General features: G+C 36.7%; 3 protein-coding genes across 3 annotated transcripts in view; 1 reads left to right on the top strand and 2 right to left on the bottom strand.

Annotated features, from left to right (window-relative positions):
- LOC101895189 (cilia- and flagella-associated protein 52-like) overlaps window positions 1-8,352 on the bottom strand; it is an 8,603-nt gene extending 251 nt beyond the window's left edge. The window contains exons 1-6 of the mRNA XM_005179944.2: window positions 8,241-8,352; window positions 1,430-1,518; window positions 939-1,039; window positions 750-853; window positions 260-687; window positions 21-193 (exon numbers count right to left, since the gene is read on the bottom strand). Of these exons, the coding sequence (XP_005180001.1) occupies window positions 21-193; window positions 260-687; window positions 750-853; window positions 939-1,039; window positions 1,430-1,518; window positions 8,241-8,352 (1,007 nt within the window). The remainder of the gene's footprint in view (window positions 1-20; window positions 194-259; window positions 688-749; window positions 854-938; window positions 1,040-1,429; window positions 1,519-8,240) is intronic.
- A 12,364-nt stretch (window positions 8,353-20,716) lies between these two features.
- On the top strand, window positions 20,717-100,507 carry LOC101895362 (cell adhesion molecule DSCAML1). The gene is made up of 9 exons (XM_059121753.1): window positions 20,717-21,345; window positions 27,093-27,199; window positions 54,175-54,360; window positions 75,175-75,367; window positions 75,636-75,764; window positions 95,330-95,449; window positions 97,954-98,124; window positions 99,978-100,033; window positions 100,163-100,507. The coding sequence occupies exons 1-9, from the start codon at window positions 20,913-20,915 to the stop codon at window positions 100,505-100,507; spliced, it is 1,740 nt and encodes a 579-aa protein (XP_058977736.1). The 5' UTR covers window positions 20,717-20,912.
- A 16,582-nt stretch (window positions 100,508-117,089) lies between these two features.
- Window positions 117,090-118,561, bottom strand: LOC101895538 (4-hydroxybutyrate coenzyme A transferase-like). Its single transcript, XM_005179946.3, has one exon. It carries the CDS (start codon window positions 118,506-118,508, stop codon window positions 117,090-117,092), a length of 1,419 nt encoding a protein of 472 aa, XP_005180003.1. The 5' UTR covers window positions 118,509-118,561.
- Between the last annotated feature and the right edge of the window lie 3,042 nt (window positions 118,562-121,603).

Here is a 121,603-nt window from a genome sequence, read left to right as displayed (position 1 = left end):
CCAGAACCCCTTCTACATACTTGGGGAAAACAATATTGTGCACAGCTTCCCGATGTGAGGTCTTCAGCAGTTTCAAAGTAAACATTTTTATGTTCAGCAAATATATTTCATTGGCTTCCGTGGCAATGTAATATTCGATGGGTGTGATCTGAACCATTGAGGTTATTGCTCCATTGACTTTGGTTCTTTTGAGCTGGAAAGAAGACTCAGCTATAAATTTCTTTTTTATCACTTCCTCACTCCCATTACTCCTTCTTACCGTTTTCAACATGGGCCACGTGGGACTGGGATAATTTTTAAAACTTGTCTCCCGGATATCCTTTCGCTCCTCCACCAATTCCAACACCCCATCACCGGCACCCATTAGCAGCAGTCCGTCATCGACAATATAAACCACTCTCAAGCCATTTACATAACGATTACAATCTTTACCAAATGGTTTGCGGGGATTATGTGTGCCATATGCCCCCACCATAGAGGAAAATGTGCCCGCCTTTGTTACATTGGCCGAGTCGCAACAATTGAGAATAATTTTGATAACATCGCCACTAAATGTTCCCAAATAAACATATTCGTCACGAAGATCAATGGAAATGCTCGTATAACGTCGTTGATGTTTACCCACATACACATCGTGCACGTTGACCTTTTTCATCTCACGCTGTATACTCCAAATGCGAAGATGACCTAGTAGGGAAATATTAAATTTTCCGGGTTTGTTCTCAGTCTATATTTTGTCCCAAACTTACGATCTCCAGCTGTTATGAAGAACGATGGGTTATCCTGTAAAGCCCTCACAACTATGGCGTTACCATTAATGGATCTGGAAGCAACTGATCTACATATGGGTGTACTACAAGTAAGAAAATTGACAATTTAATTAAAGAAAACTAAGGCTATTTTAAACAATTTTGTTCTGCAAGACTTATAAAACTTACAGTGTTGCAATATCAAAAACTATTACAGAACCATCATCCCGACCACCAACTGATATTACATATTTATCATGGGCCGTAAAACAAATAGATTGGACACGGACCTACAACGAGATAAAATTAAAAATAAAAATTTATAGATATATAAAAATTTGTTTTATGAATTGAGTATTATATTTGGAATAGTCCTTTAAAAAATCGCGATTATAAATTTAATAGCCCTCAAAACTTTCCTTTAAAAAACCAACAAATATAGCGTTAATAGGGATTTTTATTAGTAATTGGAAATCAACTAATACTATTCGAATAGTGCTTTAAAAATGTTCTTTAAAAAGACCGCGATTGTAGGTCCTTAAATCCTTTCAGAAATCTCACTTTGAAATCCATGATAATTTTTACAAATCTCCTTTTTAAGTCCCTAATTATCCTTTTAAAATGGTAAAACTAAGGTTTAAAACTCTTTGAATAATGGACATTTTAAGTCATCAACTTACCTTATGCAAATCGTGCCGGGCCAATTCCTTGCGTTGTTCAAAGTCCCACAGAATTACATAGCCCCGACGCCTTATATTTGCCCCGACGCCTTTAATGCAGAGGGTATAGTTGTTTTTTTTTTTTTTTTTTTTTTTTTTTTTTTTTGATGAATAATTATTTTTTTGTCTCTGACTAAAATGAAGCTATGTGGAAGATGTTTACAAAAGTTCTCATAAAGTGCTGCCTTAACCCTTGAATGCGTTTTTATACCCTCCACATATAGAGTATGCAGGGAATACTAAGTTTTTCATTCCGTGTGTTACAAATCGAAATAATGGTTTTAGACCAAACAAAGTGTATATATTTTTGATCAGCATAAAATTCTAAGAAAAATTCACTGCCCCTAGCCCAAAATTGTCTGCGTAGGTCCAAGTATTACCTCATCTCTGTAAAATGGCACGTTTGTTCGTAATAATAACCAGCATATTAGTATTTTGATGGATTTCTTGACACATTTGATGGTAGTCTTAATAAACAATAATCGGCTTGCAATAATAGATCTATTTGGATTATATATTTTTCGTAAGAAAATATAAAAAAATAATTTTTCCCTAATGGTGGAGAGTATCAACCGATCAGATCCGCCGGAATTAACTGCTTCTTATACCCTTCACCAAGAAGGAAGCGAGATAGACCCACAGCTACTTATGGAGATCTTCATAGAATCACTTTCTTAGTCGATTTATGAATGTCAGTCCGTCCGTCCGTCTGTCCATGAATTTGCCAAACAATATTTGTTTGCCCCAAGCACGAAGCCTATTGAAATTGGTGAGAATCAACCGTTTTCGGGTTAAATGTGCACCAAACGGCTAATATCATCCCGAATTGAATGGATTTTGGCATATATGAACGGTATTAGTATCAACCGATCAGATCCGCCGAAATTAACTGCTTCTTATACCCTTCACCAAGAAGGAAGCGAGATAGACCCACAGCTACTTATGGAGATCTTCATAGAATCACTTTCTTAGTCGATTTATGAATGTCAGTCCGTCCGTCTGTCCATGAATTTGCCAAACAATATTTGTTTGCCCCAAGCACGAAGCCTATTGAAATTGGTGAGAATCAACCGTTTTCGGGTTAAATGTGCACCAAATGGCTAATATCATCCCGAATTGAATGGATTTTGGCATATATGAACGGTATTAGCTTAGAAGAATATGCATAATATGCACTCCACAAGAATGATATTTGGGCCAGATAACTTATGGAGAAATAACTTAGTCAAATTTTATGGAGATCGGATCAGATTAGGATATAACTCCCATACATGTCTTAAACTGACATCAGGTTTATTGTACACCAACTTTCCAATATCAGCTTAAATGGACTGAATTTTGGCAATTTCGACTGAATTCATCCTAGAAACGAGCCCTTCAAATTTGGAAAAATCGGTTCAGATATACCTATAACTCCCATATATATGTTTCATCCGATTTGGTTTAAAAGTCTCTCCCATGCGTAATATGCACTTGACTATTTGAAACCGAAAATGATTGAATACATTAAATAGGCAGTTCCTTTTCATGAAATATGGCAAATAAACTTCACTTTATAAAACTGCTAGCATTCCTCACTTTTACTAGATTTAGTTTTACACGACTGTCTTTGTTTGACATAATACCCTTTCAATACAAATATTCAATATATGCACCATATATGTGTATACCTTCACAACATGTTGCACTTTTTGTGAGAGTGTATTGTATGCCTTCCATACCATTTCCATTGCTGCAATATTTTGTATTTCCTTTCAGCGATTTTACAATTTTATTGCAATGCATTTGTAATATTTACTTGCGTAGTTGTGTGTGTGCGTTTCTCTTTTTTGCTTCCTCGCTTAGTATTTGAAGCCTTTTATCATTGGCTCAAAGTTCAACCGGTTACAATTTTTTCCATGCATCTCTCTCTCCGTGGAATAACGGAATAGAGTGGCATGTTTGGATAATGGCGGTGGTACGATCCAACAGAGGATATTTATTTGCATAGGTTAAAGGCGCCAAACCGTATTTTATTTACTATCATTTCCTTCCGTTTTTATTACACAAACAAGGGCCGCACACACACACACATACGCACTTACACGCACACACACCATTACCACATTGCCACTATAGCGGTTGCGAAACAACTCGGTTTCTCTGTTACTTAGGCTGAAAAAAAAAAAAAAAAAAGAATTGTTGTTGTTGTTATTTATTTTTTTGGCTTGAATTTGATTTCCAGCACCATAGACACTCTCCGGTGGGAGGGCGGACCGCAGGGAGGAGATTCGCAAACAAAAGTCTGAATAACCACACGAATTCAACCAGGCTAACAAATAGTCATTTGTTTGTACACGGTAAAACTTTTGTAATGAAATGTCCGTTTTGTTTGTTATTGTTGTCGTTGCTGCTATTGTTGTTGTTGTTTTTATTTGTTCAAATGAATTAACTTTAAATGTGGCACTAACTTTTGTTGCAATGTAAATGGTAATAAAACAAAAGAAGATGGAAAGGAAAAGAGGAAAAACAAAATAAAACAAAAACAAAACATGTTGCAATAATTGCAGTTGAACGATGTTGTCTTCAGATCTCAACGTCATCGTTTGCACACACACACATGCACACATTGGCTCTGGCCACACTACTGTGATGTTGAGTTGTTGTTGGTGAATGAAAATGCTGGCATCATTGATGTCCATCATCAACATCAACAAGTATTAAAAGTAATGAGCACAGCTTTAATTTCAATTACAATTCGCCTCGTGATGATGATGGTGATTTCTCTCAGCCAAACAGTCAACAGAGATTCAAGACAACTTACGGAGGGAATTGTTGAGGAACATTGACTGTTGCAAGTTGTCATAGTACTTTTTTTTTGGGCAAAGGTCCAATGGTGCCACCATCCTGATGTTGAGATGAGGATATAGAGTGAAATAGAAAGATATCAGTTCCATCACAAAATAAACCATTAATTTCTTGGCAAATATGATGCCAAGAATACACGTTTGAATTTTTCTTAAAAAAAATCTTAAATTTTCAAAAAAAAAAAATATATATATATATAAATGTAGGATTTATTTTATTTACTTATTTATTATTATTATCTTTATATCCTACAACACTATGTGTTGGAGCTATTATAAGTGTGATTGGGCTAAAAATTATGTAGCACCTCGAAATAATGGTTTCCAATATGGGGAACTAAATATGGATCTTCCTATCTCGCCGCGCTGAGTCGATCTAGCTATGTATGTTAGTCTGTCTGTCCATGTTTATTTGTATTCACTCTACAGGTCGCAATTATAGCCCGATCCTAACGAAATTTTTCATGGAGATGGGGTTAGGCTCAGAATAGAATCCTATTGTGTTGTGAAGATGATTGCACAATATTTAGGACCAGAAAAATTTTGAATCAATCGAAGTGGAAATTTGGATGGAGTTAGAGTTCAGGGCTGGACAGAAGCTAACGAATTTGGATGGTAATGGGACAATATTTAGCGGGTAAAATAAACCATAATTCCTTTGTCAAAAGATACGAAAATGTCCACTAACCCGCGAATATTTTTAATTTCGGCCAAATTACAAATTCATTAAAAGAGCTCTGCTGACCATTACAATCAGCCAATCGAATATGGAGCAAAATAGGTACAATATAAAAGATCTTAGTTATTCTCCTTATAAGTCGGAATGGTATCTTGACAGAAAAAGTTCGTGCCTAAGAAAATCGCGAGAAAATATAAAGTTTTTCTGCACCATGCAACAATATGAGTTGAGGATATTACATACAGGTCGCAACTATCGTGCGATACTCACGAGATTTTGCATAGGGTTAGCGTTAGGGTCAGAACAAAGCCTATGTTTGAAGATGTACATTTTTGGTTCAAATTAAAATTTTCCAAAAAATTAAAATTTTCCTGATTTTGCAGTCGCTCTACAGGTCACAATTGAAAATCAATCGATACGGAATTTTGAATGAGAAGAGAGTAAACAACAGGCAGAAAGTCTAGCATTTTGGATGACCATTGTTCCAAATTTAGTGCAATTTAGACACAAAATTACAGATTTCCATAACTACCTACACAATACAGGGTGAGATGAAAAAGCTCTTCGCCGGGAATTGGCCAAAATACCGCAGAGCAACATTAGGGCATCATGTGACGGTTTCATTGGCCGTTGAAGGCCATAATTCGTGCCAAAGGTGACCATTTCGAATAAATCTAAACTTATTCCAAAATTTGATGCAATTTCCGATAAATTTTGCTTTCTCTATTAACATTGTTGTTCCATTTGTAACTCCTCCAAATACTCATGTCAGACCCAACAAAGTAATAACCTTATCTTTGGTACGAATTGAGAAAGTAGGCTATAATTTCGTAAGTGGGCCATGTCTGTCCACGTTTTCTTGTAGCCCCCTAAAAACTGTATCTTCCAATATTCGACTTTTTGATGAATTTAGCGGCATTATTTACCGGAATCGTTTCAAATTTCGTATTTAAAGTTCGACGTTCAATTGGAAGTTTATATGAATCAATGAAAATTAATGACCATTCACAATAGTATGTATATAATTTTGCTTCAGAAATATACTACACCAAATGATTTTGTCTAGCTGGACTCAAAAATCTTGGGGGGAAACACAAATGTACGAACTTAATATGAAGGGTGATTTTTTAATTGCTATAGGAACGTTATTAAAAAAGACATACAATTTTCCAAATACGTGAAATCTATGTTTGAATTAACAGTCCCGAAATGCGCCTAAATGGTCCGAATTAAGTATACTCTTTAAAACATTTCGTTTGGCATCTTATCACGTCTTTATATAGCCCCATATAAAAGTGTTTTTTTTTTTTTTTTTTTTTGAAAATTTTCAAATTCCTTGATAATGGTGAAGGGTGTTAAAATTTCGGACCGGCCTAACTTAGCTACTTTTTATACCCTCCACCATATACTAAGTTTGTCATTCCATTTGTAACACCTCAAATTATACATTTCAGACCCCACAAATTATATATATTCTTGATCAGCATAAAATTCTATGTCGATTTAGCGATGTCCGTCCGTCTATCCGCCTGTCTAAATCACTCCAGCTTCTGAACGAAATGAAGTAGGTTGATAAATTTTTACTCAAACGTATATTATGCCTGCAGAATTTTTGGTATTGAAAATAAGTGGTCCACATTTTGGTATAGTCCCCATATAAGAGTAACTCTGGATATTCGGTATTTTGATGATTTTAGCGACATTATTCACCGGAATTCTTTCAAATTTGGTATTTGATGTTCGCAATGGATGCTACAGCCTACCACAGAAAATTGTCTATGCAGCTCCACGTCTTCGTATAGCCCCCATAAATCGGTACCTCCCGATATTCGGTATTTTGATGATTTTAGCGACATTAATCAACGGAATTGTTTCAAATTTGGTATTTGAAGTTCGTAATGGATACTACAGCCTAATACAGAAAATTGTCTGTGCTGGTCCACAGAATTTTTAACGGATTTTATTGTTTTTGAGAATATCCAAATTCATTCCAAATGGTGGAGGGTATTCAAAGCCCGGCCGTTCGGCATTCTTATTTATTTTTTTTTTTAATTGAGATTTAATTTTCTTTTCTTTTTTTTTTTGAAAAATTTTCAAATTTGTTAAAGTTCTGCCCGGCCAAACTTAGCTGCTTTGTTACTTGTTATTGATATAGATTATGAAACAAATAATGTTAAAAATTAAACACATAACTCCCCAATCGTTGACATTTATATTTATTTTAAACACTCTCACATAAAATCAACATTCAAGCCATTTGAAGAGAAACACATGAATGAGTGTCTCTGTAAAACAATTTTGTTGCAAAATGATATTTTGTTCTACGAAAACAAAAGCCACTTTGGCAAAGCAGATTTTCTTCCATTGGCTTTCGGCAGCATTCATTCGCTTTTTCCCTTTGCGACGAAATGACTTAAAGGTAATAATACATTCAACAAGGTGTGTGTTTGTGTGCGTGTGAGTGTGAGTGGAGTACCTTGAGAAGTGCCTTGCCACTCCAATTCGGAAGACAAAACGATACTGTCACCGTGCTGTTTATAGTTGATGCTGTTGCTTTGCTTATAAATTGCCAATTATTGAAGATTTTGTTGTGTGTTAAGAAAACGGCACGTATCGCCAAACATTTCAAGTCAGCCAAGTTATGTGTATTTGGTATCTACGACACGACGACAACGACTGCTATCTTCAATTTCAAAAAGCGATAGCGATCATTGACACGGAAACAAAGCCAAAAACAACGATGAGAAGAAAAGGCACAGCCAAGGAGACCATCAGCGTCATTGAAAACGGAACAATAACAGCAATATCTATCTGCAGGTTTCCTCACGATTTGGCCTTTTTTGTGTGTGTTTTTTTTTTTTTTTTTTTTTGCTGCTCCGGCTGCTCTTTTTGCCATCCTCTTTACAAAAGCTGAGTAAAAATATTAAATGCATATTTATCGAGATACAGCACGTTTCTAATAAATGCTCATAATATTGGCGCGTCTTTTCATTATTCATGCAACATGGTTCACGATGTGCCAGCACCAAGTTTCTTGGCTGAGTGAGTCAATGGTGGTTGTTGTTGTAGTCGTTGCTTGGTTGCCTGGCTGACTGGATGGTTGCACAAGTCGTTAAAAGGACAAACTGGAAATGTTACTTGAACTTCTTAAAGGTAAATGGGAGGGAAAGAAAAAGGGTGGATGTGGCAAGGATGTCATTGATGTTAATGGCTGTTGTGTGTTCCGTTGTTAAAGGGCCACAAGTACTCTTTTCTACTCTTTGCTGTTTTACACGGCGTGATGTTGAATGGCTGAGAATGAGATCATCAGGTTGTACATAATGGACTTTGAATGCAACTATGAGAACATTCTGCTTCATTACTTTATGAAATTTCGTTTTCTCGAAAAAAAAAAAATTTCTAAGAAAAGAGGGAAAAAAAAGGAAGAGATATATGCAATTCGTATGCCCACAGAGGCTATTGTGAATATTTGAGATCTTCTTTCTTTTTGTCCACCAAAATTTTTAAACTACAAAAACCGAATAATTCATTACATGGTGATGTAAACAATCTACCTTTCACATTACTAGTTGGAAAACAGAAACGGGAGTTCAAAAGTCGGGCGAGGTCGACTTTATGATACCCTACACCACTATACATATTTATTAGAGTTACTCGTTATATATGTAGGGAAGTTATGTGCAGTTATAATTTGAAATCGATGGGAACTAATATATAGGAGGTATACTCTGTTCTGAATCGATTTCCACTTAATTAGTCTGAACCGATTTTCACCAAAGTAAAACCTAAGTGAGCTGATATTGCACTTTTGGTGCACAGAAATGTGAAATCGTATGAAGATATACAGGGTGAGATTAAAAACTGCAACAAAGTCAAACGCCAAATTTTTAAAATTTTTTTTTAATTTTATTGAGTGAAAGCAAACAAGTTAAAAAGCTGTAAGTTCGACCAGGCCGAAGTTCTAATACCCTCCACCATTTGGTACAAATTTGGCAATTTTTAAAAAAATAAAATCCAATTTTTCAGAATTTTTAAATTCTATTAAAACCTTAAAAATACCGAATGTAACCAGATATTGGGGTCTATTTCGTGGACCTGCATAGGCACCTCTTGTCATAAACTATTACAATACTAGAATGCGAAACTTGAAAAAACAATCTGTTTAAAATGTAGCTAAAATCATCAGAATACCGAATTAAGGGAGGTACCATGGGAGTTATAAAACGTGCACCTGCACAGACAATTTTCTGACAAAGGCTGTAGTATTCATTACGAACTTCAAATAAAAAATTTTAAATAATGCCGGCAAATAATGTCGCTAAAATCATCAAAATACCGAATCATAGGCTGTAGTATCCATTACGAACTTCAAATACCAGATATGAAACAATTCCCGTGATTAATGTCGCTAAAATAATAAAAATACCGAATATCGGGAGGTACCGTTATAGGGGGGCTATACGAAAACTTGGACCTACATGATCCATTTTCAATCCCAAAAGTCCAGCAGACATAATACACATTTGAATAAATTTTTTATCAATTTACTTCATTTATTTCGGAAGCTAGAGTGATTTCCACAGACGGATAGACGGACGGACATTGCTAAATCGACATAGAATTTTATGCTGATCAGGAATAGTTATACTTTGAGGGGTCTAAAATATATATTTCGAGGGGTCTAACATAAGTATTACAAACTGAATGACAATCTAAACATACCCTCCATACTATTTTGGAGGTTATAAAAATGTCCGAAAAAGCATCAAATTTTAGAATAAATATAGATTTGTTCGAATCGGTCACTTTGGCCAATGAAACCGTCACACGCTGCCCGAATGTTGCTCGGCGGTATTTAAACCCATTCCCGGCGAAGCGCTTGCTTTAGGTGATCGACACATTGGTATTTTTTAGTGCCAGCCTTGCTTTTCAAAATACTCCAGACACAATAGTCTAACGGATTTGTATCCGGAGATTTTGGTGGCCATTGTGCACTGGAAATGAAGCGAGGAAACTAATTTTGTAACCATTCTTGCGCGGCGCGTGCTGAGTGCGATGGTGCCGAGTCCTGTTGGAATGTCCAAGGTCTGCGGCCAAAATGTTTGCGTGCCCAAGGCTTTAATGCAGCCTCCAGAGTATTTTCGCGATAATATTCGACTTTTATTCTGAAGCCACGGTCGATTAATACGAGCGGATAGCGACCATCGGCTGTTATTGCGGCCAACACCATCACCATGGCTGGCACTTGAGTTCTGGTGGCCAATCGAAGATGCAGATTTTCATCTGCATCTCTTTGGCAAGTAAACACGATCATTTTGTTTGTTTACAAACTGCTGGACAACGAATGTTTTCTCATCGGAAAAACCAAATTTGGCAGTTGACCATTCACATTTAAATGCTGGAGTGCTCTAACGATTGCCACTTGTGGTTTTCCAGCCAAATATAAAGAAATCACACTATCACGCTTGAATTCCATCACGAAAATATATTTTTTTTGGAAAATTCTCACCAAAATGCTTTTGTACGCTTGTAAGCAATATAGTGACCTGTCACTGGAATAATTTTAACAGTTGTCGGACGAGTGTTTTAGAAATGACAGCAGTCTGAATTTAGTTGCAGTTTTTTTAAATCACCCTGTATGTTCAGGTCGCAATTGTCGTCCGATCTTCACGAAATTTTGAATAGGGGATCAAAATAGAAGCCAATTGTTTTGCAAGATGTCCGCAAAATGTTTAGGTTTTAAGGAAATAACAAATACATTAAAAGCGCATCTATGATCTTTAGATTAATGATAAATTGGTTGACGAATATAGAAAAATATCGGACATACAGGAAATTATAGGGAGGAATTTAATTTTTCAGATATTATTTTGATAACCCATTAGCAGGACATAGAGCAAATGCAAATGCTACGAAGATTTGTATGTCCCTGTGGTTTCAGTCAAAAGCCAAAATAATATTTTTGCAGGACTGTGTGCCATTATTTTAAGAATGTAATGAAAATAATTAAAAAAGCAGATAAGTTTGGCTGGGCCGAACATTTAATACCCTCCACCATATGGAAGAAACTTGAGAAGTTTCAACGAATTCCGAAAAATGCCAGGTAAATTATGACCTTTATACAAAGGCTATACGAAGTCGTGAACCTGCATAAGTAATTTTTTGTCATAGGCTGTACCCATGACAGACTTCGAATACGAAATTTGAAACAATTCGAGTTAATGATGTCGTTAAAATAATAAAAATACGGAATTTTAGGAGTTGCCGTTATATGGGGCCTATAGGAAGACGTGGACTTGCGTAGGAAAGTTTTAAGCATAAGCTGTAGTACCCATTACAAACTTCGAATACGAAATTTAAAACAATACGGGTGAATGATGTCGATAAAATCATAAAAATACGGAATATAGGGAAGTACCGTTATATGGGGCAATGTCAAAACGTGGACCGACCGAATTTTATCATTCTGTCTCGATTCGTTCGAAAGATAACATGATTTCAACAGACAGACGTACATGCAGACAGACAGATAGACGCTAAATCGTCTTATAATTTTATGCTGATCAAGAATATATATACTTTTTGGGTCTATCATGAATACTTCGAGGAGTTACAAACGGAATGACAAAGCTATTATACCCTCCACAGAATTGTGGATACCCAAAATGCAAGAATTCCAAAGAATCTTATTGTGTTGCCTACCATCTTTATTCATGTTACATTCCGATGTAAACTTTTAAAATGCCGACGAACGTATCAACCATTATTAGCTTCACTTCTATAATCTGCTGAATTTTTTGCTGTAGTTATTCTTTGCCTTGCCCAGTGCTATTGTCGCTGAATTTCAGAAAACAAATCAAAATATATCAAATAAACCAACAAATAAAATCGAAGTTGTTTGGAAAATTCTTTGAATTCGCTGCGCTCAAAAAGTTGCCCACCGGCATTAATGGACTTTAAAATTACAAATATGCCCCTTTTTGCAATTTTCGTATGTGTGAGTGTATTCACGTCTGCAATTTGTTTCCCCCTCCACACCAACACCGCCACCACCACCGCACACAACAAATCTCTGTTACAGCATTGCCGCTATAGCCAATTAGCTAATATGCCTGCAGTCTGGTTGAAAGCAGTGGCATTTCACAAAAAAGAATCCCTATCAGCTGTGTGGGTTTTGTGTGTGTTTTCATTTCGTTGTTGTTGGTGTTGTTGTTGTTATTGCTTTTTTCATCAAACAAATAAGCAAACAGCCGACAACGGGAGAATATGGTCATTCGTGAATATGGATTTTCTTTTATAGACAAATTTAATTCATTTAAAAGTTACTCTGTAAATGGGAGATGTGAAATAAAATATTAAAAGTTGAAATAGACGATGGCGATGTGTTGAAGTTATTATTGGAAGCGAAATATTGCAAATATATTTGAATATCAAGATCTTTAATATTTAAATTTCAAATATAAATTTAAAATACTTGGAAAAATCGGGGTCATATTTGTAATCGTGGTACCTTAATTAAATATAAGTTAACAAATCAAATAGCTGGAAATTTAATAAAAAAAAAATTATATAATCCCAGCTGCCATCATTAAAGGTCTGCTACAAACTTGAAATTTTTGTAATAACCTGAAAAGAATTTAAAAACTAGCATGTCTTTAACCTAAACACAACATGCCTTATCAGCCGAACTTAATTTAGTTTAATTAACTTAAATGAGGCTACACAAAGGTAAATATATGTTCTTTGTTCACACCCCACCCCAGACAATATTCAGGACTATTCTATAGACAAATTTTATAATTTAAGCCAGTAAGGAAAATTCAAAAGTCGGACGGGGCCGGCTATATGATACCCTACACCACAATGCGTATTATTAAAATTTGGCTTTAGAGCAGTTATGGTTTGATTTCAAAGGGAACTAATTTATGGGAGGCATATCCAATTCTGAATCGATTTTCGCTAAATTCGACGGAGACATTTTAATTGTTATACCCAATAACATTGCTGTAGAGTGCATGAGAAGGATTATATTAAACAAGTACTTTGAATACCCTCTACCGTTTGGAACGAATTTAGTAATTCTCAAAAACAATAAAATCCCTTAAAAATTCTGTTAAAATCTTAAAAATACAGAATTTAGCTGTATTACACGAACCTGCATAGGTAACATTAGTCATAAGCAACTACAATATTTAAATGCGAAACTTAAAAATATCGCTTATAATGTCGATAAAATCAAAATACCTAATATCGGGAGGTACCGTTATATGGGGGCTATAAAACGTGGACCTGCACAGAAAATTTTCTGTCTTAGACTGTAGTATCCATTACGAGCTTTAAATAGCAAATTTGAAACAATTCCGGTGAAATACTAATTCTGAAACAATTCTGGTGAAAAATGTCCCTAAAATCTTTAAAATACCGAATATCGGGAGGTACCGTTATATGGGAGCTGTACGAAGACGTGGACCTGCACAGACAATTTTCTGTCTTAGGCTGTAGCATTCATTACGAACTTTAAATAGCAAATTTGGAACAATTCCGGTAAATAAATTCGCTAAAATCATCAAAGTACCGAATATCGGGAGGTACCGTGATATGGGGCAATACCAAAACGTGAACCTAGATGGCCAATTTTTAATACCAAAAGTCCTGCAGACATAACATACGTTGAGTAAAGTTTTTTATAAATCTACTTCAATACGTTCGGAAGCTAGAATTATTTCCACAGACGGACGGACATCGCTAAATTTTATGCGGATCAAGAATATATATACTTTGTGGGGTCTGAAATGTGTATTTCGAGGTGTTACAAACGGAATTACAAACTTAATATACCCTCCATACCATGGTGAAGGGTATAAAAATATATATCGGAGTTCCACAAAATTTCCATTTTGTACGTCCCGAAATTCATTTTGACTGATATTAGCCATTATTTGCACAATAAACCTGATATCGGATTAAGGATATTTAGGAGCTTTGATTTGGATTGGGATATATCTTAGCCGGTCTCAATAAAATTTGGCAAAGGTATTTCCGAGCTGTATAAGATACCTGCTTCCAAAAATCATTGTTGTTGAATGGATATTAAGAATTTGAGGGTCTTAAACACCAAATCAGATGAAACATATATATTTGAACTATATCCATATCGGAACCGAATTCGATGTACTTGCTTCTAGATTGAATTTGATTGGATGTGCCAAAATTCAGGTCATTTGGACTTACATTGGTCATTTGGTGCACAATTAGCCCGAAATCGGTTGGTCGGCTATATGTAATTCTGATCCGATTATCACCAATTTCAATAGGGTTCGTCGTTGGGCCAAACAAATATTGTTTTGACAATTTCATCTCAATCGGATAATAAATGCGACCCGTAAAAAATGTATAAATCTAATCAGAAAGTGATTCTATGAAAATCCTCCAAGGTAACTATGGGTCTATCTCGCTTCCTTCTTTATGTTAGATATAGATTTAAACAAGTAAGAAAATACTGCGAATGTTCGAAGTGTGACTCGAAAACGTGATTTTAGGGCTCCTGGACCAAGGCGATATTGATATTTGACGTTGAGGGGGTTAGCTGGCTCCTACAGATTCCTCATTTTCGCAGGTTATTATTTTGACTCCCCTAAAGATTACAGCTCAACCAATCCGTACATTTATCTATTCGACCTCATCCGACAGGTAAATGTACTTCCCGACGATCAGCAGCCAATGATCTTCTCTGATCTACCCATTGAGGTCAGCCTGATAAGTCACCGCTACTCTAAGGTCATCTGGTACCATCCGTTGAGCAGATTGATTTTTCTGCTGCCGATTTGGGTCGCAAGGTTTCTTCAAATCATTACCGAGAGGATTGACTTTCGTCTATCCATTAGCGAACTTCCATTGTCCTTTCGTGTCGCCACCGAAGCATACTATAGGGACTTTTGTCGTCACCATTTTTTTTCGCCCTGGGTTGCATCCTCTTCACAGCCACTGGCAGAGAGGGGCAACTTGATCGCCGTCGAAGCTGCTTCCTTCAGCGTGACTGGCTACTTACAAGACAAGATACCCTTGTGGCCGATCGCTGTAGCCTTCGTTGTAGCTGAATCTGCCCTGACTCCGATGAACCAACTGATGGTTTCCAGGCAGACTTCGACCTGTGCAGCCTTTTTAGAGGCCTGTGGTTCTGTCGACTTGACTTCAGCCTATTGGCAACACAGAGGCCTTCTTTGTTCCAGTATCCTTCGATACCACCTTTCCAGATAAGTAGCGGTTTCCTACAGTCTTCACATTTTTTGAGGCTTCGACTGGTTTCACTACTATTCTACATGTGGGGATCCTGCTTATCGGGAGTTCCCTTAGTATTGTATAAGGTTCGTCCTGATAAGCTGCAGCTCGTTATCAGTGAGCTTTGATTAATCCCCTTTTTATCCCTCGTCTCCTTGGATTTGGCGCTCTTGGTGTCAGGAGAACTCAGGGGAACTTTCATTTTATCAATGGAGACGCCGCTTTGTCTTTCTTCTGCATCGATTGCCTCCGGCCTTGGGGGTGTGGGCTGTTAGATGTTTATTGATATTGGGACCCTTTTGCCTTTTTTTTTTTTTTTTTTTTTGGAGCCCACGCCAGACTAAAGGTGGTATCCATGTTCTCTTTCTCGTCCGACAAAAGGCTTTGCCATAAGTCTCAGGGATACTGCCATCTTTCATACGATGTTGTCTTTTGAAGGAAAAGAAATCCACCATAATATAATCTTCGTAACATGGCAAAGACTCAATAACATCGTAAGGTGCCTAGGTATCAACGACGCTCCGTTAGAATACAATCTGTACCCTGACTGTAAACCTGTAAAACTGATGGTCATGTTATCGCATGACACCCCAGCTTTAGGGGGTCCCCTTTATGTGGGGCCACCACAGAGGTTTGGATATTTTTGGAATGGCGAAACATCACCTATAAGGATCATTGGTGCTAGGGTATTTAAATTGAGACTCTTTCCCCACACCCGTCGACTATCCGAGACTCCTTATTTATTTCGCAGCTAGCCAGTATATCTTCTGGGCTTTCCACAATCCGCAACCTGTGGACGCGTCTGATCAGCTATGCTTCCCGAAGGCGAAGCTATACAACTTACTATTATCTCTTAAGAATCTAAATATGTCCGTCCATTATACATTTTAATCGTGGAAGTTCAATCAGAATATATATAAAGTGTTTAACAATATTTACTGATATGGCATAATCATTTTTGACCACATTTCCCAACCTAACAAAGACATATAAGATTACGTCCATGCTGAAGCATTTTATGCTGTCTTTATGGTCGAGTGTAAGAGAAAGGACACCGAAGTCCACTGTAAAGAAGATTACAATCATCTACCTACTACAATGCAGCATGCATTGAAATGTTGCAGAAAAACAAAATGTGTGATGTTATTCTATGGTCATTTCAAGCATACTATAGTTGTATCCATGTGTATTGGTTACTTATACTCTTCTCCTTTTTTTAATGTTGCATGCGAAGACAATACAAAAATACTAAAATGTTCTTTTTTGTACATATATGTCCAACGTATGGTTTGTTTCTGTAAAATTGAGAATGTAGCCTTTTCACAGAAGCTGACCAAAGACTGTTTGCTTTCAAAGGATTCTCAACATGTTTGCACTTGAGGTCTGAGAGAGAGGGATGCATGTTTGCACTTTTGCTTGTTTAAGGTTTAATATTGTAAAAGGTCAGTTTAGTAGCCAACTGTATGGATACAATACAAAATGCTGATATCTATTAGTGATGTTGTTTTGGGTTTCTTTTTAAAGTGACCATTAGCCTGAATGTTAATTTAAATTTAAACAAAATTGTTTACAAGGAAAATAATTTGTTTGCACTTAATGGTAGTGGGAATAAAATTGTTTGCTAAAATTAAACCAGTAAAGAAAGTCATAAAGTCGGGCGGGGCCGACTTTATGATACCCTACACCACTCTGCTAATTTAGTAGAGCTGCGCATAACAATTAAAAGTTTTTATGAGAGAATTCACGCTATGTTTATAATTAAAATTTAAAGTTCAAAAGACTAAATATGCGGAAACATTTGTACCTTTAAATTCGGACTTGTATTGCCCATTTGGTGCACAATTAATTTGAAGTCGGATAACGATATATATGGGAACTATATCCAAATCGGAACCGATCTCGATAAAATTTGGCAAAGATATTTCTGAGCTGTATTTGATGTTTTTCCCTGAATATCGTTGTTACGGAGTGCATATTAAGGTTGTGGGTAACATATATAACAAATCGGATGAACAGTATATATGGGAGCTATAGCTTTATCTGAGCCGATCTTCACCAAATTTGACATACTAACTTCTAAATTCAATTCGGTCGTAAGTGCCAAATTCCATCCCATTTGGACAAATATTAGACGTTTGGAGAACAATAAAGGGTAAATTGGACGAAGTTATATATGGGAGCTAGATCCAAATCTGAACCGATCTCGATAAAATTTAGCAAATGTATTTCTGAGCTGCATTTGACATATTTCCCCAAATATTGTTGTTACAGAGTGCATATACGAATCGGATGAACAATACATATGGGAGCTATAGCTATTTCTGAACCGACTCCAATAAAATTTGGCATACTTATTTTCAGGCCTAATTTGGTTGTATGTGCAAAATTCCATACTATTCGGGCTGATATTACACGTTTGGTGCACAATAAAAGGCAAATCGGACGAAGATATATATGGGAACTATATCTAAATTTTGACCGCTTATCTCCAATTTGAATAGGTTTCGTCCTTGGACCAAACAAATGATTTGTGAAGAATTTCATCTGGATAGGGCAATAAATGCGAACTGTACTTTGTTTACAAAAATACATGGACAGACGGACGACAGACAATCGGACGGACGGACGTGCATAAATCGACTCAGAATGTGATTCTATGCAGATCACCAAAAGGAACTATGGATCTATCTCGTTTCCTTTTGCCTGTTACAAACAAATGCACAAAGCCATAATACTTGTGGTGTAGGGTATAAAAAGTGTCTTAGGATGAAGTATCTTAAAAGTGTTTTTAAATATTAATTTTAAATGGTACCTGTCCATTCCAGAACGATAGACCAGTACATGCATCAATAAGTCATCGACAGATTTTTAAACAGTCTTTATTTGGGAGAAAGTTGCCGTCAATTTATTTTTTTCATTTTAATCGGACAAAAATTAAAGCTGCTTCAAAATTAAATTCAAGTGGAGAAATATTTCCAATTAGACGATATCGAAAAAGTTTGCCCTTTATAGAGGTGTTGAAAATTAAACTAGTGTATGGTTTTAATTGGGCGCTCGCATTTTATCCAAATGTTATGATGTACGAAGTTGAACCGGATTTAACACTACTTTCGTATTACATGTTTAAAACGTATAAAAGTATAAAAAATACGGATTTATTTTGTTTTTTAAAAAAATTAGGACAGGTTCATTCTTATACCCTACACCACATAGTGGTAAGAGTATTATATCTTTGTGCATTTGTCTGTAAGATGAAAAAGGAAGCGAGACAGATTCTTAGGGATTTCAAAGCATCACTTTTTGTGTCGATTTATGTATGTCAGTCCATCTGTCCGTTCGTCTGTCCTAACTGCATGTGGCATGTATTATCCGATTGAGATGGATTTCTCCAAACAACATTTTTTGTCCCAAGGAAGAACCCTTTCAAAATTGGTGAGAATGGGTTGAAATTTAGATATAGCTCCCATATATCTTCAACGGATTTCGGGATAATGTGCACCAAATGGACAATATAAGTCCAAATTACCAGTATTTTGGCACATCCCACCGAATTCAGTCTAGAAGTAAGTACATCAAATTTGCAGAAAATCGGTTCAGATATAGCTATACCTCCCACATACAGGGTGAGATGAAAAAAACTGCAACAAACAAACTGCAAATTTTCCAGAAAAAAAAAGTTATTCGTGATGGAATTGAAGCGTGATAGTGTGATTTCTTTATATATGGCTGGAAAACCACAAGTGGTTATCGTTAGAGCCCTCCATTATTATGTATGAATAAATCTTGTGTGTCTTGTACCATCGCTTGTTACCGTGATACTGGTAGCGTAGCCCGATGTCAAGGAAGTGGACGGAAGAAAACAGCAACATTACCAGAAATGGTTCGAAAAGTACCGCCACCGCGTCGCAGTGGCCGAAAAGTGGCTCGTGAGCTAAACATATCGCAATATTCCATTCGGCAAATATTGACAAATGAGCTCGGAGTAAAGCCATTGAAAATCCAAAAAGTGCAAAAACTTACACCGCAACAGAAGGAAAATATACCCAAAAGAGCTAAAGAGTTGCTTCGCTTAGCCGAAAGTGGTAAAATGCCGAATTTGGTTTTCTTCGATGAGAAAACATTCGTTGTACAGCAGTTTGTAAACAAACAAAATGATCGTGTTTACTTGCCAAAGAGGTCAGCTGAGCAGCAAATGTGCACCTTCGGTTGACCACCAGAACTCAAGCCTCAAGCCGGCCATGGCGATGGTGTGGACGCCATAACAGCCGATGGTCGAACTTTGCTCGTATTAATCGACCGTGGCATCAGAATAAATGCCGAATATTATCGCGAAAATATTCTGGACGGTGTATTAAAGGCTTGGGCACGCAAACATTTTGGCTGCAGATCTTGGACATTCCAACAGGAATCAGCACCATCGCACTCAGCACGCGCCACCTAAAAATGCTTACAAAATAAGGTTCCTCCCTTCATTTCCAGCGAACAATGGCCACCAAAATTTCCGGATACTAATCCGTTGGACTATTGTGTCTGGAGTATTTTGGAAAGTAAGGTTACAAATACAAAAGTGTCGATCACCTCAAGCCAGCGCTTCGCTGGGAATGGGCCAAAATACCGCAGAGCAATATTCGGGCTGCGTGTGACGGTTTCATTGGCTGTTTGAAGGCCATAATTCGTGCCAAAGGTGACCAATTCGAACATATCTTAACTGATTCTAAAATTTGATTCTATTTCCGACATTTTTTGCTTTCATTTAAGGAAATTTAAAAAAATGTAAAATTCATGGCGTTTGACTTTGTTGCAATTTTTTTATCTGTAGTTTTAGCCTCATCAAATTTTATCCTCATCAATAGAATGTACACTTTAGAGTCTAAGACAAATATTTCAAGGTGAGAAATTTAGTATTAGAAGACATTTTGAGTGTTCCACCATTTTGACCAAAAAATAAAAAATATGTTTTAATTAAAAATTTATTCTCCAACCCATTGTGCAAACATTTAAACTGTGTATTTAAACAAACTTGGTACTTTTTAACAATGTTGTTTGTCTACTGAACAAATGCGAAATAAAATTTATTATTTTAACAACATTTTGTGGTAGAACCAAACAAAAAACCTAAAGAATAAAAAAAAAACAGCAACAACAAAATGCAATTAAAACAAAAATGCCAGGGACCAGAACTACGACAAAACAACCGAAATGAACTTTTTATTGCAAAATGTCATCCATTAATTAAGCGTTGTCGTCCGAGCACAACAGCACGGACAGCCACTGCCATTGATGGCAATGATAAAAAAGGGAATAACAGAAAAAAACATAGTTACCAAATGAGAAATAAATATATTCAAAGTATTTTATTTTGAAAATAAAAAAAATAGAACTGAAAACACATTAAATGTCAACAATCTAAACAATGAAAAAAATAGAAGAACAGAAAAACTAATGAAAACAAAGTTCAGACATTTATTGCTCGTTTACTGCTATTATTATTAAGTGTTAGTAGCCATTTGAAATTGGGTGCTTGTTTTTTACGCCATCTCCCTAATTTTGTCGTTTTATTTCCCCGTTCTTTTTTTCAGCGCCCAACTTTTGTCAACTACCATTGCGAGAGGACACAAGAGATGCTCTTAAATTTGTTAAGATGATAAACATGCAACAGCAACAACCTAGCCATAGTCAGCATAACTGCCGCACCATTAACAACAACCAACAAAGTCTGGCGAACCCCAGGCATTTGCTGTCACATGAGCCACAATATCCGCATCAACGGCAGCAGCAGGAACAGCAACAACAGCAGTATGAAGTGTTGCTGCTGCAACGGCAGCAGGAGCCTCCACCACAGCATCTGCAACAACACACACATCAGCATTTAAGACATAAGTCGTCGTCATTGTCATTGCCACCAGCCCCATTACCATCACCACCACTACCACCACCGCTGTCACCAACACCACAACGAAAACCCCTGCATTTACAGCAACAAATTGCTGTTAATTTAAAACAAATTATAAATGCCCATTTAAATATCATCCGATGGCATTTCCTGGTGATATTTCTGCTCTGCAATTGTATAGGTGAGTAGTTGCCAGCCTTTTGGGGTTTTTGTAGTTGTTTTGCTGCTGTTGCCTCTGTTAATTTTTGCTCTGACTTTGACTGATGTTTGTGTTTGAGTTTTGCAAACAAAACGTATTCTCTTCTTTTTAACTAAATGAACGCTCGTTATTTTTTATTTTATTTTATAATATATTATTGTATTGTATTTATTTTTATTCGATTATGATTTTTGTTGCAAAACTCCCACAGCGTTTATATGCAGTTGTTTATATTTATTTTAAAGAAAATCTACATTTTAAATCAGCTTTGTGACATGCGTGGTTTAAGAGGAATTAACGGTTAGGAGCTTTAATCAAAATTCATTTTTTTATTTAAAAGAGGCAATTTTAAAATAAGCATAACGAAAATAATGAATTAATAATGCAAACTTAATAAAGCCAACTAAATAGTGATTTGTTAAGAGCTTGATAATTTTTTTTTTTTTTTAAAAAAACGCATAAAATTTGCAAAATCTCATCGGTTCTTTATTTGAAACGTTAGATTGGTCCATGACATTTACTTTTTGAAGATAATTTCATTTAAATGTTGACCGCGGCTGCGTCTTAGGTGGTCCATTCGGAAAGTCCAATTTTGGGCAACTTTTCGAGCATTTCGGCCGGAATAGCCCGAATTTCTTCGGAAATGTTGTCTTCCAAAGCTGGAATAGTCGCTGGCTTATTTCTGTAGACTTTAGACTTGACGTAGCCCCACAAAAAATAGTCTAAAGGCGTCAAATCGCATGATCTTGGTGGCCAACTTACCGGTCCATTTCTTGAGATGAATTGTTCTCCGAAGTTTTCCCTCAAAATGGCCATAGAATCGCGAGCTGTGTGGCATGTAGCGCCATCTTGTTGAAACCACATGTCAACCAAGTTCAGTTCTTCCATTTTTGGCAACAAAAAGTTTGTTAGCATCGAACGATAGCGATCACCATTCACCGTAACGTTGCGTCCAACAGCATCTTTGAATAAATACGGTCCAATGATTCCACCAGCGTACAAACCACACCAAACAGTGCTTTTTTCGGGATGCATGGGCAGTTCTTGAACGGCTTCTGATTGCTCTTCACTCCAAATGCGGCAATTTTGCTTATTTACGTAGCCATTCAACCAGAAATGAGCCTCATCGCTGAACAAAATTTGTCGATAAAAAAAGCGGATTTTCTGCCAACTTTTCTAGGGCCCATTCACTGAAAATTCGACGTTGTGGCAGATCGTTCGGCTTCAGTTCTTGCACGAGCTGTATTTTATACGGTTTTACACCAAGATCTTTGCGTAAAATCTTCCATGTGGTCGAATAACACAAACCCAATTGCTGCGAACGGCGACGAATCGACATTTCACGGTCTTCAGCAACACTATCAGAAACAGACGCAATATTCTCTTCTGTACACATTCGTGTGGTTGGTTTAATGTCCAATAAAGTAAACTGAGTGCGAAACTTGGTCACAATCGCATTAATTGTTTGCTCACTTGGTCGATTATGTAGACCATAAATCGGACGTAAAGCGCGAAAAACATTTCGAACCGAACACTGATTTTGGTAATAAAATTCAATGATTTGCAAGCGTTGCTCATTAGTAAGTCTATTCATGATGAAATGTCAAAGCATACTGAGCATCTTTCTCTTTGACACCATGTCTGAAATCCCACGTGATCTGTCAAATACTAATGCATGAAAATCCTGACCTCAAAAAAATCACCCTTTATAAGAAATAACTCAACCAAAAGAAACAAATTAGTTCAAAATTTTGAAGGAAGGAAAATATGACAAGGACTTTCTACAAGCCGCAAAAGTGTAATAATGATTATTATTATATATTTTTATACCCCCAGCCATATGGCTAGAGAGGGTATATATATCATTTGATACGGCCAAAATGGTTTTAGGTCCTAGGTCTATGTGGACGAAATCCGCTTCAAGACGTTTGTAGTCGATGTCGATGTCCGTGCATCCATCCGTACGTCGCGCACGATAACTGTCGAAGGGATTATCCGATTTGATCCAAACTTGGTTCATCCTAATATTATTGTCAAACTTAGATAAAGTCCGGAGATGGACAAAACCGGTTCACTCTTTCTGGCACCTTCTCCCGAAAAAATCGAAATTTAAAAAAAAAATACCTGTACAGAAAGGGAAAGGATAATCTGATTTTGCTCCAACTTTGCAAAACCTTATACGTGCATCAATGGTCGGTCAGTTGCGAAAATGGACAATATTGGTCCACTACATCAAGAAAATGCCTTTCAACCAGAAACCTGAAATTAATGTGGAATATATGATTTTGCACATACTTTGATATAAATGTTCGATTTTCTTGTAATTTTTCCTATACCAATAGTTTTACCTCTATTATAGTAAGTATGAATTCGATCGACTATATCTGGTATCCCACGCACATTTGAACATTTTCCAAAAATTATCACGTATCTCAAATAAAGTGAAGGAAATAACTAAAATAGTCTAAACCTGGCAAATCGCAATACTTACATCATATTTATTTAGGTCCGATACGTCCTAAGTCCTACTCCGTATAGGGTCAACAGTTAAAATAATCATAACAGAAGTCTAAATATATTTAAATAATTTAATAAAGTATGCATCTGTCGGTAAAACCGTCTGATTCTTTTAAACCAGTTTTTATACCCTTCACCACAATGTGGTTAGGTTATTATATCTTTGTGCATTTTTTTTGTTTTTTTTTTTTTTTTTTTTTTTGTAACATGGAGAAGGAACCGATTAAGACCCATAGTTCCTTCTGATGATCTGCATATAATCACATTCTGAGACGATTTACACATATCCGTCCGTCTGTGTGTCTGTCAATGTATTTTTGTAAACAAAGTACAGGTCGGTTTAGATTTATATATAGCTCCCACATATCTTTTCGTCCGATTTCATTTTTATTGTGCGCCAAATGAGTAATAATCGTGCAAATAGGATGTGTTTCAGCACATCCGACCGAAATCATTCCAGAAACAAGTTCTTCAAAATTAGTGAAGTTTTGTCAAGATCGGTTCAGATTTGGATAAAGCTCCCATATATATATATATATATATTTATCCGATATCAGGTTTATTGTGCATGAAAAAACTGCAACCAACTTCATACTGCTGTCATTTCTATACCACTCGTCCGACAGCTGTTAAATTATTCCAGTGACTGCTCATTATATTGTTTACAAGAGTACAAAAGCATTTTGGTGAGAATTTTCCAGAAAACAAGTTATTCGTGATGGAATTTAAGCGTGATAGACACAAGTGGGTATCGTTTAGCACTCCAGCATTTAAATGTGAATAAATCTTTTGCGTCTCGTACAATCGCTCGTTACCGTGATACTAGTAGCGTTGCACGACTTCAAGGAAGTGGACGGAAGAAAACAGCAAAATCAGCACAAATGGTTCGAAAAGTAGAGAAGCGACTTGGTAGAAACCTGCATCGCAGTGGCCGAAAAATGGCTCGTTAGCTGAACATATCGCAATATTCCATTCGCAAATATTGAAAAATGAGCTCGGGTTAAAGCCATTGATATCCCAAAAAGCGCAAGAACTTACACCGCAATAGAAAGAAAATAGACTCAAAAGAGGATCAGTCTCTTCCAGCTGAAGCGACTGTATTTTGATAACCTGATTGAAGTTGTTAAAATTGAGAACACCCTATTTGATCATAATGCCAATTTCTGGAGGTTATGACAAAGTTGGCACGATCGATGTTTATTGGCCGTAAGATTGTGGGTTCATTAACTTAGTTGTTAGGTTATTCACACTTCCAAATAATCGTAGGAGATCCCATAAAGAATTTTTCCGTGACCAGCATACCAATTTAAGTCGAGTTATAGGCGCCCTCTCGTCAGTGCGACAATCTGTTGAGATCAGCGGTTTGGAGTTGAAAATAGTCTATATTTGTCCGAGTTGAGCTATATTCACCACAAAACTTATCCTCATGGCATTCTTTAGTTTTGAGGTTTCAACAAAAATTTTATAGAATACCGATCATAGGTCCACCAGTAGGTAAAATAACCTAATAGCAGTTTCTTGTGGCCATATATATTTGTTATACCCTCCACCATAGTATGGAGGGTATATTAAGTTTATCATTCCGTTTGTAAAACATCGAAATATACATTTTAGACCCCACAAAGTATATATATTCTTGATCAGCATAAAATTCTATGTCGATTTAGCGATGTCCGTCTGTTTGTCCGTCTGTGGAAATCACTCTAGCTTCTGAACGAGATGAAGTAAGTTAATAAAATTTTACTCAAATGTGTATTATGTCTTCAGGACTTTTGGTATTGAAAATTGGCCATGTGGGTCCACGTCTTCGTATAGCCATCATATAACGGTTTTTATGATTTTAGCTACATTATTCACCGGATTTGTTTCGAATTAGTTATTTGAAGTTCGCAATGAATACTACAGCCTAAGACAGAAAATTGTCTGTGTAGGTCCACGTCTTCGTATAGCCCTCATACAACGGTACCTCCCGATATTCGGTACTTTTATGATTTTAGCGACATTATTTACCGGATTTGTTTCGAATTTGGTATTTGAAGTTCGAAGTGGATACTACAGCCTAAAACAGAAAACTGTCTGTGTAAGCCCACGTCTTCGTATAGCCCCCATTCAACGGTACCTTCCGATATTCGGTATTTTGATGATTTTAGCGACATTATTCACAGGAATTGTTTGAAGTTCGCAATGAATATTACAGCCTAAGAAAGAAAATTGTCTGTGCAGGTCCACGTTTTATAACCCCCATGGTACCTCCCTATATTCGGTATTTTGATGATTTTAGCTACATTATAAACAGTTTTTTTTTTCAAGTTTCTCATTTGAATATTGTAATAGCTTATGACAAAAGTTGCCAGGTCCACGTCGTCGTATGGACCATAATATACGGCTACATTCGGTATTTTTAACATGTTAACCTAATTTTTAACGGATTTTATTTGTGTGTTTTTTTTTTTTTTTTTTTTTTTTTTTTTTTTTTTTTTTGAAAATCGGCCCGGCCAAACTTACAGCTTTTTTACTTGTTTAGATTTCAAGCGAATTTTCCAGCATATGTATAGGCTTAGAATAAAGCTCAGAGAAGTTTTTGTTTTTAATATTGTCAATATAGATCCATACCGATCCTAGCTTTGACATAAACTTAATAGGGGGCACTGTTTGATATTCCTGTCTTAGTGACTGTAATATGGAATCGAGTATTTAAAATAGCTCTAGATATCACTAGCTTAATTTTAAGCCATTTTCAAGTTTCTAATTAAAATTTGTGATGGTAAAAAAGTTACATAATTAAATTTTATTTGAGATATGTAACTAATTTTAAATTATCTATAATTTTGGAACAAAATCTCAATTTTGTTGCCCTTGGCAACATAACATTTACAGCTCCTCTTAAACCACACATTACTTACCCTAACAATTCAATACCTTTATTGCATTTAAATATTTATTTATTAGAAAGATGAAAAAAAAAATACAAATGCTTTTAATTATAAAACTAAACACATTTTGTTCTTGTTGTTATCAAATCTCAAAAAAAAAAAAAATGTATGAAATCAAAGATTTTTGCATTTCCAACAAAATTTACTCTCAAATCTCACCGTACTCAACACGACACGGTTACGTGGGACCGCACTCGATGGCATCCTCCACATCCTCGTCGTCGTCGTCTTCGTCGCTATCGGCAACGTTCTCATCGCACAATCAACCCTCGGCTGCAGTCAGTGCATTCGAACCGGATTTCGTAATACCCTTGGAAAATGTAACGGTGGCCCAGGGACGTGATGCCACCTTTACGTGTGTTGTCAATAATTTAGGCGGTCACAGGGTGAGTGGAGATTCTGCAACACCGGCCAAGGTATGTAAACGGTTTTAAAGTAAGAAAGCGTTATTTTTCTTTTTATTTTACAACTTTTTATTTGATTGATTTTTTCAACCTTTTCAAATCACCTTGATTATCTAATTTCTCTTCACCCAAAAACAAGCCAAAGAGCACCAATGCACCAACAATAAATTACAAAAAAAAAGAGCAATTAAAAAACAAATATTTTCTTATTTTTCTAACAAAGTAGCAAAGAGAAATTTCACCAGAAATGAAAAAAACAGAACTCACTAAGAAGATTTATTTCAAGCACAAAATTGCACCAGCACCACTAGAAAGCAATAATGCACTTTTCTTTTTCTTTCATTTTTTCTTTACCATTTTAAAGAATATTAAAAAAAAATATTTTCACAAAAAATTCCATTTTCTTTTATGCAAAAAATTTTTCAATTGGCTTTGTTGATAATCTAAAGAATACACCTACTGACACAGTAGGTGGTTGGTATGTAAGGGATATATCTGAAAGAATTTTGTATTTTTTTTTTTTTTTTTTTTTTTTTCAACAAAATTTCAGGAATATCCTTTTCATGTGGCACACCTTAGTTTTTTTCTTAATCAAAATGAAGAAAGCTAAAAATATTGATTTCAAACCTTCTATTAGTGATGGGAAGTCAAAGGGAATATTCTTTAGTTTTCTTAAGTAATAGCTTATTTGAGAGAAAGGAATTTTTAATAAAGCCTTTGGATTGGCTCTTCTTGAGGTTGTTTTGTAATAATGAACTCTTTTGATCTTTTGATGATTTTTCCAATGTGTGAAATAGGTATGAAATGTATGGCATACTTTTTTAATAGTTTTAAGATATATTAAAAGTTTGATTGGGCCAAAAACGAAACGAAATATTAGTCCTAGACCCATGATGTTATATATCGATCTTCCTATTTCTAGCTAAGTCGATCTATATATGTGTGTCCGTCCGTCCATTTGTCCACGTTAATTTTTTATCACGCTACAGGGTTATGATCGGAATAGAATGGAATTAGGCTTACAATCAGAATGGAGGATGGATCAAAACATTTTTTTTACTGATTATGCAGTCGACATATGGGTCAGAGTTATAGACCAGTCTATAATATAACATAAGGTTTGAACTTAGGAAAAAGCAGAAGTTTAATGTTTTGGATGTTCATCGGGTAATATTTTGAGGGTGAAATGGACAGTAACTTTTGTGTGAAAAATACCAACATTTTCGTTCAACCGTGATTTCCGTTCATAGAAACAAGAAGGGGTGGGCCGATATGTATCACCTTCACACCAGATACTGTGTTAGTATAAGTATTGGGATTTGCGAAGTTTAAAAGAAATCATATGCTTATTTCGCATATTATGAGAGATATAAATATTGTGACCCACTTGTGCCCATCCTATCCCATCTTCACATCAGATCTTTCGATAGTAAAATTATTGAGTTGCGTGAAATTTAAAGAGAATCAGATACTTATTTTGCTTTTATGGGCATTCTGTTATTGGAAATATTGAACCCTTTGTGAGCATTTGTTATTCAAAATTTGACCCCTTTGTGGGGCCGATATCTACCATATTCACAACACATCTTCTGTTAGTAGAAATGTTGGAATGTGTGAAGTTTAGAATTAATCAGATGCTTATTTCGAGTTTCATGATTGATGAAGTTTTGCAAAATTTTGACCCGTGTTGTGGGAGATACCAGAAAAATTGTTCCGATATTTTTCATATTCAGGGGAGGTACCAGAAGAAGAGGACCGATATTGAACATTTTTGGCTTGTTTGTTCGGGATACCATAGTATTTTGTTGTTGGAAATGGTCAGGCTTAATCCCTTTATTGTTGTTTTTATAAAAACAACGTTTGTTTATTAGTGGAGAACGGTGGTAATGTTTACCAGGGGGTAAAAAAAATAACTTCTATGACAAAAAAACATGTTTTACACAAGTAACGAGATCGTAAGCTCAATAGAAGAGGAACCAAAGAATTAAATAAAACTAATATTCTTTTGGAAAATCTCCTAAATCGTACAACCGCACTTATAAACATTTACATCTTTCTCCACTTGTTATGTTTTCGTTCAACCTGAACGAAGTAGCATAACCATGTAAGTTGGTTTTGTCTGTTACAAGAAAAACTCCTTCGTCGACCGTGCCTTGTCTATTAATAGAGAATACGCAGGTTTCGGAAAGAGCCACCAATCCTCATCATCATCATTATAATAATATTAGTCCCTTCGGCTGTCCAAAATGTCTCAGAAAAATTAAATATCTATTGGTATTTAGTTGACACCATGGTGAAATTAAGAAGGTAAAGTCATTTCAAATAAGCAATCCCATCTCTGCATTTTCTGTAACTTACCTAGGCAAATATCTCTGCATAAAAAAAAAAGATTTACATCTCTGATTTGTGTGTATACAATGGATTTTTAAATAAAAATTTTGACAATGAAATGTTGTCAAAGAAAAAAAAAATTGTTATCATATCATCATGGTTGAAACTTGTAATTGACACTGAAAATCTAGACTATTTTTAGGTTTTTGGTCCATTTTGAATACTAAATATTTTGCGAACATCTGCAATGGGCTTCTATTTTGATTCTAACCTACCCCCTGCAACATTTCGTGAAGATTGGACGATATTTGCGACCTGAATGTAATGGAAAATAAGTCAGTTTTTTTTTATTTTTGTGCTCAAAAGTCATGGTATACCTTACAAGCTAAATATTATCCGATGACGGTCCAAATTGGTCGACTTCTGCCCAGCCCTAAACTCTAACTCCATTCGAAATTCCGCGTCGATTGGTTTATAATTGTGAAATTTTGATTTGAAGAAAAACTTTCTGCTTTTGGTCCAATTCAATATTAAATATTTTGCTATAATCTCCAAAATCTACAGGCTTCCTGCACCTTCGATATTTGGCTATATATTTGTCAACGAAATCAGCAGCAGTGTAAAGGTCTGTGGTGCACCTTTCATATATTTGAGATTGTGTTAATTTTTGAAATTTTTCATACAAAATTACTTCTCAGGCTAAATATCATCCGGTAACCATCTAAAATGATAGGCTTCAGCACTGTCCAAAACTCTTCTACTATAGTTGTGACTTGAATATAACACCCACAGCACATAACGGTTTATGACCCTAGGTCTCTTTGGACCAAATCCATTTCAGGACATTTGGAATCGATCTGTCTGGCTGGTGTGCATGATAACTCTCGAAGAGCGATTCTCTATCTCCAATTTTTTCAGTTACCAAAAAAAAAAAATCGATAGAAATAAACTGCTTAAAAGTTCGGTAATTAACGAAATTTTTCAGCGAGTTAACGAAAATTAAGTAGTCAGTAATTCATATCCATAACAACAGGGTTTTCAAATTAATTTTTGGATTTTTATACCCCACAACACCATGTGTTTTATCGAAATATTAGTCCTGAACTATCTTTCCAATACATTGGGTAAGGCGTGTCATATACGAAATTTTTGAAATTATCATCAGATCCTCACAAAATATTGGATGGGGGATGGGTGAGTGTCAAAGTTGTTTTTCAGGAAGTTCGCAAAATTTTTAGGAGTTCAAATGGACCAAAAAATGAAAACTGCCCCTATTTTGCAGCCACTTTACTCAACAAAAGACCAATAGACATGGAATTTTTTTATGAGGTTAGAGTTTAGAACTGGACATAAGTCTAGCATTTCGGATGACAACTTTTGTTAGATTTTACACGGCGTAAGTATGCCAAGCTATTTTTTTTTGCAGGATTGTATTGAATTATTTAAAAAATTCGACCAAAATGGATTTGCACCCAAAATTTTTTTTTTGGGGGGGGGGTGTGTTTTCCCAATATATTACAGTGCTGTATATTGTCCGGCAGACAATAGTCATTTATTACAACTCAAATAAGAAAACAGCTAATTTCGGTCGGGTCGAACTTTTAATACTCTACACCATTGACACTTGAAAAAAGAAAAACAAAAATCCGTCGAAAAATACCGCTCAAAAGGGAAACCGATATATGGGGCTATACGAAGACGCAGACGCATAAACTATTTTTTGTCATGGGTTGTAGTTCTAATTACGAACTTTAAATACGAAATATGATATCATCAAACTGGAAACAATTCCGGTGAATAATGGCGCTAATATCATCAAAATACCAAATATAAGGAGGTGCCGTCATATGTATATGGAGAAGTGAGCGTGAATAGACACTTTTTCGACATAGGCTGTAGCAAAAATAAGTTAGAGAATCCCACTACTGACTAATCCTGGCTGTGTTGTAGGGTCGATCCTTTTGGTTGGCATATTCATAGCTTTCTTAGAAGGTTGCGAAAATGACCCAACAGTACCTATCACAGAAGGATTAATAAATTTCTCAATTAACAATAATTATTTTTTAAATGCCGCATTCTTACTAAAGCAGCAATAAACAACTCATTTCCTTGATTTTTTGTCTAATTATTTATTTTCCGCAAATGTTTTTAAATTACTATATTTTTTTATTTTCCCCTGTGTTTTTCATTTGTATATTTTTTCCATATAAATCAATAAAAAAATCTATGACATATTTATTAGCTCCATTATGGAAGTAGACAAAAGTGGCAAGTAAAAAATAAATGTTAAATAAAAAAGCAAAACAATAAATCGACATGTTTACCATTTTCTTTCTCTGTGTTTATTAATTAAATAATTAATTGAATGTCATTAAAATATTCATCATAAAATTTATTGTGGTTCTCCACAATAATGCGGATGTGTGTGTGTGGCTTTGAAAGATCATGGTCAAAATAATGGTAATGTGGAGAGACTTTAAAATATGAAAAACAAATGGAAAATATTAATTATCGATTAAAAATGTGTTGAAATGTATAAATTACTGATATAATTTAATTTATTTAAAATTCGGAAAAGAATGTGACTTTCAGATAAGATGCTTATTTTAGATTATTTTGGTGAAAAAATTGTTTTTTTTTTTTTTTATACCTTCCACCATAGTATGGAGGGTATATTAAGTTTGTCATTCTGTTTGTAACACCCCGATATATTCATGTCAGACCCCACAAAGTATATATATATTCTTGATCAGCATAAAATTCTATGTCGAGCTAGCGAGATCCGTCCGTCTATCCTCCTATCCGTCTCTGGAAATCACTCTAGCTTCTGAACAAATTAAAGTAGATTGATAAAATTTTACTCAAATGTATGCTATGTCTGCAGGACCTTTGGTATTGAAAATGTAGGTCCACGTTTTGGTATACCCCCCATATAACGGTACCTCCCGATATTCGGTATTTTGATGATTTTAGCGACATTTTTCACCGGAATTGTTTAAAATTTGGTATTTGAAGTTCCAAATGGATACTATAGCCTAAGACAGAAAATTGTCTGAGCAGGTTCACGTCTTCGTATAGCCCCCATATAACGGTACATCCCGATATTCGGTATTTTGATGATTTTAGCGACATTCTTCGCCGGAATTCTTTCAAATTTGGAATTTGAAGTTCGAAATGGATACTCCAGCCTGAGACAGAAAATTGTCTGTGCAAGCCAACGTCTCCGTATAGCCCCCATATAACGGTACCCCCCCAATATTCGGTATTTTGATGGTTTTAGCGACATTATTCACCAGAATTGTTTCAAATTTGGTATTTGAAGTTCGAAATGGATACTACAGCCTAAGACAGAAAATTGTCTGAGCAGGTCCACGTCTTCGTATAGCCTCCATATAACGGTAAGTCCCGATATTCGGTATTTTGATGATTTTAGCGACATTATTCACCGGAATTGTTTCAAATTTGGTGTTTTGAGATCCAAATGGATACTACAGCCTAAGACAGAAAATTGTCTGTGCAGGTTAACGTCTTCGTATAGCCCCCATATAACGATATATCGGTATTTTGATTATTTTAGCTACATTATACACCGAGTTTTTATACCCTACAACACTATGTGTTGGGTGTGTTATAAGTTTGATTGGGCCAGAATGTATGTAACACCTCGAAATATTGGTTTCCCATATAGGAAAGTATATATGGATCTTCCTATCTCGCCGAGCTGAGCTGATCTAGCTATGTATGTCCGTCCGTCCGTCTGTCCATGTTAATTTGTAATCAAGCTACAGGTTTCTTTTGGAGATGATTAGGGGTTGAAATGGACCAAATACTGAAAAAATGTCGGATTTTGCAGTAGCTATACAGGTCGCAATTATAGACCAATCGACGCGGAATGTAGCTAGAGTTTAGGGCAGGGAAGAAGTCTACCAATTTGGATGGTCATCGGATAATATTTAGCGGGTAAAATAGACCATATCTTTTGTGTTAAAAATATTCAAAATTTTTTATTTAACTGCGAATATTTTAAATCCCGGCGAAATCACAAAGCCATGACAAGGTTACTTCGGATCTTTACATTGATGATAACATCCAACAAATCGGATATATAGCAAAATATGTGCGATATACATGTCTATCAAAGAAGATATGCTTGAAAGATCTCTTATATGTCGAGAACGGTTGAACTGATTTCGACAGTTCTCATTAATTCAGAGTGGCCTCTTGGCAGTAAAGAAAAAACGTCTAAAAAAATCGCATAAAAATATCGATCTAAAGATGAAAATATTGATTTTGTAACATTTTCTCATATTTTTTCAATTTTGTCATATTTTTGGCATATTTTCATTTTGAATTAAACATTTGGTAATATTTCTACAGCTAACAACACTAAGTAGTTAGAATATCAGGATATCATATACAGATCGCATTTATGGTCCGATCCTTACGAAATTTTGCATGGGGTCAGAATAGAAGCCTACTCTTTTTGGAGATGCTCGCCATATATTTAGGGGTTGAAATGGACCAAAACACTGCAAAATTGTCAGCAGGTCGTAATTATCGCCCGACCCTCGCGCACCACTTTTGTAGACAAAATACGAAAATGTCCATCCCAGTGACTTTTTGGAGAATTCACAAATACAGGAAAGACGCACTCCTGACTGTTTCGTTAACGCTGATTTCGTTGAAGAATATAGTCAAATGTCTGTATCTCATATAGATGCATTTCAGTCAAAAACCAATAATAAATGTTAATCTCCTGCCACTTCTGAGGAGATTATAGGTCTTTGGGAAATATTGGTTCCAGATCTAGGAAGACCATTTACGTGCAACATCTACCAATAAATTGGAAATGAGCAAATTAGTTTAAGTTGCTATTATTCGAAAATTAGAGAACTTAACCTGATGGTTTTCTTTTACTATTTGTCACAATATCTTGTGGAATTCTTTCGAGTATCACGCCTATATAATCTGTATCGTTTATTATAGTGTTGTAGGGTATTCAACGGTCGGCCCCGCCCGACTGTAGCCTTTGCTTACTTGCTTTAAGTTTCGCATTTGAATATTGTAATGGCTTACGCCAAAGCATACCTATGCAGGTCCATATCATCGTTTAGATCCTTATATAAGAGCTACATTCGGTATTTTTAAGATTCTAACAGAATTTTTAAAGATTTTTCTTTTTTGAGAATTACCAAATGGTGGAGGGTATTCAAAATTCGGCCCGGCCGAACTTACAGCTTTTTTATTTGTTTTTGATAAAACCCTCACCTCATCTCTGGGTGAAAAAAATAATAAGGATCTCCAATATTTCCCCAAAGTTATCAATTTTTCACAGTTCAAAATTTTCCAACTGTAATAAACTAGGATAGGATAGGATATGAAGCCACACATATGTCGACAAAATGGATGTGATATTTTTGAACTTGTTCTTTTTTTATTTCATTAAAAATGACAACGCCAACAACAATATTTTCCATCTTATTGTATAATTACATCTAAATTATGGGTATTAAGTGATAAAAACAATTATAATATATTATTAAAATTCATCAATTCTAATCTGAGTTGAAACGGACGCACAGATATAAACATTCAATTACCTCCAATTAAATTGAGTTAAATTTAATTTAATAATTCTACTATCAACCACAACAACAAAATTATTAAGCTTAAAGTATTGAAACTGTCAAAATTGAAAGCGGATGTGTTAGTATAACAATCAGCATATTTATGTTTTCCAAATTGGTACAGACACACACACTAACTCACTGAATCAGAGACACACACACACACTGATATGCATAAATGAATTCTTGGATGGAATTATTTACGCACTAGGACATACACACACACACAGAAATGCAGAACAGGACAACATAAATATTTTGATAATTATAAACTTTCAAACAAAACTTGGCTTATTTCCTTTGAATGGCAAAGGATTAGATGTTGCAGAGAGGGAGAGCGGGGAAGGGAGCGGCAAAGAAATTTTATGCAAGAGGAAGTATAGTTGCAACATTGGCAGTGGTCCATGTAAAAATTGTACACAATAAAAATTAACATAACCATAAAGTTAGGGTCACACACACTCAGATATGTACATTGGAACATATTTACTCGTTGAGTCAGCCATATGGGACACTCCATACCAATTTTTCACAGGGGAAATGTTACAAAATTCTAGAAATTGTTATTATATCTTCAGCCATATGGCTAGGGAGGAAATACATATAATTTGATACGACGAAAAAGTATCTCATCAAATTAACGGTTTTAGATCATGAATATTGATATGGGACACTCCATAGTAATTCTAAAGAGGTGCAATGTTCCAAAATTGTTTAAATTGTTAGCCAGATGGCTACATAGGGTATATATAATTTGATACGACAACAGAGTGCCTCATCAAAATAAAGGTTTTAGACCCTATGTCTCTTTGGAACAAATCCATTTCAGGACATTTGGAGTAGATCTAGCGACGTCCGTCCGTCCGTCTGTTTGTCTGGCTGGTGCGTACGATAACTCTCGAAGGGAGTATCCGATTTGATCCAAACTTAGTACATGGTAATATTATTGTTAAACTTAGATAAAATTCGGAGATGGGCAACATCGGTCCTTTACTTTTGCTACCTCCCCCACTAGAGGTCAAATTTTACTAAGAAAAAAATTTACCTCATAGAAGCAGAAAGGATCATTCGATTTTCGTATCATTCGGAGTATCCGATTTGGTCCAAAATTCGTACATCGTAATATTTTTGTCAAACTTAGATCGAGTTCCAGAAATTGGAAACATAGGTCCACTCCTTCTAGTACCTCCGCCACAAAAGGTTAAAAATGTTGATAATAATTTACCTCATAGAAACAGAAAGGATCATTCGATTTTGTCTAAACCTTTCAAATAAAAATATTATTTTCAGTGCTAGGTCAGGTGAGAATATGGACAGTGTCGGTCCACTCTATCAAGTACCTCCCCCCTATATAGGGTAAAAATTTTGAATAATTACAACTCTCATAAAATGTGATGTAAGAGTCCGATTGTCTTTAAATTTCACGCATTCCAATATTTTTATTAAACAAAGATAGAATATATCGGTGCGCTCCTTCTGGTACCTCCCCCACAAAAGGTCGAAATTTTGAATATCCATTAAACTAATAAAACGCAAAATTAACATCCGATTCCATTTAAACTTTGTCCATCTGAATATATCCATCAACACAAGATCTGTCATAAAGATGGTAGAATTTGGACCATTCTTTCTGGTACCTCCCCCACAAAGGATCTAAGTTTTGAATAACCAAAACGATCAAAAATTCCGAATAAGCATCCGACTCACTTCATATGTCACACATCCCATTACTTTTACTAACACAAGATCAGGTGCGAAGATGGAATACATCGGTTCACTCCTTCTGGTACCTCCCCCACAAAGCGTCAAAATTTTGAATATCCATGAAGCTCATAAAACTCGAAATTATCATCCGATCCCTTTCAGCCTTAATGCATCCCAATATTTCCATCAACACAAGACCTGTTATAAAAATTGGTAATATCGGACCAAAACGATCATAAAATCCGAAATCCTGTTCACTTCATATTTCATATATCCTATTATTTTTACTAACGTAAGATCTGCTGTGAAGATGGCATATATTGGTCTATTTCCTCTGGTACCTCCCCACAAAGGTTCAAAATGTTGAATATCGATGAAGCTTATAAAAAGCGAAATTAACATCCGATCCCTTTAAGTACTAAGGCTTATCTCTATATTTCTATCCACACAAGATCTATTATAAAGATAGTCGAGTTCGGACCATTCTTTCTGGTACCTCCTCCTCATTGTTTTGAATAACCATCAAATACCATCGAATAATCATCAATCCGAAAAAAAAACCTTGCGGTTCACTTCATATTTCACACATTCCATTATTTCTACTGACACAAGATCTGCTTTGAAGATGGAATACATCGTTCCACTACTTCTGGTACCTTCTCCAAAAAGAGTCAAAATTTAATTACCCAAGAGGCTCATAAAACGCGAAATTAACTTCCGATTGCATTAAAGATTTGTTATAACGATGGTAGAGATCGAACCATTTCTTTTGGTACCTCCTCCACATATGGTTCAAATTTTGAAAAAAAAAAAAACGCTCAAATAAAACAAAAAAGCTTCAAACTCTCTTCAAATTTTCACACATTAAACATTATATATCCGAACCGCTTCTGGTACCTCACTCACAAAAGGGTCCCACTTTTTCATTTTTGCATCTGTCATAACTTCGACTGTTTGTGGTACCTCACGCACATTTTTAAATTTTCTAAAAATTATCACTTATCTCATATAAAGCAAAGGAAGTTGTCTATATAGTCCAAACCTGGCACGTCGCAATATTTATATCGTATTTATTTAGGTCCCATATATGGACAATATTGAACCATTCTTCGGAACCTCAGAACCTCATCATTACAGAAGTCAAAATATATTTAAATAGACATAGACTTTTTTTTAACTTGTATTTACAAGTTAATAGTCTAAAATTTAATCACTTATGCAAACCTATAAAAATTTTCCATAGAGTACCCCACAGAATGCACAGCAATATGTACCGTAATGCATGCAGTCAAAGTTTTTAGCCAAATATTAAAGTGTGTATGGCTTAGAAAACCTAAAATGAATAGAATATACAAACCGATGGACAGACCATATGGCTAACAAATACCCCCGTGCTACCCAACATTGCCACACACGTATATCTGAATGTTTATTTGTAAATTTTTATCCACATATGTATGTATCTACGTATGTTGCACCACACGCATAGATGTGTAAATACAAGTACTTGACTGAATGAATAAATAAATAGATGAATGCAAGGAAATGCATAAGCATTAAATTATCATTTTAGATTGGCAGAGTTAACAAAACTCACACATCTACGCAATCACATTTGTAACTGAAGTAAACAGGGAACATTTTCCAAACTGACACACACACTCACATACACACATGCATGGAAATGCAGTAACATTTATAAATACCAAGTGTGTGCCGGTGTGTGTGTGTGTGTGTTAGGGTGTAAATAGTCGATGCAAATTCAAAATTAAGTTGAGCAACAATTCAAATTGTACAATTGAAAAGGACATGTTATGAAAACACAAGTCCTTCACAGCTGGAAAGGGTGTAGCAATGTGGGTGATTGTTGGCAAAATGTATTTCGATAAATGAATTTTAAATTTGAATAAATATATAGTTAAAATTCATTAAAAAATTTTTACCTCGGCTGGATTAAACTTTATCTACAATCTACCTTAATTTGTAAAAAATATAGTAAATTATCCTGATTATCCTGAATATCTTATATACAAAATTACAGTGGATACGTTATGTAATATCGACCAAAATGTTAGAAGTATGGTTTTATAGCGGATTTTTAAAATAAAAAAGTTCAAAAAGAAGTGCTAAAAAGTGAATTAAATAAAAGCTTCAAATATTTAAAGTTGGCAACATTTCAAATATTTATAATATGAGACCAGCTTCCCAATCACTTTTGAATAAACAATAAAAGAAGTTAAAAGAGTATCGTACGTTTTTGCCGACTGTTATTTTAATATATTTTACCGATATGACGATATTAATGTTGACCCCTTAAGGGGAAAATATCAAATGAGTGGACCACTCCATTTCACATTTAACCTAAGTCTGATTAAAATATTACCACGTGCCGACTTTGGACAATACCGACTACTTCCTTCTCTTTATATGAGATATGTGAACATTTTGGAAAATGTCCGAATGTGCTTGAAGTATCAGAAAAATCGAGTATTTATTTTCAATTTTATTTTTCCAGAAGTGGACCATCTTCACACCAGAGCTTGTGTTAGTAGAAATATTGGAATGTGTGAAGTTTAGAAAGAATTGTATTGTTAATAGGCATTTTTAGACATTTTGGTTATTAAAATTTTTAACCCTTTTGTGAGGGATGTACCAGAAAGAGTACATGTTTTTGCATTTGAGACCTTCATAGTTTTTAAAAAAGTCTTGATCCATTTTGTGGGGAGGTACCAGAATAAGTGGTCCGTTTTTTCTTTTTATTGAGATGTGGGACATTTTAAGACAATCGGAAAGTTAGCTCACATTTTTTATGAGTAATAATTATTCAAAAATTTTACATATCGAGGATACGGTACCAGAAAGGGTGGGCCGATACATATCACCTTCAAACCAAAACTTGCGTTGTGGGGGAGGTACAGAAGGACTGGCTGGATATACTTCATTTTCACATCTTGGATTAATAGAAATATTGGGATATGCGAGTTTGAAAGTAATCGGATGTTAATTTCAAATTTAATGAGTTTCAAGAATATTCAGAAGTTTGACTCATTGTGGGGGAGGTACCAGAAGAAGTGGACCGATCTTGTGTTGGTAGAAATACTAGGATGTGAGAAACTTCTCTTTGTTCATTTTTCAAGAGTTATAATTATTCTCAAATTCAATTCAATCAAATCAAATCAAATTTTTAACTTTTGTGGGGGAGGTGTCGGATAGAGCGGGCCGATATTGTAAATTTTCGCACCTGACATAGCACTGAGAAAAATATTGGGATTTGCGAAGTTTATACAAAATCGATTTTTTCTCTCTAAGAAGTTCTATGAGGTTATTTTGACCTTTTGGGAGGGAGGTACCAGAAGGAGTGGACCGATGTTGCCTATCTCCGAACTCGATCTAAGGTTGACAAAAAATATTACGATGTACCCAGTTTGGACCAAATCGGGTGCTCCCTTCAAGTGGAGAAAGTTGATGCAAAGAATCCTAAGGTCTAAGACCATTATTTCGATGAGGCAAGTTTTGGTCGTATCAAATGGCATAGCCATATGGGTGAGAGTATAAAGACAAATCGGGTTACCGACAGATGTGTACCCTCGGCTTGTGCTATCTAATACTTTATCTTCGCCATTCATTTAAGATTGTATTGTTCTGACAACGTTTTTTTTTTTTTTTTTTTTTTTTTTTTTGGTATTGTTGCGGTTTTGGTTCAAATTTCAAAATTTGGTTCAATTTTCAATTTAAATTATTAGGTTCTCAGTTGTTTTATTAGGTTCTCAATTGCTCTTAACAAAAACATTTATGTATATCCGCATTTTGGTATAACCAGCATAAGACCTAACTCTTTATATTCACTATTTTGAGGGTATTTTGAGGGTATCACCAATTTCCAAATCGGTTAAAAGTTAATAAATCGGGCATTTTGCGGGAAAATAACTCTTCCTACAAAAAAAAAAAAAAAAATAACATTCGTATATCCCCCATATTGATATTGTTTTATCCTCACATGATGTGTGAACGGAAATTGGAAATAATTGCATTCAAAATTTGGACCCTATGGTTAACTGGTACGAACGATGGAACTTAACGCTTTTTTACCTCTTGAAGAACACACTCAACCTTAGTTTGAAAAAAAAAAATATTATTATATGACAAGTTAGGACCAAATGAGAGTTTGAATCGAAATGGTAATATCTTGACGTTATAGGGGTTAATGGAATTAAGGGTTAAATGGAATTAATGGATACGATTTTCCTGAGCCACGGTCTTACTGATATACCTAACTCAAAAAAAGACGAATTTTTCTAAAGATTATGGAAAACTGGCCGATTTTCTTCAAGTTTTCCAGTATTTTTGCTAAAATACAATTCTGTGTGTGAATCGTTTAATATTTTGTAATTTCCTTTACCTTTGTCGTATGAGTAATTAAATGTAGAACAAAATGCATTAATCATACGCCCTGAAGTGCGTTTGCAGCAAAACAATTGTTTTACAACTTTTATCATCCAAAGCCCAAAACCCTTTCAGTACATGAATTCACTTTTGCTTCTAAACAAAAACAGACATGTACTACAATTGGAAAAAAGAGTCTCCTATCCCCTGTACAGATGTCCAGTAATGAGCTAAATAAGAACGCACACGCACTGCCCTACAACTCATTCGGTAACGAAAAGTTAAAAATTGTCTTCGTGCAATTGTTGGACAAAACGCCATGATGATGATGATGAGGAGGACTACCAATAATGAACCAGGACAACTGCATTCGGCAAACAGTTTACCCAGTAACAACAGCAGCAGCAGCAGCAGCAGCAGCAAAACAATATTTGTTCGAAATTCGAATGCAATTGTCCAGATGCATGGCCGTTGTTTCGAGTGTTCACAGACACACACACACACAAACCGATTTCAATGCAATACAATTGGGGATGAATAGCGCCGGATCCATGATGATGTCCTGTGATGTGTATGGAGAAAAACAATCGAAGTAGGAGGTGGAGGGGCATTATCGTTCGCTGGGACAAAATGTTCTAAACGAGTTAGCCGTAAAACGGAAGTATAGGCTAAAATATAAGGTTTTTCTGTGTTTTTCGGGAGGAAAGGGAAATTGTGTCACTTGTAAACAGACGATTGCGACAATTACATTTTGAATTTGCTACTGGAAAAGGGTTGCTTGTGAAAAGCTACTATTTTCACAAGTTTATGGGGAATGAATTAGGAATACCTTACGAAGATATCAAATCAGTATAAAATATTTGGTTTTATAGCCTCCACCATACTGTATATGCAGGGTGAGATGAAAAAAACACCATCCACCAATAGTCACATTTGGCACGAATTGTGGCCTTTAAACAGCCAATGAAACCGTCACACGCTGCCTGAATGCTGCTCTGCAGTATTTTCGCTCATTCCCGGCGAAGCGCTTGCTTGAGGTGTTCGACAATTTGGTATTTTTTAGTGCCAACATTGCTTTCCAAAATACTGCAGACACAACACAATGGTATTCGGAGATTTTGGTGGCCATTGGGCGCTGGAAATAAAGCGAGGAACCTCATTTTGTAACCATTCTTGAGTGGCACTCGCTGACTGCGATGGTGCTGAGTCCTATTGAAATGTCCAAGGTCTGAGGCGAAATGTTTACGTGCCCAAGTATTTAACACGCCCTCCAGAAGATAATATTCGGCATTTATTCTGATACCGCGGTTGATTAATACGAGCGAGCCATTTTTGTAAAGAATTGAGATGGAAGTCTAAAATTCTGCGAACATGCGAATTTTGCAATTAGGCTGTTCATAGGTTCGAAAATGGGTCATGTCGGTCCACGTTTTCTTATAGCCCCCACATAACAGTACCCCCTTATATTCGGTACATTGATGATTTCAGCGACATTAGTCACCGGAATCGTTTCAAATTTCATATTTGAAGTTCGGAATGGGTACAGCAACTTATGGCGGAAAATTGTCAGTATATGTTCGCGTCGTATAGCCCCCAATAACTGTACCTCCCAATAATTGGTATTTGATGTTAGCGACACTTTTTACAAAAATTGTTTAAAAATTGGGTATTTAAAGTTCGAAATCGATACAAAATATTTCTCAGACAGGATCACGTCTTTTTATAGCCCCATATAACAAGTTTTATTTGAGCGGTATTTTTCGAAGGAATTTCATTTGAATTTTTTCATGCTCGAGGGAGCAATGGTAGAGGTTATTATAATTCGGCCGTGTCAAATTAATCTGCTTTTTTTCTGATCTGATTATTTATTTACAACAATTTTTCCTTTTAACAAAAAAAGACATCATAAACAATTGCCAGCCCTCATACATATCAAATTTATTTATATGGCAGTGAATACTTCAAAGTTTTTTTCCTGAGTGTTACCGAACGAAAATTTCTGACTGCTTGTTTCTAAACCCTGTTAGGACAATGATAAATGCAAATTCATTTTACTCTACTAGACATGTCGTTGCTGCCGTTTGAATTTACAACCTTTTTTTTCGTGCCGTCGTCGCCGTTGTTATTCTGCGATAACACCAGGACATCATTGACGACAACAACGAAATAAGCTGGCAAAATTCATTTTCACAAAATCGAACACACATTGTGACACGAAGTTAAAACAATTACTGTCAATAGAATATACATTTAGAATGATATGTCTTTTGGGTGTTTTATTTCGTTGACGGATAAAAAAGGCGGTATTTTTAATTTGCGTTCCAAAGAAATATGTTTGTGTAAAAAATACACCACTTCATTAAGTTTAAAAATCGTGATTTTACAAATTTTTCATCTGCACAAGTTTTTGAAATACAGTTTGTGGACAATAGCAAGGATTTTGGATAAAGGGTTGACAGCTCTTTCAGCTAAGATTCCAACAGATTTGTTGCATTCAATTTGAAATTAAAAAGGTATGCTGTTTTCCAAAATTTTTTCAAATTATGGTAGGTGGGGAATAATCAAAAATCTTGTCCCTTTGTGATTTTCTTCAAATTTTTATTACAATTTACACTGTATTAAAATTACACTGCCTTACACAAAAGTCAACTACAAAAAAAAAAAAATACTGTTCGTAATGAAAGTAGAACTAACAAGTAAAATAGTATCAATAGGTTTTGCCGACAGAAATATACCCCCAACCTTGACTTATGGGGGAGGGACCGAAGCTGTTGCCTAATTCGTATCTGACCCAAGACTGATGTAACAGCGTGACAGATTTGGGCTACATACACTACTTCATTTCTTTTATATGGCATATGTGCAAATTTTTGGAAAATGATGAAATATGCGTGAGGTAACAGATATAGCGAACCCATGTATTCCATATTCATACATCATCTAATAGAGGAAATCGAATATTTATATCTAATTTAATGCAAAATCATAAATCCGATGTAACAAGTTGTAAAGAACCGCCAGAATAATGCGTTAGTTATGACAGATGTAATTATTGAAAATTGTGACCCTTTGTGGGTGAGGTACCAGAAGGGGTTGACAGATATGTATCATCTTCACAACAGAACTTGTGTTAGCAAAAATGTTTGTATGTGTGAAATTTGAAGAGAGTTGGATGCTTATAACGATTTCTTTGAGCATTTTGTTTTTCAAAATCTTGAACGCTATGTGGGGGAGATACCAGAAGATATGGCGCGATCTCTACTATCTTCGTAACAAATCTTGCGTTGATGGAAATATTGAGATGTATCAAGTCGGAATGGAATCGGACGTTATTTTCGCGTTTTGTGAACTTCATGAATATTCAAAATTTTGACCCCTTGTGGGGGAGATAAGAGAAGGATTGGACCGATATATTTCATCTTCACACCAGACCCTGGGTTAACGAAAATATTGTGATATTTGTAATTTAAAGAAAACCGGATACTTATATCGGATTTTATAATCGGTTTGGTTATTCAAAATTGTAGCCCTTTGTGGGGGAGATACCAGAAGGAATGCTCCGATCTCTATCATCATTCTAATAGATCTTGTGTTGATGGAAATATGAAGATGTGCCAAGTCTGAATTTAATCGGATGTTAACTTCGCGTTTTATGAGTTTCACGAATATTCAACATTTTTACCCTTTGTAGATGAAGTGGACCTTGGATCATTAAAAATATTGTGACATCGTGCCTCATCGAAATAACGTTTTTAGACCCTAGGTCTCTTTGAAACACATCCGTTGCAATACATTTCGAGTCGATCTAGGGATGTCCGTCCGTCTGGCTGGATGGAGTGCACGATAATTTTCGAGGAATAAACTTCAAGGAATAATAAATTACATCGAGTTCGGAGATGAGCAATATCGGTTCACTCCTTCTGATACCACCCCCACAAATGGTCTAATTTTTCACAGAAAATAATTTGCCGCATAGAACCCGAAAGAATCGTCCAATTTCATGCAAATCCCAATTATTGTATCAGTTCTAGGTGCAAAAGTGGACAATATCGGTTCACTACAACATGTACCACCTCCAAAAAAAGGGGTCAAAATTTGAAATAATTATAACTCTTATAAAATGCGAAATGAGCATCCGATTCTCTCAAATTTTTACACATCACAGTACTTCTACTAACAAAAGAACAAAAAATATATCGGTCCACTCCTTCTGGTACATCCCCCTCAAAGGGCCAAAATTTTGGAAATCCTTGAGACTCATAAAACGCAAAATTAACATCCGATTGAGAGAAATATGTAGATATAGCAAAGTGTAAGGAATTGCTGACACGTTTCGCGAGTTTGAAATTTGAAATTGTGACCCTTTGCGGGTGAGGTACCAGAAGAAGTTCGCAGATATATATCAACTTCACAACAGATCTTGTGTAAGCAAAAATATTTGTATAGTGACATTTTAATTAAGAGTTGGATGCTTATTTGGCTTAATTTGAGCGTTTGGTTTTTTAAAAATCTTGAACCATATGTGGTGGAGGTACCAGAATGAATGGTGCGATCTCTATCATCGTAACTGATCTTATGTTGATAGAAATATTGAGATATGCCAAGTCTGAATGCAATCGGGTGTTAATTTCGCATTTTATGAGTTTCTTGGATAGTCAAAATGTTGACCCTTTGTGGGGGAGGAAGTACCAGAAAAAGTGGACCTATCCATTCCAGACCTAGCACTGATGCAAATATAAGAATTTGTAAAGTTGGAGCCAAATCGGATTATCCTTTCTATTTCTGTGCAGTAAAATATTTTTCTGAAAATTTCTACCTTTTGTGGGGGAGGTACCGATACTGTCCATCTCCGAACTCGATCTAAGTTTGATAATAATATTACGATGTACCAATTTTGGATGAAATCGGATACTCCCTCGAGAGTTATCGTGCGCACCAGCCAGCCAAACGGATATAGCTAGATCGACTCCAAATGTCCTGAATATTTCGATAAGGAACGTTTGGCTGTATCCAATGATATATACTCTCTGTAGCCATACGGTTGAGGCCATAATTAATACATTATTTTAACAATGGAGTATTGCAGTTGGAGTTGCTTTCGGAAACCTGTTGCAATCAATCTGCATTTGATTTTAATATAGAAATGTATCTATATAATAAAGATTGAATCACGCCACTAATCGATACATTAACTTACCTTCTCTTAATACCCATTAAGAGCTATCATTTTCGTTGATTTTTTGCGTTTTTATAAATCATTTGCATTCTCCTTTCTCTTAAGTGGGCGTATGATGTATATTCAGACCAATACATAAATCATACGCCAACTAGCGGTGCTTTTATTGAACTTATTTTTGTAGGAGCAAAGACCAAATTGTTTAAATATTAGTATGACCAAACAAAAAGTGTTTGAATCGATGTGTCGCATCTTATAAATTTCAAATCTTACACCTTGAGATTCTAATTAAAACTAAAAATTTGACTTTTTTAAATTTTATCTTTTTTTTAAATAGGTGTTCCCACATCGACAAAATAAGGAGCATCTTAGCAATTTCCTGTATTTAATTTTCACTTTGAAAACATTAACATTTTCAAATGATTGCTTTGTTCAATACTTGTTATTAAATAAAACATTTTACGCCACACCATTATCCATTACCAACATAATATAATTGATAATTCTTTAAAGCTAAAATCATTTAAAGTCACAACATTCAAATGGCAAATATCAAATATAAAAGCCCAGTAATGAAATGCCACAAATTAAAACAATAAAAAGCTAAATCCTTTTTTTATTATTATTTATTCATTTTGTTTCAACCCACAATGAAGCACTTTACTTTCATAATTCATTTATGTTTTAATACTTTTTTCTCATTTTTGAGGCAATTATATATAAAACCCTTCAATAATTTACAGCAAAACTTCAAGAGCTATTGTCATTTTTTCTCTGTTTTTTTTTTTCTTTTTCAATTTTACGTTAAATATGAAAAATATCAAAGTTTAAGCGCACAGAATTTAAAACCGTTACAACCAACAAAATGCACCGTATTATTATTATAAATGTGTTGTGATGTTATTTTTATTGTGTTGATATTACTATTATTATTATATTTATATTCCCACGTATTCATTTATGTATCTATCAACTAATAATACTATAATAGCTGTGTACATACATACACACGTATATATAACATAATGAAATAGCACCAAAAAAAGAGCATGTTTATCATTTGTAAAATACATGTAAAATGATTAAATAAACAATATCAAACAAATTACAATATTGCATGATTACTAATTGAAAATTATATACACACAAATAACAATGGAGTAAAATAAATTATATTATATATTATATATAATAAACTACTACAAATTTTGTGATTATGTTTCATTCAAAAAATCGGAGCACAAAGGGATTGAGCGTGCAAATAATGTTAATAATTGGAATTTAAAAATTAAAAAAAAAAAATAAATAATAATTGAAGAGGGATTTTGAGAGATTATTAGATCAGATCAGTGACAGTGGATTTTCACTGATCTGTTTTAAGGGGAAAAAAAGAAAAGTTGATTTTTTTGAAAAATAAGTTTTATGGTCCCTCAATTCAATAACAGAATATTTTATGAATGTATTTTTGAAAGACTCATTTTTTTGATTGAAAGATAACATAGTTTTGAAATAGTTGAGGCTTTTTATAGGGACCATAAGGTCAATTTTAGTGTTTTTTTTTTTAATTTTTTGAAAGACTCGCGATTCTAGAAGATTTTTTATGTCCATGAGTTTCGTTATCGTGGATTTTGAACATTTCGTAAAAAAAACGTTTTTGGTACTATTTTTTTTTTTTTTTTTTTTTGGGGGGGGGGGGGTGTGGGTGCGAGTATAAATATTTTTTTGAGGCTACAATGGGTGTATTTTTAAATAATATATTCTAAACATAATCATGTATTAGGAATAATCTTTTTTAAAGGGACTGTCTGGGTTGTAACCGTAGATTTTGTCTTATTACTTCTTAAGACCGACAGGGCTATAGTAGTAAATTTTAAAAAGATATAAACTTTTTTCTTTAAGGGTAAAATTGCGATTATTAAATATTATATTTGAGGGACTACAAATTCAATAATCATGGATTTTAAAATAATATTTTTTTGAGGAACCTTTAGGGCTATGATCGTTGATTATTAAATCATATTTATACCCTAAACCAGTGGTAAGGGTATTATGTCTTTTCGCATTTGTTTGTAACATGGATATGGAAGCGAGATAGACCCCTAGTTACTTTTGAGGATCTTCATAGAATCACTTTCTTATTTATGCACGTCAGACCGTCTCTCCGTTGCTCTATCCATGTATTTTTGAGAAAAAATGCAGCTCGCATTTATTAACCGCTTGAGATAAAATTTTCCATACAATATTTTTTTGGCCCGAGGACGAAACCTACTGCAATTGGTGAGATTCGATTACAACTTCTCCATACTCCCATACATATCTTCAATATCAATATCAGCCCAAATGACATGAATGACGTGACATCCAACCGAAATCAGTCGAGAAGCAACTACATAAAATTTGATTAAAATTAAAAGATTAAGCTAAGCTCTCATATATATGTTTCATCGGATTTGGGGTTTAAAGTTCCTCAAATTCGTAATATGCACTCCACAAGAATGAAATTTGGAACAAAATAACTTATGGAGCTCAAAAACATCTCTGTCAAATTGTATCGATTTTGGATCAAATTAGGATATATCTTTCTTATATATCTTCGTCCGATTTCAATTTTATGTGTACCAAATATGTAATATTCGTCCAAATAGGATATATATGGGCATCCGATGGGCGTAGAAGCAAGTATATTGAATTTGCTGAAAATAGGTTCAGATGTAGCTATAGCTCGCAGATATATGTTTTATCCGATTTGATCTTTATTCGTAATATGAACATCTAAACAATGTTATTTGTTACCAAATATATTAAAGTGGTCAGAAATACCTCGGCAAAATTTTATCGGTTCAGATTTGGATATAGCTCCCATTCATATCTTCATCTGATTTCACCACATAAATCACTTCGATAGGATGGAGTTTGGTAAAAATCGGTTTCGGTTTAGTCACAAATCCCTCAGTCTAATTTAACTGAAACCGATTCGCAGTAGGATATACGTTTCACTCTAAACTTCTCTGAATTCATAATATGCATTCAAAATTCATGATTTCAGCTCTTTAATTTCCCCCATTACTAAATTTAGTACCATTTACTATAATTATAGTACTCATATCTAAAGCCAGCTCCTTCTCTTAACCACAGACACTAACAGTGACATCCATACCAAATTTCAGGATTTCTACTCTATTCCTTCTCCCAATACCAAATTTGGTAGCATTCAATGCTTTTCGAACAATTATAGTACGCGTTTTCAGAACAATCTTCTCCCTTTCAGATACCATCTGTGGCCTTATTATTAAATTTGGGGTTTGCATCTATATACCTTCACCCAAAAATAAATTTGGTACTTTTTGTAAAATTATGGTACACATTGTCAAAACCATCTTCATATCTCAGTTCCAGATACCAAGAGAGACCTTAATATCAAATTACAGGATTCCAGCTATATCCCTTCGCCAAATACCAAATTTAGTACCATTTAGTACTTTTCCCACAAACATAGAAGGCATTTCCAAACCACCGCCAAATCTCAACTTCAGATACCAACAGTAACCTTAATATCAAATTTTAGGATTTCAGCTTTTAAGAAGTGTAGCACCAAATATAGTACTAGTTATTACAGGGTTGCCCATATTCGACGGACCCATCTGGCAACGCCATAACTTTTGACAGAGATGTCACATCGCTTAATGACATACCGCGTTTGAAGCGTCAGCCCAAGCAGATTTTTACCACGAACCAGTTGAAATTTACATTCAACAGAAGAAGTCAATTGTGAAAACTCAACGTGCTTTTAAAACATTAAAAAAAAATGTGAGAAGTCGACCAAGGCGATCGGCCGAAAATATCGCTGCCGTACGAGCCAGTGTTGAGAGGTCCCCAAGAACATCCCAAAAACGCCGTTCTCAGCAGTTGGGCATGGCTCGGTCCTCTTTACAACGGATTATTCGCGTTGATTTGCATTTGTTCCCGTACAAAATTCAATTGACACAAAGAAAGTTGCCTGCGGACAAGCCTCGTCGATTGGAATGGGCCTAAAAAGTCATCGAAATGGCCGAAGATGACGAGCAATTTTGGAATTACTCCACTGAAAATCTTCAGGAGATTCAAGAATTGCCTCTTCATGACGAAAAAGTCACAGTTTGGTGCGGCGTTAGTGTGAAAACGGTCATTGGACCGTTTTTCTTCCAAAATGAAAATGGCCATGCTGTTACCATCAATCAGGAGCGTTATCGCGACATGATGATCAATTTTGTGATGGCAATTATTCGTCGAAAGCGTATGAGGCAGTTCTGGTTTCAACAAGACGGCGCTGCACCGCATAACAATCGATTTTCTGAAGAATTTGTTTCCGGGCCGTTTGATGTCGAAAAGTGGTGATTTGGACTGGCCACCGCGTTTGCCCGATTTGACGCCGCCTGACTTCTTCTTGTGGGGATATTTGAAGTCAAAGAGTTTAGGTTTAAGCAGAAGTCTACTAATTTGAACAGCCATCGGACAATAATTAGCGTGTAATAAATACGAAAATTTCCACTAAACAGCGAATATTTTTAATTCCGACGAAATCACAAATACATTAAAAGGTCATCTCTAACCATAACACTGATGCTGATATCTCGGATATATAGCAAAATATCAAGATATCGGATATATAGGAAAATGGAACAATATATACGTAAAAGAAATAGATCCTACTTATTCTGCTTATAAGTCAATAATGGCTGATTTTTTTCAATTTGATTTACAATTTTGAATTGTACACTTTCTAAATTTCTACAACCCGCAACACTACGTGTTGAGGGTATTATATTCAGGTTGTAATTATCGTCCGATCCTCACGAAATTTTCCATAGGGGTAGGGTCAGAATTAGAGCCTACTGTCTTTGAAGATATACATTTAGGGGTTTAAATGGACCAAAAAATTAATTTTTGTTCTGATTCGCTCTACAGGTCTCAATTGAAAACTAATCGATGTGGAAGAAGAGAGCTAAAGACAGGGAAAAAGTTTATCATTTTGGATGACCTTTTAATTATATATAGCTGTAAACTGAACCACAACTTCTATGTGAAATTGCTTTGAATACCTTCAAAAACGAAATATTTCAAAATGGATTTGGACATAAGGGTGCTTTCAACATATTGCAGTGTTATAGGCTATTACATGGTCGGCCCGCACGACTATAACATTTGCTTACTTCTTTATATTTAGAGATCAAATATATTTGGGGCAATACTTGTGAACGACGGACGCTCAAAGACAATTTTTCAAAGGCGTCGTGAATATTTCGAAAAATAAATAAAATAAGTTTCCCCGTTCTTTTAAAGATCATGTTAAGATGAGCGACTATGAATTATAAGGTATATTTAAGAGGGAAAATACTCATTACAAATGTGGTAACCAATCCATTATTTTAATAGAAGTATGCGACGTGAAGCATATAGTTATTTTCTGGCCACAAAGATTCGATAAATAATCATTAATATCACGGTTTTTAGAAGTCGATAGATATGCACTCATTTACAAAACAAAAAGTAACTAGTTATTCCTTAGGAAAGGTCCTTCTTATAAAAATGAGTATTTTTGCAGGGTAATTCAATGATCGTGGATTTTTAATTATTTTTAATATTTAAGGCCAATAATCACTTGTATATATTCTAGAGTTATATGAGAAATATATCTACTCATATATACTTATGCATGCTTAACATTAAAATAAGTAGTTGTAGACGTTAAAGAGCACCTAGTTTTGCACCAATTTTAACCTTATCATTTTGAATATTTTTTTATTTAAATAAAATTCCTTCGTTTGTTTTGTCCTGTAAAAATAAGTAATTTTCATTTAAATTTGACTCCTTCATTTTTTTATTTTTTGAATGAATGTATTTTTGTGTAAAAATCTGAAACGAAACTAATAAGTGGTAACAATAAACTTTATTAATCAAATATTCTTTTTTCTACAAATTATCCTTTTTCTCTCCCCTTATGTCCTTTGATTCTGTCTCTTTCGTTCTTGCATACCATATGAATGTGTCTCGGCCAACATTGACAACATTTGGCCCATTTATTGCAAAATGGGATAAAAACAAATCACAACAATTCCTCTAATTGCTGTTTCGATATCCCCGGCATTGATATCCATCTGCAATAACGACCATGGATGGATGGCTACGATGACGACGAATGGCTGGAATTAAACTAAAACCGAAATGAACGAAACAAAAACCCGCAAAAAAAACAAAAATTGATGACTGGATGCTGAAATGCTAAACCTTGGCTGGAACCAACAAACAATTGCAAAACAAAACAAAAATCCTTTACAAAAACCAAAATAATCGATGATGATGATGCTGCTGGCTGACTGGTGGTTGCTGCTGAAATCACGCTGGACATCAAATTCCAATAACCAAACAAAAAAATCCCGATCGGGCGTTAATGGAAAATGGCATTTCATATAACGGCCTGACAATGATATTTGACCACTAACACTAACAATGACTTTGTGTCCGGTATGTTGGTCGGTCATTCGGTGTGGGTTTCTTTTTTTCTGACCACCACACATGAAACAATACTGGGAATATGGCGGGACAAAAATGTTCAACTGATGAATGGAACAACAAACGTCTGGCGGATTTCCTTTATTTTGTTTTTTGGTTTTTTCCTATCTATCCCTTATTTATTGGCGTTCTTCAAAACCTCCTTCCCTTTCCGTCTCCCGAAAAATCGATTTTCCAACTTTTGCAACCAAACAACGGAAATTGCTAAATAAACGCTGATGACGTCTAAACTCTCCCCCGACAAAAACAACAACAACGGATGGTGTCATTATTGCCTCCTGTTCGCTCTCCGATAATGGTCATAATCATGATTGGTGGCAATGCGACAATGATGACTTCACTGAACTGCACTGACAATGTCATGTTGATTGCCACAAAACAAAATTCTTCTACCAAACGACCCTGACGACATCTTTGCCTAACTCGGCGCTGCTCTGCGCTGTGCCACGCAACCAAATGCGGATGCTGTCATTGGGAAATGTTTGTCCCTTCTTTTTTCACAAACGCGCCCTGGACAACTTGGAAACAAAAACACATCAAAATGCAATTTGAAAACATCTGGCAAATCGTTAAAACTCTCGCCAAACAAAAATCGAAACTCTAACGAACACTATTGGTGGGAAACTGAATGGATGGCACGGAAAAAAAAAAACAAAACGAAATACCAAACTTGAAAACGCTGATACTTCCGACAACTGCTTTGGGTCACCAAAAACACAAAAACGCCAACTGTCAACAACTTTGGAAAAACTCAAACGTTTGCCTTTTATGTCTACATCAACATCGTCATCATCATCACCATCGCCATTATTAACGCATTATTAACGGTATCTGCTATTCCTTCATTGTCATCATCACCCCTACCATCATCATCATCGTCTTCCTCCTCCTCCTCCTCCTCCTCATCCTGTCTGTGACAACAACCAACAATGTCTGTCCTCACATAACCATATTTCAACATTCGTTGATTTTTCAACACGTCTCATTGATTCCAACTTGATGGCCTTCTACTTTCTATGTTTCGAACACCAAAAAAAAAAAAATCCCTGCCAAACCCATTCATTTTCCAAACCAACTCCTTACCTCCAACCCATAACCCCCCCACCCCCCATTGTGGCCATTTCAAATTGTCATCGAACATCCTGCTGCTGCTGTTGTTTGGCATGTTTCTTGGAAAAACACTTTAGGTGGCCTGGATTAAAGCCGATGCCAAAGCAATTTTGGCCATACACGAACATGTGATAACCAACAATGATCGGTTATCGGTTACCCACAATGATTACAATACCTGGACACTGAACATACGCAATGTAAAAATGGAAGATGCTGGCAAATACATGTGCCAGGTCAATACGGATCCAATGAAAATGCAGGTAAGTGGGAAAATAAAGAAATATTACGTATCTAAGATCCCTACAGGTCTTCATAGGCAAAAAATATATAAAGAACTTCACTACCAAGTAGGGCTATAGGTGTTCCCAAAGGCCATCAATAGCTAATATCATAGAATAGCTATTGGTCCTCTCATAGAGCAGCAATTGGTCCTCTCATAGAGGAGCACTTGACCCTCTCATAGACGAGCAAGTAGCCCTCTCATAGAGGAGTTATAGGTCTGGAGAACAGCTTCTCATAAAATAACTAAAGGTCTTCTCATAGAAGAGCTTGAGGTATTCTAATAGAAGAGCTTGAGGTCTTCTCATAGAAGAGCTTGAGGTCTTCTCATAGAAGACCTCTTGGTCTTCTTATAGAAGAGCTTGAGGTCTTCTCATAGAAGACCTCTTGGTCTTCTTATAGAAGACCTCTTGGTCTTCTTATAGAAGAGTTTGAGGTCTTCTCAAAGAAGACCTCTTGGTCTTCTCAAAGAAGACCTCTTGGTCTTCTCATAGAAGATCTCTTGGTCTTCTCATAGAAGATCTCTTGGTCTTCTCATAGAAGATCTCTTGGTCTTCTCATAGACGACCTCTTGGTCTTCTCATAGACGACCTCTTGGTTTTCACATAGAAGACCTCTTGGTCTTCTCATAGAAGACCTCTTGGTCTTCTCATAGAAGACCTCTTGGTCTTCTCATAGAAGAGCTATAGGTTTCTTCTCATATATGAGAGTTTGAGGTCTTCTTATAGAAGAGTTTGAGGTCTTCTCATAGAAGACCTCTTGGTTTTCTCATAGAAGACCTCTTGGTCTTCTCATAGAAAACCTCTTGGTCTTCTCATAGAAGACCTCTTGGTCTTCTCATAGAAGACCTCTTGGTCTTCTCATAGAAGAGCTATAGGTCTCTTCTCATAGATGAGAGTTTGAGGTCTTCTTATAGAAGAGTTTGAGGTATTCTCATAGAAGACCTCTTGGTCTTCTCATAGAAGAGCTTTAGGTCTTCTCATAGAAGAGCTTGAGGTCTTCTCATAGAAGAGCTTGAGGTCTTCTCATAGAAGAGCTTGAGGTCTTCTCATTGAAGAGCTAGAGGTCTTCTCATTGAAGACCTAGAGGTCTTCTCATTGAAGACCTAGAGGTCTTCTCATTGAAGACCTAGAGGTCTTCTCATTGAAGACCTAGAGGTCTTCTCATTGAAGACCTAGAGGTCTTCTCATTGAAGACCTAGAGAAGAGGTCTTCTCATTGAAGACCTAGAGAAGAGGTCTTCTCATTGAAGACCTAGAGGTCTTCTCATTGAAGACCTAGAGGTCTTCTCATAGAAGACCTGGAGGTCTTCTCATAGAAGAGCTCTTTGCCTTCTCATAGAAAAACACTTGCTCTTATCTCATTGAAGAGCTGTTGGACTTCTCATAGAAGACCAGCTGTTGGTCTTCTCATAGAAGACCTCTTATTAGTCTTTTCATAGAAAATCTGTTGTTGGTTTTCTTATAGAAGAGTTGTTGTTCTCTTCTCATAGAAGATCTGTTGGCCTTCTCATAGAAGAGACCTGTTTATCTTCTCATGGAAGATCTCTTGGCCTTCTCTTCGTAAAACCATGAAATAGCCATAACCACACCTTCACTTTCCATACCACCTCCAACCAAAGAAGCTCTGCAACACTTGTATAACGTTGGCATCATCCGGCTTGTCTTTGTACGTTTTCTATCCTTCACACACACATTTCCATATTTACTTTGCGCCCAGCACAACAAAGTCCTTGTCCTCTTACAAATTTGCATATCCTGGTTTTTCTTCTTTGTGCTGGGGTTTTTTGCTCTCTCGTTCTCTCTCTTGCCCGGTGTAGCCTTTTTAAGCACCAGACAAACTAATCAGATTATGTCTGGTTATGACAAAACACAAAATTTGTTTTAAAAATGCGGTATTATCTGAAGTTTACATTGTTGACTTTCGGCAAGGATTAGCATGATTTAAAAAGGATTCTATCAATAGAAAATAATTGGTTTTAAAAGGTGATAGCATTTCAGCAAACAAATATGGATTTACGGATGGCTTATGTGGTCAAATAAATAGATGTTAAAGTGGCAAAAATGGATTATGGAGGATATTTTTATTAAAATGTAAATGTTGATCTTAATTGCTTTAAACCTGTTTTTTGGAGAGATGTTATTAATTTGAGAGGGATATTAAATGAGATGTTTGGGTGGGGAACTGACTTTTCAGATAACATAAATGAGTAAGGGATTCCAAGAGTGAGTAGCGACTCAAAGATATTGAAGTGATTGTAGTGGGTAACCAGACAATACAGACGTAAATGACAATAAATTAAAGGGTTATTTGATCACTTAACAGGTCAAATGATTCAATTTGCCCAGGGGACTTTAATGTGATTGAAATGCCTCTATATATTCCTCGTCGAGTTCGTATGTATTGGACTGTGATGTAAGTCCCTACAAAGCTAAAAATTCTGGTAAATTGTCCTCTAAGTAAGTCGGTAAATAAGATCATTAAATCGGAAATTTTTGAAGATTTAATTGAAAAATAATACAAAGTTTTATGAGCCGAAGTTACATCATGACCTGAACTTGTAAACATACGGAGGCAAAATTTAGGAATATCACTTATGAACCCACTTTGAATAATCGGATCTGATACATACAGGGTGAGATGAAAAAACTGCAACCAACTTCAGACTGCTGTCATTTCTAAGCCACTCGTCCGACAGCTGTAAAAATTATTCCAGTGGCAGCTCATTACATTATTCAAAAGCAATTTGGTGAGAATATTCCACAAAAAATGTTATTCGTGATGGAATTTAAGCGTGATAGTATGATTTCTTTATATTTAGCTGGAGAACCACAAGTGGCTATCGTTAGAGCACTCCAGCATTTAAATGTGAATAAATCTTTTGTGTCTCGTACCATCGCTCATTACCGTGATACTGGTAGCTTAGCTCGACGCAAAGGAAGTGGATGGAAGAAAACAGCAACATCTGCAGAAATGGTTCGAAAAGTATAGAAGAGACTTGATCGAAACCCGCGTCGCAGTGGCCAAAAAATGGCTCGTGAGCTAAACTTAACGCAATATCTCATTCGGCAAATATTGAAAAATGAGCTCGGGGTAAAGCCATTGAAATTGCAAAAAGTGCAAGAACTTACACTGCAATGGAAGGAAAATAGACTCAAAAGAGCTTAAGAGTTGCTTCGCTTGGCCGAAAGTGGTGAACTGCCGAATTTGGTGTTCTCCGATGAGAAAACATTCGTTGTCCAGCAGTTTGTAAAAAAAAATGATCGAGTTTACTTCGCTCCCCGCTCGTATTAATCTACCCTGGCATCAGAATAAATGCCGAATATTATCGCGAAAATATTCTGGAGGGAGTATTTAAGCCTGGGTGGGCACGCAAAGATTTTGGGCGCAGATCTTTGACATTCAAATAGGACTCAGCACTGTCGCACTCAGCACGCGCCACCCAAAAATGTTTACAACAAACGAGGTTCCTCACTTCATTTCCAGCGCATAATGGCCACCAAAATCTCCGGATAACAATTCGTTGAACTATTGTGTCACGAGTATTTTGGAAAGCAAGGTTGGCATTAAAAAATACCGCAGTATCGATCGACCTTAAGCAAGCGCCTCGCCGAGAATGGGCCAAAATACCGCAGAGCAACATTCGGGCAGCATGTGACGGTTTCATTGGTCGTTCGAACAAATTTAAACTTATTTTAAAATTTGATGATGTTTCCGACATTTTTTGTTTCCATTCAATAAAATTAAAAAAAAAAAAAACAAGTCAAAAAGCAGTAAGTACGGCCGGGCCGAACTTTAAATACTCTCCAGCATCTGGAACGAATTTCGAAATTTTCAAAACATAAAATCCGTTAAAAATTCTGTTAAAATCTTAAAAATGGCGAAAATAGCCCTTAGATTGAGGTCTATACGACGTGAACCTACATACGCATTGTTTGTCATAAGCCGTTACCATGTTCAAATTTGAAACTGGAAATAAACGGTGAATAATGTATCTAAAATCATCAAAATACCGTAAATAGGGAGGTACCGTTATATCAGAGCTATACGAAGACCTGGACCTGCATAGACAATTTTCTGTCACAGGCTGTAGCATCTATTACGAACTTCAAATACAACATCTAAAACAATTTCGGTGAGTATTGTACCTAAAATCGTCAAAATATCGAATATAGTGAGGTACTGATATATGAGGCCTATACGAAGACTTGGACCTGCATAGGCGATTTTCTGTCACAGACTGTAGTTCCCATTACGAACTCTAAATACGTAATTTGAAACTACTCCAGTGAATAATGACGCTTAGATCATCAAAATACCGAATATCGGGAGGTATCGTTATATGAGGGATATACGAAGACGTGGACCTGCATAGACAATTTTCTGCCACAGCCTGTAGCATCCATTACGAACTTCAAATACGACATCTCAAACAATTTCGATGAATATTGTATCTAAAATCTTCAAAAAACCGAATATCGAGAGGTACCGTTATAGGGGGGCTATACGAAGACGTGGACCTGCATATACAATTTTCTGTCTTAGGCTGTAGTATCCACTTCGAACTTCAAATACCAAATTTAAAAAAAAAATCTGTGAATAATGTCCTTAAAATCATCAAAATACCGAATATCGGGAGGTACCGTTGTATGATAACGTGGACCTATATGGCCCATTTACGAACTTAACCTGTCTACTGGCAAAATATACATGTGTGCAAAATGATGCACGAAAGATAGCATGATTACAGCAGACAGACAGACGGACAGACGGACATGGCTAAATCGTCTTAGAATTTTACGCTGATCAAGAATATGTACACTTTATTGGGTCTGACATGAGTGACAAATGACAAAATTAATATACCCTCCATAGTATGGTAGAGGTTATAAAAATGTAAAAATTATGGCGTCTGACTTTATAGCAGTTTTTTTTATCTCACCCGTTATATAGAGACAGAATCTTGAAATATCATATGTAAATCCACATGGAATAATCGGATCTGCTACATATGCATAGGGACAACAAATTAAAACTGATCATGTCCGCCATTTTTTATTTATCTATTTTTTTTTTTTTTTTTGATTTTCATACTTTAATTTAAATGCAATTCTTCAGTTTCAAAATACCCTAATGTAATTTTACAATTTTCCAAAAATTCAAAAATAAAATAATTTTACTTGTCCTCCCAAAACACCAACACAGTCGTCCAAAGAAGCTTATAAAATTAAAACTCATGTGGTAATATTAAAATTCGCAAAAATTCAAATTTGAATTTTTATATTTATTCATTCATATACGTTAATAAATCCGACTAGTAGACGGACCATGAAAGACAAATAAAGTGGTATAGAATACCCAGAAAAAATGGGAGAAAAAAGACAACAGACAACAAAATCAACAAAGCCATATTCTCCCAGGGACTACAATTTACACTGCTGCTGCAGCGGCAGCAAATATTTCCACACATTTTTATTCATATGTGGAACAAGTGTCTCATCCTTTTCCCCCCATCCATTCTCATGAATACGCTGAGTATGTTTTTATTTGAGTTGGAACAAAAAGCGGCAACAACGAATACAAAAAAAAAAACATACACCGAACCAGAACAAAATGTGAAATGAAGTGAACTCTTGAAATTCAGCTCAATTTCAAAATAAATACCCGGCACAGATATGAAAGATATGGAGTGACATTAAGAGGTACACAAAAGCAAAGCGGCAGTAGAAGCAGAACATATGGCCAAGGAAAGAGGTTCACGTGGTGATGGTGGAATTCATGATTTCAGGATCGTGGTACACGGGGTAGTGCGAAATAATGTAGATAGATCGAAACCGCATAGGAATAACAAGGGAATAAATCGATTTATGCCAATACGTTAGAAACTGACCCTAAAATGTTCAAAATTCCGAATATGGAAATATACCATAATATTGACGCAATAGGGAAAAGTGATACGGAAACGGAATATAATATGAACTCCAAATACCGAATTTTAAGCTATTCCGTTAGAAACTGTGGCTAAAATCCTCAAAATTCCAAATATCGGGAGGTACAGTTATATGGGGACTATACGAAAGCAATGATCCACAGGGTGAGATAAAAAACTGCAAAAAAGTCAAACACCATAATTTTTACATTTTTTTATTGAAGGAAAGCAAAAAATATCAAAAATAGCATTAAATTTTAGAATAACTTTAGATTTGTTCGAAATTGTCGCCTTGGCACGAATTATGGCCTTCAAACGGCCAATGAAACCGCCACACGCTGCCCGAATGTTGCTCTGCGGTATTTTGAACCATTCCCGGCGAAGCGCTAGCTTACCTCACTCATCTACGCTTTTTAGCGTCAACCTTGCTTTCCAAAATACTCCAGATAAAATGGTCCAACGGATTGGTATCCGGAGATTTTTGTGGCCATTGTACGCTGGAAATGAAGTGAAAACCCTCATTTTATAAACATTCTTGGGCGCGTGCTAAGAGCGATGGTGCTGAGTCCTGTTGGAATGTCCAAGGTCTGCGGCCAAAATGTTGGCATGCCCAAGGCTTTGATACACCCTCCAGAATATTATTCTGATGCCACGGTCGATTAATACGAGCGGAGAGCGACCATCATTTTGTTTGTTTACAAACTGCTGGACAAAGAATGTTTTCTTATCGGAGAAAACCAAATTAGGCAGTTCACCACTTTCGGCCAATCGAAGCAACTCTTTAGTTTGTTCTTGTACTTGTTGGAATTACAATGGCTTTACCCCGAGCGATGGTACGAGACACAAAAGATATATTTACATTTAAAAACTGGAGTGCTCTAACGATAGCCACTTGAATATTTCCAGCCAAATATAAAGAAATCTCACTATCACGCTTGAATTCCATCACTGAAACTTTTTTTCTGGAAAATTGTCACCAGAATGCTTTTATACGCTTGTAAACCATATACTGAGCTGACACTGGAATAAATTTAACAGCTTTCGGACGAGTGGCTTAGAAATGACAGCAGTCTGAAGATGGTGCAGTTTTTTTCATCTCACCTGTATCAAAAAAATATCTCTTAACCAGGGATCTGATGTGAGTAAGAAGTTTAGGCTTCTGATGTGAATGAGAAGTATATTGGCCTACTCCTTGTGTCACCTTCCCTACAAAATAGAATATTTTGATTGTTATTTATTCGCATTAAATTGGAAACACTTCGGTCCGCTATAATTAATCACATATGTCATAAAATTTGGAAAAAGTAATCCTATAGCCCTAATCTGCTACGCTGTAACTTCTATATCAAACATGGGTCGGATACGAAATAGACAATATTGAATCACTTCGTCTGAACTTCCCCCATAAAGGGTCAACCTGTCTATCTATTAAACGGCTCACGGATGTGTTGTGTTTTGTTACACTTCTAAGCATCCCCAGTTTCTCCTCTAATTTAACCCTGAATCTTCTTACAAAAAAAAACATCGCTTCCATTTTGCGGCTAAGCTCTTTTTTGCTCAATGGATACGTAAATAAGCAGATTTGTCAAAAAACACTAGAAAAACTACCAATGAATCCAGAGAAAGTTAACGTAACGTAACTGTGAATGGTCAGAGCTACCGTGAGATGACATCCGATTTTTTTGGTCCAAAATGCAAGAGCATGACTTGCCTAGTTCAGGCGATTTAATGTCTTTAAAGTTTTTGTGGGGCTCTATACAAACGAACCCATTTCAAATGACATATTGGAAGACAACATTGAAGCATTTATTCTTAAGATACCAGCCGAAATCGTGAAAATAATTTACCAAGTTTGGAGTAAGCGATCATATGAGACACAGTCGTTCCGTGAAATCAAATAAGGAATTCATACATATTTCTGAACATTTGGAGATTTTTTAACAATCCTGTAGCTCTTAAGAAACAACTCCTATTAAGTGTGTCATTCCGTTTGTATATATATTCCGTCAGTCTAACCGTCTTTCCGTCTGTGGAAATCACTCTAGCTTCCGAACGAAAAGAAGTAGGTTGATAAATTATACTCTACAGGACTTTTAATATTGGAAATGGATCATGTAGGTACACGTTTTGGTATAGCCCCCATATAATGGTACCTCGCTATTTTCGGTATTTTGGTGATTAAAGCGACATTATTCGTCGGAAATGTTTCAAATTTGGTATTTAAAGTTAGTAATGGATACTTCAGCCTATGACAGAAAATTGTCTGTGCAGATCCACACCTGCGTATAGCCCCTATATAACGGCACCTCCCGATATTCGATATTTTGATTTAACCGGAATTGTTTCAAATTTGGTATTAAAAGTTCGTAATGGATGTTACAGCCTTTGACAGAAAATTGACTGTACAGGTCCTCGGGTTCGTATAGCCCCCATATAACGGTACCTCCGGATATTGACACCGGATTTATTTATGCTTTATATCAATCTCGTATGGTTTCAAAATCTTTGTCAGAGGACAAGGATCTGCGAGTTTTCAAATCGAGTAGAGAAACAAGAAAAGCATCATCAGAATTGATGAGATGTAGTCTTCTAATCGCGATGGATTTGAGTATCCAACAAATACTCATACAACACCGAATTCCCCAAAATATGTTCCGCTCCTGCGTTAACGACAAGTTAAACAAATCCAATTCATGGTAATGACAAACGAAGTCAAATCGAGACGACAACCGCCACTGACTGAACCGAATCGAACTGAACTGAAGAGAGGAACAGATGAGTATGGCAGCGTTGAAATGACATTAAAACAATAAACATATTAAAGCTTAAATCATTAAAATAAATAAAAAATTATGCAGTCCCATAAGTTGCTTAACGCACACACAAAGACACATTAACACATAAACATGCAAACAACTGAAACGCGTAAACAATCATGAAAACATGTGAAAACCCCGTTTCCATTTTACATGCACACACACAGAAGCCCATGACGTTTTTTTGCAGCTCAAAACTCGTGAAACGAACGAATGAACTTTGACACATACACATAGCTCTGAAATATACACAGACACACAAATATACAAATACATATGTTTGTATATAAACCTGCACGTATGTTCACTGAAAACCATGCATTTCAAGAGTACCTCCATTTCACTCGGCACTACTTAAAGTCAATATTTGAACCAAACTGCAAAAGAAAAAAAAATTAACACAACGCAACTCGAGTCGAGTCGACGACTACGACAAGTTGAACCGTTACGTAAGTACGTTACGGTTGCCAACGAATGCCGGAGGAAAAAAATTAACTTTCTCTTTCGGAATTTAACGGTATTTTATTGTATGCTGTGATGTCTGTAGCTATGCGCGCACGTGTGTGTGTCTGTGTGATGATTTCAACATGTGAGTGTTAAGCTAACAATTCAAGGCAAAAAACAAACATTTGCAAAAGGCTTACGCACACAAACACACAAACACAAATATCCACGACTCCATATCGGAAGTGGATATAGCCACTGTGAACTCCACTTGTAAAAATGGGAATATGAAGCCAATGAAGTTGGCGTTGACATATGAGAAACCTTTTACATATTTCATGCGTATGTAAGTTTTTGTTGTTGTTGTTTTTTTTTTTTTTTTTGAGATACCCTACGTCTCGACGTGGGGAGTGGGTATTTTTTGTGTGGTCAAATGTTTGCCAAGTATGGACTTTAAATTTGCACCCATTTCACTTATGCTCAGTTATGTTGTAGATAAGTAAACAAGTAAGCAAAGGTTATAGTCGTGCGGGGCCGTCCATGTGATACTCTACAACACTACAATTTGTTTGAAGTCCCCTTATGTCCAAATCCTTAACTCTCTTCTCATGCAAAATTCTTTTTCGATTATTTTTCAATTGTGAGCGACTACAAAATTAGATAATTTTAATTTTTTTAGTCCATTTTAACCCCTGAATAACTTAAACTTGTGGGTCTTCTATGAGAAGACCTTCTGGGTCTATGTGAGAACCTACAGGTCTTCTATGACAAGATTTCCAGGTTTTCTATGGTCTCTTATTGGCAGAATGAGTTTATAAATAACAAGTAAGCAAAGGCTACAGTCGAGCGGGGCCGACCGTTGAATACCCTACAACACTATAATAAACGATACAGTTTATATAGGCGAGATACTCGAAAGAATTCCACAAGATATTGTGACAAACCATCAGGTTTCGTTCTCTAATTTTCGAATAATAGCAACTTAAACTAATTGAGATACAGACATTTGACTATATTCGTTAACGAAATAGTCAGAAGTGCGTCTTTCCTGTATTTGTGAATTCTCCAAAAAATCTCTGGAATAGACATTTTCGTATTTTATCTACAAAAGTTGGCAAACTATTTCACACATTGAATATTTTTGGATGGCCATCCAAAACTGCTTGTCTTTTGCAATGTCCGGTAACCCCCTTTCAAATGTGCGTGAGGATCGATAATTACGACCTGCCGACAATTTTGCAGTTTTTTTGGTCCATTTCAACCCCTAAATATATGGCGATCATCTCCAAAAAGAGTAGGCTTCTATTCTGACCCTCATCTTATCCCCATGCAAAATTTCTATAATTACGACCTGTATAGCTACTGCAAAATCCGAAATTTTTTCAGTATTTGGTCCATTTCTACCCCTAAACATTTGGCGATCATCTCAAAAAGAAATAGGGTTCTATTCTGGCCCGACCCTGACCTCCATTCCAAATTTCGTGAAGATCGGGCCATAATTACGACCTGTAGAGTGATTACAAATTAACATGGACAGACGGACAGACGGACGGACGGACGGACGGACATACATAGCTAGATCGACTCAGCTCGGCGAGATAGGATGATCCATATATACTTTCCTATGTGGGAAACCAATATTTCGAGGTGTTACATAATTTTTGGGCCAATCAAACTTATAATACCCCCAACACATAGTGTTGTAGGGTATAAAAAGAAAAGATATTTCTGATTTATTATACCCTCCGCCTTGAAAAGAAGGGTATGTTATTCCAATCCCATAAGGTATATGTCATCATATTATATCATCAGCAAAAAATTCTAAGTCGGTTTAATGATGTATGTTTGTCGATCCATCTGTCTTTTGAAGTTTTGAAGTCACGACACAGCCCACACCATTTGACGTAGCATTTGGCACAACAATTTGTATTGTGTCCAGGATGGTTGGTACTGAAAATAATATATACGTTTCAACGGTACCTCCCGAAATTCAGTATTTTGACAACTTTCGCAACATTTTTCCACGGATTTCTTTAAAAATTGGTATTTGTAGTCTGTAATGTTCAGCCAGCTTCGGTAGCGGAACATTGTACATATAGTTCCACGTTTTCCTAAAGTCCCAATATAAACGTACCTTAGAATATTCGGTATTTTGATTATTTTTGATGCATTTTCCACAGATTTCCCAAAAAATTGGTATTTGTAGTTCGTAATAGGTTCTAGTTCAAGTGGCGGATCATTTTAAATAAAGGTCCAAGTTTTCGTACAGCCCCCATACAAAGGTACATCCCGATATTCGATATTTTGATGATTTTTGATACATTTTTCCACAGATTTATGAAAAAATTGATATTTGTAGTTCTTAATGGGTTCTTGCTTAGGTTCCTGAACATTGAACATAAACAGGGTGAGATAAAAAAAAACTGCAACAAAGTCAAACGCCATATTTTTTACATTTTTTTAATTTTATTGAATGAAAGCAAAAAATGTCGGAAGTAGCATAAAATTTTAGAATAATTTTAGAATTGGTCACCTTTGGCACGAATTATGGCCTTCAAATGGTCAATGAAACCGTCACACGCTGCCCGAATGTTGCTCTGCAGTATTTTCACCCATTCCCGGCGAAGCGCTTGCTGGAGGTGATCGACACTTTGCTATTTTTTAGTGCCAACCTTGCTTTCCATTGTGCACTGGAAATGAAACGAGGAACCTCATTTTGTAACTATTCTTGGGTGGCGCGTGCTGAGTGCGATTGTGCTGTTGGAATGTCCAAGGTCTGCGGCCAAAATGTTTGCGTGCCCAAGGCTTTAATACACCCTCCAGAATATTTTCGTTATAATATTCGGCATTTATTCTGATGCCACGGTCGATCAATACGAGCGGAGAGCGCCCATCGGCTGTTATGGCGATCCACACCATTACCATGGCCGGCGCTTGGCAAGTAAACTCGATCAGCTTGTCTATGAGAAGACCTTCAGCTCTTCTATGAGAAGACCTTCAGCTCTTCTATGAGAAGACCTTCAGCTCTTCTATGAGAAGACCTTCAGCTCTTCTATGAGAAGACCTTCAGCTCTTCTATGAGAAGACCTTCAGCTCTTCTATGAGAAGACCTTCAGCTCTTCTATGAGAAGACCTTCAGCTCTTCTATGAGAAGACCTTCAGCTCTTCTATGAGAAGACCTTCAGCTCTTCTATGAGAAGACCTTCAGCTCTTCTATGAGAAGACCTTCAGCTCTTCTATGAGAAGACCTTCAGCTCTTCTATGAGAAGACCTTCAGCTCTTCTATGAGAAGACCTTCAGCTCTTCTATGAGAAGACCTTCAGCTCTTCTATGAGAAGACCTTCAGCTCTCTATGAGAAGACCTTCAGCTCTTCTATGAGAAGACCTTCAGCTCTTCTATGAGAAGACCTTCAGCTCTTCTATGAGAAGACCTTCAGCTCTTCTATGAGAAGACCTTCAGCTCTTCTATGAGAAGACCTTCAGCTCTTCTATGAGAAGACCTTCAGCTCTTCTATGAGAAGACCTTCAGCTCTTCTATGAGAAGACCTTCAGCTCTTCTATGAGAAGACCTTCAGCTCTTCTATGAGAAGACCTTCAGCTCTTCTATGAGAAGACCTTCAGCTCTTCTATGAGAAGACCTTCAGCTCTTCTATGAGAAGACCTTCAGCTCTTCTATGAGAAGACCTTCAGCTCTTCTATGAGAAGACCTTCAGCTCTTCTATGAGAAGACCTTCAGCTCTTCTATGAGAAGACCTTCAGCTCTTCTATGAGAAGACCTTCAGCTCTTCTATGAGAAGACCTTCAGCTCTTCTATGAGAAGACCTTCAGCTCTTCTATGAGAAGACCTTCAGCTCTTCTATGAGAAGACCTTCAGCTCTTCTATGAGAAGACCTTCAGCTCTTCTATGAGAAGACCTTCAGCTCTTCTATGAGAAGACCTTCAGCTCTTCTATGAGAAGACCTTCAGCTCTTCTATGAGAAGACCTTCAGCTCTTCTATGAGAAGACCTTCAGCTCTTCTATGAGAAGACCTTCAGCTCTTCTATGAGAAGACCTTCAGCTCTCTATGAGAAGACCTTCAGCTCTTCTATGAAGACCTTCAGCTCTTCTATGAGAAGACCTTCAGCTCTTCTATGAGAAGACCTTCAGCTCTTCTATGAGAAGACCTTCAGCTCTTCTATGAGAAGACCTTCAGCTCTTCTATGAGAAGACCTTCAGCTCTTCTATGAGAAGACCTTCAGCTCTTCTATGAGAAGACCTTCAGCTCTTCTATGAGAAGACCTTCAGCTCTTCTATGTGAAGACCTTCAGACATTCGGGTCTTCTATGTGAAGACTTCCATGGTCATCTATGAGAAGACCTCCATGGTCGTCTATGAGAAGACCTCCATGGTCGTCTATGAGAAGACCTCCATGGTCGTCTATGAGAAGACCTTTATCTCGTCTATGAGAAGACCTTTATCTCGTCTATGAGATCTTCTTGATCCTCTATGAGAAGAGCTTCAGCTCTTCTATTTTAATCAACAAAAATAGTGCAATGCTAAATTTGTTTTTCCTTTACCATTCTTCGGAGACCTCAAAATTATGAGAAGACCTTCTGCTCTTTTATGAGAATACCTTCAGGTCTTCACTTAGAAGTTCTTGTGGTCTTCTATGGGGAGAACTTCTAATACTTTTCTTGGTCTTATTTAATAGGATCATTTCTGGAATTCTCTAAGAAGACCCTGACATATTCTATGAAACGATCTTGTTATTCTATTGAAGCACCTAGGTGTCTTCGGTGAAAGACTTTCTTGCCTTCTTTTATTATAAGACTTTCCGGTTCAGGTTTGGGAAGACTTTTTGGACCTCTTCTACGAGAAGACTTTCTGGACTTTTTTAACGAGAATATCTCTTGATCTCTGGGGATAACTTTAGTTCTGCTATGAGAAGACCTTCAAGTAAACTATGGGAGAACCTCTCTATCTTCTATATCAACATCTATCTGTTTTTATTTTAAGCAAACCATAAGGTCTTCGTTGAGAGGACCTTTTGGTCTTATTCAAGAATACCTTTCGGTTTTCAATAAGAAAAACTCTTTTGACATTTTATGAGTGGGCTTTATAGTATTCTTTAAAAGTTAATGTACAAGACTGCCTTCCGACGTAAGTAATGGGCGGTCCTTCCTATATCTTTCAACAAAATACGGTACAATAGTTTGAATTATCCTTGTAGTGATTGGAATTGAAAATTAATTACTTTAGTCAACGATTTCGCCCCCATATTCGTTATTTTTCCATGGAATTGATGAGTTTAGAGTTTCTGTACGGGACCAACTACAATAAATATATCATGCCGTAGAAAAAATGGTCAAAATAGGTCCATGTTCATGTTGGCGATTTCTGTCAATTTTTGTTTAAATTGAGTTTTTAAGTTTTTCAGTTCGAGTTTCTGGCGAACTATCTAGACCTCTTGGCATTATGAAATGAATTCTACATAATTTTATAAATTTTGTTTTTGTTCTAAACAAGACTTTTTGATTTGATCTGTCACATTCAAAATGTAACCTCCTCCCTCTAAAAAATAACTTTAAACCTAATTTCGATAATTTGAACATTTGATGGTACCGTACCACAAATTTAGGACCTTAACAAATTTCTTCAATTCTTTATAGAGTATATGATAGAAAAACTACAAATCATCTTGCAAATAAAGGGTGATTATAGACCGTCTAATAATCCCGCAACGCCATGGTTTAATACTTTGCAACTTCGGCTTCCCATTCAATTCATCTCAACAAAGGGCTGAAGTGAAGTGCAACAAAAAAAGCAGGAAATAAAATAAAAATGTTCAAGTTGATGACAATTTCAATTTCATATCAATGTTTGGGTTGGTTGGCTGGATGGTCGGTCGGTCGGTTGGATCGTACGGTTTTCAGTCCCGTTCCAAAGAGGACTTTACTGCATGAAATATACACTGCGATGGAAGGATTTTGTTGCACAACGGCTGTAATAAAATCACACGATGATGCTTTACAAAGTGAATTAAGTGAAAGGCAAATAAAACATTATGTTGACATAAAGCAGAAACAGGCAATGCACACACACACACACACAAACACATTCACATACATGGATGGTTGCATCGGCACACATATATATCTATTTGTACATATGTATATGTAGACCTTCCGCGGTCATTGTATATTCGGCGGCAATGGTGGTGGTGCTGGTGTGGATATATAAGTTTGAGAATTTTTCTGCAATAAATTCCAATGCAGGTTACACCACCTCCAACCTCCTGCTCCACCTCTAGGTCATGCCACTGACTTTGTCAGCCATCCAGTCCCAATAACCGTATAAAATGAATATGATGAAGTATAAATATATTACACATCAAGGGCATACTTCTCGCTAACCATTTGTGATCGGCAGCTGGAGGATAGCTAGTTAGTTGGGAGCAATTTTTGGTGGCTGATAAAAGTAAAGATAAAGTTTTTATTTGTGTGTGTGTGTGTTGTTTTTTTCCTCTCTCTCTCCTCATGCAAAGGACCCTTTGAAATATTCAGAGGTACAATTTAAAACTATTTGACATGCCAATATTCGTTTGAGAAGACAAATTAACAAAAAAAAAGTGTCCTTTCATTGGAAGCAATAAATGAATAAATAGGATATTTATGCAAGAGGGTTACCCTCTCTATATTTTTGGTAATTTTCTGTAGATAGATGCAAAAGTGAGAGGAGGGCTATTGAATGGGGTAATCTTTGCTCCAGGAATGGAAATATTCAATTTAGTGAAAAACTAGCTAAACAAAATATGGAAAACGGAGCATTGCAGATACCTAGAGGCTATATCAAAATATTGGAAATAACAGAGACGGGAAATTCTTATTTAAACTCAAAATATTCCAGACAAACTGGAATTATATTCCGGACCACTGTAGCCAAAATTTTACAACGAAAAATTTAAAAACTAAATTCAAATAGACTAGAGTTGTCCATTTAACTATGGCATAAAAGAAGGACTGAAAAAGGTTTTACAGACTGATTTAAAGATGAGCTGAAGGTCGGCTTTTTAAATGGGTTGAATGTCGGTTTTATCGATCGATTTATTTGCGGACAGTAGATTGGATTTACTGACGGACTGAAGGGCAGTTTTACACATGGACTGAAGGTCGGTTCTATAGACGAGCTGATGGTCGGATTTTTATAGACGAGCTGAAGCTTGGATTTTTATTGACGGGCTTAAGGTCGTCTCTCTATAGACGGGCTTAAGCTCGTCTCTCTATAGACGGGCTTAAGGTCGTCTTCTATAGACGGGCTTAAGGTCGTCTTCTATAGACGGGCTTAAGGTCGTCTTCTATAGACGGGCTTAAGGTCGTCTTCTATAGACGGGCTTAAAGTCGTCTTCTATAGACGAACGGGCTGAAGGTCGTCTCTATAGACGGACGGGCTGAAGGTCGTCTCTATAGACGGACGGGCTGAAGGTCGTCTTCTATAGACGGACGGGCTGAAGGTCGTCTCTATAGACGGACGGGCTGAAGGTCGTCTTCTATAGACGGACGGGCTGAAGGTCGTCTTCTATAGACGGACAGGCTGAAGGTCGTCTTCTATAGACGGACAGGCTGAAGGTCGTCTTCTATAGACGGACGGGCTGAAGGTCGTCTTCTATAGACGGACGGGCTGAAGGTCGTCTTCTATAGACGGACGGGCTGAAGGTCGTCTTCTATAGACGAACGTGCTGAAGGTCGGCTCTATAGACGGACGGGCTGAAGGTCGGCTCTATAGACGGACGGGCTGAAGGTCGGCTCTATAGACGGTCGTCTCTCAGGGAGTCTTTACAGACGAGCTGGAGACAGGGATTCTTTATAGACGAGCTGGAGGCGGGGAGTCCCTTTATAGACGAGCTGGAGGCTGGGAGTCTCTTTATCGTCGAGCTGGAGGCAGGGAGTCTCCTTATAGACGAGCTGGAGGCAGGAAGTCTCCTTATAGACGAGCTGGAGGCGGGGAGTCTCCTTATAGACAAGCTGGTGGCAGGGAGTCTCCTTATAGACGAGCTGGAGGCAGGGAGTCTCCTTATAGACAAGCTGGTGGCAGGGAGTCTCCTTATAGACGAGCTGGAGGCAGGGAGTCTCCTTATAGACGAGCTGGAGGCAGGGAGTCTCTTTATAGACGAGCTGGAGGCAGGGAGTCTCTTTATAGACGAGCTGGAGACAGGGAGTCTTTATAGACGAGCTGGAGACAGGGAGTTTTTATAGACGAGCTGTGGAGGCAGGGAGTCTTTATAGACGAGCTGTGGAGGCAGGGAGTCTTTATAGACGAGCTTTGGAGGCAGGCAGTCTTTATAGATGAGCTGTGGAGGCAGGGAGTCTTTATAGATGAGCTGTGGAGGCACGGAGTCTTTATAGATGAGCTGTGGAGGCAGGGAGTCTTTATAGATGAGCTGTGGAGGCAGGCAGTCTTTATAGATGAGCTGTGGAGGCAGGGAGTCTTTAAAGATGAGCTGTGGAGGCATTGAGTCTTTATAGATGAGCTGTGGAGGCAGGGAGTCTTTATAGATGAGCTGTGGAGGCAGGGAGTCTTTATAGATGAGCTGTGGAGGCAGGGAGTCTTTATAGATGAGCTGTGGAGGCAGGGAGTCTATATAGATGAGCTGTGGAGGCAGGGAGTCTTTATAGATGAGCTGTGGAGACAGGGAGTCTTTATAGATGAGCTGTGGAGGCAGGGAGTCTATATAGATGAGCTGTGGAGGCAGGGGGTCTATATAGATGAGCTGTGGAGGCAGGGAGTCTTTATAGATGAGCTGTGGAGGCAGGGAGTCTTTATAGATGAGCTGTGGAGGCAGATAGTCTTTATGGACGATCTGGAGACAGAGAGTCTCTATAGACAAGCTGTGGAGGCAGGGAGTCTTTATAGACAAGCTGTGGAGTTAGGGAATCTTTATAGGCGAGCTGTGGAGGCAGGGAGTCTTTGAAGACGAGCTGTGGAGGCAGGTAGTCTTTATAGACGAGCTGTGGAGGCAGGGAGTCTTAATAGACGAGCTGTGGAGGCAGGGAGTCTTTATTGACGAGTTGTGGAGGCAGGAGGTCTTTGTTGACGAGCTGTGGAGGCAGGGAGTCTTTATAGACGAGCTGTGGAGGCAGGGAGTCTTTATTGACGAGTTGTGGAGGCAGGAGGTCTTTATAGACGAGCTGAAGAGGCAGGGAGTTTTTATAGACGAGCTGTGGAGGCAGGGAGTCTTTATAGACGAGCTGTGGAGGCAGGGAGTCTTTATAGACGAGCTGTGGAGGCAGGGAGTCTTTATAGACGAGCTGTGGAGGCAGGGAGTCTTTATAGACGAGCTGTAGAGGTAGGGAGTCTTTATAGACGAGCTGAAGAGGCAGGGAGTTTTTTATAGACGAGCTGTAGAAGCAGGGAGTTTTTATAGACGAGCTGTAGAAGCAGGGAGTTTTTATAGACGAGCTGTAGAAGCAGGGAGTCTTTATGACGAGATGTATAGGCAGGCAGTCTTTATAGACGAGCAGTGGAGGCAGGGAGTCTTTATAGGCGAGCTGTGGACGCAGGGAGTCTTTATAGACGAGCTGTGGAGGCAGGGAGTCTTTATAGACGAGCTGGAGACAGGGAGTCTTTATAGACGAGCTGGAGACAGATAGTCTTTATGGACGATCTGGAGACAGAGAGTCTTTATAGACAAGCTGTGGAGGCAGGGAGTCTTTATAGACAAGCTGTGGAGTTAGGGAATCTTTATAGGCGAGCTGTGGAGGCAGGGAGTCTTTATAGGCGAGCTGTGGACGCAGGGAGTCTTTATAGACGAGCTGTGGAGGCAGGGAGTCTTTATAGACGAGCTGTGGAGGCAGGGAGTCTTTATAGACGAGCTGTGGAGGCAGGGAGTCTTTATAGACGAGCTGAAGAGGCAGGGAGTTTTTATAGACGAGCTGTGGAGGCAGGGAGTCTTTATAGATGAGCTGTGGAGGCAGGGAGTCTTTATAGACGAGCTGTAGAGGTATGGAGTCTTTATAGACGAGCTGTGGAGGCAGGGAGTCTTTATAGACGAGCTGTGGAGGCAGGGAGTCTTTATAGACGAGCTGTGGAGGCAGGGAGTCTTTATAGACGAGCTGTAGAGGTAGGGAGTCTTTATAGACGAGCTGAAGAGGCAGGGAGTTTTTTATAGACGAGCTGTAGAAGCAGGGAGTTTTTATAGACGAGCTGTAGAAGCAGGGAGTTTTTATAGACGAGCTGTAGAAGCAGGGAGTCTTTATGACGAGATGTAGAGGCAGGCAGTCTTTATAGACGAGCAGTGGAGGCAGGGAGTCTTTATAGGCGAGCTGTGGACGCAGGGAGTCTTTATAGACGAGCTGTGGAGGCAGGGAGTCTTTATAGACGAGCTGTGGAGGCAGGGAGTCTATATAGATGAGCTGTGGAGGCAGGGAGTCTTTATAGATGAGCTGTGGAGGCAGGTAGTCTTTATAGATGAGCTGTGGAGGAAGGGAGTCTTTATAGATGAGCTGTGGAGGCAGGCAGTCTTTATAGATGAGCTGTGGAGGCAGGGAGTCTATATAGATGAGCTGTGGAGGCAGGGAGTCTTTATAGATGAACTGTGGAGGCAGGAAGTCTTTATAGATGAGCTGTGGAGGCAGGGAGTCTTTATAGATCAGCTGGATGGGGGGGGGGGGGGGTTGTTTTTGTAGAAGAGCTGATGGACGACTGCTTTATAGACTATCTGGGGGCAGGGAGACTTTATAGACGAGCCGGGGACAGGAAGTCTTTATAGACGAGCTAGAGAGATGGAGTCTCTTTATAGACTAGCTGAAGCGAGGGAGTCTCTTTATAGACGAGCTGAAGCAAGGGAGTCTCTTTATAGACGAGCTGAAGCAAGGGAGTCTCTTTATAGACGAGCTGAAGCAAGGGAGTCTCTTTATAGACGAGCTGAAGCAAGGGAGTCTCTTTATAGACGAGCTGAAGCAAGGGAGTCTCTTTATAGGCGAGCTGAAGCAAGGGAGTCTCTTTATAGGCGAGCTGAAGCGAGGGAGTCTCTTTATAGGCGAGCTGAAGCGAGGGAGCATCTTTTTAGACGAGCTGAAGCGAGGGAGTCTCTTTATAGACGAGCTGAAGCGAGGGAGCCTTTTTTTTTTAGACGAGCTGAAGCGAGGGAGCCTCTTTTTAGACGAGCTGGAGATAGGGAATATTTATAAACGAGTGGAGATGAGCCGAAATAAGTTTTTAGACGAGTGAACTGGAGAGGGTGTCTATAAAAGAGTGAGTTGGAGTGAGTGAATCTTTATCAACGACCAGGATGGAGAGCTGGAGAGAGCTTTATAGGCTAGGGGAGGAGAGTCTCTGTATAAGTGCTGAAGGGAGTATTCTTTTCCAAGATGCATAAACCGCAAACCACTTAGATATTTTTGCCTTCTTCAATTTAACAAAATTGAATACATTTATTTAACTTCCCACCTCCTGATATTTTTCAGCTTCTCCTTAATATATTTAAATTAAATGTCAGCTAAACTCTATTTCCTTGGACCATGCAATTATTCAAAACATAAACACTTTATAAAAATATATAAAAGTTTCTAATCACGATTTTCCTCTTATTTGCATCTCTTCCACTCTCTCACTACACCCACGCCAAACAGACAGCAGTGCTGGAAGTTGTTATTCCGCCCGACATTATCAACGAAGAAACATCAGGTGATATGATGGTCCCCGAAGGTGGTTCAGCTAAATTAGTGTGTCGTGCTAGGGGCCATCCCAAGCCAAGGATAACGTGGCGTCGCGAGGATGGCAGAGAAATTATAGCTCGCAATGGTGCCCATCAAAAGACAAAAGGTAAGCGAAACAATATTTTCGCTAATGAAGTAAACACCCGAGTGCTGGCTAAAAACTCTTGGCACTTGCGAAGAATGTCAGAATTAATGAAAGCATATGTGTGTGAGCGTGAGCGGCCAAAAAGTGCATGTACAAATTACATTTACATCAAAAACTCATAAATTAAGTTGTAAAACGTTTTAGCCAATGCTCATAAGAAAATGTCAGTAATTTTTGTGAACTTTTTTTTCTTTTTTCTATTTTCCGCTTCTTTTTCCAAAATATTTAGCTTTAGCCGTGGAAGGTGAAATGTTAACATTGTCAAAGGTCACGCGATCCGAAATGGGTGCATACATGTGCATAGCATCCAATGGTGTTCCGCCATCGGTTAGCAAACGTATGAAGCTACAGGTGCATTGTGAGTATAAATGAAAAATTTATATAGAACTATTTCCCATTACATAAACTTTAAAATAAATGGGTTACACTTATTGGGGAAATGACTTGCGGAAAATTAGGGCAATAAACGAAAAAAAAACGCAATTAATTTAAACAAATTTTCGGGAAACGTAAATATTAATTATGACAAAAGGGTTTCTGTTGAAAGAGTCAATTGATTTTCTCATAGAAAGGCCGCACCGATTTTCAATAGAAAGTCTTATCGGTCTTCTAAAAGAAGAACGCAATAGCTTTCATAAAAAGAGTTCGTACTTTTAATTATAAAAGAGTGTGTAGATATTCTAATAACAAGTGACTTTTAACTAAAGGATTAACAGATCCTCTAATGAACGATACTCATGGATCTTTTAACAGCAGGACTCATAAGTCATGTAAAGCACGAGGTCATAGGTCCTCTTCCAACGAAAGAGCTCATCGATTTTCCAATAAACGGGCTCAAAGGTCTTCTAAGGGAAAAGCTGATTGTACTTCTAATAAAGGAGCTCATAGAGGAGCTCATAGAAACTGACCTTCGATAGAGGATATTAATTTAAAGTAGTATAGAAGGAAGCCTATTAATATGGCCTGAAGGGTGTGATAAGAGCGACTTCGAGGACGTCTTAAAAGAAGATCAGATAGAGGTCCATAAGTCTACCTGAGCGTAGACTTTATATACGTCCTGAACATAGTATTAGCCAGGTAAAGGCTATATATGGGGACGAGCTGAAGGGAAATTTTTTTTTATAGATGACCTGAAAAATGACTCCGCAGATGAATTGAATGGAGTCTCTACAAACGCTCTAATGGGAGTCTCGATAGATCAGATGTCGATAGACGAGTTGAAGGAAGTATCCATTGGGAGTCTGGTTAGATGAAATTAAGAGAATGTCTATACACGAGCTGAAGGAAGTCTCCATAGGCGAGCTGAATGAAATCTCTATAGGCGAGCTGAAGAGAGTCTTCGTAGATGAGATGTATGGAGTCTCCTTAAAGGAGGTGAAGGTAGTCTCCATAGAGAAGATGGTGGGAGTCTCCACAGAGGAGATGAAGGGAGTCTCCATAGAGGAGATGAAGGCAATCTCCAAAGAGGAGAAAAAGGCAATCTCCAAAGAGGAGAAAAAGGCAATCTCCATAGAGGAGATAAAGACAATCTCCATAGAGGAGATGAAGGGAGTCTTCGTAATGGGAGATGAAGGGAGTCTCCATATGGGAGATGAAGGGAGTCTCCATATGGGAGATGAAGGGAGTCTCCATATGGGAGATGAAGGGAGTCTCCATATGGGAGATGAAGGGAGTCTCCATAGAGGAGATGAAGGGAATCTCCATAGAGGAGATGAAGGGAATCTCCACAGAGGAGATGAAGGGAAGCTCCATAATGGAGATGAAGGGAGTCTTCATAGAGGAGATGAAGAGAGTCTTCATAGAGGAGATGAAGAGAGTCCTCATAGAGGAGTTGAAAGGATTCTCCATAGACGAGATGAAGGGAGTCTCCATATGGGAGATGAAGGGAATCTCCATAGGCCATAGAGGAGTCAACGAGAGTCTTCGTAGACGAGATATATGGAGTCTCCATAGAGGAGATGAAAGAAGTCTCCGTAGACGATATGAATGGGAGTCTCCATAGACGATAGGAAAAGAATCTCCAGGCTCTCGCTGAGAGTAGTCCTGATCGATAATATGAAGGGAGCGTCTATACGTGAGATGTGGGGAGTCTCCACAGATGAGCCGAAGGAAGTCTGCCTAGATTAAGGAGAGACTACCTTAACATAGGGAGTGTCTATAAACATGATGAAGGATATTTTCATAGATCAGCTGGGGGAAATTTTCGCGACGACATGTCTCCATAGAAGCGCTGAATGAAGCATAGATCGAGCTGACACTGGTCTCCATAGATGATTAAAATGTAGTCTTCACAGACGATATGTGGAAAGTGTAGTTGAGATGAAACGAGTTTTCAGGCTCTCGCTGAGAACTGTCGTAATCGATAATTTGAAGAGAGTGTTTAATGGCCGAGATGAAAGAAGTCTCCATAGATGAGTCGAAGGGAGTCTCCGTAAAGTATATAAAGGGAGTCTTGTCTATAGACATGAATAAGGAAATCTACATAGGCAAGCTGGCTGTCTATCTTCATATACGACTTGACAAAAGTCTACATAGCCCGGCTGAATGAAGTATTTATAGACGAGCTGGAAGTCTTCATAAACGAGCTAATGGAGGTCTCCATAGACGGCAGTGTGTCTTTACAGACGATGAGGGGGGTAGGGATTCTTTACAAGGTCAGGGAAGGGATTCTCCATAGCCGAGCTGGAATTAGCCGAAAAAGCGAATAGAATTAAATTTAAAAAAGTAGCTAAAGCACATCCTTAAAATGGGCAGAAGGGAATCCTTAAATGCTACGAAAAGTGAGTTTTTGAAAGGAAACCTCCTTGAAAGCAGTCTCTATAATCTTCAGTATTGCATTGTAATATTTTAAATTAAAAATGTATCAAGAGTAGCAAATATCGAACTGCTTCTTATTATTTGTAGGGACGTCATTATAAAGGAGCTGGAGAGAGGAGATAGTATTTGTAAAGATGCAGGAGGGAGGGGGTCTTTATTAACCTGTACTGGGGTGTAAGTGTTTATAGACAAGCTGGAGGAAAGGAAGTAATTTTAGATATTAATTTTTGTAATTTAGGTGTAGAAGAAGCCTCTATTTTCGACCTGTGGGAATTTTCTGTAGACGAGCTGAAAGGAGGTAGCCGGAGAATAATATAGAATGATGAAAATCACATTCTTAAAATTGACAAGAAGAGCCTCTCTAAAGACCACTACAAGGTGTCCTTCCAGACAACCGGAAGATAGTCTTTTAAGGCAACAGGAGAAACACTGTTTGAGAATTAATGGTGTTTAACAGGGGATTTCTAAAGGCGGACAAAAAAGAAAAAATCTTTCAGACAAAGAAAAAAAAATATTTAAGAAAATATAGAGTCATCATGGCGACTAAAATATTGTCTTAAAAGCCTAATTATGAAAAAAAATTATATGAACAAGTTTGCTTGGAAAAAACTGTTAATTAAAATCATTATTTATTGTCTTCACAAATTATTCCAAAATCATAGCTCTCTCCGTCCTTTCCTTATCAATTTATGTGGATTAGATTCCCAACAGCCTAAGTTATTTCTTTTAAAGTAATTTCCGGTAGATTATCAATAATTTCCTTTAACTAATGATTTCCACCGTTATTACACACGTGAATCTGAAAGGACATTCCACACTTACCTGCAGCTCTACATTGGGACAGAAAAATAAAATTTCGCAGAAGAAAAACAAGAACAGAACCCAAACACAAAGAGACGGAAGCAATCCAACGTCAGCCAATAAACAGTTAGATTTATATTAGTTTCCGTCTCAGCAGGTTTTGACTTTTATGAGTCAAAACATATCCAGGCATCTAGACACGCATACCACATAAAGAATTCAAACAATTTCATGGCAGAGAAACAAAAACAAAAAAAAAGAGAAAAGAGAGAAAAACGCCACGCAACACAAGGACACGTCATGGCAGGAGGTGACCACAACGAAAACACAGCAGTGGCAGCAGCAACAACAATGGTAATAATGCCAATGCAAACTGGAATCAATTGACAGCGGGACAGAACCACAGAATTGAAGGAAGGTGCAACACAGCAACAGAAGTTTCCGCCAGTTGCAAGTTTGCACTTTCTTTGATGGGTTTCAGTGTTCATTCGTTTGCCGTCGTCTTCGACTTCTTCTTGTTCTGATACTTTTCTTCCTTCCTTTCTTCTTTCCTGCCTTCCGTCCTTCCCTCCTTCCTACTCGGTTCACACTTTATTAAAGTGTCGATGGAAATTGCAAAAATTTCCGGTTTGTAAGTCTTGCAGCGTTCTTCTGCTCCAGCCGAACTCCACCAGAGTTGTGCCATGGCCTCTCTTCTTCGTCTGCACTCACAGAAGCATAAACTATTTGGCAGCACATTAAGTTTTTAGCACCGGTAAAGTGCATGATTGTGCAGGCATGAAAGTGCTAATACGTGCGAGACACACTTAACCAAGTTGTGAGATGACTTTAGTTTTCGTTTCGCCCCGACGGGCCAACATTTTTTTAAAGCAATGAAAACTAATTTAAATGTTATGCGTAGAAAATTTCAAAGGGAATGGATAAGTAGAGACAGAGGGGGGAGAAGAGGGGAAGGGTGGGAGGTAGGGAGTTTTTCGTCGAGAAGCAGAGGAGTAGAATTTTAGACCAGGTATAAGGACTTTTGTAAGCACCTAAAGGGAGTCTTTGTAGACAAGCTGGAGGGAGTCTTTGTAGACGAGCTGGATAATGTCACTGTAAAAGAGGAAGTCAGGGCTGACGAGCTGAAGGACGACGGCTTTATAGGTGAGCTGAAGGATGACTGCCTTGTAGATGAGCAGAAGGTTAATAGACGAGCTGAAGATCGGTCGGCTTAAAACACGAGCTGCAGATCGGTCGGCTTTGTAGACGAGCTGAAAACCGGTTTTATAGACGAGCCGAAGGCTGGCTTTACCGAACATCTGGAGGCCGGCTTTATAGATGAGCTGAAGGACGGCTCTCTATAGACAAGCTGAAGGTCGGACCAGCTGAATTTCGGGTCGGCTCTATAGACGAGCTGAAGGTCGGGTCGGCTCTATAGACGAGGTGAAGGTCGGGTCGGCTCTATAGACGAGATGAAGGTCGGGTCGGCTCTATAGACGAGCTGAAGGTCGGGTCGGCTCTATAGACGAGCTGAAGGTCGGGTCGGCTCTATAGACGAGCTGAAGGTCGGGTCGGCCCTATAGACGAGCTGAAGGTCGGGTCGGCTCTATAGACGAGCTGAAGGTCGGGTCGGCTCTATAGACGAGCTGAAGGTCGGGTCGGCTCTAGAGACGAGTTGAAGGTCGGGTCGGCTCTAGAGACGAGGTGAAGGTCGGGTCTGCTCTAGAGACGAGGTGAAGGTCGGGTCGGCTCTATAGACGAGCTGAAGGTTGGACGACTCTACAGACGAGCTGAAGAACGGTCGGCTATATAGACGACCTCAAAATCGGTCGGCTTCATAGACCAGCTGTAGGGCGTCTCCCTCTATAGACCAGCTGGAGGGCGTATCCGTCTATAGACGACATGGAAGGGCATCTCCGTCTATAGACGACCTGGAAGGGCGTCTCCGTCTATAGACGACCTGGAAGGGCGTCTCCGTCTATAGGCGACCTGGAAGGGCGTCTCCGTCTATAGGCGACCTGGAAGGGCGTTTTCGTCTATAGACGACCTGGAAGGGCGTCTCCGTTGAAGGTCGGGTCGGCTCTATAGACGAGCTGAAGGTTGGACGACTCTACAGACGAGCTGAAGAACGGTCGGCTATATAGACGACCTCAAAATCGGTCGGCTTCATAGACCAGCTGTAGGGCGTTTCCCTCTATAGACCAGCTGGAGGGCGTATTCGTCTATAGACGACATGGAAGGGCATCTCCGTCTATAGACGACCTGGAAGGGCGTTTTCGTCTATAGACGACCTGGAAGGGCGTCTCCGTCTATAGACGACCTGGAAGGGCGTCTCCGTCTATAGGCGACCTGGAAGGGCGTCTCCGTCTATAGGCGACCTGGAAGGGCGTTTTCGTCTATAGACGACCTGGAAGGGCGTCTCCGTCTATAGACGACCTGGAAGAGCGTCTCCGTCTATAGACGACCTGGAAGGGCGTCTCCGTCTATAGACGACCTGGAAGGGCGTGTCCGTCTATAGACGACCTGGAAGGGCGTCTCCGTCTATAGACGACCTGGAAGGGCGTCTCCGTCTATAGACGAAATGGAAGGGCGTCTCCATCTATTAACGACCTGGAAAGAAGTTTTCGTCTATAGACGACCTGAAGGGCGTCTCCATCTATTAACGACCTGAAGGGCGTCTCCGTCTATAGAAGACCTGAAGGGCGTTTTCGTCTATAGACGACCTGGAAGGGCGACTGCGTCTAGACGACCTGGAAGCACGTCTCCGTCTATAGACGACATTGAAGGGCGTATCCGTATATAGATGACCGTCTCCATCTAAAGACGACCTGGAGGGCGTCTCCATCTAAAGACGAACTGAAGGGCATCTCCATTTAAAGACAAAGGCCGTCCCTACAGAAGGCCTGAGTGGAGACTCTATACACGACCTGAAGGGCGTCTCCATCTAAAGACAAAGGCCGTCCCTACAGAAGACCTGAGTGCAGACTCTATCGACGACCTGAAGGCAGCTTCTATAGACAACCTAAAGGGAGCTTAAGTCTGAACTGTAAATTTATTTTCTTTGTTATTTAGTCTTTCACTTTATGTGCTCCACCTCAAAATGATGTTCTCTTTAAATAAGGAAAACTTTCTTAAACCTCAATATACATTTTCCCAACCTTTATCTCTCGTAATCTATCTCCAGACACCCGAAGTCAATAAACACATTTTCACATACACACAGATCAAAGGAGAGGCACGCACATGAACCATGACATAAGTGTTCTGTATATTGATGGGACATGTTGATTCACACTGATATTATACGCACACACACCTGGTGTCAACACATACCCATAAACACTGCCACACACAAATCAATTCCCATAATAAGCTCCATAGAATGAACGAAGTCTGAAGAGAGTAATGTAATGTCTTGGCTGGGTAAATTAATTTTTTTCCTCTACTTCCTCTCATGCTGGTATCTTTCATCACCGACATCGTTCATGGTCGCGGCAAAGATGCTATGGAGCAAGGTCTGCGTTACCTATACGATATGCCTTTGGGTGCGTGTTAAGACCGGGAAGGAGTATCTTAAACGTTGTTTTCTTCATCTTCAGATTTGGTGTTTAGTTTGCTTTTGATGTTGGCGATGGTTGCGGTGGTTTCAGTGATTTCAAATATTTTGACTGTTGATTGATTTTAATCAGAAAATTAAGTGGCTTTCCTTATTTCGCCTTGTGCGGAAAATTCAAGGTGCTAAACAAACTGTGGCATCGAATGACGATGGCGGGGGAGGGCAAGGTAGATACCCAAACAAAAAGTGAAGGAAAACGAGCGAGCGACATAAAGGTGTCAGCAACAGGATATTTTCACATGTGGTAAAATATATGCGAAACGCTTGATTGGGTATCTCATCAAAGGTAGTGAGTAGCATTAGGGATGACGTTGTGGAAATCTTTGAATTTTATAGATCATTATATTTTTATTTTTCCGAAACAGGTGGGCTCCTGTCATTTGTATGAATACTCAGCGTATGAGTGATACGAAATGTAGGAAATTTATGAAATCACTCATACTTTTTGGAGCTGGTGTACTGAAATATGACCTACATTGGCGCAACTCTATTACCCATTAAGGCTTAGTACTCCAAAAAATTCCTATTTTCAAAATTTCAAAATCCCTTCAATTACAAAATCATTCATCCTTTGACATCCCTACTTGCCATTAACATTTGACTTTTCCCCCCTCTATTTACCTTTCCATGTACGAATGTATGTTGGAATTCTCGTCTTCTTCTTTTTATTTTTCCAATTGATTTCCATTTGACTTGAATTAATAGCTTCAATGTTGGTTGAATGTTTGTGGAGCGCAAAAATAATATCAGACTGTTGATTTAGGTTTTACATAAAACGAAACACCTGCTTATCCAAATATTGTATTTGACGAAAAGTTAGCCAAGTCACATTTGAATTTAATTAAATGTTTGCGTTTTTCGTTTTCTGTGTTTTTTTTTCGATTGAATGTTCGTGTGTGTCGTAGCCTGGCGTTGATTCGATTAAATTTGTTCTGGGAAACAATGACCCTGTCTCGTCGGTTTTTATTATATCTTAGAAAATCATGTGAATTATTAAAGAATTTAAGGTCATGTTGGGTTAGCAAGTAAGTCGTTTAGGAGACTTTAAAAGGACGCTTATTAACAAATAATTTAAAATTAATAAAATTGTTAATACCCTCCACCATTTGAAAAAAATTGCAAAATATGAAAAAACTATATTAAAGAATGTCGCTATAATTTAAAAAATCTCAAATATCTGGTGTTACAGTTATATTGGCGTATACGGAACTTGAATCTCTAAAGCCAATTATCTGCCAGAGAAGGTGGTGATTTTGTTGCAAAATTTTGGGAAGTACCTTGTATGGGGGCTATACGCAAATGAGGATACAAATAGCAAATTATCTGCCAGAGAAACGATCTCTAAATACAAAGTTTGAGATAATTCAAGGAAAGGTCAAAAGTCGGCCAGAACGGACTATATGATACCCTACACCACTATGCAAATTTAGTAGAGCTCCCGTAACAAAAGAGTTTATATTGGAAATTAATGAAAAGTAGATCATACCAACTATGAACCAAATGACATTGCAGTATGTATGATTTGACAATAGATATGCCGAACCGAGTTTCACCAAATGGTAAAATTCGTTTAAATATGAACAAATTTATTTAATTTGAACTGATATTACATATATGGTAAGCAATAACCGCAAAATCGGATGAAGATGCGTATAAACTCTGAACCGATCCCTATAAAATTTGGCAGAGGTATTTTCGAGCAGTATCTGAAGCCCGGTATCAAATGTCCTTGTTGTGGAGGGCATATTACATATGTGAGGGACTTTAACACTACATGCAATGAAACATATACAGGGTGAGATATAAAAATGCAAAAAAGTCAAACGCCATAATTTTTATTTTTATTTATTTATTTTTTTTTTTTAAATTTTATTGAATGAAAGCAAAAAATGTCGGATAAAGCATCAAATTTTAGAATAAGTTTAGATTTGTTCGAATTGGTTACCCTTGGCACGAATTATGGCCTTCCAACGACCAATGAAATCCTCACACGCTGCCCGAATGTTGCTCTGCGGTATTTTGGCCCATTCCCGGCGAAGCGCTTGCTTGAGTTGATCGACACTTTGGTATTCTTGCCAACCTTGCTTTCCAAAATACTCCAAACACAATAGTCCAACGGATTGGTATTCTGAGATTTTGGTGGCCATTGTGCGCTGGAAATGAAGCGAGGCGTCATTTTGTAACCATTCTTGGGTGGCGCGTGTTGAGTGCGATGGTGCTGAGTCCTGTTGGAATGTCCAAGGTCTGCGGCCAAAATGTTTGCGTACCCAAGGCTTAAATACACCCTCCAGAATATTTTCGCGATAATATTCGACATTTATTCTGATGCCACGGTCGATTAATACGAGCGGAGAGCGACCATCGGCTGTTATGGCGGCCCACACTATCACCATAGACGGCGCTTCAGTTCTGGTGGCGAACCGAAGGTGCACATTTTGAGCTGACCTCTTTAGCAAGTAAACACGATCATTTTGTTTGTTTACAAACTGCTGGTGTAAGTTCTTGCACTTTTTTGGAATTTAAATGGCTTTAACAGGAGCTCATTTTTCAATATCTGCCGAATGGAATATTGCGATATATTCAGCACACGAGTCGCTTCTTTACTTTTCGAACAATTTCTGCTAATTTTGCTGTTTTTATACCCTCATCCATATGGCTGCAGGGGGTATATATCATTTGATACGGTCAAAACGTGCCTAGTCGAAATAACGGTTTTAGACCTTAGGTCTTTTGGAACAAATCCGTTTAAGGACATTTGGAGTCGTTCTAGCGATGTACGTCCGTCCGTCTGTCTGGCTGGTGCGCACGATAACTCTCGAAGGAGTATCCGATTTGGTCCTAACTTTGTACATCATAATACGGTTATCGAATTTAGATCAAGTTCGGAGATGGGCAATATCGAACCACTCTTTTGTACCTCCCCCACAAAAGGTCGAAATTTTCAAAAAAATATTTTTTGCTCAGAAAGAGAAACGATAATGCTCTAACTTTGCAAATCCTAATATTTGTGTCAGTTCTAGATCAGGTGCAAAAATGTACAATATCGGTCCACTCCATCAAGTGCCCCCCACAAAGGTTAAAAATTGTAAATAATTACAACACTTATAAAATGTGATGTAATAGTCCGATTGTCTTCAAATTTCACACATCCCAATAATTTTACTAACCCAAAGTCTGGTGTCAAGGTGGAATACATCGGTCCACCTCTTCTGATACCTTCTGAAAAAAAGTTCAAAATTTTCCAAAGAAAAAAATATTTTCTGCACAGAAAGAGAAGCAATAATCCGATTTTGTTCCAACTTTGCAAATCCTAATATTTGCGTCAGTTCGATGTCAGATGCAAAAAGGAATAATATCGGTCCACCCCATCAAGTGCCTCCCCCTCAAAGGGAAACATTTTTGAATAATTATAACTCTTATAAAATTTGATTTAGGAATCCGATTATCTTAAAATTTCACACATCCCAATATTTTTATAAACCCAAGATCTGGTGTTAAGATGGAATATATTGGTCCACTCCTTTTGGTACCTCCCCGACTCATAAAACGCGAAATTTAACCTACGGTTCCATTCAGACTTGGTATATCTCAATATTTTCATCAACATAGGATCTGTTATAAAGATATCGGACCATTTCTTCGGGTACCTCTCCCATATAGAGAAGAAGAAAACCGTAATGCTTAAATAAAACGAAATAACATCCAACTCCCTTAAAATATTACACAATTTTCAATATTTTATCTGTCATAACTTGCGAAACATGACAGCGATTCTTTACAACTTGCTTCAAATATTGCTCTCAACCAAAATCCTGAGTTGCATATGGAATTTATGATTTCGCAATAATTGGTATAATGTCCGACTTTCTTGTAATTTTGTCCATAAAATATTCTTATCTGCATTAGATGAAGTATAAAAATGGAATAAATCGGTCGACAATTTGAATAATCATAACAGAAGTTAAAATATATAAAATATTTGCTGATGGTATACATCTGTTGGCACAACCGACTGATACTTTTTAACCTGTTTCTTATAGTCCGAATAAACCATGACATTTTACTTCACTAGAATGTGTAATAAAGAATCATATCCAGATACAAAAATTAACCACTTGAAATCCAACTCTAAATCAAAAAACCTACATATGCCGAACAACAAAGCCCAATATGTTAATAAATGCTTTTTAAAAAGTCATTTAAAGTTCTTAAAATAAACTTCAACACTCCAAATGCAAACACTTCTGATCATCTAAAACACATTTTAAATAAATTTGCTTTCGAGGCTATAGACGCACAACTTGTCTATTTTATATTAAAAAAATCACAACCCAGCAGATTCCTAGAAGATAAATATATATTTAACACACACACACACACACACACTTACAAATCACTTCCGGTATCATGATTCTACTTAGCAGGCCAATAAAATATTACAAGCCATAAACAATATTATAAGACAATATGTTGCAAACACATACACGCTGTGGCATAGCCAGGGGCAGAAGGCAGCAATGAAGGATATTTGTTCATAACCCAGCAAACATCCATGTAAACCATGTGAATCTTTTGAGCTCACTTGATATGTATCGGACTCTTACATCTCTCACATTATTTAAACACATATCCTGTACACTCACACACACACACATACACTGTGTTGAACTTTTGCAACAGATGTCCAAAAGTCAAAAACTAAAGTGGCAACCATAAGTGGTTTATCAGTTTCACAAAAAGGCCAAAGCAACACATCTAAATACTTTGTTTGTTAGAACAAATTCAATAAATTGACCAACATTTGAACTATCGACAAGAATGGCCATAGCCATAGCCAGCAACAACTAAAAAAGCATTCTAGTTACACACACTCAAACATATCTATCATCAGAGCTTTTGTAGTTGTTGTTTGTCTTGTTAGTTTGTTTGTGTTTATTTATTGTATCATAGATTGGCATGAGGAGATAGCATGTTGAAGCAAAAATGGGAAAATGTCAATGAAAGGGGTATTAAATAAGACATCAATAATTAAAAGTAGAATATTTTCTTATATGACTGACTGACGGCTAAAGCCAGAATCTTGAAATTTTGCATGTGGGTCAATGTGTGATGCGGGGGGAGATGATGCTGGGATTCGAGCTATTAGTGTAATAAAGAGTATTAAAAGGTACTACAAATAGAAACCCATTGTATTGGTAAAATGGATAGAGCTGAATCTTCGAAAGAGGATATCGAACAATAAATATACAAAAAAATTTCAAATTTCTACCATGTTGGTAATGCTGTAAAATGTTGGTAAATGCTGTAAGAATTAATTTGGCAGAGTAGGGCTGATAAAAGGAGGTAGTCCTGCAAATGTGTACCATGTGTAAGACATGTAATAAATGATACTAAAATTTGGTAGAATTTGAGGTTGAGTCCCTGTGTAGGGTTGAGATTTGATTGTGGTTTTGGAATGCTATTATAAAAAAGGACGAAAAGTACCGAATTGTACTAAATTTAATATATGAGGAAGGGATAGAGTTGGAAATCTGAAATTGGGCATTATGGACATTTTTTGTCAGGTGAGGATGAGATATGGTGGTAGGTGAACTGATAATGCAGGAATCCTGAAATTGGGACATAAGATTTCTATTGAATTGTAAAATGTAGATTATTATGGAAATTTGTACTTATGTGTACTAAATAGTACTACATTTTGTACAAATTGTTATTGTGGGAAACGATAAGCTGGATTCTGACATTTGGAATTATGGTTACTATTGACGTGTAGGATTGGGGTATGTGCTGAATGGTACTAAATTCAGTAAAATGTGGATTACTAAATAGTACTACATTTGGTACAATTTGCTTTTGGATTGAGCGGATTGAACTGCTGGTGAATAGGGTTAAAATAAAGAATTGGGTTTAGACATGCGTTTATCAAGCATACGAAAAATTCTTAATAGTACTAAATTTGATATGCGTGAACGGAAACGGTTTGAAATTTGAGATTCCAATTAGTGCATATGGTTCAGATTTGATAGTGGTTTTGGAAATATGTACTAATATGTACTAAATGGCAGTTGAGAAAAATATTCAGATTTAGCAAGTTGTAAAGAATCGCTGACTTGTTTCGCAAGTTTTGACAGATAAGAGTGTTGAAAATTGAGACCCTATGTGGGTGAGTTACCAGAAGGAATTCGCAGATATATATTATATCCACAACAGATCTTGTGTTAGCAAACATTTTGAGAGAGTTGGATGCTTATTTCACTCTCTTTGAGCGTTTTGTTTTTCAAAATCTTAAACACTTTGTGGCGGAGGTACCAGAAGAAATGGTTCGATCTCCACCATCTTTATAATAGGTATTCTGTAGATAAAAATATTGAGATGTACAAAGTCTGAATGGTATCGAATTTTAAATTCGCGTTTTATGAGCTTCATGGATATTCAAAATTTTGTCCTTTTGTAGGAGAGGAACCAGAAGAGGTGGGCCGATATTCCATCTTCACAGTAGATCTGGTGTTAGTAGAAATAATGGGATGTGTAAAATATGAAGAGAATCGGATGCTTATTTGGATTTTATAATCGTTTTGGTTTTATTGGTTTGGTTGGGTTTCAAAATGTAGATCTTTTGTGGAGGAGGTACCAGAAGAAATGGTTCGATCTCTACCATCTTTATAACAGATCTTGTGTTGATAGAACTATTAAGGTGCGCCAAGTCTGAATGGAATCGGATCTTAATTTCTCGTTTTATGAGCTTCATTGTTATTTAAAATTTTTAGCCTTTGTAGAGGAAGGTACCAGAAAGAGTGGGCCGATCAATTCTATCTTCACTCCAGACCTTGGGTTAATAAAAATATTGTGATGTGAGTAATTTGAACATAATCGGTATCTGATATCACATTTTTAAAACCTATAATTATTCAAACTGTTGACCCTTTGTGGGGGAGGTACTTGGTGGAGTGGACCGATATTGTCCAATTTCGCACCTGACCTAGCACTGATGCAAATATTAGGAATCGTAAAGTTGGGGCAAAATCGGATTATCATTTCTCTTTCTGTACAGTAAAATATATTTTGGATGGTTTTGTGGAAAGGAGTGGACCTCTTCGAAATGTTCCAAATGTTCAAAAACGGATTTGATCCAAAGGGACCTAGGGTCTAAAACCATTATTTCGATGAGGCACATATGGAAGAGGGTATAATAATTGACCTCATAGAAGGAGAAAGGATCATTTAATTGCAAAATTTGCAAATTCCAATATTTTTCATTGCTAGGTTAGGTGCAAATATGGACAATGTCGGATCACTCCATTAAGTATCTCCTAATTACAACTCATATAAAAAGACGGTTTTGGGACCAATTTTCAAGCATATCTGGCGATTTGGCCATATTTGGGTAATTAAACGTCTTTCAAAAATATCTTGCAAATAGCCTATTTGACCGTAAATCAGGTTATTATCACCTTGTGGAGGATATAAAAATTCTGGCTCGTCTAACATAACATATGGTTTCTTTTTCGTTTTATACCGGATACTTTTATGGGAGATGTACCAGAATGAGCAGACTAATGCATTACGTCCTGATAAAAAAAAAATCATTATACGGTAATTCGAAAACGTAGTAAAATCTATAATGGCTACCATCCCCAAAATCAAATTTCCCCCCTAAAATCTTGTATTTTTCGAAAATCCTAGTCTTAAAAACATGTTTGAATTTTTCTCGTTCCTTTTATAATACCCTTATTGTTCCCCCATTCACTGCCAGCCACTACAGCACATCTTTGTGTCTGTTCATAAGTGGAGAATGTGTGTTTTGTTCGCTCGTTCGTCCATTCTGTTATCCTTCAGACTTGATGCTTTATCCTTGTCCGCATATATTGGTCAACGGCAATAAGTCATTTTATAAAGTTGTGTATCTCTCTGTGTATGTGTTTCTTTGTGTGTGTGTAAAGTGAAAAAATAATGAATCTTGTTGGCTCCCGTTCAAGCTTTGCCTTTGATATTAAAAAAGTCAACATTTTTGCATTGGTTTACCAAACAAAAACAACATAATCATTGTAATCATGGACAATGGCTACCATAACCATGAACATTATTATATTGCTGGAACTAACTGTGTGTGATAGGACATACAAAGAAGCAGTCAGGGCAGTAAGGATAGAAAACTAAATAAAGTGAAAGAATGTCAATATGTTGTACAGTACTTGGATAGGAAAATTGGCAAGTGTTAAACAGCTGCCATTATTTAGCTTAATTTCAGTAGGGGTTTTTAGTCGAAGTTACTGGTTTATTTATCAGTTTTTGAAGAAATAGCGATATAAAGAATCAGGAATAACAATTCCCAATAATTATGGAAGATATGGCTAAAACTCTCTATTAACATTTCCGAAGCTATTAAATATGTTTCTTAGCTCTTTTGTCTCCTCTCGTGAATCGGCTTCACCTCTGGGATCTGTAAGTCGGAATACGATAGACCATCTCGATTCATTCACATTCAATAGAACTTTGGGAAATTTTTTTTTTTTTTAATTTTTTGATGCCTATCACTATTCCTATTTAGAAGAGCTCCCATACCAAGAAAATAAAATGTTTATATTGGGAATTTAAGTGAAGTAGATCACACAAACTATGAAACTTATTTGAATCATCATGGCTCTAAAGTGGTCACAATTTGGGAACAATATTCAATTCTGAATCGATTTTCAACAAATTTGACGGTGGCTTTTGTATCAAATAACATGTGGATCATATGACTTCTATGAGAGTTATATTAAAAAAAAAATTATTGGAGCAACAGATATACCGAACCATATGCAACCAAATGTAAAAACTCGGTTGAATATATAAAATCTATCCAATTTGGGCTGATAATGCATATATGCCGAACAAAAATCGTAATATCAGATGAAGATGGCGCAGCCATACAAAAATCCTTACCGGTTTCGATAAAATTTGGCAGAGGTATTTTCTAGCTCCATCTGATATCCGGTGTCAAATATTATTGTTGTGGAGTGCATATTACGCATGTGAGAGACTTAAACGCCAAATCGGATAAAACATTTATGTGGGAGGTATAGATATATATGAACCGATTTTCATCAAATTTAAAGTACTTCTTTCTTGGTTGAATTCAATCGGAATTGCCAAGATTCAGATCATTTGGGCTGATATTAGAAATTTGGTGCACAATAAACCTGAAATCGGATAAAGATATATGTAGAAGCTATAGCTAAATCTGAACAGATATTGACAAAATTTCAAACACTTATTTCTGAGCTGTATCTGATATGTGGTACCAAAGATGATTCTTGTGATTACGCATGTGAGGAACTTTAAACCCCAAATCAGATGAAACATATACAAAGTGAGATAAAAAAAAAAAACTGCAACAAAGTCAAACGCCATAATTGTTACATTTTTTTTTCATTGAAAAAAAAAATTCTGAAAAAAATTCTGAAATAGCAATAAATTTTAGAATAAGTTTAGATTTGTTCGAATTGGTAACCTTTGGCACGACATAAGGCCTTCAAACTGCCAATGAAACCGTCACAAGCTGCCCGAATTTCGCTCTGCGGTATTTTGGCCCATTCCCGGCAAAGCGCCTGCTTGATGTGATCGACACTTTGGTATTTTTTAGTGCCAACCTTACTTTCCAAAATACCCCAGACACAATAGTCCTACAGATTGGTGTACGGAGATTTTGGTGGCAAGCGAGGAACCTCCGTTTGTAACCATTCTTGGGTGGGGCGTGCTGAGTGCGATGGTGCTGAGTCCTTTTAGAATGTCCAAGGTCTGCGGCCAAAATGTTTGCGTGGCCAAGGCTTTAATACACCCTTCAGAATATTATCGCGATAATATTCGGCATTTATTCTGATGCCACGATCAACTAATACGAGTGGAGAGCGACCATCGGCTGTTTTGGCGGCCCACTCCATCACCATGGCCGGCGGTTGAGTTCTGGTGGCCAACCGAAGGTGCACATTTTCAGCTGACCCCTTTGGCAAGTAAACACGATCATTTTGTTTGTTAACAAACTGCTGGACAACGAATGTTTTCTCATCGGAGCGGAGAAAACCAAATTAGGCAGTTCACCACTTTCGGCCAAGCGAAGCAGTTCTTTAGCTCTTTTGAGTCTATTTTCTTTCAGTTGCGGTGTAACTTCTTGCACTTTTTGGAATTTCAATGGCTTTACCCCGAGCTCATTTTTCAATATTTGCCGAATGGAATACTGCGATATGTTCAGCTTACGAGCCATTTTTCGGCCACTGCCACTGCGACGCGGGTTTCGATCAAGTCGCTTCTTTACTTTTCGAACCATTTTTGCTGATGTTGCTGTTTTCTTCCGTCCACTTTCTTGACGTCCAGCTACGCTACCAGTATCACGGTAACGAGCGATGATACGAGACACAAAAGTTTTATTCACATTTAAATGCTGGAGTGCTCTAACGATAGCCACTTGTGGTTTTCCGGCCAAATATAAAGAAATCACGCTATCACGCTTGAATTTCATCACGAATTAATTTTTTCTGGAAAATTCTCACCAAACTGCTTCTGAACGCTTGTAAACTATATAATGAGCTGTCACTGGAAAAAAAATTTAACAGCTGTCGGAGGAGTGGCTTACAAATGACAGCAGTCTGAAGTTGGTTGGAGTTTTTTAACTCACCCCGTATATAATCTTCACAACAGATCTTGTGTTAGCACAAATGTTTGAATGTGTGAAATTTTTGTAGAGTTGGATGCTTACCTCGATATCTTTGAGCATTTTGCTTTTCAAATTTTTGGGAGGTACCAGAAGGAGTGATTCGATCTCTACCATCTTTATAACAGATCTTTTGTTGATGGAAATATACCAAGTCTAAATGGAATCGGATGTTAATTTCGCGTTATATGAGCTTCATGGTTATTTAAAATGTTGACCCTTTGTGGAGGAGGTACCAGAAGAAATGGTCCGATCTCTACATTCTTTATCTTTATTACAGATCTTGTGTTGTTAGAAATATTAAGATCTGATCAGACTTGATCAGAATCGGAGATTAATTTCGCGTTCTATGAGCTTTATGGATATCCAAAATATTGAACCTTTGTGGGGGGGGGGGGGGGGGGGGTTGAGCGAACAAAAGGAGTGGGCCGATATATTCCATATTCCCTGCAGATCTTGTGTTAGTAGAAATAATTTGATGTGTGAAATCTGAAGAGAATTGGATGCTTATTTCGGATTTTATAATCATTGTGGTTATTCAAAACTGTGACCCTTTGTGGGGAAGGCATCAGAACGAATGATCCTATCTCGACCACCTTTATAACAGATCTTGTGTTGATGGAAATTTTGAGATGTGTCAAGTCGGAATGGAATCGGATGCTAATTTCGCGTTTTATGAACTTCATGGGTATTCAAAATGTTGACCCCTTGTGGCTGAGGTACCAGAAGGAGTATGCCGATATATTCCATCTTCAAACCACGCCATGGGTTAGCAAAATGATTTTAATGTGTGTAATTTGAAGACAATCGGACTTTGAAATCACATTTATAAGAGTTATAATTATTCAAAATTTTGATCCTTTATGGGCGAGGCACTTGATGAAGTGGACCGACATTGCCCTACCACTGATGCAAATATTAGAATTTGCAATGTTGGAGCAAAATCGGATCATCCTTTCCTTTCAGTGCAGTAAAATATTTGTTTTTTTCTGTTTCGGCTTTTGAGAAGGGGGTAACAGAAGGTGTGGACCAATATTGCCCATCTTCAATATGACAATAATAAACGGATACTCTCTTCGAGAGTTATCATGCGCACTTGCCAGGCAGACAGACGGACGGACATCTCTAGATCGACTCCAAATGTCCTGAAACGGATTTGGTCCAAAGAGACTTGGTGTCTAAATACGATATTTTGATGAGACACGTTTTGGCCGTATCAAATGATATATACCCTCTCTAGTCATATGGCTTTTTTTAGGTAAGGATACAAGAAAGTCTTCGCGATATGGTGTTACTTATTCCACCAATTGACTTGAAATTTTAAATCCGCTCAAAAAAAAATAAATTTTAAAAAGAAATCCTTGACTTCTAAAAACAAGAAACACCCCAAAAATGAAGCAACAGCCTCCGCCAAAGTTCTTCCCAACAAAAAGTGTACCATTTTGTTGTAGCTGCAAGCGCGCCAAACAAACTAATTCATTTTCAATTAAAATCGCATCAGTTTGAGAAAAAGGGATTTTTTCCTGTCGCTTCGATGTTGTGCTTCGACTGGGTCGTTTTTTTTTTTTGTGTTTTTCTAGATTGAACTCTCAGTGTGCATCACATTTACAAGGCAGTGGTTTTTGGAGTTTTCAATGGTTTTTTGTGCGATTCCAGCCAACAACAGATGTGGTCGGAGTAGAAAATAAAAAACTGAACCCAAAAAACAAAAACAGGATAGAAAAACTAAAATAAATCAATACTGGGTAGAAAAGTTCGACAAAAAGGTTAACCATGGACCACTTTGGTGGATATCTTTTGGATTAAATTCAACCAAAAAAAAAGGAAAAAAGAACAAAGTTTGTTCCGGACAAACAAATTCATTAAAGTTACGGGGTGGAGTGTGAAGAAAAGTAAATTAATTTATTATTAAAGATAAACTCAAAATACCACACAATTTATTTATTAATCACTGTTTTGTTGTTGCTAAATTTTACTTATCTTTCTTTTTTTTTTGTGTTTTGCCTGTCTATCTTTACAGTTCATCCTTTGGTACAAGTTCCCAATCAATTGGTGGGTGCTCCCGTCTTGACAGATGTCACTTTAATTTGTAATGTGGAAGCATCACCCAAAGCCATCAATTATTGGCAAAGAGAAAATGGTGAGTATTGCTGGAGTATGTCACATAGTTGTGCTGAAGTTCTCTTCGTTTTTAATTCCTTTCAACAGCATCGCATTGGTGGCATTTCGAGGGGAAATTCAACAATTTTTCAATTTTCCACTTTGTTGCCAACATCGTGTTGGGAAAACAATATTTCATTTCAAATGTAATTTGTCTTTATTAACTTCGTGCTTTAGTGGTCTAAAGCAATTTTTGTCTGTCATTCGCTGTTGCGAAGTGAGGGAGTGGAGGGTTTTTTTTAAAAACTAGAAATACTTGAGTGACATGAAGTGAAGAATTGAAATTGACTTGAATTGTCTTATCATTTGTTTTAATGTCTTGTTAATTGTCCATAAAGTGATTGTTTATGTCAGCTATTAAAGGATGTTGAGATAAGGTCGACATAAATTTTGTGTAAATATCACACTTTTAATGCTTTATACAATATTCTTGAACTGCTTATTTTAGTACTAATAGCAAATATAAATGTCAGTCCAAGCAGATTTTTACCATGAACCAATACACGCCACGCGAGCGCTCTGAAATAGTTGAAATTTACATTCAACAGTAGAAGTCAATTGTGAAAACTCAACGTGCTTCCAAAACATTAAAAAATGTGAGAAGTGCGCCTTCTAAGAACACCAATAAGCGTTTATACGAAAAATGTTCGACTGGTAAGGCTCTTTCTAATCCGAAGAGGCCATATAAAAGTCGACCAAGGCGATGGGCCAAGAATATCTCTGAGGTCCCCAAGAATATTCCAAAAACGCCGTTCCCAGCAGTTGGGCATGGCCACTTTACAACGGATTATTCGCATTGATTTGCATTTGTTCCCGTACAAAATTGAATTGACGCAAAGAATGTTGCATGCGGACAAGCCTCGTCGATTGGAATGAGCCCAAAGAGTCATCGAAAAAAACATGGGTCCGTCGAATATGGGCAACCCTGTGCAAAGGCATTAGCTGAGCGGGGCCGACCATGTGACAACCTACCAACCAATTTTGGTCGATTTTTTGAAAAAATTCCATTTTGTACTTTAAAAAATTTCCCTTTAGTTTTTGACAGGATGAGATGAAAAAACTGCAACAAACTTCAGACTGCTGCTGTCATTTCTAAGCCACTTACCCGACAGCTTTTAAAATTATTCCAGTGACAGCTCATTATATTGTTTACACAAGTACAAAAGCATTTTGGTGAGAAATTTCCAGAAAAAAAGGTATTCGTCATGGAATTCAAGCGTGAAAGTGTGATTTTATTTGATTTGGCTGGAAAACCACAAGTGACTATCGTTAGAGCACTCCAGCATTTAAATGTGAATAAATCTTTTGTGTCTCGTACCATCGCTCGTTACCGTGATACTGGTAGCGTAACCTGGTGTCAAGGAAGTGAACGGAAGAAAACAGCAACATCAGCAGAAATGGTTCGAAAAGTAAAGAAGCGACTTGACCTAAACCCGCGACGCAGTGGCCGAAAAATGGCTTGTGAGCTGAATATATCGCAATATTCCATTCGGCAAATATTAAAAAATGAACTCAGGGTAAAACCATTGAAATTCCAAAAAGTGCAAGAACTTACACCGCAACTGAAAGAAAATAGACTCAAAAGAGCTAAAGTGGTGAACTGCCGAGTTAGGTTTTCTCCGATGGGAAAACATTCGTTGTCCAGCAGTTTGTAAACAAACAAAATGATCGTGTTTTCTTGCCAAAGAGGTCAGCTGATAATGTGCACCTTCGGTTGGCCACCTGAACTCAAGCGCCTGCCGTGGTGATTGTGTGGGCCGCCATAACAGTCGATGGTCGCTCTCCCCCCGATATTCGGTATTTTGATGATTTTAGCGACATTATTTAAAGGAACTGTTCCAAATTTGGTATTTGAAGTTCGTAATAGATACTGCAGCATAAAACAGAAAATGGGCCATGTAAGTCGACGTCTTCGTATAGCCCCCATATACCGTACCCTCCGATATTCGGTATTTTGGTGATTTTAGCTACATTATAAATACATTTTTCTTCAAGTTTCGCATTGGTTATTTTAATAACTTCTGACAAAACTTGGCTATTCAGATCCACGTCATCGTATAGGCATTCGGTATTTTTAAGATTTTAACAAAATTTTAAACGGATTGTTTTTTTTTTTTTTTTTTTTTTTTTTTGGAAATTGCCAAATTTGTACCAAATGGTGAAGGGTATTAAAAGTTTGGCCCAGCCGAACTTACAGCTTTTTTACTTGTTTTAATTAGTCTCATATAGTAATTTGTTTCCCTTGGAAGACATTAAATGATGACCACCAGAGTTGTCGACATTATAGGCGCATTTGATGTGTTTTAGAAAAAGTATTAGCTTAGGTGACCCATTATATATTGTTCTAATTCTACTCCCTCCAGTTATAGACACATTGCCATATGAATATTTCACTCATTGATAAAACTTCGATGAATAGATTTTGATTGATTGTGGTCTACGATACCTTAAATTTATAATTTTATTCCTTTTTTTTATTTTTAGGTGAAATGATTATTGCTGGAGATCGTTATCTACTTACCGAGAAGGAGATCAACATGTATTCCATTGAAATGGTGCTGCATATCAGACGTCTACAGGCCAGTGATTTTGGTGGTTATAAATGTATATCGAAGAATAGTATTGGTGACACGGAGGGCACCATACGCTTATATGGTAAGAAAGAAATTTAGATTTTTTTAAATTATCACTTATAAAAATATATTTCACGGAAATTTATAAAGATGTTTCATATTATATAATCGGTTATTTTGACTGACTATATATAGCCTTCATTTTTCAAAAAAAAAAAAAAAAAACTTCCATTTTGGAAGATTTCGTTTTTTAAATAATGTCTAAACATAATACAATGGCCATCCAAAATGCTAGACTTCTTTCCTGTCCTTAACTCCCTTCTCCTATACAATTCCGCGTCGATTGCTTTTCAATTATGACATGTAGAGCGACTGTAAAATCAGGAAAACTTTAATTTTAATTTTGACCCAAGCCCTACCCCCATGCAAAATTTCTTTAGATAATTGCGACCTGTATACAGGGTGCGATGAGAAAATTGCAACCAACTTAAGACTGCTGTCATTTCTAGTCACTCGTCCGATAGTTTAAATTATTCCAGTGAGATTTCGTTATATTGTTTACAAGCCTACAAAAGCATTTTGGTGAGAATTTTCCAGAAAAAAAGTTATTCGTGATGGAATTCAAGCGTGATAGTGTGATTTCTTTAAATTTGGCTGGAAAACCACAAGTGGCTATCGTTAGAGAACTCATGAGAAAACATTCGTGTTTACTTGCCAAAGAGGTCAGCTAAAAATGTGCACGTTCGGTTGGCCACCAGAACTCAAGCGCCGGCCATGGTGATGGTGTGGCCGCCATAAATGCCGAATATTATCGCGAAAATATTCCGGAGGATGTATTAAAGCCTTGGGCACGCACTCATTTTGGCCGCAGACCTTGAACATTCCAAAACGACTCAGAACCATCGCACTCAGCACGCACCACCCAAGAATGGTTACAAAATGAAGTTCCTTGCTTAATTTCTAGCGCAAAACGACCACCAAAATCTCCGGATACCAATCCGTTGGACTATTGTGTCTGGAGTATTTTGGAAAAAAAGTTGGCACTAAAAAATACCAAATTGTCAATCACCTCAAACAAGCTTCGTCGGGAATGGGCCACAATACCGCAGAGCAACATTCGGGCAGCGTATGAGGGTTTTATTAGCCGTTTAAAGGCCATAATTCGTGCCAAAGGTAACCAATTCGAACAAATCTAAACTTATTCTAAAATTTGATGCTATTTCTGACATTTTTTGTTTTTATTCAATAAAATTTATAAAAAAAAAATCTAAAAGTTATTGCGTTTCACTTTGATGCAGTTTTTTTATCTCACCCTGTATATCCTATATCTTGGCTATCAACGGCACTGTCATGGTCAGAAGTGGCCTTTGAATGTATGTGTGATTTGGCAGGGATTAAAAAATTTCGAATTTTTTGACATAAAAGTTATACTTTATTCTACCCGCTAAATATTGACCGATGACCGTTCAAATTGATAGGCTTCTGCCCAGCCCTAAATTCTAACTTCATGCGAAACTCCGCGTCGATTGGTCTATAATTGTGGCCTGTAGAGCAACAGAAAATCAGGATTTTTTCTGTTTTTTGTTCATTTCAAACCCTAAACATTTTACGGTCATCACCCAAAACAATAGGCTTCTATTCTGACCTTAATCCCACCTCCATTTTCAGTTTCATGAGGATCGGCCCATAATTGCGCCCTGTAGAGTGATTACAAATTAACATAAACAAACGGACTGACATACATAACTCAGATCTGCGAGATATTACCCTATATCGGGGACCAATATTTCGAGGTTTTTTTTATTCTTGACCCAATCAAACTTATAATACCCCAACACACAGGGTATAATCATTTTCTAATATTCTATTATATCCTCATTACATCGAATTGAGTAAACTAATGTATCGTTAATTTTGTTTTACACTTTTTTATAGAAATGGAAAGGCCAGGAAAGAAAATCCTTCGAGAAGAAGATATGAACGAAGTAACGGTAAGTTTAATTTCACACATCAATATAATTTAATAAAAAATCCCAGTTTAATTTAATTTGACAATACCAATAATTCAAAATTTACCACCTTTTTCTTCAAATTCCAATTTCTTCTTCCATTCCCTACAGAAAAACGAAATTGTCCTCAAGGAGAATCGTCACGAGGACGGTGCACGAAATCAAAACGGCCGCCTGTACAAAGAACGCGGCAGCGATCTAACCCAGTACAATCATCACAATTCAGCACTGCCACAAATGCGGTCACCTTCGATGCCATTGATAATTGTATTAATTACACTAATACTCTTATTAGCGTCAACACGTACACTTAACGATATTGGCCATAATCAAATTGTCGATGACAGGCCTTGGCGACAACAGGCGGCAGCGGCGCCCTCATCCTCACTGTCGTCGTCATCATCGTCGTCGTCGTCGTCATCAATACAATTGGCGCAGTACATAAATGGATTATAGCTCAATTACAATGTAATTAATCATAATTAGTAAGCAAATATGCATGTACATATCTATATTAGACAACAACAACACTCACATAACCTAACCTTCTCTCCCTCTCGTCCACTCTCACTCCCTCTCTCTCTCTTTGTGTGTCATGTAGTTATAGTTGTTGTCATTGTTAGTGTTGTAAGTTGTAATTAACACAAAACTCAATTCACTTCAGTGACAATAACTGTGACTGGTATTTATTTCCTCGTTTCCTTCTTTTGGGAAACAATATCTCCCCCTAGCCATAATCTCCCACTCCATGTCCCCTCCCTACCTCTCGCTCTCTCCCTCTCTCTTTGATATCGACAAACTAACAATAATAACAGTCAATAATAACTAATGATAAACTAAATAAATTAAATACACAAAATAAATACGAAATATTATGAATAAATAACAGCAACAAGAAAAACATGAAATACAAAAAAAAACAGTGAAAAAATAACAACAAATGAAAACTACAATAGTAGATACCACCACCACCACAACCACGGACAACAACTAACTAAGGCCATCAATTATTTGCACGAATGCAAACATGATCTGGGTATATTGAATTGTGACTGCTCAGGAAGTGTTTTGAAAACTGTCATTTTGTAAACATTGAGAGCTGTATCGAGCCCTATTTGGTCATGAAAAAAGAATACGTTTTTTGGGAATTTTTTAAAATGTGAATTTCATATATTAGTTTAGCCGACATGCAACCATCTAGTATTACCCCATAAATAATTTTTATTTTTTTTTTTTTTTTGAAATTTTAAATTTACTTTAGAGTTTCGGTTTTAGGAGCATTGAAAAAATAAAGATAAACAAAGGCCAGGGTTTTATTGACTTAATACCCTAAACCTAATTTGAATTTACCCAACCAAGTTTTACTATTGTGCTAGTAATTCGTCTGGGGATTTTAAATAACTGGTCAAACTTATACGATAGTGGATTCTGAAGAAAATGGGTTCTGAATTGTTTTGTAGGATTTTCTATGATTGCAAAATTTTATTAGCTCTAATTACTTACCAAAGTATAAGTCGGTTTTGCCGACAGATGTATACCCTCAGCCGATGTTCGTTGACTTGCGCTATGATTATTCAAAATCTTTACCTTCGGAGGTTCCGAAGGAATGGACCAATATTGTCAATTCGTGTCGGAAATCAATAAATATGATAAAAAATATTGCAAGTTATCCTTTTCTGGCAAGAGACTATTCCGAAATTGTGAAAATTAGTTCAGCGGTTTTTGACTTATCATATATCTAACTAACATTCCCTTTTTTGATATATGCGATTGTATATATTTTGCTATATATGCGAGATTTTGTATATGAGCATCAATGTAACGGTCAGAAGTGACATTTTCGTGTATTTGTGATCTGGCCGGGATTAAAAATATTCGCGGTTTAGTGGAAAATTTCGTATTTTTTACAAAAAAGTTATGGTCTATTTTACCCGCTGAATGTGGTCCGAAGACCAACCAAATTTATTCGCTTCTGCCCAGTTCTAAACTCTAACTCCATGCAAAATTGGTTTAAAATTATGGCCTGTAGAGCAACTGCAAAATCAAGTATATTTTCTATATTTTCTTCAACAACTAAATATTTTGCGATCATCTCCAAAAACAATAGGGTTCTTTTCAGACCCGAAACCCACCTCCATTTTCAATTTCGTGAGAATCGGGCCAAAATGGCGACCTGTAGCTTGATTACAAATTAACATGAACAGACGGACGGACGGACATACTTAGCTAGATCGACTCAGTCCGGCGAGGTAGGAAGATCCATATATACTTTCCTATGTGGGTAACCAATATTTCGAGGTGTTACATAATTTTTGGCCCAATCAAACTTATAATACCACCAACACATTGTGTTGTAGGTATAAATATTGGTATCGGTAAATTACCAGAAAATCTAACATATATATCCATATTTTGCGAAATTATAGATTCCATATTCATCTTGGCTGGTTTCGCAAGTTATGACAGATAAAAGTATTCTAAATTGTGACCCTTTGTGGGTGAGTTAACAAAAGGAGTTCACTGATATATATTTTTCACCACAGATCTTGTTTCTATGTGGGATATTTTAAGAGAGTTGGATGCTTATTTCACTTTCTTTAAGCGTTTGGTTTTTTTTTTTTTTTGCAAAATCTTGAACCTAATGTGGGAAAGTTATCAGAAGAAATCGTCCAATCTCTACAATATCTTGTGCTGATGAAAATGTTGAGATTCACCAAGTCTGAATGAAATCGAATGTTAATTTCGCGTTTTATGAGCTTCATTGATATTCAACATTTTGACCCTTTGTGGGGGGAGGAGAAGACCGATATATTCCATCTTCACACCAGATCATGGGTTAATAAAAATATTTTGAGGTGTGTAATTTAAGTTATAATTATTCAAAATTTTGACCCTTTGTGGCGAAGGTACTTGATAGAGTCGACCGATTTTGTATATTTTTGCACCTGACCTAGCACTGATGAAAATATTATGATTTGTAAAGTTGGAGCAAAATCGGATTATCCTTTCTTTTTCTGTGCAGTAAATAATTTTCTTTGAAAGTTTTGATGTTTTGTGGCGGAGGTACCAGAAGGAGTGGAAGTTTGACAATAATATTACGATGTACCAAGTCTGGTCCAAATCGTATACTCTTTTTGAAAGTTATCGTTCGAACCTGCCAGACACACAGACGGACTTCCCTATATCAACTCTAAATGTACTAAAACGGATTTGGTCCAAAGAGACCTAGGGTCTGAAACCGTTATTTCGATAAGGCTCGTTTGAGTCGTATCAAATTATATTAACCTCTCTCTCCATATTGCTGAGGGTATAATTAGAAATATCACGAACAAGAAATGGGTTACTTTCTCCTTAGCTGTCTTTGAACTGTTATACGTATACAGGTCTTTAGACTTTTTATGTCTTCTGGGACCTACAGAAGAAATTTAGAACAACATACATTTTAAAAATGTTTTAGCTTGCCACGATCCCGCTTAAAAGGAACTTTTAACCACAGTATGACCAAAATTACCCCTCGGTGACTTGCAAATCTTAAAAATACCGAATGTAGCCGTATATTATGGTCTATACGATAAAGTGGACCTGCATAGGCAACTTTTGTCACAATATATTACAATATTCAAATGAGAAACTTGAAAAAAATCTGTTTATAATGTAGCTAAAATCATCAAAATACCGAATATTGGGAGGTACCATGGTGATTATAAAACGTGGACCTGCACAGACAATTTTCTGTCTTAGGATGTAGTATGCATTACGAACTTCAAATACCAAAATTGAAACAATTCCTGTAAATAATGTCGCTAGAATCACCAAAATACGAAGACGTGGACCTACATGGCCCATTTCAATGCAGACAAAATACACATTTGAGTAAAATGTTACAAACCTACTTCATTTCGTTCGGATGCTAGAGTGATTTCCACAGACGAACAGCAAGAAAATGAGGCATCATCTGTGGTTCTCTTTATAAAATAGCTTTCATGCTAAAATTCCTTATTCTATTTTTATGCTAACATCATCTCTCGTACTAAATATCATTGCTATAGAGCGTATGAGATGTAGTATATTTAACGGACCCATATGTGAATCGATTTTCACAAACTTTGAGATAAATACACAGTTGGTGTGCAGTGAACGATCCAAATCCGATCGAGTGTTCAAAAGTCATTATATTTGGACTGATAGTACACATTTGGTGAATAATAATCTTGACATCGGACGAATATATATACCGCCAATTTCAACAGGGCTCAGCCCGCGCCAAACAAAAAAATTGTGAAAAACGTCATCTCAATCGGACAATAAATGTGACCTGCATTTTGATTAAAAATATACATGGACAGATAGATGGAGATGCATAAATCGACTCAGAGTCCGATTCCATTAAGGTCATTAGAATAAACTATGAGTTTTTCTCCAATTTAATGTTTCAAACAAATGCACAAACACATAACATCACGTGCAATAGTGTGGCATAGGTTATAGAGTCTAACTAACTCCTTCAGCATCTTTTTTCTCCTGACAGTCATAATTCAGTGTCCAACGACGCATGAAGTGTAAATGACTTAATCAAGTGACAAATACAGTAATGGAGGAAATAAAATAATAACTAAACCATTAACAGATTATTTATAAAAATAATTAAATGATAAACACAGGCGATGAAATATTTATGAAACATTAAAAAAAGGCAGAGACACTAACATTTGTAATTATCATTTCAAAAAGGAAGACTATCGCAAATGTTTGAGTTGAAAACATCTTGAAATAAATTAAACGCCTTGTTAATTAATACATAATGAGCTATCTTGTTAGATTGATATTATAATTTATTTTTATTTTACAGAAATCTAAATTTATTAATGAAGACACTAAAGAGTTTTGAATTTTACATATATATTTTTTCCAATTTTAAAAGATATGTATATCACATCCGGTTGTTTTACATGGCGTATGCATTTGTTTCATTAGCATATTAAGTATACGCCCCATTGTACGCTATGCACAACTTCACTCATAAATTTTAAATTTTTTATATATTTTTTTTTTAAATTCGTAAAAATGATTTCAGATCTAGGCTGTAAAACTTTTATTCCCGCTCAATGGTTTAAACAAATTATTGACTTAAAGTCATAACTGAGTGAGATAAAAAAAACTGCAACAAAGTCAAACACCATATTTTTTAATTTTTTTTTTAAATTTTTTTGAATGAAAGCAAAAAATTTCGGGAATAGCATCAAATTTTAGAATAAGATGAGATTTGTTCAAATTGGTCACCTTTGACACGAATTATGGCCTTCAAACAGCCAATGAAAACGTCACACGGTGCCCGAATGTTGCTCTGCGGCATTTCTGTGCATTCCCGGTGAAGCGCTTGCTTGAGATGATCGACACTTTGGTATTTTTTAGTGCCAACCTTGCTTTACAAAATACTCCAAACTCAATAGTCCAACGGATTGGTATCCGGAGATTTTGGTGGCCATTGTGCACTGGAAATGAAGCGAGGAACCTCATTTTGTAATCATTCCTGGGTGGCGCGTGCTGAGTGCAATGGTGGAATGTCCAAGGTCTGCGGCCAAAATGTTTGCGTGTCCTAGGCTTCAATACACCCTCCAGAATATTTTCGCGATAATATTCGGTATTATTCTGATGCCACGGCCGATTGATACGGAGATAGCGGAGAGCGACCATCGACTGTTATGGCAGCCCACACCATCACCATGGCCAGCGCTTGAGTTCTGGTGGCCAACCGAAGGTGCACATATTCAGCTGACCTCTTTGGCAAGTAAAAACGATAATTTTGTTTGTTTACAAACAGCTGGACAACGAATGTTTTCTCATCTGAGCGGAGAAAACTAATTTTGACAGTTCACCACTTTCGGCCAAGCGAAGCAACTTTTTAGCTCCTTTGAGACTATTTTCTTTTTTTTGTTGCGGTGTAATTTCTTGCATTTCTAGGAATTTCACTGGCTTTACCCCGAGCTCATTTTTTAATATTTGCCGAATGGAATATTGCGATATTTTCAGCTCACGAGCCATTTTTCGCCACTGCCACTGCGACGCGGGTTTCAATCAAGTCGCTTCTCTACTTTTCTAACCATTTCTGGTGATGTTGCTGTTTTCTTCGGTCCACTGCCTTGACGTCGGGCTACGCTGCCAGTGTCACGGTAACGAGCGATGGTTCGAGACACAAAAGATTTACTGACATTCAAATGCTGGAGTGCTCTAACGATAGCCACTTGCGGTTTTCGTGCCAAATATAAATAAATCACACTATCATGATTGAATTCCGTCACGAATAATTTTTTTTTTTCTGGAAAATTCTCACCAAAATCCTTTTGCACGCTTGTAAACAATATAATGAGTTGACACTGGATTAAATTTAACAGCTGTCGGATGAGTGGCTTAGAAATGACAGCAGTCTGAATTTGGTTGAAGTTGTTTAATCTCACAATTTTTTTTAAATTTTTTAATATTTTTTTTAAAATTCATAAAATTGGTTTTAAGATCAACGCTACAAAACATTTATTTCAGTTTAGTGATTTAAGGAAATGTAGATTTAAAGCCATTATAACTATGGTCAAGGTTTTCTTTTGAAAATATTCAAACCAATTGTAGTTTTTTCTGTCAATAAAATTGAGCTGCAAATAATCTCTTTGAAAGCTTTTGTAACTTTTACAACACGTTCTTTTTGTGCATAGCAGAACATAAAACTATTAGTTCAATGTAAAGAACCAGTTCCTTGTCTAGTTCCGGGGACTCCGGGCGTTTGTATGAAAACTCCGGGTATGAGTGATATGAAATATATGCAATTTATGAAATCACTAATACTTTTAGGAATTGGTGTACTGAACTACGAGCTATATTGCCACAACTCTAGTCATAGCATCTTCTATGGAATAATATTTAACAAAAAATTACATAGGTGGCGTATACATTTTAGATTTGGGTTCAATATCATGTATACGCAAGGCAGTTATGAAAGTAGGAGTCTATTACTCTATGGCGATTCAAAGAAAAACGCATATGAATAACACCAATTTTTAAATAAAAATTAAAATTCAAATCATAAATTAAAAAAAAAAAATGCAAGGAATTCCACTTGGCATACAAAAACTGGTCAAAATCTTTAAAATTCGACTTTTTCCTTTTTTTAAATATTAATTTTGAGTATTTTCTCATTATTGATTGATTGATTATTACATTGTATCCAATAATGAATTATATAATTTAGTTTAAAGTTCGATCCCTTTAACTTAAAAGTGTATGTGTATTAAATATATAAAAAATTAAATCAGCTTTAAACAAAACTAAAACACACTTAATTTTTATTTTAATCTTTAATTGTATATATGTTTTCTTTATAAAATGCTAAAAATAATTTGTTACAGCTATTTCTTTATTTTCCATTATTGCAATGTAAATAATCAGACAATTTAGTTTTATATTTAATATAAAAAATTAAAAACACACACAGAAAAAAAATTAGTTAAATTAATTAGTAATTCTTTGTTAGCTATAGTTAAAAATTAAAAAAAAAAAAAAATAAACGAAATATAAAATAAACTTTAAAAGAAATGAACAAAAAATCAAAGCTCAGAAAAACGCAACAAATATTTATTACTCTTTAAAAAAAACAGAAAAAAAACAAAAGCCTATAAACTATCAACTTTTTGGAAAATGTTTTGGAACAAAATGTAAAACTTATACAATTGAAATATATACATATAACTTAGAAATTAATTGCTCAAAGCTTCAATGAAACAAACGAAAAAAAATATATTTAGAGTATTATAAACAAAAAATAAATTGTGGAAAAATATTTATATAGTTAATGTGGTGAGTCTTGTAATATAAGTGAAATTTCTTACAAATTTATATATACAAAAGAATGTGCCAAATACATATGTTACAAATTAAATTTATTTCAAATTAATACCTTAATATTTAGTTTGCTCATCATTCTTAAGTTATTCCACTCAACATATCTTACCACTGCATATCATTTTTATTTTACAATTTTTTATTAATTAGTTTTTTATTTATAAAAAAAATATCATTATATTATTCAACATATATACTAATGTATATAATTTTCATATGATCTCAAAATTTTCATTTATTTAAAAAACATATAAATAGTTATATTAAGAGCCTGACGTTCTAAATTCAAATAGATCGGGTTCGGAGCTTTAATATATCGGTACACATTTTCTGGTACAACCCTTAAAAAAGGATTACTTTTTGCAAAAAGTGTAATAAATCTCGCGAAATTGGCTATTTTTTTTTAATATTTTGAATCATTTTTTATATCCTCAGTCATATGGCTATATATCATTTGAAACGGCCCAAACGTGCCTAGTTGAAATAACAGTTTTAGACTTTAGATATCTTGAACCAAAACCGCTTCAGCACATTTGGAGTCGATCTAGCGATGTCCGTCCGTCCGTCTGTCTGTCTGGCTGATGCGCACGATAACTCTCGGAGGACGTATCCGATTTGTTCCAAACTTGGTACATCGTCATATTTTTGTCAAACTTAGATCGAGTTCGGAGAGTGGCAATAAACAAAAGTTCAAAAAATTCACAGAAAATAATTTACCGCATTGGAAGAAAACGAATAATCTGATGTTGTGCAAACTTGGCAGATCGTGATATTTGCGAGAATGAACAACTTCGGACTACTCCTTCTATTACCTCACCCACAGAGTCCAAATTTGGAATATCTAAAAAGCTCATAAAATGCGAAATTATACAAATTCTCTTCAAATTACACACATACCTATATTTTTAACATAACAAAATCGGGTGTAATTATGGAGTATGGTTTTCTATACTCCTTTTGGTACCTCCCACACAAAGGGTCAAAATTTTGAATAACAAAACGCACATAAAACGCGAAATAAGCATCCGAATATTTTCAAACCTAGCACATCCCAATAGTTCTTCCAAAACAAGATCTGTGATGTGAAGATGGGATGTATCGGACCACACCTTTGAATACCTTTTCCACAAAGGGAAATAAAATGCGAAATATGCATCAGGGTTTCTTTAAATTTTGCAGATCACAATATTTTAACCAATACAGTATAGGATGTGAAAATTCGATTTACCGGCTCACACCTTCTGGTACCTCCCCACAAAGGTCAAAGTTTTGAAGAAGATGGAATATATCGGGCCACTCCTTCTTATACCTTATCCACAATGGGTCAACATTTTGCATTTAATACCTATTACAAAATATGAAATAAGAGTCCTAATATCTTCAAACTTCGCACATCCCGACATTTCTACCAACACAAGATCAGGTATGAGGAACGGATGGAACGAACCTTCTTATACCTCCCCCTCAATAGATCAATATTTTGAATAAACAAACATTTGGCATGCGAAATATTGTCTACTCCATCGGTGGCTCTCCTACACATAGATGGTCAAAATTTTGAATAATAATAAAATATATTTGAATAAATGGATAAAGGCTGAGGGTATCAATATGTCGGCAATACTCTTTAACTTGTTTCTAGGACATTTAAATATTTTTTATGGAGTCACAAATTAAACATGATCAAATTCGAAATAATACTTTTGGCATTTCTCGGGTATAAATTCCCAATATTTTTTTCCAAAAAAAAAAAAAAAAAAAAAAAAACAGCACAACTATTTTTAATTTTTCGAAAAAAATTCTAAAACATTCCGGCTTTATAAATCACCAATTTTTGTAAATATACGTTCATGGTCGATTTTTTAGGCATAATTGTGAAATTTGTACTTTATGCTAAAAAGGCCAGGTCACTACTTATAATTCAATTATTAAGGTTTGTGTGTACGAATCCAAACCACAGTCCACAAAATTTATGGAAGAAAAGTTGTATTTAATGGACGGTCCAGTGAAATTCATACTAAAAGTTCGGATCTTCACTTAACGATTTTTTTTTAAATTTTCAAATTCTTTTCAAATGGTGTATATTCAAAGTTCGGGCCGCCCGAACATACTGCTTTTTTACTTTTTCCGCTTATGGTCGTCAACTTACCTGTCAACATCCTTAGTTAGTTCCCTGGGGCAGGGATTATTAGAGTTAGTACGACGAAGCTCATCTCATCCCTTTTTGCAAATGACCCCGCTCCCTCTGCTGAGAAATTTGGTCTTATTTCAGGTTTTTGATTTTTTTCGGGTGGTCTGTTGATGGCGACGATAATTATATGTTTTTTCTCTGCCCTGCTCATCGCTCTACACCCACAGGATTCGGATTAACTTAAACAAGGATACAATCTTGGACATGTACTAAATTTTGGCAAATATAATTTCCTACTGAATTTCCCATGAACATCCGTGCGAGTTCGGTCCGACTTCGGTTCGAAAGTCGGTAAAAAAAAAAAAAAACAGAATTTCATCCTGCCGATAAATTTCGGAGTGAACTCGGAACGGACGCATCTGAAATCGAAAGTTTCGACCGACCTTTGGGCCGAAGCGCGTTCGAACTGGGCAATTTCTTACAGATTCTGAACGAAAATCGACAAAAAAATAGAAATCCGTACCGGTCCGAAATCGATCCGACAACTCTGACTTGCTTTCGAATTTCCCATGAATATCCTTGAGCGTCTGCCCGACTCCGTGTAAAACTTCAGACTTTCATGCAATATTTCGGCACAAATACACATCAAATACCCAAATCGGAAGTTTCAACCGACCTCTTTTGGTTAGCTGGGCAGTCAATGATTTTGATTATTTTTGTTTGCCAGAAGTCGGCCACACTCAGAAAAAAAATTAACCAATTGACAATCTTACCTTACCTTACCTTACCTTTAAATCGTACCATTACATTATCCACAAAAAATGTCAATCACATATTTGGTCTAAATGGCCTAGTGTTTCAATCCTCCTTCTATAAAAACTTAAAATTATCACTTTTATAATGGAGAACAATTTCAAATGAAAACATTTATTATTTCTAATTTTCGTGGAAAAGGAATCCAGGCTCCGACTCCAACCACAAATGTACCAGCATTGGAAACTTGACTATATTTCATCCACAAATTTAAAAAAAATATCCGAATCAAATAGATATTTCCAATTATTTAAAATTTTTTATATCATCATTTATTTTTTATTTTTTAACATTTATTTTTTTAAAGTGTTTTGTTTCTAGAAACAAAGTAAACTCAAATTAAATTAAATATACGTACGAATAAATAATTAGAATAATAAATGTTATCAGATATAAGTAAATATTAGCATATCGTTAAGTTAATGAAATTTAAATATTGAAAAAAAAAATAAACAAAAAAAATATTAATTAAAATATATATTTAAAAGAGATTTGAAATGATCAAAATAAATATTATTTTATGTTATTTGATGAAAAAAAATTATTTTTTCATAAATTCCAAAAAATAAATATTAACTATTTTGAAACCATTTTGAATCTCCTCAAAGAACATAGAAAAAAAACGAAAAATCCCTAATAATAAATGTCTATGAAATAAGTTGTTAATTGCGCATATCCAAAAAAAAATGAAATAAAAATCCCCCTCTTGAATCTCCTGTTAGGTCTTTCAAATTATATATTTATAAAATAAAAAAAAAATACAACAAATTAGTATACAAAACAAAAAACCACAAAAAAATACAAATTAAAAAAAATAACAAAAAATAAAATAAACGATACGATTGAACTTTAAAATGATAATGGCATTCAAAATGGCTATCAATACAAAATTAAATCAAGTGGGTATAAAATAGACGGAAAGTTCGTGTTATAAATAATCATTATAATTATTATTACATACAACAACTACAAAAATTGCTGCATTATGATAATACAAAAAATAAATATACAAACATATATACCAAAAAGTGAATATCATATAAAAATCATAAAAATAAAATAAAAATACTATACATACTAAGTACCATACATTAATGTTAGCCATACCTACATACATACATAAATGGAGATGAAAGTATTATTAAAATTAATTAATTATAAATTGTGTATATACTATTTGTATTGTAACATAAATGAAGATGAGTATGCGACTAAAGTAAAAATTAAATAATAAACAAATTGCAGAAAAAAAATCGAAAACGAAATGAAAATAAAACTAAACTAAATATTATATTAATGAATAAATAATTTATTGAAATGGAAAAAGGAAAACAAAATAAAAATACAAATAATTACCAAAAAAATCAAACATACACATTGTTTTTGTTATTGTTGTAGTCTTAAAACTGCCATTGGTTTTCTTATGCCAATGGCGCCCCAACAGAAATTAAGGAAAGAGGGGATATGGTAAGTAATCACAGCAAGGGATAAAAAGCTTGATGCAAAGCAAGGGACTAAGGTTATAACTGCTTTTCTTTATTTCAAAAATAAATGAAACTGACTAAACATATCACAACCAGTGAATTTGTTCCATCAGAGATACACATCTTCAAGAAGGTATTGAGCAATTACAGGGTGAGGGCAGAGCAAGCGCTTCTCCGGTAATGGGCCAAAATACCGCCGAGCAACATTCGAGTTTCATTGGCCGTTTGAAGTCCATAATCCGTGCCAATTCGGTGACCAATTGGAACAAATTCGAAATTAATCTAAAATTAGCTTTCATTCAATAAAATTTAAAAAAAAATGTAAAAATTATGGCATTTGACTTTTTGGAGTCTCACCCTGTAAATAAAGAAAGCTGGAAACGGACAACCAGTGAATATGTTCCATCGGAGATACACATCTTCAAGTTAGTGAAGGTGTTGAGCGATTACACTGGGAAAAAAGAAGCTGGAGATAGTATCTGCCTTACAACGCCAGGACACTGGCCGATTGTAAATACTTCTTCAACAAGGCTGTCCACTACGTTCAGAGGACTTTAAAATGCAAAAAAAATCACTTGCATGGACGCTAATACTAAAACGTGGATCAATTATCTCCAAATTCTCGGAATATCGGGTTGTAAATTTCTGTTAAAATCTTCTAAATATGAAACGTACGGACGTACGATTATACCAATGCTTTACTTATTTTGTAAATTACCTGCAGATAGAGCTAAGTTCTCATAGATCCTGAAGCTCTTAATCGCCATTTTTTTGCAGATATGTCTCAAACTATAGACTATTCTTAAGTCGTGAATGATAATTTATCAACTCGAAATATCACGAAAGTAAATTGATGCCTGTGCAAAGGCTTAAACGTCTGTCTTCGTGATAAAAATTGGAGTGGGGATGGGTAAGGTTTAGTCGATGATTACCAAAAATACATTCCTGTTAGGTCTCCAACGAATATTTCGAGGTAGCGGGTAGCTGACTGATAACTTTTATACTCCAAAATAATTAAACAAAATGAGCAGAGCATCGAAAAGTCCATCTGTGAAAAAGTGCTTATTCGAAAGCCTAATGGCTGCTCTTGTAAACGTAAAAAAAAGAAAAAATGAGTGGTAATGACTGGTGACGTCACTACGTAAAATCTAAGTTATTTGCATAAAATATTCGAAATAAGACTTTAAATTTATTCAAACTTTTTCTTCTGAAAACTTTTGCCAATATTCAATATATTTTGAAAACGGAAAGTATCAATGTCTCCATCCACTCCTTCTGCTCCAACCTTGTATATCCTAATATTTGCTAGGTCAGGTGCAAAAAATGGACAATATTGGTCCACTCCATCAAGTACCTCCCCCACAAACTGTCAAAATTTGGAATAATTATAATATTTATAAAATGTGATGTAAAAGTCCGATTGTCTTCAAATAACACACATCACAAAATTTTTGCTAGTCCAAGGTCTGGTGTGACGATGAAATGCATCGGTCTACTCATTCTGGTACCTCCCCCACAAAGGTCGACATTGTGAATATTTATGAAGCTCATAAAACACGAAATTATTATCTGAACCCACTATGACTTGGCACATCTCAATATTTCCATCAACACAAGATTTGTTATAAAGATGGCAGCGACCGGACCATTCCTTCTGGTACCTCACCCACAAAGGGTTAGCATTTTGAGTAACCAAAACGATCATAAAATGCAGCTCATAAAACACGAAAATATCATCCGATTTAACTCAGACTTGATACATCTGAATATTTCCATCAACACAAAATCTGTTACAAAGATGGTAGATATCGCACCATGTCTTCTGGTTCCGCCAAACGCCATATTTTTAGTATTTTTTTTTTTAATTTTATTGGATGAAGGCAAAAAATGTCGGAAGTAACATCAAATTTTAGAATAAGTTTAGATTTGATTTCAGTTTGTTCGAATTGGTCACCTTTGGCACGAATTATGGCCTTCAACGGCCAATGAAAACGTCACACGCTGCCCGAATGTTGCTCTGCGTTATTTTGAGCATTCCCGGCGAAGCGCTTGTTTGAGGTGATCGACACTTTGGTATTTTTTAGTGCCAACCTTGCTTTCCAAAAACACTCCAGACACAATAGTCCAACGGATTGGTATCCGGAGATTTTGGTGGCCATTGTGCGCCAGAAATGAAGCGAGGAACTTCATTTTGTAATCATTCTTGGGTGGAGCGTGCTGAATGTGATCGTGCTGAGTCCTGTTGGAATTTCCAAGGTCTGCGGCCAAAATGTTTGCGTGCCTAAGGCTTTAATACACCCACCAGAACATTTTCGCGATAATATTCGACATTTATTCTGATGCCATGGTCGATTAATACGAGCGGAAAGCTACGATGTTATGGCGGCCCACACCATCACCATGGCTGGCGATTAAGTTCTGGTGGCTAACCGAAGGTGCATGTTTTCAGCTGACCTCTTTGGCAAATAAACACGATCATTTGGTTTGTTTACAAACTGCCGGACAACCAATGTTTTCTCATCGGGGAAAACCAAATTCGGCAGTTCAGCACAAGCAAAGCAACTCTTTAGCTCGTTTGAGTCTATTTTCTGTCTGTTGTGGTGTAATTTTTGGCACTTTTTGGAATTCCAAGTGCTTTACCCCGATCTCATTTTTCAATATTTGCCGAATGGAATATTGTGAGATGTTCAGCTCACGAGCCATTTTTCGGCCACAGCGAAGCGGGTTGCGATTAAGTCGCTTCTTTACTTTTTGAACCATTTCTGCTGATGTTGCTTCTTTCGTCACAGAAGATTTATTCACATTTAAATGCTGGTGTGCTCTAACGATAGTCACTTGTGGTTTTCCAGCCAAATATAAAGAATTCTCACTATCACGCTTTAATTCCATCACGAATAACATTTTTTTCTGGAAAATTCTCACTTTTTTACGCTTGTAAACAATATAATGAGCTGTCGCTGTAATATTTTTAACAGCTGTCGGACGAGTGGCCTGGAAATGACAGCAGTTTAAAGTTTGTTGCAGTTTTTTCATCTCACCCTGTAGGTATTGCAATGTAAGATATGAGTATTGTAACGCCTTTGCGGGAAGGTACCAGAAGAGGTAGGCAGATATTTCCCATATTTACATCAAGAATTGTTTCAAATTCGGTGTTTGAAGTTCGTAATGAATACTACAGCCTATGACAGAAACTTGTCCATGCAAGTCCAAGTCTTCATGTAGACCCCATATAACGGTATCTCCCGATATTGGGTACTTTGACGATTTTAGCGACATTATTCCCCGGAATTGTTTCACATTTGGTATTTGAAGTTCGTAATGGGTACTACAGTCTATGATAGAAAATTGTCTTCGTATAGCCCCCATATAATGGTACTTTCCTTGTTTCGTTATTTTAGTGATTTAAGCGACATTATTCACCGGAATTATTTCAAATTTGGTATTTGAAGTTCGTAATGGATGCTACAGCTTATGACAGAAAATCGTCTGTGCAGGTTCACGTCTTCGTAAAGACCCCGTATAACGGTACCTCCCGATATTCGGTATTTTGATGACTTTAGCGATATTATTCACCGGAATTGTTTCACATTTGGTATTTGAAGTCCGCAATGCATACTACAGCCTATGACAGAAAATTGTCTGTGCAGTTTTACGTCTTCGTATTGCCCCAGTATAACGATACCTCCCTATATTCGGAATTTTGATGATTTTAGCTACATTATTCACCGAATTTTTTTATTCAAGTTTCGCATTTGAATATTGTAATGGCCTATGATAAAAGTTGCCAATGCAGGTCCACGTCGTCGTATGGACCCTAATATAACGGTTATATTCGGTATTTTTTTTTTTTTTTTTTTTTTTTTGAAAATTGCCAAAATCGTTCCAAATGGTGGAGAATATTCATAGATCGGTCCGGCCGAACTTAGAGCTTTTTTACTTGTTTTTTTTTTTTTTTTTTTTTTTTTTTTTTTTTTGTTTTCGACTGTGGAAAAGTTGTGAACGTCGAAAACGTCAAATACCTGTTTAAAACGTGGAAATGGTATAAAACATCATAAACTTCTAAAAATTTGTAATATTCCAAATAATGCATTGCGAAGTGGTTGATAACCGGGAAGGTCGTTTTCTTGTGTCAAATATTTGCCAAATATTGCAAAGTTACCTCAAAGAGCTTTAAATCGGAGGCTGGATATTTGTTCTATTGAAACATGAAGTGATAAACATTTTCTTTATAAAATTTTTCATTTAAAATTTGTCGTCTTTATTAAGGCTTTTATTTCAGATTACCATAGAATTCGAATTGAGCCACTGTGTTTAGTTGTTGCAAAGTAGCCAATCTTAACACCGTTGGTTTTTTCATTAAACCAAATGCATTAACTGTTTGTTTTTGTGGCTTTAATCTCTACAACCAAAGTAACAATCATCCTTTCTGAGGTCTGTTTATAAGGTCTTCTGAGTCTGCTGTTTATGGAAAATATGGAACGATATCTCAGATGATAGTCATGCGATTATTAATGAGCTTAACTATTCAATCACCTTGTTTCTGTCAAAAATTCTAGTTAACTGCCTAGGGTTACGACTTTTACAACGTATGTATGGCATGGCGGAAAAATACGTCATATACGTCACAATTTCTGACAGGTCATATACGATAAAGACCCAATAACACATTAATCTATACAAATCCATATATTATATTTATAACAATAAAAAAAAACAATTCAATTTAACACTTAGAAGGCATGACCTTCAAACGCTCGTATGCGGCCTTCTCCAATTTCTCACGATGCTCGGGTTGGGCGACTTGTATCAGCTCATAGGCACGTTGACGCATATTTTTTCCAAACAGCGAAGCAATTCCATGTTCTGTTACCACGTAATGGACATGGGCGCGAGAGGTGACCACACCAGCACCAGGTTTAAGGATGGGTACAATTTTACTCTCTCCCTTATTGGTTACTGACGGCAGGGCAATTATGGGAACTCCTTTGCCATCAATTCCCTCAGCAGCACCACGTATAAAATCAACCTGGCCACCAAATCCAGAATAGAACCGGGTTCCAATTGAATCCGCACATACCTGGCCCGTGAGATCCACTTCGATGGCTGAATTTATGGCAGTCATGCGAGGCAGTTGCTTGATGACGCTGACACTATTCACATAGTCTATGGCATACATTTCAATGGATGTGTTGTCATCGACAAAATCATATAGAGCCTCATCGCCAATTAGAAAGGAGCCCACAATGCGGCCTTGATGCATTTTCTTAAAGCGATTGGTCACTGCTCCAGCTTTCACCAGATTCACAACTCCATTGGCAAACATTTCCGAGTGAATACCCAAATCTTTGTGGCTGTGCAGGGCATTGAGCACAGCATCGGGTATTACCCCAATACCCATTTGCAAGGTGGCTCCATCACATACCAGATTTTCCGCCACTAGTTTTCCAATTTTCAATTCTTTCTCACCTGGTTTTCCGCCATGTTGGGGTAGCTTGACATCAACTTCAGTCATGGCATCGAAATGCGAAGAATGTATACAGGCATCACCATAGGTCCTTGGCATTTGTTTATTTATCTGGGCAATAATTTTCTTTGAGTTTAGCAGAGCTGCCCGAACACAATCCACACTTGTGCCCAGCGAGGAAAATCCATGACGATCTGGTGGTGAAACATGTATCAGTGCCACATCCGGTTGGACAATTTTCTTGTAGAACAACAATGGAATTTCATGTAGAAATATGGCATAGTTATCACCACGCCCCTCGGCCACAGCTTGACGAACATTTCCTCCCATAAAGAAAGAAGTAGAACGGAATATTGCACTATTTTCTGGAGTGCAATAGGCTGCAGGACCTTCGGTATGCATATGGCACACGGTGATATCCTCTAGGCAGTTCTCTTTGGCATGTTCCACCATGGCGGAGATAAGAACATTTGGTGTTGCTGCAGCTCCCTGGCAGAATACGACATCACCTGATTTAATGCATTTGACGGCTTCTTTGGGTGCCACATTTGGAGGCTTCCTTGGCAATGGGTGTGCAATTTCATTGGCATAACTAAAGAACGATTTTATTGCGACTTTCCATGGATTTTTGTAGAGATTTCGGAAGGTACTTCGAGTCGAAAATCCAAATGGTTTCATGGCTTAGGTGTCAGTTCCGATCGTTACAAAAAGAGTAGCAAATTTATAGAAATGTTGTCTGACAACCAGAAATGTATTTTGTTTATACATTTTTTTTTTTTTTTTTTTGGATATTAGGGGGACCTGAAAATTCTGTTTATTGGGAAGAAAAGCACAGAAAACGTTTGCTTATTAATGGGAAATAAGCTAATCTTTTCCTACGTTCCCGCAACCGTGCCAGAGGTTATCATATGAAAATTTGAGGCACTTTGTATAATTTGAATTAAGGCAGTGGACAGTTAATACCGCAATAAGTCTTCTTAAGATTTGGGTAATTTACGGACTCTGAGCGAATGACTTAAAATTAGATGTTTATTAATAGACTAAGTCGGATGCAGTGGTCTGTATTTATTTTAAAATTTACCTGAAACTATCAATTCCAGCTACTGGCGCTCTCTGGACTTAATTGGAAGAGGCTTCTGCTCCAGAGATTTTGCCTTTTTTTAGTTATTTATTTTATTTTTGCAAATTTATAAAATCGGAATTTTTGACACCCTCTAGATTTCATTGAATGAGGATCCAGTCATTTTCTTTTTTATTCAGGACCCTCTTTAGTAAGGAAAGATATTGAAGTATTGAAAATTCCCAAAATCTATGTGAATTCAGAATCCTTAAATTTTGGTCAGCCTTGGGGTGGGGGTGCGAGATTAGGTTATGTTTTTCAATATTCAAGGTGGAAAATACTACAGGGTGAGATAAAAAAAAACTGCAACAAAGTCAAGCGCAATAATTTTAACATTTTCTTCTTAAATTTTATTGAATGAAAGCATCATCGGAAATAGCATCAAATTTTAGAATAATTTTAGATTTATTCGAATTGGCCACCTTTGGCAGGAATTATGGCTTTCAAACGGCCAATGAAACCGTCACACGTTGCACGAATGTTGCTCTGCGGTATTTTGGCCCATTCCCGGCGAAGCGCTTGCTTGAGGTGATCGACAATTTGGTATTTTTTAGTGCCAACCTTGCTTTCCAAACGGATTGGTATCCGCAGATTTTGGTGGCCATTGTGCGCTGGAAATTAAGCGAGGAACCTCATTTTGTAACCATTCTTAAGTGGCGAGTGCTGAGTGCGATGCTGCTGAGTCCTGTTGGAATGTCCAAGGTCTGCGGCCAAAATATTTGCGTCCCCAAGGCTTTAATACACCATCCAGAATATTTTCGCGATAATATTCGGCATTTATTCTGATGACACGATCGATTAATACGAGCGGAGAGCGACAAACGACTATTATGGCGGATCACACCCTCACCATGGCCGGCGATTGAGTTCTGGTGGCCAACCGAAGGTGCACATTTTCAGCTGACCAGCAGCTGGCAAGTAAATGCGATCATTTTGTTTGTTTACAAACTGCTGGACAGCGAATGTTTTCTCATCGGAGCGGAGAAAACCAAATTCGGCTGTTGACTACTTTCGGCCAAGCGAAGAAACTCTTTAGCTCTTTTGAGTCTATTTTCTTTCTCTTTTTTGTTGCGGTGTAAGTGCTTGCACTTTTTGGAATTTAAACGGCTTTACCCCGTGCTCATTTTTCAATATTTGCCGTATGGAATATTGCGATATGTTCAGCTCACGAGCCATTTTTCGGCCACTGTGACGCGGGTTTCGATCAAGTCGCTTATTTACTTTTCGAACCATTTCTGCTGATGTTGCTGCTTTCCTTAGTCCATGTCCTTGACGTCGGGCTACGCTACGAGCGATGGTACGAGACACAAAAGATTTATTCACATTTAAATGCTGGAGTGCTCTAACGATAGCCTTTTGTGGTTTTCCAGCCAAATATAAAGAAATCAGACTATCACGCTTGATTTCTATCACGAATAACTGTTTTCCTGGAAAATTCTCACCAAAAATGCTTTTGTACGCTTGTAAACAATATAACGAGCTGTCACTGGAATAATTTTAACAGCTGGCGGACGAGTGGCTTAGAAATGACAGCAGTCTGAAGTTGTTTGCAGTTTTTTCACCTCACCTTATATACCCCTATATGGGGGCAATACCAAAACGTGGACCGACATGAATCATATTATGTACAAATGATTATACATATAACCCTCAGTCTCGTATCAAATTTCCAAGCTCTTTTTTAAATATTGCAAGATATAGAGCAAAATATTTGAGGCTCTTTGTGTAGGGTTAAGCCTATATAATGTGTCCATGAAAAAAGTTTGTCTTGGGAATCCTTAAACTCTTTTAAGATTTCAGCACCATTAATAACTTTTTGGTATTGGTTTAAATTCGAGTGTGTTAGTCTACTTCTTGGCATCTAATACTTTCGGAATTTTTGTGTTCGAGTTTGAAATAGTTTTTTTTTCTGAAAAACTTAGTTAAAAATTATAGCTCTATAAATGCCTATCCCCTTAGCATTTCTGACTAGTCCCTAGAAAGAGTCTTATACTACGTTCTTATCTAAACTCACGTTATTATAAGCTGGTCCTATCTTACCTTTATTTCGGAAGTAATGTTACAAAGCTCGTCGGATCTTGAATAGAAGTTCCCATTTTCATGTTTCCCAACATTTTAATCTTTCGAAAGAAAGTGTTACATTTTCAACCTTGAGGGCAAATATCCTACGTCCTGTCATATCATAATATAAAATCAACATTACTTTGATAATAGTTTTATGCTCTGTTAATTATTTTGATGTCAGATTTGCTCGATATTGTGTTGCACATCAGTTGCAATGGCTCTGAGAAATTTATGTAACAATTTACAACACACATACATACATACATACATATTTTTTAATGTATATAATAATCATTTCCCTGTTGTTGGTAATAGTTTTTGTAAAGGTCATCCATCCAACCATCCTTTGCAACTGTAACTCCTCTCAAAGCTGATGTAATGCTGGGGAAAAAAAATATTCACACACACACAGGATCAAAACATAAAAAGCAAGCTTGTCTATTAACATACACACACACACACACAAAAAATACCTTTTTTTTTGATCACATCTGCATAACAAAGACTTTGTTACCATAAATTCCCAGGATAGCAGTAGAACTGGAACAAATGGTAAAAATAACAGCAAAGTAATTACAAATTATACTTT

The sequence above is a fragment of the Musca domestica genome, unplaced genomic scaffold (assembly GCF_030504385.1).
Source record: "Musca domestica strain aabys unplaced genomic scaffold, Musca_domestica.polishedcontigs.V.1.1 2, whole genome shotgun sequence".
Classification (NCBI taxonomy): Eukaryota; Metazoa; Arthropoda; class Insecta; order Diptera; family Muscidae; genus Musca; species Musca domestica.
The sequence above is the reverse complement of the archived record's forward strand: the minus strand, read 5'-3'. Positions and strand labels throughout refer to the sequence as shown.

Bases quoted from the DNA above. Each gene is read 5' to 3' on its own strand.
- LOC101895362 (XM_059121753.1), top strand. From the start codon at position 20,913: ATGATAAACATGCAACAGCAACAACCTAGCCATAGTCAGCATAACTGC. The intron at 54,361-75,174 runs GTAAGTGGGAAA...CACGCCAAACAG, and splicing joins CGGATCCAATGAAAATGCAG to ACAGCAGTGCTGGAAGTTGT. The intron at 100,034-100,162 runs GTAAGTTTAATT...CATTCCCTACAG, and splicing joins AAGATATGAACGAAGTAACG to AAAAACGAAATTGTCCTCAA.
- LOC101895538 (XM_005179946.3), bottom strand. From the start codon at position 118,508: ATGAAACCATTTGGATTTTCGACTCGAAGTACCTTCCGAAATCTCTAC.